This window comes from Mytilus edulis, chromosome 14 (assembly GCF_963676685.1).
Source record: "Mytilus edulis chromosome 14, xbMytEdul2.2, whole genome shotgun sequence".
Lineage (NCBI taxonomy): Eukaryota > Metazoa > Mollusca > Bivalvia > Mytilida > Mytilidae > Mytilus > Mytilus edulis.
In genome coordinates this window covers 15,846,731-15,990,909 of record NC_092357.1, presented here as the reverse complement: position 1 = coordinate 15,990,909, position 144,179 = coordinate 15,846,731, and the positions used below count along the sequence as shown (strand labels likewise).

The window sequence follows — 144,179 nt, the reverse complement described above, 5'->3', positions numbered from 1 at the left end:
GGAAGGAAAGACATGTCCTCAAAAAAGGACATTGTATAGTATTTCTAATGATTATTATGGGACCAGACAAGTTAGTTATTGTATCATAATGATATCGTAACTTGGCTACGAATCATAAGAGCTACGAACAAGTCGCTACCCTGCTTAATAAGATCATACAAAAACAAGATAGTAGTTTTGTCTATTTATTAATAATAGTGGCACACAATTGTTTGTGATAAGGATCCATCGCAGATAAAACATGATTTACAGACAGAAATGACTCCAACAACACTAGAGCACGAGACAGTTTAAGCCGAAATCATTAGGAAACCGTATATGTGATGCATTTAATAAATAAACATCTTACAAGATCAGGTTGTTGAAAAGACATAACTATGAAATTAAAAAACAAATTGTTCAGAGAACAATTGAAGGTATTTCCACCCGAAACGATATTTTGCAAAGTCATATGGTTATAATATATGATTTATGATCTTATCACCGTACGCACACTGTGAGATAGTAATGGGTTTGGGGGGGGGGGGGGGGTATGGTGTTACCATTTAATGTCAGCGTTCCCTTTCAGCCAAAATGTATGTTTTTCGACATGCTGCAACTAATAATTATCGTATATATTCACAAAGAAGTAAAAATAAATTTAGATAATGACGTTGAACTAAGGAGTGTCTGGTTAGCTTCGATCAATGATTAATCAGTGTTTTATATTATTTCTTATGTACGTGCAACTGACACGCTAAGATTGTGAAAAGAAGTGAAAATAGTATCTACATCCTCAAGATATAACGAGCCAATTGGTAAAAAAATATCTTTATCTTTTCCGGTTGCAGCCGAAAAGTGAACATAAGATAAATAGTGTTCGGTGAGATAACTGTCACAATGAAAACTGTGCAGTTAAATAAGGCACGTTTACAAAGCGCATACACTGTTCAATATTATATGAAAAAAATGTAAGCATCATCTTTTGAAGTTATTATACCGGGCAAGAAAGTTATTATGCGAAATAAAGCAAAAAATAATTTAAAACCAATTGATCAGAGAACAATTCAAGGTCTTTCCACTTTTAAGGATTTATTTTGTTATGAAAATATCGCAATTCTGTTTAAAATGGCATTTCTAGTGTCAAAAAATAGTTAAGTACAGGTCCAGAAGAATCAGGCAAACATTGATAAGCCCATGTTGGCAAATTGATCAAATTTCATATTCTAGACGGTATGTATTAGAATTTGAAAATAAAATTCTTTAAATATATTTTATATAGAGTTATATGTTTATGTTATTTATTATTTTTTACGCCCCATGTTAATACAATTTTAGTGAAATATTCACTAATTATATATGTCATGCCAATTCCTATTCCAAGGTTTAAAGGCTTAATTTTCTGCATTTTGAGTTTGTGTAAGATTGGGGAGGAGGGTCACTTAAACTATTTCCAAGGGAAAAAAGTTATGATTTACATTATTAATGAGCCAAAGTCCACAATAATTGCGTTGTTACCTTGCAAGCATCAATGGGATCTGAATTGATATAAATGAAGGATTTGATTTCTGAGAACCAAATAATTTTCTCAATACATTGATCCATATCTCACACCCCTCTTTAGTGAAGAAATTTTAGCCAACTATTATTATGTTTTGTGTCTCCCACACTGATTTTGTCTAATCTAAGATGTGAAAACAGGTAATCCTGCAAAATATTTGCTCAGCGGAACAAGCAGTAAAATAAAGATAAAAAGGTGTCTGTGGGCCCTTTTCTACCTCAATATGTAAATATGCAAGGTTCAATGTTTGTATACAGCATTTTTTCCCCCTTAGAACAGGACATATGTAGTGATCAGACATGTATAAAGTGCCACCACCCTTACTTGTATATCGATAATATTGATAATAAAATGTTCAAATGTTTAATTTTGCAAAAACTAAATAATTATATTGTCATGATGGTACAAGCAAAATTATTTTAACATATTCTAATAATGGTTTGTTTTCATTGTTTAAATATGTTTCATAAGCTTCTATTCAAAAGAGTGATTGCTTAGTAGTTTTAAAAATAATAGGCAACAAATACTTTTATGTTTGTTTAATATATACTGTTCTGAACAAGAACGTGGTCATAGTACACCAATGTCTCACTCACACTATCGTTTTCTATGTTCAGTGTATTGGGAAATTAGGGTCAATACTCTAATTTGGCAATATCATTAGTAAGATCATACCATAGGAAACATGTGTTAAATACCCTGTTTACAACACTTTTAATTTTTCGAAAAACTAAGGATTTTCCTATCCCAGGTATATATTACCTGGCACTCCTTTTTGGAATTGTGGATCATCAATGCTCTTCAACTTTGTATTTGTTTGGCTTTATAAATATTTTGATATAAGCGTCACTGATGAGTCTTTTGTAGACAAAACGCGCGTCTGGCGCATTAAATTATAATCCTGGTACCTTTCATAACTATTTAAACCACTGGGTCGATGCCACTGCTGGTGGACGTTTCGTCTCCGAGGGTATCACCAGCCCAGTAGTAAACATTTCGGTGTTGACAAGAATATCAATAATGTGGTCATTTTTATGAATTTCCGGTTGACCAAACTTTGAAATTTTCGAAAAACTAAGGATTGTTTTATCCCAGGCATAGATAACCTTAGCCGTATTTGGCATCACTTTATGGAATTTTGGATCCTGAATGCTCTTCAACTTTGAACTTGTTTGGCTTTATAAATATTTTGTTATGAGCTTCACTGATGAACAAAACAGAGGACTTACCTTGTTTTAGTTGTATACCACATAGTTGTGTACAAACAACGCTATATTGCCAGCTCTTCTGCATGTTAAACTGAAGTATTAGATCTACAAAACTTCTGCCCGCAGTGAAAGATGGTTTTTAGATACCATACGGCATATTTTGATAATAGTGAACAAAAAGGTAGACTTTTTTCAAAACATTGCCGGCATTCCTATGGAAATAAACTGTGAGCCTATTCTTGCATTCCTATTCATATTTTCCATAGAAATATTGATGATGTTGTTTCCGTATTCATTTCAAAATATTTTGATTTGGGTCCATCAATATATCCCCCCGAACTAGAATTTAAAGAAACACATACATACACTGATTCTTCAGCCTATTTTTTTTACTTATACCTCAAATATGACATACACATTCATGGATGTACAAGAATCTATGACAAACATACCTTTGAAATTATCAATTTCCTCTACCTAAGTAGCAATATACTAACTACACCTGCATACGGTATATACATTTCACAACCTGTTTGATATTCAAGAGCTTGCAGCTGCTATTCAGACTGGTTTGAACGACAAAAGTCCATCTAAAGTAAAATGCGAAAAAAGAAATAATTTTTTTTCAAAACTTTGCTCTGGATACTATTTTAGGATCATGTTTAAACATTTTCTTTAAAGTTTGTAAATTTTCATAAAGATTCTATTCACGGGTTGGCGTAAATTTGACGAGGATGCTAAAATTCCAAGATCTGTTAGAGTACTATCAATCAAAGATTTGTTCCTTTTAACGTTAAAAGACATATTGTAAGAATATTGTAAGAATGGGTCATGCTCTTATTCATTTAATGAATGGCTAGATTTATTTTGAATTTATTGAACCATTAAATTAAATTCTGACTCTCCAAATTGAGTAATCTGCGAAAAGTAAATACAGTAACTATATTTATAAGAAAATGAAATGACTACGAAGGTACTAGTATATGGTCGAAAGAAGGATGAATCGTACTTTGTAAAAAAACACACTGTGATTTGAAGAGGAACATTCGTTGAACTATCAAGGAGTTTGATTTCTTGATTGACGACATATAAATTTGTCCGTTTGGACGACATGTGTTTAAATAAAAAATCGACATTTCAATTTAAACGAAGTGTGCCTCCCCTCTTGTTTATATATTCATAAAATACAGACCTTATACAAGAGCGTTTTAGGAAAAATAAAAAGAAGCTAGCATTATCCTGTAATCTCATTACGCGTGATGTCCTTTCTCTAAATAATTTAAGGCGTGTTTACTATGTTGAATATATCTATTCTCGATCCATCACTTTAGAAATAGAAATACAGTATACAATAACGTTTGCTTCTTATCCTAACTTACTACTGACGTTTGCCTCTTATCCTAACTTACATCTGAACATCGACTATTCGACAATGAAGGTCGGTTCAGGACATTACATTACGTAAGAAAGAGATGATTGCGTCCTCATAATTGTTAACTTTCAATGTTTTAATGTAGCAACATCCCAGTAGCGCGGCGTGTATACTTATGATGTATAGATCTTACTGTTAATACGATATCCCATAACTTGTATTCCCATTCATGATTGCCTTCATACAGGGTGCTGCTTACAAGATATCTATTAAACACAGAGTTCCAAGTGGAAAATTGAAATCATCAGTACGAAAAATTCACATACGCTATTATTAGTTGGTTGACTGTTGTTGAATATTTGTTTCACAGATGTCGATAGATAAGTGTCAATTGAAGTTAAATCCCGCCCTTTTTTTCTTGAATGTGATCATTCAAATTAGACTAGGATTTGTACTTATTGTCGTATGACGTTTAAGATATAAGCCATGCATTTGTTTGTGAGTTTATTTCCATAAACAATATCACAGGTGCAACATGCCGGAGTGCAGGAGATCATACCCAGTTTTTTTTGTAGGGGATCGTGTTGTTCAATCTGCAGTTGTCTAAAAGTGTTGTCTTTTGTATACAGTTGTTTACGGAAGCGCATTAGCGCGACATATTCTTTTTTTATTTTCTTCCTATGTTTGCGTTTTAACGCAAACCTTTTTCGCTATAACGAAAACCCTTGCGAAATAAAACTATGTTCTCTCCATTCAAATTGATACCCAGGCATCTTAAAAAATACTTCACTATATTGAAATGAAAACTCAATGACTTTCTATCAAAGAATCATTATTATATTCGGAAATTTGTAAAAAAAGAATTTCTTGCATCAAAATTAAAATAAAAATGTTTCCTTATTTATAATTCATTTGAAAGCAGAAATATCATTTTGTCTTTTTGACTCTGAAGTATCACAATTGTATGACATTATTTTCTATCTTTCAATTTTTTTATATAACATATCAATTTAAGTGTTAAAGTATATGGTATTTCTTATGCGCGAATCAGTCTTTATTTATGTATAATTGCACTTCAAGTATTCCATTATTCCTATACATATTTAGTATAATGATTTGGCCTTGTATGTATGTTTCTTATTTTTATCTTCTTGTAAAACACAACCGAAATGAATGACAGACGGACATATATACAAAATGAAAAATTGAAATCAAGATATTTGCGTTATAACGCAAAGGTTTGCGTTATTTTACAAAGATAGGAAGAAAAACATTTAAAAAGAAATGTGTGGCGCTAAAACCCTTCCGTAGTTGTTTGCTTTTAGGTCGTTTTTCGTTTTCGCGTTTTGTTTTCAGTCGGAGGTTTATACCAAACAATTGGTTAAACACGAGAAAAAACGAAGGTACTTTTTTCTAAATTGAATGAGGCTGTAAGGATGTTGATACAATTCAGAATCTTAAATTTGAATGGGTCTATGAATGCACGTACTTCATCAATCTTTTAAGACCAAAATGTTGCAAAGCAAAGTCCTTCCTCCTTGACAAAATCGTTGCTGTTCCAACAGAACACTCAAAACAACATCGTTTAAGTGTGTAACACAACCTAGGCCTGAAACTATGAAGATGCTGGATTGAAAAAAAATATTTGAGATGTTAAGTGACGTTTCTTACAACAATCTATCAGCACTCCAATGGAAATCAACTGTTGTGCTCCTCATTTTACAGACTTATTCTTTCATTCATATGAGGGTGACTCATACAGACACTACAGAAACAATGAAAATAGTCAGCATTAGGTTTACTAGGAGACGATATCCTTCGACTAAATATTCAAAAGTATGGTGACTATCTTGAACACTTCTATTCCTTCGAATTTGAAAAAAACCCACACCAGATACAGTTAAGTCTGCCTTATATCTTGACTTACTTGTAGAAAGTGACAATAATGATCGGTTGAGAACAAAATTATACGACAAAAGAGATAATTGCAACTTCACAATTGTGAACCGTTCATTTCCTATTATATTTGAAGGAATTTCCAAGCATGACTTATTAAATATGTATATTCTGTTTGACACGATATTTAAGGGCTTGCATTTCGTATCATGGCTACCTTGAAAAAGGATTGCTGCTCACATGTTTATAAAGCTATTAAACAAATTGATGAAGTTGAAATCATCCCTCGAAAATGTTACGGACACCATTACTAGTTGATTGAATATCTGTTTAAGGTGGTACCCAACACATTCACTAAAATTAGTTTAACTCGTTTAATTTTCATAAAATTTTGACAAAATATTCACTTTGAAAAAAATATAAAAAATCAAAAAAAGATGAACCAATCACTTTCTCGGAAAAAAATGGCTAGATACATAGCAGTTTGCCAAACACTCATTTTGATCCTTGAGAATCTTAATATTTCCTTCACAATAGAACAGGATTAAAACGTTATATCCCTGTGATGTTAGATACCACCTTAACAGATGACAATTGTCGTAACCCGAATAACGTCCTATTCCCCCGAATAAAACCTATCGAATAAGAATATAACCATGTTTGTCCTTTATACGACAATACGACGGGTGCCACATGTGGCACCATGATCTGCTTACCCTTGAAGAGCACCTGAAATGCCGAGTTTGTTTTATGATATGTGTTATTTTCTGTTGTGTATATTTTGTCTTTTTTCGTTTCTCGTTATGGCGTTTTAAGAGCCATTATATGTGTTGTCTTTTGTGTAACCACTTATGCCTTTATACATTGGTGTGTTAACTGGCGGAATTGAAGGGATCATCAAAATAGAGAAATGTAGTGTGAAAAAATACGGAAAATAGAAACAATTAGCAATCAGTAAGACATAAAAAGAGCTTAATGTTGGATTAAAACAGAAATAAAAAAAAGAAACATGAAGAAAAAAAAACACAATCTCCAAAATACAAAAAATCAAAAATACAAACCTCTTATACTAAACCAGGATAAAACGGAACTGATCGTCTTTTCATCGAAACATCAGTCGAAGAACATGCCTGATTTCCAACTTAAAGTAGGTGAAAATGCCATCAATAGTGTCACATCGGTACGTAATCTTGGTGTTTATTTTGACAGCCGTCTTACCATGGAAAAACAAGTTGCGTCTATCGTAAAATCGTGTAATTACCATCTGTGCAACTTTAGACGAATCCGACATTTCATCTCTACGGATGCTTGTAAAACTCTGGTTAATTCCCTTGTAACTTCCAGACTTGACTACGCAAATAGTCAACTCTTCGGCGTTAACAAGTGTCAAATTGAAAGGTTACAGAGAGTTCAGAACATTGGAGCCCGTCTTGTTACGAAAACTAGGAAAAGAGAACACATTACACCTATTCTCGCTGGACTGCACTGGCTCCCTGTTGAATTCCGGCCAAAGTTCAAAATCCTTGTCTATACGTACACGGCACTACAAGGAACTGCCCCGGACTATATACAGGAACTATTACATCTCCAAACAACAACTAGGGCACTACGATCAGAGGGCAGCCTTAGACTCGAACTGCCACATGTCCGAACAAAAACGTACGGTGAAAGACAATTTAATCGTGCTGCCGCTACCCTATGGAACAACCTACCTGTACAAATTCGTCACTCTAAATCTGTTCAGTGTTTTAAAAAACAATTGAAGACATATTTTTACAGACTTGCGTTTAATAAGCTGTTATCTTAATTCTTATTCCTTTTATTTGAAAATGTGCTGTGATTTTTGTTTTTTGTTTTCTTCGTTCAATTTTTATTCTAGCAAAAGTTTTCATGACCATTTCAATTATTTATTATAATCTTTCTGCTAAATTTTTAATATATTTTCGCTTTCTATGTTTTAATTTTATTTATTTTTTTGTAATTATTATTTATTTTAATTCTATTATTTTTCTATCAATATAATTATTTATGTTCATATATCTTTCATATATACGTTTTTAGTTCTTTTAAACATAACATTTTTTATTTCATTTTGTTTTGTGGTTAACTTATTATATTTTTATCATGTATATATATATATATGTAAAGCGCCTTAGAGTGATTTTATTGTTATATAGGGCGCTATAGAAATTTTTTACTATACTATATTATCAATATTCTAATCACTAATGAAATCATCACGTCGTCTGCGTTTTTAATCTTCAGATGTTTATCTTTTAAACAGGATGGCGTTACACCACTACATGTAGCTATTGAAGAAAGTTCTGGTGAAATGGTGCAATTGCTACTTGATTCAGGAAGTGACCCAAGAATACAAACAAAAGTAGGACATAATTGAAAGATTTCTTTTTATTAGCTTATTAGCTCACCTTGCCCGAAGGGCCCAATGGGCTTTTCTCATCAATTGTCGTCCGTCGTCTGTCTCCCGTCGTCCGTCGTCCGTTAACTTTTTCAAATATTCACCTCTCTGAAATTTCAAGGCTAAATTTAGGCAAACTTGACGAAAATCATCACTACGGTATTTAGTTTCAAAAAGTATCAGGTGACCCCAGCTGCAAATAAAGATGATCGACATGGCTAAAATAAACAACAACGGGGTAAATGTTGATTTGGCTTTTATCTCTGAAATAAAAGTATTTATTGCAAATATGAAACTGGGTTAATATGTTACATAGGGTAAGATCTATCTGCCCTAAAATTTTCAGATGAATCAGAAATACCTTGTTGAGTTGCTGCCAGGATTTAGTAATTTCAAGGAAATTTTGCAGGTTTTGGTTATTATCTTGAATATTATTAAAGTAAGGGATGTACACAGCAATAATGTTCAATAACGTAAGATCTTAAAATAAGTCAACATGATAAAAATGATCAATTGACTCCTTAAGGTCGAATTATATTTAAGTCAAATTTTTATAATTTCTCGTACAGTTTTGTTATTTTTTACAAAAATCGTTTCCTCAGAAAGTTCAATGACTCCTCATGCCATTTTATATAGCGGCCATGGTTTAAAATGGAACATATGGATAAAATGCAGTTTTATGCTAATAACTGAAAAAAGGGAAAATATTTCAGCATGTTAATGTCTATCTGCCCGGTAATTCTCAGATGAACCAGAAAATACGTTGTTGGGTTGCAGTCCCTGAATTGGTAATTTAAAAAAAAAAAGTTTTTAACCGGATTTTCGAAGTGAGAATCGGTTAGTGATTTAGGGCTGTACCGCAGGCGGATGGCGTTTTGGCGGTCGGCTGCCAAACAGTGTCTCTACAATAACAGGAAAACCTTTGACGATTTATTTTTCAAAATGCTGTTTCCTGTAACAATTTTCAGCTCTTCTCATTGTTTAGTTATCACCGTTTTGATATCCAAAAGTGGTATTTATAATGTAATTGAGTTATTGTTCTTTAGTCAGAAATGTTTAAATATATACATAAAGTTTACACGAAGCCATATGGTTAATGTCTTATCCTACAATTATAATTAGATTGACAGGTTTATTTGATATATTTCTGTTTACTTAGTGTTGATGATTTGTACATATATGTGTATACTATTAGTTATAAATTAACTGTTCATTATTACACATTTTATAATAATAGATCTTTGGTCGATTGTTTAAAGAATGTGTTTACTTTTTCTGTATAAATTAAATTTCTGAGTGCTCTATATACTATTTTTGGTGTTAATTTTTATTATACTTTATCCTGTTTGGGGTTCAAGATTTGCAAATTCATTAGATAATACTATATGTTTTATAAGTGAACAAGTTAAAGTCAATATAGGTTGAGTATATATTTTGGTTACACTGAGTGTTCTAAAATGGTTTTCATTTTTAATTTTATCTAGAAAACACACACCATCTGTTTAATATCAATCATTAGAATAACAGATTTATTTGAAAACTATTGATTATATTTGATTACAATTTCAACATAAACATAAAACATAACATCATATCTATTTTTATAGTCTAGGGTTAAATCATATCTTTTTTATTTTCCTGAAAACAGAAAAGATTTAACAAAGGAGTATTTCAACAAAAATTGAATTCATGTATATTGGACTGTATTTAGCAGGTGAATGTTCATCTCCAATTTTTTTTTAGCTCACCTGACCTTAAAGGTCAAGTGAGCTTTTCTCATCACTAGGGCATATAATTTACAAAGATGTGTCCGATGACCACCCCTGTCAACCAACATGCCCGACATGGCTAAACATAGAACATAGGGGTAACATGCAGTTTTTGGCTTATATCTCTGAAATTCAAGCATTTAGAAGACATCTTAAAATGTATAGACAATCCGACTACCTGTTGTGTTGTTGTCCCTGAATTGGTGATTTTTATGATGTTTTCAGTTTTTGGTTATTATCTATGAATATCATTATAGATAGAAAAAAACTGTAAAAGCATCAAAATAAGATCTACAAATAAGTCAATATGACCAAACGTTAATGACCCCTTTCGCAGTTACGGTCCTTTTCAGTCAATTTTTAACATTTTTTTTATAAATGTTTGTAGTCTTTTACAAATATTTTCTCCTCTGAAACTACTGTTTTAAACTAATGTGTCCGGTGATCCCGCCTGCCAACCAACATGGCCGACACGGCTAAACAACAAACAGAGGGGTAACATGCAGAGTTTGGCTTATATATCTGAAACTAATGCAAAAGTATAATGTTTTTTTTTTATGCATCAAAATTGCTGTAAACATAAAATTTATCTTATTGATTGTTTTTGCGCATATAAAGGCAAGAGTAAACGCATTAGTTATCGAAATACGAATCCGGCGCATTGATATTGATACTAGTATTATTATTAGAACCAGTGCAAATGAATGAAAATTATTAAGTTTTTAAATATATCTTTTAAGGTATTCAGTAATTTATTTTCCTAATTTATAAACGTATAACTTTCATGATATAACATATATCTGATTGTTCGTGAACTATAAAAAAATAATAATTGGGCGAATAAAGTGTTTTAATCGATTTGTGTTCAAGGTGTTCAGAATGTATTACTTTCCTAATCGTGAGATCAAAATGAATGCATTCTTTACTCACAAATTATTATATTATACAAGTAGTTTGGCAGCTTACCACAAACATCAAAATAACTCACTTGCGGTTTAATAGATATTTCGAATATGACTGTTTTTATAACCCGAATAGTGTCAGTCGTTATATTCCGCCAATCTCCGACTAATATCATGATGATATATTAAGCTCGGTAGGCTCAGAGGGCGATCGAGTAAGAAAAGCTGTATTGGTCAGTGAACTTGAATTGGAGTTTATAGAAACTTTTTTTGTGGTTATGTACGACAGAACTACAACATTTGCACGCAAACAAAGACAGTAAAATACAATTCCATCCACCAGAGATGCACTGTTTGAGTATACCAAACGAGCTGCATACCAATGTAGCCATTTATGGGGACAGACAGTCACACATGAACAATATCTACCTAGCTCTGGTAATTATGGATGGATTAAGGAGAACGAAGATGGGTTGTGGTTTCTCATTAAACACACTTGGCATCAATTGCTGCATCTTGCCAGGAATTTCTCAAAAGTGGCTGCAAGAAAACTTGTTCTGGTAGATGTTAGTGTTACAAAGCTAGCTTGACATGTTCACCATTGTGTTCCTACAGGTTTTAATTAAAAGTTATCCCATGAGGACGCGGTGTGTCAGTGTAAGATCACCCCGATGGCCGGAGGCCAGAGGGTGATCTAACACTGACACACCAAGTCCGAGTGGGATAACTATTTTACATCCCATCTCTTTTAGAATAGACGAAAAACCATTTACAATTCATAAAAATCTAGTTAAGAACACAACACAATCATTACAATATACTTTATTTATTACTAAATGATGTATACCCTTTATGACCCCCAAACACGATGAGTAGATATCAAATGATGAAAACTCGCCCCATTTGCCAATCGGCCCCATACCATATCGCCACTTTATAAAACAATCGCCCCACTCTTGTTTACCGACTCGCCCTACTTTTGAAAAAAGTGTTAAATCAAATTGAACAATCAGTCTGAAAACTCACTTATTAACGAAAATGATTTAAACCCACTGAATAAAGGTCTGACAACTCGCCCCACTTATAAAAAGATCTTGCTTCCTTTTAGTATGTAAAATTACTATTAGTTCGTATCCAGTCATCCTGGTTTAGTGGTATGTGTCGTGGCTTGACATGCTAAAGGTCTTGAGTTCGAATCGTAGCATATACACTGGATTTTTTTCTACGTGAATTTTGATAGATAGTCTTTTCATTATAATTAATCATAAGTTTTAAAGGTGATTTGACTTTCCCACTGGGGTGATCTGGTAGGGTTGATCCGGCTCAGATCGCCCCTGTTAGAACAAAAGAGCAGGGATGTTATACGGGATACATCGAAAAATATGGTAGATTATAACATTGATCAATCCTCCAGCATGTCTTACATAATCACCAAGATAGCAAACGGACATTTTTATCGCATATCCTAACAACTCTTATTTCTCTCTAGTGTATGAACTTTTACGACCCTTACAGAAGTGGCGCTTCATTTAAACAATTGCTGTCTGTTTTTCATATTGTCATGTGATTTTATTGTATTTCAAAAAGTTGTCATGACTTAATATAATTCACATTGAAAATTGCAAGGATAATTCTTCAATCTCCACTATTCAGCAAAATGATGCCAATTTTTACTTCAAGATGGCCTCCGTAAAAAAAAATTCAAAAACTGTTGGCTACCTCTCTAATATGACAAAGTACACCCTAAATAACGTCTGTGCCAAATCCTATGCTTGTATCACAATTTGCATGATTTTGTCTAATTTCGGTAGTAACCCGCCCCACTAAAGTAGCTGTCTTTCCATGTGTGACCAGCTTCTGTTGTCGAAAGCTGAAATGCACATTTGAATAGCCCAATAGACTATAAATGATTACTGCTGTTTTTTCATTTTTTTTATGGTTATGTGAATATAATGTCCTAGCCACAAAAGTATCATAGATATGTAAGACTCAGATCGACGTCCGGCCTCTAATCGACGTCCGGCCTCTAATCGACGTCCGGCCTCTTATCGACGTCCGCCTTCTAATCGACGTCCGCCTTCTAATCGAAGTCCGTACCTTAAATCGACGTCCAATATCGGCTGGTGATTTAGACGTCAAATACCCACCTACGGACCATAGAGGGCGAATAAAATCCATAGGGGATTCGGCCTGCGGCATCACCCCTATGGATTTTACTAACCCTTCTATGGATCCGTAGGGGATAGTAGCGAACCATATAACTTGTAGTAGTCTTCTCTAATCGAAAAAAACCAACTCGTATCAGGCATAAGTTGCATTAGACAAATGTTAGATAACAGTAGTTTAAATGAATATATATTTGATAGAAAGCTCACGGAAATTAAAAAAACATACATTTATATGTGACAGAGTAGATAGCAGTAAATATTTCCTACTTTGTTGTCATACGTGTTCACATGTTAACATAAAAGTAGCAAATCATTTTTAGCCTACTTTGGCGTCATCTTAATCTTGGATTTGTGGAATACAGCCTGATGCACCAAGATTTTTTTTATAATTTGAATAGCAGTCTTTTCCTTAACTTCTTTCTGTTGAGATTGAAAATAAATTTAATAAATTTTTAAACCTGCAATCGAAAATATCAGTGATAAGAAAGTTGTATATTTAAACTCTTTCTAATCTTGAATTTAGAGTCAAACAAATGAAACTAGATAATTTTTTATACGTCCTTTCAGTTTGTGTTTAACAAAAGTTTTGAAGTTGGATAAGCGATTGTAAAGGATAGGCTCAAGTGATTGTACAGTAAACTCGCAAGCGCTTGTACAATTAATAATATATTGAACATGCATTGAGATAAATGTATTTGGATTTTTATAAGGACTCTGGCTTTATAACTTTCAGGCAGGTAATACTGTGTATCAAAAAGGTACATGTCAAATTTTTCTGGAAACAGTGACTGGGTTTTTAATGTTTTTGAATATTTTTTTTATAGCTGTTGTGTGACAGTTTTGATCGATTTACTCGGAGCTCAACCATTCTAAGGATTATCATTTAAATAGGTATTATCCTATAATATTTCCTAAAGGGAACAACATTGAGATACATTTTTTTTTATTTCAAATATTCTAATTTCACAAGGGTAGGTAATTACAAACCGATGAAAGATGCGTGTCGACGTGATGAGATAAGCTTTTTCAACTTGTTTATTCAGTAAACTTTTTTTTATAACAATACTGTCCAAAAGAATGTGTTCGCAAACATATTTTACACCGCCAAATTATCAATGTGCATGTCAAAATTCAGTACATGTTATAAAATGATTACCGTTGGTTGTCGTCTATCTTATTTGTTATTTTGATTATTGTTTTATGTATTCCTCTGTTTGTTTATCCGTATAAATTGTTTGATATGTTGTTATGTCGTGGTTTTTAATAACCTTCCACATGATTTTTTCCCGGCATGTAACCCATAGTTCATTACATCTACATTATTTTATCTTTGTTATATTTTTTTTTAAGGATGGCAATTCTGCATTGCACTTAGCTGCCAGAAATGGTGATCTAGAAACGATTCGCTTCATATTACTTCACACCGACATTAATCCAGATATGAAGAACAAGGTATGTCAATTATTTTCCCCACTCATATCATACCTATGTTTATATATCATCAAATAAAATAAAATTTGAAGCGACTGCTACTTCAAAGACCCAACTATTCGGAACTGATGCCTTTAGTTATGTATGACAAATCCATTGACGTCCTGAAGTTGCTAATTTCATATTCGAAACGACACGCGGGGAAGGAAAGAATTATCCTAAAAAAAGGACATTGTATAGTATTCCTAATGATTATTATGGGACCAGACACGTTAGTTATTGTAGCACAATGATTTCGTTACTTAGCTACGAATCATGAGAGCTACGAACAAGTCGCTACCCTGCTTAATAAGATCATTAAAATCAAAATAGTAGTTATGTCGTTTTCTTAATTATAGTGGCACACAATTGTTTATAATAAGGATCGATCGCAGATAAAACATGATTTTCAGACAGCAATGACTCCAACAACACTAGAGCACGGGAAAGTTTAAGACAAAAACATTTTGAAACCGTCTATGTGATGCATTTAATAAATTAACATCTTACAAGATCAGGTTGTTGAAAAGGTATACAATGAAATTTAAAACAAATTGTTCAGAGAACAATTGAAGGTATTATCACCCGGAACGATATTTTGCAAAGTCATATGGTTATTATATATGAGTAATGATCTAATTAATATACGCATACCATGAGATAGTAAAGGGGGGGGGGGGGTCTCATTTAATGTCAGCGTTTCCGTTCAGATAAATGTATGTTTTTGACATGTTGCAGCTAATAAATATCGTTTATATTCACAAACAAGTAAGAATAAATGTATATAATGATGATGACCTAAGGAGTGTCTGGTTAGCTTCGGTCAATAAATAATCAGTGTTTTATATTATTTCTTATGTCATGCAACTGACACGCTAAGATAGTGAAAAGAAGTGAAAATAGTATCGAAATCCTCAAAATATAACGAGCCAATTGGTAAAAAAAAATGTCTTTATCTTTTCCGGTTGCGGAAGAATAGTGAACACAAGACAAATAGCATTAAGTGAGAAAACTGTCACAATGAAAACTGTTCAGTTAAATAAGGCATGTTTAAAAAGCGCATACACTGTTCAATATTATATTACAAAATTTTTTAAGCATCATCTTATGAAGTTATCATACCGGGCAAGAAAGTTATAATGCGAAATAAAACAAAAATAATTTAAAACCAATTGTTCAGAGAACAATTATAGGTCTTACAACTTTAAAGGATATATTTTGTTATGAAAATATCGCAAATCTGTTTAAAATGGCATTTCTAGTGTCTAAAAATAATTATATTAAATGTTTGCTTATTTCCCCAAAAAATAAGGTTTTCATTTTTTTTTTTTTTGGAAATAAGGTAAGTTATTTGTTAGTTCCGATCTATAAAATGTCACTTCCGATATTAATGTATAGTTTTTTTGACACAGCACGGAAAAAATTATTGCTATATATAGCCCAGGTGGTCGTGTGGTCTAGCGGGACGGCTGCAGTGCAGGCGATTTTGTGTCACGATATCACAGTAGCATGGGTTCGAATCCCGGCGAAGGAAGAACCAAAAATTTGCGAAAGCAAATTTACAGATCTAACATTGTTGGGTTGATGTTTAGACGAGTTGTATATACATTATGTACACAGCCATGTATCACCTTCATTGATGGCGATCCGATGGATACATCTGTTGTAGGGTTGTCACTGACTCAGACGTATTTATGAATATAATTATTTTCTGTGACTGTATCTTACATTAATTTGTAGGATCCTTTACTATAGATAATTAAGCTGATCTGTAACAATAACATCTTCATGCCATATATATCATGTACTGTAGTACGCCGCTAGATTAAAACTGACGTGGAAAGGTAACACATGCCCACCGGAAGCTCTTTTTTGAGAGCCCATGTGGTCGTTTGGTCTAGCGGGACGTCACGATATCACAGTAGCATGGGTTCGAATCCCGGCGAGGGAAGAACCAAAAATTTGCGAAAGCAAATTTACAGATCTAACATTGTTGGCTTGATGTTCAGACGAGTTGTATATACATTATGTATATAGATACGTGGCCACAAGTTAAAAAAATAAATAAAAAAAATCTGTTTAGTATTAAACTTATATTGAGATCCATTTTGTACCCAGCCATTTATCACCATCATTACTGGTGATCCGATGGACAAATCTGTTGTAGAGTTGTCACTGACTCAGACGTACTTATAAATATAATTATTTTCTGTGACTGTATCTTACATTAATTTGTAAAATCCTTTACTATAGATAATTGAGTCGATCTGTAACAATAACATCTTCATGCCTTATATATCATGTACTGCAGTACGATGCTATATTAAAACTGACGTGGAAAGGTAACACACGGCCACTGAAATCTTTATTTTTGTGAAGCCTAGGTGGTCGTTTTGTTCTAGCGGGACGTCTACAGTGCAGGCGATTTTGTGTCACGATATCTCAGAAGCATGGGTTTGAATCCCGGCGAGGGAAGAACAAAAAATTGCGAAAACAAAGTTACAGATCTAACATTGTCCACTTCCGGTTGACACACGACCACTTTAAGAAGGGCCTCAAATCAAAAGGCAATAGGTATTTAACATGTATGGTTTATGAGTTATTCGACTATACGCATAACTCTATATAAAAAAGGGACAAACCTCCTTTTCAATGTCTATGCACTGTTTAAGTGAAATTTACGAGTTACGACATGTCGCAAATGATCATTTCTTAATATTGTGCACAGTCAATGAAAAAAATTGATTATAAGCAAAAACCAAAGTTTAGAAATTACCTTGACCTTTCACCTTGGCCTAATTTTCTTTTTTTAACCAATGCCATCAAATCAAAATACATAAGGACTCTATCACTCATGGTTAACCAGTTCAGAATACATATCACTTATATCCAATGCATCAGGAGGAATAACTCTCTTATGGAGTCTCCGGATAGTTTCGGTTCAAATGGTCTTCCTAATCCTGATAACATAACAGCAATTTGGTAATTTTTGTTTAAGTAAGCGAAGAAAAAGTGGACACACAAAAAAAAACATTTTTTGGGTTAATAAATCGTACGTTATGTTAGGCAGTGTCAGTTTCAAAAGCGTTTCAAGTGTACGATATTACATCCCAAATATATATGTGAAATCTTATAAAACAACAACACAAAGCAAGACATAAATTTGGCAGACAAAAAAGTAATAATCAGAAAAAAAAACCAATATGTCTTTCCGAGGAAAAGTGGAAAGACCTAATATTCAGAACAAAATAAATAAAAAAAAGGAGATAAGGTATGATTGCCATTGAGACAACTGTCCTCAAGAGACCAAAATTACACAGACATTTACAACTATAGGTCACCATACGACCTTCAACAATGAGCAAAGCCCATACCGCATAGTCAGCTTTAAAAGGCTCCGATAAGCATTGTAAAACAATTGAAACGAGAAAACTAACGGCCTTATCTATATAAGAAAAATGAACGAAAAACAAATATGTAACACATAAACAAACGACAACCACTGAATTACAAGCTCCTGACAGACACATACATAAATAATGTGACGAGGTTTAACATATTAGCGGGATCCCAACCCTCCCTTGACCTGGGACAGTGATATAACAGTACAACATAAGAACGAACTATAAAAATCAGTTGAAAAAGGCGTGACTCATCAGATGGACAAAAATGCAAGTGAATGTGGCCGGTACTTATACATCCCGATACAAAAAGACACAATGAACAGATCTGAGAGAACTCGCAGTTATGTGAAATGTGACAGCTAGTTCAAAGCCACTAACAACTAATAAAAAAATCATGCATCTAAGACTAAACTATCAATCTGTACACATCCATCATCCAATGGATTTAGTGTAAAGACGTCATAAACAGCCAAAGAAAAACTTGTACAATGCCAAGTTACAGGTATCGACAGATTGTAGATCCATGAAGGTGTATATGTATATAACATACTTGTAATGTTTAGTTACCTTTTCATTTACTGATATTTTTTTTTTTATTTATACCAATAAAAACAAATTCAATGATCTTATTACACTGTGTTGAATAGGTATCTTTTTACTATAAGTTTATTTAGGGAGCGACCAGTTTACATGTGTCATTTCTAAATTTCCGGGCACGGTTAACAACGTTTCCGTAAACATGAGGATGTGCTATCCCGTTTGAAATAAGGTACAACCAAACTTTAAAACCAAATCTTTATATCTATGGAAAAAATTGATAAAGATTTAAGTAATTTATGGTAACGGTATCCTTGGTTTAATAATTTACCAGTAATACATAGATTGCGTTCGTTAAAATCAAAAACGTCCCAACAGATACGGGCATAGCGAACTAGTTGTGAAATATAAACACCGTAAGATGGTGCCAAAGGAACATCACCATCTAAAAATGGCAAATTAGCAATGGGGAACGAAAAATCGTCTCTTTTGTCGTACAATTTAGTGTGAAGTTTCCCGTTTTAAACCGAAATATCTAAATCCAGGAAAGGACAGTTATTACAGAATACATTTGATTTCTTTAAAGTAAGTTCCTTCGGGTCAATTTCAACAGTATGTTGAGAAAATTCTTGATTAATTAACGAAAATATATCATCAAGATAACGGTAAGTGTTGTTGAATTTATCAATTAAATGCAATTTCGACGGGTCTTTACTGAGTTTAGTCATAAACTGTGATTCGTAACAGTACAAAAACAAGTCTGCTATTAAAGGGACACAATTAGTGCCCATGGGGATACCTACAACCTGTCGATAAATCTTGTTGCCGAAACGGACATAAATATTATCTTTATATAGGTCTTCAGATAGGTCTTTCCACAGAAAATTGGAGGACCTTATTAAAGATTGGCCAAAAACATTAATTGACGAAAACCTTTCCGATTCGACTTAAGAAAAGTATTTTCTTGGTTTCCATCTTAGCACTTATGATGCAGCATGAGTCGGTATTTAACTTATTTGTTTACACCAAAACATCCTTAATCAATTAAAATATACACATTACACAAATACATTAACAGCTTGAACGGGAAACGACGAAAACTATATATACCATTTAATCTCTATCGAAGGTTAATGAATGATTTGGAGCATGCGATATAAAAGATAAGCGAACGATACCAAAAAGGACAATTAATAAAAAAATGACAAAGCCATGCATGGCTAAAATAAAAGACCAGCTGGCAAAGACTAGTAAACAAAACACAATATAGAAAATGAAATACTAAGCAGCACAAACACCACCAAAAACTTTAACTCTAAAATATCTTGTATAATCCTAGCGTACTTGTTATCAGCCTGAAGTTAAATGATTTATCTGCTTCTTTCTCTTTTACATATTGTGGCTTTTTGTTAATGATGCATGCTTAAATAACGCCGCCGATAATGATTTTCAGTAATGCCGGACTTTTTATGGCATACTCTAAGTTAAGGTGGTATGAGATAGAATATAAAATTTGATAGAATTTGTTCATTCTTTGCCAAAACGTAGTATATTTTGATATATGGTCAAAAATATCATAAAAATAATAGGTCAACGCACATTTTTAGCTACAGGTTGTGACAAAATGGCTCATTTTGTATGGATTATACAGGAAAATACACCATTTTGTGATTTACAACTAAACAAAATGATAAAATTGAAAAACAAATTAAGAAAAGATAGCTTTCCGACAATTCTTTGAGAATATCAAAAGAAAAGATAGGGTCATCGTACGTTTTTCTGGCTAAAATGCAAAATAGGAAAATTTCATGTAGATTCCTCCAGAAAATGCACTGTTTTAGAGTTATCTCCCCTTAAAATGCCAATTCAAAAACATTTAAAAACAACCAATTATAATTTACACTTGTAAAAATACTAATATTAATCAGTTATATTCTTATAAATTGGTTCTTTTAAATGAAAATTCACATTAGCTATCTGCATTCCTGCATCATATTTTGCTAACTTGATTAAAAATCTGGACCTCAGGTTCTCTGTTATTTACAATCCAAAATGGCGAAAGACACCCATACCACCTTAAAAGTTGTTGTGATATGTGCCCTATAATTATGCTAAAAAGTGTATATTTATTCCTTCCGACACACAATATAAATACGATTGTATACTCTTTCCTTTTTCTAAAATAAACAACAACAACATTTGAACCAGCGTTCTCCTTACATAACCTAGTTCACATCGAAATAGCCATAGCCACACATATATATAAGGGTATGATAACACCTGATGTCAACTCGCGGTATTCGTGTTGCTCAGTCGTTAATCTTGTTTTGTTGGCCGTTTCGTTGCTGTTCAGGTCTTTGTATAAACATTGAACGACAAAAATATGTGACGCATAAAATTTTCTCACGTCAGACACGCGAATCAATGAATGTGTTTGTAGAGAGATGTGTTTGTGTTCTGTTAAATGGTTCCTTTTAAAATTGTTACACGATGATGACGGATGTACTCATGTTTTGACTATTTTATTTATTATGTCTGTTAAGCTCATGCATTCTTGTAAATATAACGGAATTTGATGAGACTGTCAACAAAGTTAGAGGTTTAGCGCTGGCCTGTACCAAGTCAGGAATATGACAGTTCTTGACCATTCGTTTTTGATGTGTTTTTCATCTGATTTGACATGTGATGATGGACTTCCCGATTAGATTTTCCTCTGAGTTCAGTATTTTTTTGTGATTTTACTTTTTGCCGGTCCCCGCTCGGAATAACAAGATTTGGTTTAACATCTAGACATTATTTAATCAAAACTTGCTTAACTCATCAATAGTGAATTTTAAAAAAAAGTATGTTTTATTTTATATCATATTCATTATTGATAGATAGATACTTCGAAATGCAACAGTGATCAGCAAGACAAGATTTTGAAATAAATAAGCATGCCGAAATCACGAGTCGACCCCTTATTGGAGTTATTCTAGTTATTATGTAGTAAGATAGAAACTTTCAATAGCTTACATTATCAGCAAGACAGGATCTGCAATTACGTTAATAATGTTGTTTTGTCGACTCATATTAACAGTAGTTCCCTTGAGAGACAATTTTTACAATTTTGTGCATAAATTATTTTTATCGTGAAAACTGTAATAGATTCGCAGATCCAAATAGTAAAGATCAGAAAGACAAACTCGTCATAGATACTAGGATTAAAATTTTGCATTTGAGCCAGACATACGTTTTGTCTACAAAAGACTGATCAGCGACACTTGAATATAAAAAAGGTTAACATAACACACTGGTTTTAACATTTGTTACCCCAATGACCGGAGAGAAATTTGAAAATGCGCATACCTCATACTTACAAATGATACATTTCGTCCAACAATGTTTTTTTTAGTGTAGTTGGACAGCCTTACATATTGCCGAATCGAGAGGATTTGGTGAGATTACTAGAGTTTTGCTAGAGCATGGAGCCAATGTTAACTTACAAAATGAGGTATATATCAATTAAATTCAATCGTAAAACAAAACATGATCAATCAGATTCTACGTTGATAATAACGTTTGATCACGAAACCTTATTTAATATCACGTTAGAGCTCTAGATTTTCTCAATATGTCTCGACTCCTTAATTTCATAGTTCTATGAAGTTACAAGTTTTATTGAGTATAAGTCCTCTTAGTGTCGAATGCCCTTAAGCTAAGAATTACGACTTGACATGATTTAATTTATATATTATGAAGAAGAACTTTCGAAATCATGTTGTTACGTTTTGACTGAAATCGTCCTGGAATGAACGACCAGTACAATAAACTAAACAGGCAGACACGGTTTGGACAAAATTAAACTTTCTCTTTAGAAAGGTCTGTCAGGCCCAAACAATATCGGATGGTTTTAATAATAACTTGAAAAGTTTTTAAATATGTTGTCTTGTTAACATTAGTTTGTCAGTCTTACCTAGTTGCCTTTAAATAGTAGGCGTACCCGATGCACGATTTCTTAAATGCACTCAGTCAATACGTTAACCCGTTGAACCTAATAATTACCACATCAATTGATTGGGATTAACGTGCAACAAAAAGCGACAGAAGATACATAGGGAAAAATCAATTAAACACAAGATCTGAGCAACCAAAACACAACATAGATTGGTGAACTCATGTGCACCAGAAGTGTAGGCAATTTCTGCTCCAAGTTTGTCAGTTACTGTAGGGTTATGTCGATACATTTTCATACATCCATAAAACTGCTTAATTGCTATCAATCAAACTTGTGACTTGCTTTCCTAACTGACATATATGTGATCCGATGGATAAATCTGTTGTAGAGTTGTCACTGGTTCAGACGTACTGATAAATATAATTATTTCTGTGACTGTATCTTACATTAATTTGTAGGATCCTTTACTATAGATAATTAAGCTGATCTGTAAAAATAACATCTTCATGCCTTATATAGCATGTACTGTAGTACGACGCTAGATTAAAACTGACGTAGAAAGGCCATCGATAGCTTTTTTTTGAAGCCCAGGTGGCCGTGTGGTCCAGTGCGCCGGTTACAGTGCAGGCGATTTTGTGTCACGATATCTCAGAAGCATGGGTTCTAATCCCGGCGAAGGAAGAACAAACAATTTACGAAAGCAAATTTACAGATCTAACATTGTTGGGTTGATGTTTAGACGAGTTGTATATATATATATGTATGTACACAGCTACTTTTGCATAGGTACTATTTCTGTACTAAAAATATGAAGTACTGGAAATTTATATTCAATATTCAGTACTATTTCTTTACTTTAAAATTATTGTTATATTTAGGTACTTGTTTTTTACAGTACTTGATTTGTACTAAATATTTTGGTACAGAAATAATACAGTATTCCATATTTGAAGATCATGATTTTAAGAGATTTGAAATAGAAAAACTTTCAAAAAGCTAAAAATGTAACCGTAGTTTTCCAAAAATCTGTAGTTACTAATTTTCAAGTACAAATTAAATACTGTAAAACTCAGGTACCTAAATATTGCAATAATTTTAAAGTTACAAAATAGTACTGAATATTAAAAACAGATTTCCAGTACTACAGATTTATAGTACAGAAATAGTACCTATGCAAAAGTAGCTGTGTAGGACTCTAAAGTGCGATGGGAACGCTAAAGTATTATGGTCACGCTAAAGTGCGATGGTATACGCTAAAGTGCGTAAGCATACATTATAAATTGAGGACGAAAACATCAGTTTGTTCATTGTAGGAAATCATAATATGTATTTGTTCTCGCTACGAAAAGGGATAAATCCTGGCGAACACCGCCGTTCCCGCACTTAAATTAAAGTTTAAAATATTACATTATTTACCTTTATTACGTGGTCAAACCATCTTAATTTAGATACCATTTAGCCTAACGGTAAATAATAAAGCTTATCACATTATATGTTATACCTTAGCCTACTAGCTTTTGCAAAAAGACTTGTTTTTAACATCTATGTACTTTAATATTTTAGCCATCAAACACTACCCTATTGTTCCATCGCACTTTAACTTGCTATACAATCGCACTTTAGCTAAAAAAACAACCATAACACTTTAGCGTGAGACGCCATCGTACAAAAATGTACTTTAGCGCAGTCCATCGCACTTCAGACTGACCATCGCACTTTAGAGTACCAACGCACTTTAGAGTCCTACATATATATATATATATATATAGACTGGTTTATATTTTTTTGTTTGGGCTTTGTATCATATTTTCCCTCCGGTTTATATGATCCGTTCATCCTATATTGACTCTTTAAATTCAAGTGTTTATCTAAAAATGAGTGTACTTTTTCTAAAAATGAGGATACTCTTTATATGGCCTTCCAAATACCGTTTCGATCCTTAACATCACTGAAGAGACATTTATTGTCGAAATGCGGATATGGTGTACTAAAATATATTGACACCGTATGTTTGTGGCATAACATCGCGGCCACAAGTTTAAAAAGTTTTTCTGTTTAGTATTAAACTTATTTTAAGATCCATTTTGTTACATCTTGTGATCAATTTTATTTGGCAATCGCCAATAGCAGTCACCAGGGTTAAAGAACATCAGTTGTTCGACCTGTTAGTCAAATGCGTTTTGTTTAAATATACTTTTTCACTCTTTTGGTTTTTTGGAAACTGTTGTTTGTGCTGTTTTTAGACCCTTCTACAACGAAATTTGTTTAACATGCACACGTATAAAAATTGCGGTTTTTATCCAACGCAATCATAGGTTTGAACGTAGTTTTCAATTTAGACTCGTTTATATATATATATATATAAACGATTAGATGTCACGATATCTCAGTAGTATGGGTTCGAATCACGGCGAGGGAAGAGAAAAAAATTTGCGAAAGCAAATTTACAGATCTTACATTGTTGGGTTTAGACGAGTTATATATATATATATATATATATATATATATATATATATATATATATATATATATATATATATAAACATTTAATTATGTATATGTAAAACTCTAAAATGCGATGGTACTCTAAAGTGCGATGGTGACTCTGAAACGCGATGATCTAACATTGTTGGGTTGATGTTTAGACGAGTTGTATATACATAATGTACACAGCCATGTATCACCATCATTGCTGGTGATCCGATGGATACATCTGTTGTAGAGTTGTCACTGACTCAGACGTAAATATAATTATTTTCTGTGACTGTATCTGGCATTAATTTGTAGGATCCTTTACTATAGATAATTGAGCTGATCTGTAACAATAACATCTCCATGCCTTATATATCATGTACTGTAGTACACCGCTAGATTAAAACTGACAGTTTAAATTACAGGGCTCTATTCATTTGGGATGGATGTATAAGTACGGAGCCACGTTCAATTATTTTACCTTATTAGATAAAACTTATTTTTCTTATCAATATTAAACTGCTATTCGTTTGGGAAGTTGTGCCAGTTCACATTGCAAATAACTATTTTTATTTGGCACATCTTTGTAATCTTTGTGCCGTGTTTTGAAATTTTAAAATAGTACCAGCGTCTGTGGTGTTCGCTTAAATTGTATAAATTTCAAGATTTTGATAGTGACATGTTTCATTTGACATCGTGCTTTTATTGAAAAAGGATATCTGTTATCCGAAATATCTAATATTTGTTTATTTTATAGTTATTTAATGGTGATGTTGTACCCTTTTTGACTTGTTATATATTATATTTGTAGTGTACAGAATCATATTACATGGCCATCGCCCTGTAAGATTAATCGTTGACTATTTATTCAGTCATTATATATATATATATGTCGTGTACATTTTATTATTTGTACAGGTTATTACTTGTACAAAATCAGGTTATTACTTGTATGAATATAATTGTACAAGTAATAACCTGTACACATTTTGTGGAGAAAAAGATAATAACTTGTACAACTCACTATCTTTCTTATTTTTTTTGAAATTTATATTATGTTTGTTTTTCTGTTCTTATTTTCAAGTGTTTATCAGTATTGATTTTGAAATGTTAGAAGTTTGAAGATGAAAGAAGGACGTAAAGTAATACTATAAGCTAACGCGACACCTTGTGCAAATTAAGCTAAACAGGTAGATGCTGCGTAAATATGGACTTCTGGTACAAAGTGACATGGTCATTAAAAGCAAAAATAAATTGGTACCCTCCATTCATTTATTTTCAAACATACATCACGACAAAAAATTGCATACATAATATCACATAAAAATTATCTTATCTTATCTTATCTTACCTCTGTGTAAAACAATTTATTTAGAAATAATCTATAACAGGCTATTATTTGAACTTGGAATTATTTTCAATTATGGAATTTGCTTGATTTCTTGTGATTGAAATTTTTAATAAATTCCATGCTTATTCTGTACTGAAATGTTCTGTGCTGCGCACAACACTTTCTATTACAAAGAAAATAGTATATTTTCAATAGAATGTACTGTGTCGCGCACAACACTATCTAACCAAAATACATTGTATGGAAAGTGTTATTAACCACTCAAAAGATCATAATACCAAATAAACATGGAATTTATCAAAAAATTTAAACACAAGAAATTATGCAAATTCCATAATTAAACAAAATTCCAAGTTCAAATAATAGCCTGATCTATATTATTTTTAAAACTGTTTGTTTTTGGGGGGTTTTTTTTTGTTGCTCATTTTATTTTACATGATTAAACAAAAATTTAACTTTTAAAAAATATATACATGTTTTTATTGAATTGCACAAATCTCAATCCCTCTGACCAGTGTCTGTTGTTGTTTTCGTGTGTCCAAGAAATCATCATACTCTTTATGTCAGCGTTTGCTCTGTCGACAGACCCCTGACTTTGAGGGTGACGTGGTCTACCATGCACTAATTTCAGCTCTGTCCAACGGAGTTTAAGTTCTGTAATAACATTAGCCGTAAATTCCCTTCCAATATCACTTTGCAGTATATGTGTAGCTCCCAAAAGTAGAAAAATGTCAGTGAGTTGGTAAGCCACTTCGGCTACTCTTTTTGTCTTTAAAGGGCGCAGTACACTGAATTTGGTTAAGTGGTCTTGGTAGTGCATGATCCACTTGTATTCTCCATCTGGACATGACTGATAGTCAACAAGGTCTACTTGACAACGGGAATTAAAGTCTGTAGAAGTGAAAGGACGAACAACTAATTTTGTGGTTTCAGTACGACTTTTCTTCAAAATACACTGTTCACACATCTGAATGAAAATTCTGATAATTTCTCTGCTGATATTGGCAAATTGTTTTTTTAACTCCGTATATGTCGTGTGGATGCCTCCATGACCAACTCCAGAATGTGCAGTTCTAATCAACGGATAAAGTTCATCTACTGTACAATAGTAAAATATTTCGTCACCTTTGTGAATGAGTTTTTTAATGCCTGCTATACTCAAAACATCATATTGCCTCAAGAAATATCTTTGAAGAGCAGTCTTTTTGGAACTTAATTTTGCTTCCTTTACATTCCCAATAGCACAGTGTAGATACTATTCTGTACGCTTTCCGGAAGTCGCGATTTTCGAAGCGAGAACTTTTTGGATCACATTTTAAATTTGTCGGATATACTATATAAAACGGTTAGATGTTCATCTTTACATTGCTTAATGATTAATTAAGCTGACATCGATACTCACAAATGGTTTATAAGTAAATTTAGCACATTCATTATTCGTATCTTTGCCTTAATTAAGAGATTTTCAAGTGCATCACTAAGGAAAATCAGTTGGTGAACCTAAAACAATCTTTTTGCACTCTTACTGTAAAAATTAACGTAAAATCCAGACTTAATTTACTAGATAAAGTGTATTTAAAGTGGTGGTACAAGTTTCAGCCAGATCTTTGAAGCCAGAAATAAGAAAATTACACTTGTTTGAATTTCTCACTGTACGATCAGTCTCGCTTGTATATTTGGAAACTGTATGATCAGTCGTTATTTCACTGTATTCTAGTAGTGATTTCAAAGTTATTTACGATACATTAGAAGATGGCATTTTTCTAAATAACACAAATATATTTTAATAAATTCACATCCTGTAAACTTTTCAAACATGTTTTAGCTTGATAGGGTGTACTCGACTTACTACATTAAGTATAAGGATGTTTGAATGTGGCTGAAATAAGAAGAAGGTTTGTTTGTTTATAGAAGTTTCAGAAATGTCCTCCGTTATACTTAAAATTGTACAAACACAAAGATTTAATCGTTACTTTATAAAAATGCATGAATTTACAAACATTCGAGGCCGTACTGTAGCCTATAATTGATCACAGTTCCTTCACTTTGTTTTGGATGTAGATCTGTCTCTTTCACACTCAATTGTACACCACTTTGTAAAGCGATGGTTTACAGTGATAATGAAGTCCGTCTTTCCGTTCGTCCGTTGGACCGGTACAACATGTTTCTCCGGTTTTGCAAGCGCATCATCTCATAAACCACTTAATATACATTGGGGTTTCCAGACATTTTTAAATGGAGAGGGGGTCCAATCCAGGAGAAAAGAGGATTCCAAATATATGTTCCCATACAAATGCATTGAAAGTTAAAAAAAAAAGAGTTTCAAACCGCCGGATCCCAATTTTCTTGAATCCGTCACTGGTATAACTATTAATTATTTTTTTCTCGGATTCCGTATCATAAATATAAAAAATATTAAAAAAAAGATGCGGTATGATTGCCAATGAGACAACCGTTCACAAGAGATCAAAATGGCACAGATATTAACAAATATAGGTCACCGTATGGCCTTCAACAATAAGCAAAGCCAATACCACAGAGTCGGCTATAAAAAAACCCGAAATGACAATGTAAAACAATTCAAACGAGAAAATTAACGGCCTTATTTATATAAAAAAAGGAATGTATTTCTTATTTTATTAAAAATATTTAATGGGGTCTCTTTATATAAGATACGGACTTGAACATTGCATTATATGGGAGCACCCATCAGATATTTCCAACCGTGACCTCCAAAAACCAATTGTTAAACTTTTCTAAAATTGCTTCATTTGTAATCTATTAATGTACTATGGACCTTCTATTTCGAATATTTTGTAAAAATATTTTTGATGTTTCTCTATCGTAAATACGGACTTTGTCATAACCTTATATTGGGCGTACCTATTTTATATCCTCAACTTCCTTCAGACACTTGTCATAACTTAATGAATCTTTTTTTTCAGATTCCTTATCATTTAATTCAATTGTGTACCTCTTATTTTGGTTTTCGAAAAATCAGCAGTTTTTTATTTCCATGATATGGACTTTTCCATTACCTTATTGGGTGGTACCCGCTTACTATACGCAACTTTCAAAAACTTACCATATACTAGTATTACTAAAACTTTCTCATATTCGTTATTAAATGATGCCCCTGTGCACCTATAATTTAGTTTTTCTGGTGTTTTATTTTTTTCCAAAACATGGACTACAGAAGTGTCGGGGTATAATTTCGTTAATTCTTTCCTCAATACCTAAAGTTTTTTAACAAAGCTTTCTCTATCTATTTTTTGTCATTTTAAAAGAGACAGGCTTGATCTATGTACTCACCAATTGATCAACGGTAGACGGTGTAAATAGTCTTTCAAAATGTAATAGTTAAACAGATAACTGCAACGACACACTAATACAAAGTCCACAAGCGAATCATGTATTGCCTTTTAGGCATTTGATTTTAAGTAAGACTGACAGAACAAAAGTTAATTTGCCGTCTACCAAAATCATCAGAAATATATTTGTATTGTCTGATGAAAGAAATTACACGTTATAGTTCCATATACACAATCATAATATCACATAGACACGTATATAACTTCAAATTGCCGTTGTTTTTCAGTCAAGGTCGTTAAAAACTTCCATTTGTTGTTTTTTTTTCTTCTTCAAAATCACGACTGGTCATACAGACAAAAAATCTGAAATCGCTACTAGAATACAGTCAGTTTAAGACTGATCGTACAGTAATTTATTTTGGGATCCTCAAGGAAAGCATATTTTTTTATTTGAAATACGAACATTCTACTTAAATACGGTAGGAATATTGAAAGATTATTTGCTTTGTACTACGAGAGCAAAATTGTCAATCGATTTCATTTTTTCTATGAAGTTGGTGTGATGCACGCGAATATTTTATATTATACTGCATGTTTTTGTTACAGTTACTCATATTTATGATGTTATACATACATTTAAGATGTGCAAAGCACTTTATAGATATAGGAGTATACAAATGATGAGAAAAAGCACCAAAACAAAACCGTTCTGTTAGCCAGTTTGAAATCCTCGCTTCGATAATCGCGACTTCCGGATAGCGTACAGAATAGTATCTACACTGTGAATAGTCTCTCTGTATCTTTCACGTGTAAATATTGAGTTTTTATACCTTTAGGCAAAGTAATGAATTATATGTAAAAAGGTAAACAATTTGTTGTGAGCTTCAATAGGCCAAGGTAAAATAATGAGTTGTACAGGTATTATCTTTTTCTCCACAAAATTTGTACTGGTTATTACTTGTACAATTATATTCATTATATATTTACTTGTATGAAAATTTTGTACAGGTAATAATCTGTACATAATAATAACATGTACACGACATATATATATATATATATATATATATATACTAGTCTAAATTGAAAACTACGTTCAAACCTATGATTGCGTTGGATAAAAACCGCAATTTTTATACGTGTGCATGTTAAACAAATTTGGTTGTAGAAGGGTCTAAACACAGCACAAACAACATTTTCCAAAAGACCAAAAAAGTGAAAAAGTATATTTAAACAAAACACATTTGACTAACAGGTCGAACAACTGATGTTCTTTAACCCTGCTGCCATTGGCGGTTGCTAAATAAAATTGATCACAAGATGTAACTAAATGGATACTTAATATACATTTAATACTAAACAGAAAAAAAATAACTTGTGGCCGCGATGTTATGCCACAAACATACGGTGTCAATATATTTTAGTACACCAGATCCGGATTTCGACAATAAATGTCTCTTCAGTGATGTTTGGGATCGAAACGGTATTTTGAAGGCAATATAAAGAGTATCCTCATTTTTAGAAAAAAAGTACCCTCATTTTTAGATAAACTCTTGAATTTAAAGAGTAAATATAGGATGAACGGATCATATAAACCGGAGGGAAATATGATACAAATCCCAAACAAAAAAATATAAACGAGTCTAAATTGAAAACTACGTTCAAACCTATGATTGCGTTGGATAAAAACCGCAATTTTTATACGTGTGCATGTTAAACAAATTTCGTTGTAGAAGGGTCTAAAAACAGCACAAACAACATTTTCCAAAAGACCAAAAAAAGTGAAAAAGTATATTTAAAGAGTCACTCATTTTCCCTACCATCACTAATTTCCTGCCATCACTTGTGGCCAGTTACTACGGCTTCCGAAATGGACTCTCACACTTTTCAGGAAGTTTTTATTATATTAGTTTTGATTACAGTTGTCAAGAATGTGTAAGTACGCAGCCACGTTCTATTACTTAACCTTTTATTACTCAATTTTCTTATCATCAAATTACTATATTTTTGGGATGTTTAAATACACAGTCTCTGATGCAACTGCCCTACCGTTTTCATATTTTAAATATCATACCAGTTTAGATCGGTCAGGACTGTTTTTTGAGACTGTATTTCCACGAAGTTGTTTAACATCTCAACTGTCAACACCTTTGGGAATTTAGAGTTGTGCCAGTTCCCATCGTAAATAACTTTTTTTTATTTTTGCCATATTTTTGTAGTCTTTGCGGTGTGTTAGGAAATTTTGAAATTGTTCCAGCGTTCGCTAAAATTGGTTAAATCAAGATTTGATAGAGTCTTATTTGAATTGACATGATTCATTTGTCATCGTGCAATTACCGAAGAAGGATATCTGTTATCCGAAATATCTAACATATTGTTCGTTTTATTGTTTTGGTGATGTTGTATTCTTTTAGACTTGTGATATATTATATTATGTAGTGTACTGCATCATGTTTATATGATCCATCGTAAAATCCATAACAAAATGGATCTTAAGATAAATTTAATACTAAACAGAAAATTAATATATATATATAAGTACGTCTTAATCAGTGACAACTCTACAACTCGTCTAAACACCAACCCAACGATGTTAGATCTGTTAATTTGCTTTCGCAAATGTTTTATTCTTCCCTCGCCGGGATTTGAGCCCATGCTACTGAGATATCGTGACACCAAATCGCATGCACTGTAGGCTAGCCGTCCCGCTAGACCATTCGACCACCTGGGCTTCATAAAAATGAAACTTTCGGTGGCCAGGTGTTACCTTTCCACGTCAGTTTTAATCTAGCGTCGTATTACGTACATGATATATAAGTCACGAAGATGTTATTCTTACAGATCAGCTATATATATATGAGTTTTCTTATTTGGAGTCATACAACATTTTCTATTTTTCTATTACATTATATTCCATTTTAAACAATACATGTATCGGAAGTTTGGAGGTTACACTGCAATACATAGATTAATGATTGGGACATCTATTTGAGAACGACAATATACAATGAAATAAAAAAAAAGAAATTTGATATAACCCTTTGATATTTTATTTAAGGATGGCGATTGTTCATTGCATTCTGCTGCCAGAAGAGGTGATCTAGGAACGATTCGCTTCTTATTACTTCACACCGACATTAATCCAGATATGAAGAACAAGGTATGTCAATTATTTTCCCCTCTCATATCATACCTTTGTTTATATATCATCGAAAAACTAAAATTTGAAGCGACTTCTACTTCAAAGACCCAACTATACGAAACTGATGCCTTTAGTAATATGTATGACAAATCCATTGACGTCATGAAGTTGCTAATTTCAAATTCGAAATGACACGCGGGGAAGGAAAGGAATATCCTCAAAAGAGGACATTGTATAATATTCCTAATAACTATTATGGGACCAGACAAGTTAGTTATTGTATTACAATGATTTCGTAACTTAGCAACGAATCATTAGAGCTACGAACAAGTCGCTACCCTGCTTAATAAGATCATAAAAATCAAGATTCATAGTAGTTTTGTCTTTTTATTAATAATAGTGCCAAACAATTGTTTATAATAAGGATCCATCGCAGATAAAACATGGTTTACAGACAGCAATGACTCCAACAACACTAGAGCACGAGACAGTTTAAGACGAAAACATTTGGAAACCGTCTATGTGTTGCATTTAATATATAAACATCTTACAAGATCAGGTTTTTGAAAAGATATAACTACGAAATTTTAAAACAAATTGTTCAGAGAACAGTTGAAGGTATTTCCACCCGGAACGATATTTTGCAAAGTCATATGGTTATTATATATGATTAATGATCTTATCACCATACGCATACCATCAGAAAGTAAAGGGGGGGGGGGGGGTCTCATTTAATGTTGTCAGCGTTCCCTTTCAGCCAAAATGTATGTTTTTCGACATGGTGCAACTAATGATTATCGTATATATTCACAAAAAAGTAGGAATAAATTTAGATAATGACTCTGACCTAAGGAGTGTCTGGTTAGCTTCGGTCAATAAATAATCAGTGTGTAATATTATTTCTTATGTAAGTGCAACTGACACGGTAAGATAGTGAAAAGAAGTGAAAATAGTATCGACATCCTCAAGATATAACGAGCCAATTGTTAAAAAAAATTGTCTTTACCTTTTCCGGTTGCGGAAGAATAGTTAACACAAGACAAATAGTGTTCGGTGAGATAACCGTCACAATGAAAACTGTGCAGTTAAATAAGGCATGTTTACAAAGCGCATACACTGTTCAATATTATATAAAAAAAAATCTAAGCAACATCTTTTGAAGTTATTATACCGGGCAAGAAAGTTATTATGCGAAATAAAACAAAAATAATTTAAAACCAATTGTATAGAGAACACTTGAAGGTCTTTCAACTTTTAAGGATTTATTTTGTTATGAAAATATCGCAGTTATGTTTAAAATGGCATTTCTAGTGTCATAAAATAGTTATCAAACCTTATTTAGCAAAAGAAACAAATTCAAAAGATAAAGATAAATCAGAAGAGTCAATAGATAATTTTAATAAAAATGAAACGCGACCCTAAATGTGAGGTTATTAATAAATCTTCGAAAGAATTAACGAGCGTACAGAAAACATTATTGTCAAAAGGTTTTAAGTTTGTACCAACTAGAAGAAAAGTAGACATGGAGAAATTTATAGCTGATCTAAAAACATTGGAAAGAAGAATGCGTCTTCGCGATCATTTTTTCTAGGAAAACGAGAAAAAAGAAAATTGCCAAAACGAGTATACTAAATTAAAAAAATCAAGTACATTCCCACCCTCCCCAGGAAAAGAAAGATGGTTAGATGAGTATATTCAAACCGTAAAAGATGAAATTTTACGTAGATTAAGTCGAAAATTCAAAATGAATATAACTATTGTAGAAGTAAAAGCAATGCGGGAACTTTTGTATGATACGATCATTGTGATACGACCAGAATAACACAGAAGATTATAAACTAGAGGTAGAAAAAGAATTAGATAACAACGATACGTACAAAGCAATAGATAAGGATCTAACACAGAAAAATGAAAATAAAGTAAAAGAACTCATTGAAAATTTATATAAAAGAGAAATAATAGACAAAGACATGAAAAAATATCTCTTACCGAAAGGAACATGTTCCGGAAAGGTACAAGTCAATCCAAAATTACACAAAAAAATCACCCAGTTAGAACAATTATTAATGGGCGGAACCATCCCACAGAAAAAATCGCGGAAATAGTAGAAAACGAGCTTTCGAAAAATGTTCGAAACTTGCCAACATATATCAAAGACACAACAGATTTTTTAAACAAAATAAATGCAATGCAACAGCCATTACCAGACAACGCAATAATGTTCTGTTTAGATGTAACTAAATTATATCCAAGCGTACCAAGAAAAGAAGCACGAGACGCATGCACAACAGCACTAGAAAATCGAACTGACACATCAATCCCAACTGAAGATGTTCTTAAAATGATGGACTAAGTCATAGAAAACAATAATTTTAGCTTCAATAAGCACTGTTTACAAACGGAAGAAACAGCTATTGGTTCCCATCTAGGCATGAATTATGCTTGCACCTACCTCGGACAATGGGAAGAAAGTTTATTTCAAAACAGCAATTTACAACCATTTTCATATTGGAGATATGTTAATGACATCTGGGAGATATGGGAACATATTTTAGATGAATTAAAAAAAAATCACGAAATGTCAAACAGTTTGCATCCGCGAATTTAAACAGAAATGCGTTACTCAACTGAAAAAAATGAATTCCGTGATGTGTTTGTACACATAGAAAACGGAAAACTTAAAACAGATCTTTACACAAATCAACAGATAAACACCAGTACTTACATGTGTCGTCAAGCCATCCAAATTCTGTAAAAAATGCTATACCATGTGGACTCGGTATTCGTGTCAAAAGAATTTGCTCAACAGAAGAAAATTACAAAACAAGAAGAGAAGAAATAAAAACGCACCTAAGAAAACGTGCATACAATAACTCGTCTAATGAAGTTCAATTGAAAAAAGTCGACAATTTAAACCGAGAAGATCTATTACAGTACAAACCGAAGAAAGAAAACAACAGGGTACCTTTAGTAATTACTCTTTCCAAACCGCTTCCAAATGTACATTCAATTCTTAGAAAAAATCTTAAAATTCACCATCAATCCAACAGGCTAAAGAAAATATTCCCCGATCCGCCCACCGTAGCATTTAAACATGATTACAACATATAAGACATATTAGTGCACAAAAAGCATAATTCACTATTTTATAAACAAACTTATGGATGTGGACCATGTGGTAAACATTGTGCATTATGCTCACATATAAATAAAACCAAGGGATTTTGTGACAACACAGGCAAAGAATATACCATTCAGGGACAAATTAATTGTAAAACCGTAGGCGTGGTATATGCAATTAATTGTACAAAATATGAAAAAGTTATATATGTAGGACAAACGGGTGATACACTATATCAACGGATGCTATTGAACTTTCCAAAAATACGAACAAAGAAAACAGAAGACCCAGTAGCCAACAATTTCATTCAGAACAATCATTCAATGACAAATTTAAAAGTTACCGCCATAGAAAGAGTATTCGGGACAGAAATTTACAGAAAAACTAAAGAAGCCTTTTGGATAAAAAAAAATTAAAAACTTTAGAACCTGAAGGACTCAACACAATGTATGAACGATAATAAAAATATTTATATTAAAAAAGCGAAAAAGCGGCAAATGAATGTCATAGAAGTTATTATAACGTAATGTATCCAAGCAATGATTGATTGATTGTTGGTTGCTGTCGGCCGCATGAGCACAAAAAGGCTATATCTCGGCGATCCATACGATGTAATTGTTGTTTGAATGTTGTAATTTATTCCTATGAAGAAGGCCGTAATGGCCGAAACGTATTGGAATTTGTGTTATAGTTTTTATTATATATTTTTTCGTTTGGGCTTGTATCATATTTTCCTTCCGGTTTATATGATCCGTTCTTCCTATATTGACTCTAAAAATTTGAGAGTGTATCATAAAATGAGGGTACTTTTTCTAAAAATTAGGGGACTTTTTATATGGCCTTTCAAATACCGTTTCGATCCCTAATAAAATAACATCACTGAAGAGACATTTATTGTCGAAATCCGGATCTGGTGTACCAAAAAAATATTGACACCTTATGTGTGTGGCATAACATCGTGGCAACAAGTTAATTGTTTTATATTTAGTAATAAATTTATATTAAGATCCATTTTGTTACATCTTGTGATCAATTTTATGTGGCAATCGCCAATAGCAGTCAGCAGGGTTAAAGAACATCAGTTGTTCGACCTGTTAGTCAAATGCATTTTGTTTAAATATACTTTTTCACTGTTTTGCTCTATTGGAAAATGTTGTTTGTGCTATATTGAGACCCTTCTACAACGAAATTTGTTTTACATGCACACGTATAAAAATTGCGGTTTTTATCCAACGCAATCATAGGTTTGAACGTAGTTTTTAAATTAGACTCGTTTATATTTTTTCGTTTGGGCTTGTATCATATTTTCTCTCCGATTTACATGATCCGTTCATCCTATATTGACTCTTAAAATTCAAGAGTCTATCTAAAAATGAGGGTACTTTTTCTAAAAATGAGGGTATTTTTTATATGGCCTTCCAAATACCGTTTCGATCCCTAACATCACTGAAGAGACATTTATTGTCGAAATCCGGATCTGGTTTTTTTTTTGAAAACTAAATTGAAACCTACGTTGGATAAATTTTTTATACGTGTGCATAGTTTTCAATTTAGAATCGTATATACCACCGAAAGCTCTTTTATGAGAGCCCAGGTGGTCGTGTGGTCTAGCGGGACGACTGCAGTGCAGGCGATTTGGTGTCACGATATCACAGTAGCATGGGTTCGAATCCCGGCGAGGGAAGAACCAAAAATTTGCGAAAGCAAATTTACAGATCTAACATTGTTGGGTTGATGTTTAGACGAGTTGTATATATATATATATATATATATATATACGAGTCTAAATTGAAAACTACGTTCAAACCTATGATTGCGTTGATAAAAACCGATATATTTAAACGTGTGCATGTAAAACAAATTTCGTTGTAGAAGGGTCTAAATACAGCACAAACAACATTTTCCAAAAGACCAAAAAAGTGAGAAAGTGTATTTAAACAAAACGCATTTGACTAACAGGTCGAACAACTGATGTTCTTAAATATATATATATATATATATACTTTAACAAGGACCTCAAATCAAAAGAACATAGGTATTTAACATGTATGGTTAATGAGTTATACTCATATACGCATTAGTCTATATAAAAGAGGGACAAACCTCATTTTCAATGTCTACGCACTGTTTAAGCAAAATTTACGAGTTACGACATGCCGCAAATGACCATTTTTTTAATAATGTGCACAATTAATGAAAAGAAGTGATTATAAGCCAAAATCAAAGTTTAGAAATGACCTTGACCTTTGACCTTGAACTAATTTTCTTTTTTTTAAACAATGACATCAAATCAAAATACAATAGGACTCTCTAACTCATGGTTAACCAGTTAAGAATACATATCACTTATATCAAATGCATAAGGCGGAATGACAATCTTATAGAGTCTCAAGATAGTTTCGGTTTAAATTGTCTTCCTAATCCTGATAACGTAACAGCAATTTGGTAAAAAAAATTTAACGTAATCTTTTACAGTTGCGAAGGAGAAGTGGAAACAAAAAAAAATTGTTTGGGGAAATAACTCGTACGTTCTGTTAGGCAGTGTCAGTTTCAAAAGCGGGTCAACTGTACGATATTACATTCAAAACATATAAGCGACATCTTAAAAAAAACCAACACGAAGCAAGAAAAAAATTAGGCGGACAAAAAAGTAATAATCAGAAAAAAAGAAAAAAAAACAATATGTCTTTCCGCGGAAAAGTGGAAAGACCTAATATTCAGAACAAAATAAATAGAAAAAAAGATGATGTGATATGATTGCCAATGAGACAACTGTCCACAAGAGACCAAAATGACACAGACATTATCAACTATAGGTCACCGTACGGCCGTCAACAATGAGCAAGGCCCAAACCCCATAGTCAGCTATAAAAGGCCCCGATAAGACAATGTAAAACAATTCAAACGAGAAAACTAGCGGCATAATGTATAGAAAATAAAAAAAATGAACGAAAAACAAATGTGTAACACATAAACAAACAACAACCACTGAAGGACAGGCTCCTGACTTGGGACAGGCACATACATAAATAATATGGCGAGGTTTACCATGTTAGCGGGATCCCAACCCTTCCCTTACGTGGGACATTGGTATAACAGTACAATATAAGAACGAACTATACAAATCAGTTGAAAAAGGCTTAACTCATCAGATGGACAAAAATACAAGTGGACGTGGCCGGGTACTTATACATCCCGACAAAATGAACAGATCTGAGAGTACTCGCAATTATCTGACAGCTAGTTCAAAGCCACTTACAACTTATAAAAAACTCATGCCTCTAAGACTTATGCCTCTAAGACTAAACTATCAATCTGTACACATCCAACATCCAATGGATTTAGTGTAAAGACGTCATAAACAGCCAGAGAAAAACATGACCTTGTGCAATGCCTAGTTACAGGTATCGAAAGATTGTAGATCCATGAATGTGTATATTTATTTAACATACTAGTAATATGTAGGCACCTTTTAATTTACTGATAACAAAATCAATATTTCTACCAATAAAAATAATATTCAATGATCTTATTACAGTGTTGAATAGGTAACCTTTTAGAATAAGTTTATTTAAAGGAGCGACAAGTTTACATGGATCATTTCTAAATTTCCGGGCACGGTTAACAACATTTCTGTAAAAATGAGGATGTGCTATCCCGTTTGAAATAAGTATTTTACAGGTACAACCAAACTTCAAAACCAAATCTTTATATCAATGGAAAAATTTAGTAAAGGTTTTAAGTAATTTATGGTAACGATATCCTTGGTTTAATAACTTACCAGTAATACATAGATTGCGTTCGTTAAAATTAAAAACGTCACAACAGACACGGGCATAGCGAACGAGCTGTGAAATATAAACATCGTAAGATGGCGCCAAAGGAACATCACCATCTAAAAATGGAAAATTAACAATAGGGAACGCAAAATCGTCTCTGTGTCGAGAAATTTAGTGTGGAGTTTCCCGTTTAAAACCGAAATATCTAAATCCAGGAAAGGACAGTTATTACCGAATCAATTTGATTTATTTAAAGTAAGTTTCATAGGGTAAATTTCAGCAGTATATTGAGAAAATTCTTGATTATTTAACGAAAATATATCATCAAGATAACGGTAAGGGTTGTTGAATTTGTCAATTAAATGCAATTTCGACGGGTCTTTACTGAGTTTAGTCATAAACTGTGATTCGTAACAGTACAAAAACAAGTCTGCTATTAAAGGGGCACAATTAGTGCACATGGGGATACCTACAACCTGTCGATAAACCTTGTTGCCGAAACGTACATAAATATTATCTTTATATAGGTCTTTAAATAGGTCTTTTCACGGAAAAATGGGAGGACCTAATTAAAGATTGGCCAAAAACATCGATTGACGAAAACCTTTCCGATTCGACTTAAGAAAAGTATTTTCTTAGTTTCTATCTTAGCACTTTTAATTCAGCATGAGTCGGGATTTAACTTATTTGTATACACCAAAACATCCTAAATCAATTAAAATATACACATTACACAAATATATTAACAGCTTGTACGGAAAACGACGAAAACTCTATATATCATTTAATCTCTATCGAAGGTTAATGAATGATTTGGAGCATACGATATAAAAGAGAAGCGAACGATACCAAAAAGGACAGTAAAAAAAAAATGACAAAGCCATGGCTAAAATAAAAGACCAGCTGACAAAGACTAGTAAACAAAACACAATATAGAAAATGAAATACTAAGCAGCACAAACACCACCAAAAACTTTAACTCTAAAATATCTTGTATAATCCTAGCGTACTTGTTATCAGCCTGAAGTTAAATGATTTATCCGCTTCTTTTTTTTTTTTCTTTTTTTTTTTTTAAAGTTATATTCTTTTTTTTTTTTATTTTATTGAATCATATTTACACACTGTACAATTATTTCATGTATTCATCTACTATAATATCACAGTTTGAAGATATTCCCTACAATACCATATATAGATATATTCGTACTTTAAATATTGGAGAATTTTTAAAATTTCCTTTTGTTTTTGATTTTATTAGGTTTTTTTTTCATAAATTTTAAAATCTGAATTGTTAGAATGTCTAAATCGAATCAAAAAAATAATAATTCTTATTCATATTTTATACAACATCCCTAACAGTTAAAACAAAATATGCTTATATGAAAACAAAAATTGCATGTATGTGGATGGATTCCAATGCCTTCACACATTCAACTCTATTTTAGCATTGAAAGTTATTAACTCAAAGACTTGTTTGTCAAAATTGAACATAAAATCATTTTTTCAAGTCTTGGAATAATCAAATTTTAAAAACAATAAAAAAAATATTCTCATATACAAAATAAATCATTTCTTATGGACATACAGCCTATTATCAATTGCAAAACTAGCAATCAATAAAAGTTTCTCATCGGTATCATCCGGACGAAATTCATAGTTTCTTACATCTTGAAAATCATGTTCGACGTTTTGCTTAAATGTGTAATAGTCAGAATCAGTTGGTATTCTACTTTGTCACGTCCCCGGTCATATTTTATAAGTTTCTCGTTCCCTTTTATTTTCGCAATAAATTTATCGGGCGACATTCTACTTTTCTTTATCACCGCTTTCGAAATGATTTCATCAACAGTGTAACTCGTTTTTCATCATCATCATCATCATCATCATCATCATCATCCTCATCATCTTCACTATCATCATCAATATCCTCATCACTATCATCATCACTATCATCTTCCGATTCATCAGACTGCTCTTGTTTATCATTTTGAGTTGACATTATTGTGTTACTTTCCTCTGTGTTCATAGTTTCAACTAACCGGTGTTCATTAGTTTCTGTTAATTTAGCACATTATGTAACTTTTTTTATTTTCTCAACATTAACTTTTTTGGAATGAGTGTTTGAAAATTGTGTTTTGCTCTCCTGTAATTCAAGTGTACATTTATCTATTACAGTGTCTGTTTCTGTGCTCCTTACATTTGTAGTTTCGATCTCCATTAATTGATCATCTAAAATTTCAACAGTTCCTTGAACAATCCTTTTATTTATTTTAAGATTGTCATGTGCATTTGTAAATTTTTCTATATAATTTTCCATTCTTTTGTTATTTCGGCGTTCCGTAGATTTTGACTTACGTCTACTTTGTTTACTCTCACTTTGTCCAAACATTATAGATATTCTTGCTTTACTTTCACCCCCGTGTATTGTGAATGATATATTGTTAAATATGTTACAAGCATTTTCTATTGAATTCACTAAATAAACAGGTAATTTATCCATTTTCGATAATGATGATCTAGGTTAATATCTAGGTCGATGGCAAAGTTGTTAACATTCAGCTTTAAACGTGTCTTTTTCAAACAGGGAGAATACAGTTTTCAACAACGAAACATTACTTACTTTAAACGAGTAAGTCCTTCATCCAAACATGGATACGAATTCTGGAAATCCAAAGAATCCTACATATATTGGAGATTTGTTTTCTTTGTTGAAATTTACGTCCTTGTTATTCAAAGGTGCGTTCGAATCTTATCTTCTCCTTTACATATTGTGGCTTTTTTTTAATGATGCATGCTTAAATAACGTCGCCGATAATGATTTTAAGTAATGCCGGACTTTTTGTGGCATACTCTAAGTTAAGGTGGTATGGGATAGAATATAAAAGTGATAGAATTAGTTCATACTTTGCCAAAACGTTGTTTCTATTGATTAATGATCAAAAATATAATAAAAATGATAGGTCACCGCGCATTTTTTTAAGCTACAGGTTGTAACAAAATGACGCATTTTGGTATGGATTATACAGGAAAATACACCATTTTCTGATTTACAACTTAACAAAATGATAAAATTGAAAATCAAATTATGAAAAGATAGCTTTCAGACAATGCTTTGAGAATATCAAACGAAAAGATAGGGTCACCGTACGTTTTTTTTTCTAGCTAAAATACAAAAAAGGAAAATTTCATGAAGATTCCCTCAGAAAATGCACTGTTTTAGAGTTAACTCCCCATAAACCAAATAAAATTGACCCTTGTAAAAATACTAATATTAATAAGTTATATTCTTATAAATTGGTTCTTTTAAATGAAATTCACATTAGCTATCTGCATTCCTGCATCATATTTTGCTAACTTGATAAAAAATCTGGAACTCAGGTTCTCTGTTATTCACAATCCAAAATGGCGAAAGACACCCATACCACCTGAAAAGTTTTACAAAACAGGTCTTGTGATATGTGCCCTATAATTATGATAAAAAGTGTATGTTGATTCCTTCCGACACGCAACATAAATACGATTGTATACTCTTTCCTTTTTAAAAAATAAAGAAACAACATTTGAACCAGCGTTCTCCTTACATAGCCTAGTTCACATCGAAATAGCCATAGCCACATATATATATATAAGGGTATGATAATACTTGATATCAACTCGCGGTATTCGTTTTGCTCAGTCGTTAATCTTGTTTTGTTGGCCATTTCGTTGCTTTTCAGGTCTTTGTATAAACATTGAACGACAAAAATATGTGACGTACAAAATTTTCTGACGTCAGACACGCGAATCAATGAATGTGTTTGTAGATAGATGTTTTTGTGTTCTGTTAAATTGTTCCTTTTTAAATTGTTACACGATGATGACTGCTGTACTCATATTTTGACTATTTTATTTATTATGTCTGTTTAGTTCATGCATCATTGTAAATATAACGGAATTTGATGAGACTGTCAACAAAGATAGAGGTTTAGCGCTATAAACCAGGTTTAATCCACTATTTTCTACATTTAAAATGTACCAAGTCAGGAATATGACAGTTCTTGACCATTCGTTTTTGATGTGTTTTGTCATTTGATTTTGTCATGTGATTATGGACTTTCCGATAAGATTTTCATCTGAGTTCAGTATTTTTTTGTGATTTTACTTTTTGCACGTTCCCGCTTGGAATTACAAGATTTGATTTAACTTCGAGATATTAGTTAATAAAAACGTGCTTAACTCATCAATAGTGAATTTTAAAAAAGTATGTTTTATTTTATATCATATTCATAATTGATAGATAAATACTTGGAAATGCAATGATCAGCAAGACAAGATCTTGAAATAAGTTAGCATGCCGAAATCATGAGTCGACCCCTCATTGGAGTTCTTCTAGTTATTATGTAGTAAGATAGAAACTTTCAATAGCTTAAATTATCAGCATTACAGGATCTGCAATTAAGTTAATAGTGGTGTTTTGACGACTCATATTAACAGTAGTTCTCTTGAGAGACAATTTTTACAATTTTGTGCATTAATTATTAATATCGTAAAAACTGGAATAGATTCGCAGATCCAAATAGCAAAGATCAGAAAGACAGGATCTCAAATAAGTTCAACTTACCTTAAACAAACTCGTCATAGATACTAGGATTAAAATTTTGTATTTGGGCCAGACATACGTTTTGTCTACAAAAGACTGATCAGTGACACTTGAATATAAAATAGGTTAACATAACAGACTGGTTTTTACATTTGTTATCCCAATGACCCGAGTGAAATTTGAAAATGCGCATACCTCATACTTTCGTCCAAATGTTTTTTTTAGTGTAGCTGGACAGCCTTACATATTGCCACATTCAGAGGATTTGGAGAGGAGATTGCTAGACTTTTGCTAGAGCATGGAGCCAATGTTAACTTACAAGATGGGGTATATAACAATTAAATTCAATCTTTAAACAAAACATGATCATTTAGAGACTATAAGGTAAGATCACGAAACCTTATGTAATTTTCACGTTAGAGATCTAGATTTTATCAATATGTCTCGACTCCTTAATTTCATAGTTCTATGAAGTTACCAGTTTTATTAAGTTTAAGTCCTCTTAGTGTCGAATGCCCTTAAGCTTAGAATTACGACTTGACATGATTTAATTTATATATTATGAAGAAGAAGTTTCAAAATCATGTTGATACTTTTTGACTGAAATCGTCCCGGAATGAACGACCAGTGCAATGAACAAAACAGGCAGACATGATTTGGACAAAATTAAACTTTCTCTTTAGGAAGGTCTGTCAGGCTCAAACATTATCGTATGGTTTTAATAATAACTTGAAAAGTTTTTAAATATGTAGTCTTGTTAACATTAGTTTGTCAGTCTTACCTAGTTGCCTTTAAATAGTAGGCGTACCCGATGCACGATTTCTTAAATGCACTCAGACAATACGTTAACCCGTTGAACCTAATAATTACCACATCAATTGATTGGGATTAACGTGCAACAAACATAGGGGAAAATCAATTAAACACAACATAGAACATTTAGATCTGAGCAACCAAAACACACCATAGATTGGTGAACTCATGTGCACCAGAAGTGTAGGCAATTTCTGCTCCAAGTTTGTCAGTAAGTGTAGGGTTATGTCGATACATTTTCATTCGCCTATAAATCTGCTCAATTGCTATCAATTAAACTTGTGACTTGCTTTTTTAGCTGATATATATGGTCATGCGATGGATAAATCTGTTGTAGAGTTGTCACTGGTTCAGACGTACTTATAAATATGATTGTTTCTGTGACTTGATCTTACATTAATTTGTAAGATCCTTTACTATAGATAATTAAGCCGATCTGTAAACATAACATCTTCATGCCTTATATATCATGTACTGTAGTACGACGCTAGATTAAAACTGACGTGGAAAGGCCATCGAAATGTTCATTTTGAAGCCAAGGTGGCGTGTGGTCTAGTGCGCCGGTTACAGTGCAGGCGATTTGATGTCACGATATCTCAGAAGCATGGGTTCAAATCCCGGCGAGGGAAGAACAAACAATTTGCGAAAGCAAATTTACAGATCTAACATTGTTGGGTTGATGTTAAAAACGAGATGTATATATATATGTACACAGCTACTTTTGCATAGGTACTATTTCTGTAATTAAATATGTAGTACTGGAAATTTACTTTTAATATTCAGTACTATTTCTTTACTTTAAAATTATAGTAATATTTAGGTACTTGTATTTTACAGTGCCTGATTTGTGCTAAATATTTTGGTACAGAAATAATAAAATATTCATTGTTTGAAAATCATGATTTTAAGAGATTTGAAATAGAAAACTTTCAAAAAGCTGAAAATGTAACGGTAGTAACCATAAATCTGTAGTAACTAAATTTCAAAGTACAAATTAAGTACTGTAAAATACAGGTACCTAAATATTATAATAATTTTAAAGTAGCAAAATAGTACTGAAATAGTACCTATGCAAAAGTAGCTGTGTAGGACTCTTAAGTGCGATGAGTACGCTAAAGTAATATGGTCACGCTAAAGTCCCATCGTATACGCTAAAGTGCGTAAGAATAAATTGTAAATTGAGGACGACAACATCAGTTTGTTCATTGTAGGAAATCATAACATGTATTTGTTCTCGCTACGAAAAGGATAAAGCCTGGCGAACACCGACGTTCTCGCACTTAAATTTAAGTTTAAAATATTACATTATTTACCTTTATTAAGTGGTCAAACCATCTTAATTTAGATACAATTAGGCCTAACGGTAAATAATTAAGCTTATCACATTATATGTTATACCTTAGCATACTAGCTTTTGCAAAAAGACTTGTTTTTAACATCTGTGTACTTTAATGTTTAAGCCCTCAAACACTATCTTATTGTTCCATCGCACTTTAACGTGCTATACTATCGCACTTTAGCAAACAAACAACCATCACACTTTAGCGTGAGACACCATCATACTTTAGCGTGAGTCACAATCATACTTTAGCGTGAGACACCATCATACTTTAGCGTGAGATACCATCATACTTTAGCGTGAGACACCGTCATACTTTAGCGTAGACCATCGCACTACAGAGTGACCATCGCACTTTAGAGTCCTACATATATATAAAGTGCCTAGAAAATCAACCTAACGATGTTAGAGTAGATTTGATTCGTGACTTCCTCCCCGGCGCCGGGGCTATATAACAAGTCTAAAAGGGTACATCACCAAAAACACAATAAAACAAACAATATGTTTCACTTATTTGTGAACTCTGAACATAAAGAAAAGTGGATAGAAGCATAAAAAAAGTGCAAAATGTGCTGTTTAAATAGTCTAGGTCTAGCGTTCCGTACGAAGCAAGTGAAATATGAAGTTCTATGCACTTAAAAATTGTATTTCTTTAAACATATTGCACTGAATCTATATTAAAAGCACTTATTACTGGTTGTTTAAACTTGTCTGTTTCACAGAATATCTTTATCTTCTTCTGTTGGATGGCTGGTGGTTAAAATATTGGCATTTTAAGACTGACATTTCATGCAGGTTTTAAACAGTAAATTGAAAAAACTTTGCATCAGACCATACTGTCTACATATATAGTTAAAAGCAACAGTCTTGTTATATCCAGGCTTCACATTTGATCATATCTCAGCAAGGATTTGGGCAAAAAGAAGCATATTTCGATCTCCAATATCATTTATATGCAATTAAATATGGAAATATAGGGCCTAAATTGATAACTTGTTATTTTAAGCTTAACATAGCTTAAGAACATGTAAAACTCATGTGTTATGCTATTTGAAACTTATATTTACATGAAAAGAACATTTATGATATGTTAAATGTTTTGTTTTAACTTAAAAACTTCAGAAAATTGTTGTAAGTGGAAAATATTACATTTCATAAGGCCTCGCTTCAATTGAAAACCTCTATTTTTTGGCATAGGCACATATAAAATTAACTTTTGTCAATTTTTTATAAGTCTCATACATTAAGTATACTATCATTTACTTTGAATAGATAATATCGTATACATTGAGACATAAAAAAGGCAATTTGGTGTTTTTGGGGGATTTTTGAAGCCAAAATTTGAAAGTTGAAATTTTTCTATTTCAACGTCACAATTCGGCAACCAAAGTTGAGATATAAAAAAGGCCACATTTTCTATAATATATATCATATTGCTTTGAAACTTTGTAAACTGACTAAATATACACTAAGCTTAAAATAAGCCAAGTTTTATTGGAAGTGGTAAAGTTTTTGGCCCCTAATAGGCCCAAGACCACAATTAATGACCCCGCTTTTCGTTGTTCACGAATAAAGTTCCCTTTAATTACAGTTTATTTTTTCTTTATTTTTTTTCTTTCCCTTTCTCATTCATTTCTTAGCTTTTCTGGGGTGGAAATGAAAGAAGAGAGCTGACATAAACTTTTGGATGTTTTTATTTTAACTGATTTTAATAAGGAAAGTGTGATTAGACCAGGTGCAAAAAGGTTATATTTACACTTTTCGTCACATCTCTTGACTTGCCTATAGGGTATGGATGTGTATTGGCAAAATTTGTATGATGTAATGATGCAATTTTTCTGAAAATTACATATATTTTTGGACTTGTACTGTACATTACACACAAAAAAAAAGACAAAAAGAATAGGCCAATTTTTTTTAATGCGACACAACGTTATAAAGAAATGATAGAGGAATTAATTGTGGTCTCGGATCGACTAAGAGGGAGGTCTGGCTTGCATTGATAGTCGCTACGATGACCGTTCATTCGTTTGTTAAACGGCTGTTCTGACTCGCCAACATACTGTTTACCACATTTACACTGTAGGAGATACACAACATTTGTAGTCTTGCAATTAACATTGCAAAATATGGTGTATTTTGTACCAGTGGAGTGACTGTTAAAAGTCTGGGTAATCAGTATTTGTTTGCAAGTCAGACATTGTTTGTTTCCACAACCCTTACAAGAGCCCACTGACGAAGAGCTTGCTGGAGAGGATTACTCAGCGCTCACCAGCAAGTCTTTAAGGCTGTTGGGCCTACGGAAAGCCAGTACAGGTGGCTCGGGAAAGATCTTGGATAGTTGAGGATGTTTTCGATATCTTTCCAACTTTCGCGGATAAGGTGAGATAAGTTGTCAAATTTTGGATGGTAAGTAACACAAAAGGCACCCTCCTGTTAACCTTTTTTACTTTATATTGTATAAGTTCATCTCGGCTTATATTGTTAGCACGAGAAAAACCTTTATCAATGTCTTTTCTTTTGTAGCCCCGATGTTTTAGGTGACCGCGAAGTTCTTGTAGTCGTTTTTTGGCAACATCGTTGGTGGAGCAAATCCTTTTTATTCGTATGGCCTGGCTGTAGGAAATGCTCTTGGTGCAATGTTTAGGGTGACAACTCAAAGGAGACAGATATTGATGTTTGTCTGTGGGCTTGCAATACAGATCTGTAAATATGTTTCCATCCATCAATCTCGTTGTAGTGTCAAGAAATGTGATCTTAGAGTCAGAGATTTCATATGTGAATTTTACATATCAAACAAATTTCGTTGTAGAAGGGTCTAAAAACAGCACAAACAACATTTTCCAAAAGACCAATAAGTGAAAAAGTATATTTAAACAAAACGCATTTGACTAACAGGTCGAACAACTGATGTTTTTAAACCCTGCTGACTGCCAATGACGATTGCCAAATAAAATTGATCACAAGATGTAACAAAATGGATCTTAATATAAATTTAATACGTCACAGAAAAAAAAATTGTTAACTTGTGGCCACGATGTTGTGCAACAAACATTCGGTGTCAATATTTCTTTAGTACACCAGATCTAGATTTCGACAATATATGTCTCTTCAGTGATGTTAGGGATCGAAACGGTATTTGGAAGGCCATATAATTTACTCTCAATTTAAGATTGACTCTTGAATTTAAGAGTCAATATAGGATGAACGGAGCATATAAACCGGAGGGAAAATATGATACATGCCCAAACAAAAAATATAAACGAGTCTAAATTGAAAACTACGTTCAAACCTATGATTGCGTTGATAAAAACCGCAATTTTTATACGTGTGCATGTCAAACAAATTTCATGTAGAAGGGTCTACAAACAGCACAAACAACATTTTCCAAAAGACAAAAAAAGTGAAAAAGTATATTTAAACAAAACGCATTTGACTAACAGGTCGAACAACTGATGTTCTTTAACCCTGCTGACTGCCATTGGCGATATATATATATATATATATATATATATATATATATATATATATATATATATATATATATATATATATATATATATATATATATGTACGTCTTAGTCAGTGAGAACTCTACAACTCGTCTAAACATCTAGCCAACAATGTTAGATCTATAAATTTGCTTTCGCAAATGTTTTGTTCTTCCCTCGCCGGGTTTCGAACTAATTCTACTGAGATATCGTGACACCTAATTGCCTGCACTGTAGCCTTCCCGCTAGACCAATCGACCACCTAAGCTTCATAAAATGAAGCTTTCGGTGGCCGGGTGTTACCTTTCTACGTCAGTTTTAATCAAGCGTCGTATTACAGTACATGATATATAAGGCATGAAGGTGTTATTCTTACAGATCAGCTATGTTATTAACTTTGTTGAAGAGTTTTCTCATTTGGAGTCTTACAAGATTTGTTTTTTTCTATTACATTATATTCCATATTAAACAATACATATATCCGATGTTTGGAAGTTACACTGCAATAAATAGATAAATGATTGGGACATCTATTTGAGAACGATAATATACAATGAAATAAAATAAAAAAGACATTTGATATAACACTTTGATAATTTTTTTTAAGTCTGGGGATGCTTCCTTGCATTTAGCTGCCAGAAGAGGTGATCTAGGAACGATTCGCTTTTTATTACTTCACACCGACATTGATCCAGATTTGAAGAACAAGGTATGTCAATTATTTTCCCCACTCATATCATACCTTTGTTTATATATCATCGAAAAACTAAAATCTGAAGCGACTTCTACTTCAAAGACCCAAATATACAAATCTGATGCCTTTAGTAATATGTATGACAAATCCATTGACGTCCTAAAGTTGCTAGTTTCAAATTCTAAACGACACGTGGGGAAGGAAATTACTATCCTCTAAAGAGGACATTGTATAGTATTCCTAATAACTATTATGGGACCAAACAAGTTAGTTATTGTATCACAATGATTTCGTAACTTAGCTACGAATCATTAGAGCTACGAACAAGTCGCTACCCTGCTTAGTAAGATAATAAAAATCAGGATAGTAGTTTTGTCTTTTTATTAATAATAGTTGCAAATAATTGTTAATGATAAGGATCCATCGCAGATAAAACATGATTTACAGACAGCAATGACTCCAACAACACTAGAGCACGAGACAGTTTAAGACGAAAACATTTGGAAACCGTCTATGTGATGCATTTAATAAATAAACATCTTACAAGATCAGGTTTTTGAAAAGATATAACTACGAAATTTAAAACAAATTGCTCAGAGAACAGTTGAAGGTATTTCCACCCGGAACGATATTTTGCAAAGTCATATGGTTATAATATATGATTTATGATCTTATCACCGTACGCATACCATGAGAAAGTAAAGGGGGGGGGGGGGGGGTCTCATTTAATGTTGTCAGCGTTCCCTTTCAGCCAAAATGTATGTTTTTCGACATGGTGCAACTAATGATTATCGTATATATTCACAAAGAAGTAAGACTAATTATAGATAATGACGTTGACCTAAGGAGTGTCTGGTTAGCTTCGGTCAATAAATAATCAGTGTCTTATATTATTCCTTATGTACGTGCAACTAACACGCTAAGATAGTGAAATGAAGTGAATAAAGTATCGATATCCTCAAGATATAACGAGCTAATTGGTAAAAAAATTGTCTTTATCTTTTCTGGTTGCGGAAGAATAGTGAACACAAGACAAATAGTGTTCGGTGAGATAACTGTCACAAAAATCCCAGTCTGTTTAGTTCCTATTAAAACTTTGGGGATGAGAACTGTCTATGTCAGTATATGAGATTTTATTGTTTTAGCTAAAGATAGCAAAACATTTTACACTGTTTGAGTCTTTTAAAAAGTTTTCTAGAAATATGACTTTCATAATGCTTAATAAGCCATGCAGTACTATTGTAAGTGTATGCAATTTTTTAATAATTAAGTTATCATGTTGCAAATATACATGTTTAGCAACTATATTTATTTCTTATTTGTCTATACAGTTACCAATGATAAAGAGATGGAGACATGAATACAAATCTATACAGATTAGATAAATAAATATAATGATTTATTTGCACGAAGTAAACAAACAATTATCAAAAACAAAACAAGAAACAGATTCTTCTTAACATTTTATTTTCATTCAAATAGAGAGGCAATAAGGATACTATAAACATATTACAATTTGATGGAAATTTGAAGAAAAAACACAATTTCTACATCATACGGTTACATTTACGATAAAATGTATTAATGTATTGAAAATACTAGTAATATTTAGATACCTTTAAATTTACTGATAACAAAATCAATATTTATACCAATAAAAATAATATTCAATGATCTTATTACAGTGTTGAATAGGTAGCCTTTTAGAATAAGTTTATTTAATGGAGCGACATGTTTACATGAATCATTTCTAAATTTCCGGGCACGGTTAACAACATTTCCGTAAAAATGAGGATGTGCTATCCCGTTTGAAATAAGTCTTCTACAGGTACAACCAAACTTCAAAACCAAATCTGTATATCTATGGAAAAATTTAGTAAGGTTTTAAGTAATTTATGGTAACGATATCCGTGGTTTAATAATTTACCAGTTATAATAGATTGCGTTCGTTAAAATCAAAAACGTCACAACAGACACGGGCATAACGAACGAGCTGTGAAATATAAACACCGTAAGATGGTGCCAAAGGAACATCACCATAAAAAAATGAAAAAATTAAAATAGTGAACGAAAAATCGTCTCTTTTGTCGTATATTTTAGTGTGGAGTTTCCCGTTTAAAACCGAAATATCTAAATCCAGGAAAAGGACAGTTATAACCGAATAAATTTGATTTATTTAAAGTAAGTTCCTTAGGGTAAATTTCAGCAGTATATTGAGAAAATTCTTGATTATTTAACGAAAATATATCATCAAGATAACGGTAAGTGTTGTTGAATTTATCAATTAAATGCAATTTCGACGGGTCTTTACTGAGTTTAGTCATAAACTGTGATTCGTAACAGTACAAAAACAAGTCTGCTATTAAAGGGGCACACTTAGTGCACATGGAGATACCTACAACTGTCGATAAACCTTGTTGCCGAAATGGATATAAATATTATATTTATATAGGTCTTTAAATAGGTCTTTCCACGGAAAATTTGGAGGACCTAATTAAAGATTGGCCAAACACAACAATTGACGAAAACCTTTCCGATTAGACTGAAGAAAAGTATTTTCTTGGTTTCTATCTTAGCACTTTTAATTCAGCATGAGTCGGGATTTAACTTATTTGTATACACCAAAACATCCTAAATCAATTAAAATATACACATTACACAAATACAATAACAGCTTTTTACGGAAAACGACGAAAAATCTATATACCATTTAATCTCTATCGAAGGTAAATGAATGATTTGGAGCATGCGATATAAAAGAGAAGCGAACTTTACCAAAAAGGACAGTAAAAAAAATGACAAAGCCATGGCTAAAATAAAAGACCAGCTGGCAAAGACTAGTAAACAAAACACAATATAGAAAATGAAATACTAAGCAGCACAAACACCACAAAAAACTTTAACTCTAAAATATCTTGTATAAACCTAGCGTACTTGTTATCAGCCTGAAGTTAAATGGTTTATCCGCTTCTTTCTCTTTTACATATTGTGGATTTTTGTAAATGATGCATTCTTAACGAGTTCTGTGCCACAGGGCCGATCATCGGCCCAAAGTCGTACTTCTTTCAGTGCCAAAGGGCCGATTCATCGGCCGATTCAAATGGTGTTATGAAATACGTAATGTACTATGACGTCGCCGTTTTTGCGCTTCAATTAAGGGCATACGATACAGTTTTGATCCTGTATTTACAAGTTCATGAAAATTTGCATATAGGCTATTTTTCACCTGATTAAATCAAATATGTAATAAAAAATATACCTTCATGTGCTACTTTTTGAGTAAAATGAGGTCGACATTTTGTATATTTGCTCAAAATTCAGATTTGTGGCCGTAATTTCTTTTTCGAAAGAAAGACATAGCTTTTTTGTTATAAAAGATAAACACAACTTGTTTTTTGTTAAATAATCGGAAATTTCTGTATTTTATAAATATTCTAAAAAAATGTGCAATTTTTTATTCAGAAATAACTTATATTTATCAAATGTTCATGCATTGAGGAAAACACGTCATTTTTTACTGCATGTTTATCAAAATTAAAAAAAATCCTCTATTTACAGTTTTATAAAATTTGGGTCACATAATCTCCCTGCAAAATGAAACAAAATGCCGTTTGGAAAAATAGGGGTCCATGAACTCGTTTTTAAATTAAATCAGTTTGAATGATAAAAATCGGTCGAAAAATGCATCTTTTCCCGATATGTCACAGTTTGACGTCGCGAAAATAACAAATTACGTTAGCAACGTCATTACCTTCCCTGTAACTGTATCGTATGCCCTTAAGTCTATCGTCTCTAAATTTTCGCGCGTTTTTTTCTAATATTGAAAAGTACGGAAATCGAGCCTTTTTTCTTGAAAATTATAAAAATAAAATCAGGTGGATTCCTTTATAAACATTATGGAAATAAGTTTTATATGAATTGAGTCTTAAAGTCACTCTTTTTTTTCCCCAGCACTTTTGCGGTATGCATTTTAATCTTTCTTTCCTAAAGTTATCATCAAGGGAGTGTACTTAAAATATATGTATATACCTTTCAAGTTGCGGATTATTTTCTATATTTAAAAATGTAAATATATTAGATATAAAATGTAAAAATTAATCAAATAGGAACAAAATACCTTAACAAAAAAGAAAGGTTTATTTGAATTATAATAGATTTTTCTAGAGATGCAAAAAAATGAAAAATACGCCAAAAAGTACGATATTCAATAAATGACGTTATTGATCTTATGACGTCATCCATTAACACATCTTTCGAATAATGGCTGATACTAATCCCTGGTTTCGAATATATCCTCCTGAAATTCGGAATCACACAGAATTTGATCAAAATGTTGGACCTAAAAGAATGCCGCCACGAAATTCCAGACCCATTGCATATTTTATGCTGATTTTTACAATGGATTTAATGAAGAAGTTTGTCCTAGAAACAAACAGGTATGTTTGTGTAAGTAGATATAGGAAGATGTGGTATGAGTGCCAATGAGACAACTCTCAATCCAAAAGCCCGAAGGCTTGTTCCTTTGAAAATGACGCAATGCACGGAATAAATTTCAAAGCAAAAACTGAAAAACTGTTTCTTATGTTCAAGATCAATGCGGCATATGTTAGAAAAGGTCGAACAGATAAATCAAGGGGTCATTTTGACATACAAGAGGACAACAAGAAGAAGATAAAAAGAACCAAAACACACGAGACGGAGCTATAGTGCTATATATATGCACTCGATTTCATAATAGAACTGGGGGAAAAAACACAAAACTTATTTCTTTTTAAACAAGTGTGAAATTTTAAACTACAATTTAATACATTTAATAATTATTATGCGATTGTCAAGAATATAAAAAAAACTCATTATTTTTTATATCCAGGTACGCTAGAAATTTTCTAACAAGAAATCAACACAATATCAGCAATAAATCCAGGGTTCATGATTGGCACAAGAAAGGAAAGTTAACATTAACAAAGTTTAAAGCCTTCGTTGCGGTTATTCTAAATATGGGCTTAATTAAGAAGGCGACAATATCGGAGTACTGGAACAGAAAACATTCTAGTCAGTCAACTCCTTGGTTCCGGAAAGTTTTTACCAGAAATCGGTTCCAATTGTTGTTGAAATTCCTACATCTTGTTGACAATAGAAAGATAGCGCCTAGAAATTCACCAAGTTATGACCCTACCGCAAAATTTAAACCTATTGTTGACCATTTTAACCTTAAATCCAAAACACATTATTCCCCGTCTCAAAACCTTTCCATTGATGAATCCTTAATCGGGACCAAATCGCGTACCGTTTTGAGACAGTACATTCCGACAAAGCACGCGAAATTTGGTGTAAAACTATGGATGTTGACAGAAGCAATAACTGGATATTGTTTTCATTTTAATGTTTATAAAGGAAAAAAATATGATCCCACTCCAGCAGGAGATACCCAAGGTTCATATGTTGTATCCTTACTTCGCGCTGCTGGTTTACTGAATAAATGGTACCATGTGTTTTGCGACTCGTTTTTCACCTCTTTAGCTTTAGCGAAATGATTGTTAAACTTACACACATATACAACTGGTACTGTGCGTAGTAATCGCCCGTTACCAAACCTTATCAAATCGGCTAAGTTAAGGGGTTCCCAGAGTATGTTCATGCGGCAACAAGCAATTTTGGTATGTGCGTTTAAGGAAAAAGAAAAGCGAAAAAATGTCAAAATGTTGACTACCCGGTACAATGCAGAACTAGTTGCCAACCGAAAACATAAGATGATAACTGAGTACAACAAATATATGGGAGGAGTTGACCTGAACGACATGCTGACTAGCTTTTACGAAGACGGGCGAAAATCGACAAAAATGTGGAAGAAGATCGTGTTTAACATTATACACAGGATGGTAATAAACGCATATATTTTATATCAACAGAACTCCGACAATACTAAATCTCGCCTTCATTTTATTCAACTGCTTATTGATGACCTTTCCGAAGATCATATGACAAGGAACCGTGTCAATCTTGGGGTCTTAAATGAAGTAATAAACAATCAAAATTTGAGAAAATTGCCGGAAAGAAAAGAAAAAGATTGTTGTGTATGTTCGGTTCGAAATGTTCCTGGTGGTAGAAAGAGGTCGAAATATATATGTGTTCTGTGTCATAAAGGTGTTCATAAATTGTGTTATAAGAAACACAGCAGGCGATGTTATGCTGATGAATAAAATATCTTTCTTTATACATGTGTCTTGAATGTTGTATGATCATACTAAGCTCATATAATGAAATTATTTATAAAGAATTAATAATTATAATCACAAGCTTTTTTTAATGAGAAGTGGCAAATCCATTTGCAATAGTTCTTTTTTTTCATATAATCGACTTTTGATTTGTGCGAAAATGATTTTCTAACATGTTACTTTCTCTGTGGAAGGACATTCGGGTCCCTGTTCAAGAGAGAGAAGTAAATGTCAAGCTTATAAATTGTTGCAATTGTATTTGATCACGTATAAATATAAATATATAGAGAACATAAAACATAAAACAATTAATTTCATTTGTTTAACCAATTGTAGCTTGATTTTACTTTATCTAGTTGCTCTTACTTAAAAACGTGGACCAGAATTTCCTACAACAATGTAGGTACATGTAAATCTTTCGAAATATAAAAATCTCAAGAAATCCCGCCATTTTTCAATTGAAATCTTTTTGAGCTATCAAAGCTTTACTATGACGTCGACGTGAACGTCGAGACAATTAAAAAAAGCCTTGGCACTGAAGGAGTTTGTTTACAATCTGTTTGGCAGCGAAAGGGTAAAAAAACGTCGCCGATAATGATTTTAAGTAATGCCGGACTTTTTGTGGCATACTCTAAGTTAAGGTGGTATGGGATAGAATATAAAAAATGAGAGAATTAGTTCATACTTTGCCAAAACGTAGTATCTATTGATTAATGATCAAAAATATAATAAAAAATGATAGGTCACCGCGCATTTTTTCAAGCTACAGGTTGTAACAAAATGACACATTTTGTATGGATTTAAAGGAAAATACACCATTTTGTGATTAACAACTAAACAAAATGATAAAATTGAAAAACAAATTATGAAAATATAGCTTTCAGACAATGCTTTGAGAATATCAAAAGAAAAGATAGAGTAACTGTACGTTTTTTCTTGCTAAAATACAAAATAGGAAAATTTCATGTAGATTCCTTCAGAAAATGTTATGTCCCCTTTAAATGCCAATTCAAAAACAGGTAAAAACCACCAAACTTGTTGAAATACTAATGTTAATAAGTTATATTCTTATAAATTGGTTGTTTTAAATGAAAATTTACATTAAATATCTGCATTCCTGCATCATATTTTGCTAACTTGATAAAAAATCTGGACCTAAGGTTCTCTGTTATTTACAATTCAAAATGGCGAAAGACACCCATACCACCTTTAAAGGCTTACAAAACAGGTCTTGTGATATGTGCCCTATAATTATGCTAAAAAGTTTATATTGATTCCTTCCGACACGCAATATAAATACGATTGTATACTCTTTCCTTTTTAAAAAATAAAAAACAACATTTGAACCAGCGTTCTCCTTACATAGCCTAGTTCACATCGAAATAGCCATAGCCGCATATATATATGACGCCCGTCAAGCAAAAACCACCCTTATCACAATTGACGTCGTTATCGGTAGTCAACGCTAGAATGTAACGTAGAACAAACCGATAAATTGCACGTTGAAATTGAGATATTTTTTTCTAAACATAGCGTTATCCATGTGAACTGAATAATATATTCTAATAGGAATCTGATGTACAGTAGTTGTCGTTTGTTTATGTAATATATACGTGTTTCTCGTTTCTCGTTTTGTTTATATAGATTAGACCGTTGGTTTTCCCGTTTGAATGGTTTTACACTAGTAATTTTGGGGCCCTTTATAGCTTGTTGTTCGGTGTGAGCCAAGGCTCTGTGTTGAAGGCCGTACTTTAACCTATACTGGTTTACTTTTTAAATTGTTATTTGGATAGAGAGTTGTCTCATTGGCACTCACACCACATCTTCCTATATCTATTATATTAATACATTTAAATACTTCTGTAAAATAATGCCGTTTTACGATTTAAAATTTAATATTGTGATAAATTTCTGTTAAAACTTTTCAAATGCTTGTTTTGACACGCTGTATATTCTTCACTTGTTATATTCTTACTGTCTGGAGAGGAATGATTTATCAACAATATAATAAAATCCCACACATCAGCAAGTTTCATTATGACATAGTACCACGATATGTGATGATTTACGTATTAACCTTCTACAATGAAATATATAAATAATACCAATGTTGTTTGAAAAAAAAATCTCACTTAAGTATTTTCTAAAAAAACACAAAGTTTTTTTCCGCAGCTAGATTTCTTTTATACTTTTAATACGGTAAGTTAGTGTATGAAGAACCCAAGAAAATAATTTAATATTTGGCACAACATCATTGTGGCTATGCATGCCAAATGCGGAAAATCTTGCATGGTTAATCACACGATCGAGAGAGTTTGCTTACAAGAAATTAAGTACGAAAGAGAAGAAAGTCTGTCTGAAATTTTTCGTCTTTTATTTTGCCACGCTTTAATCCGCAATATTTACTACTGTACATAAAACAATAAACCAATTTGTTCAAATGAAAACATTCTATGAGTATTTCATCAGAAAATATATCAGTCAAACAAGAATGTGTCCCAGTACACGGATGCTCCACTCGCACTATAATTTTCCATGTTCAGTGGACCGTGAAAATGGGGTAAAAAATCTTATTTGGCTTTGAAATTAGAACGATTATATCATAGGGAACATGACTGTGTACTAAGTTTCAAGTTGATCGGACTTCAACTTCATCAAAAACTACCTTGACCAAAAACTTTAACCTGAACTGGGACGAACGAACTGTACGACGAACGAACGAACGGCGCACTCACAGACCAGAAAACTTAATGACCCTCTACTATCGTAGGTGGGGCATAACAGTTTGCAATGCGTATAAAACTGTAAGTATGAAACAAATATCAGTTCATAGTTATATAACTCACTCAAAAAAAGTGGGGGTATACTGTTTTGACTCTGTCTGTCCTTTATTCAATTCATCCTTTATGTCCGTCCGTTTGTCCCATGAATATTTTCGTCGCATTACATGGATTTATGGAATTTGGTTTCAGGATTTATATAATTCAGTTATATCGTGCAATGCGTTTTCAGATTCATCACCCAACAACTTCCTGTTTACCGAAATATTATCAGTAAGCAGTAACTCAAAAGTTTCACTTGTTTTAAATGCTTTAAAGTTTACTTAAATCTCCTACTAGAATCGCCAAAATCGGCTTTAGAGGTCCCGACCACTCATCTTCTAAGTGGAAAGGGGATTGAAATACTCGGCTCATACGGCACAGCAAACTATAATAAACCTACAATTCGATTCTTTGGCTAGGATGTTGTCTTTTTGACAGATTCTGCATTAATTTTCCTTTCTCAATTCTATTCAGGACAAGTTTTATCGTTATTGTTATTTTACATTTTCTAAAAGTGAACAAAATATAGGTGTTCAGCTTCCTTTCGAAAAATATTCTTTTAATCTTTTAATCTTAAATGGTCTGTGTGGGAGGCCACGAAGAAACAAAACAACAAAGAAAGGAAGAAAAAACAAAAGTACTCATTAGAAAATAAAAGATGCTAGAGGCTTGAGCTTATTCGAAAAATGATTCACAATTTTGGATGCATACACGAGATTGCTTAAGCTGGTTAATCATTGTTACAATGTTGTCAAATATATGTATACTATTTAATGGTCGTAGTTCAATTTCATTTGTCTTAATTTTCTTTGATTGTAAATAAAACGAGAGGCGGGATATTGTTTGACTTAAATTGAGTTGTTTACTTTGTTGAAATAAATATGGAACTTTCAGTACGAAAGGTTATACAACGACGAGAAGACAATTTTAAATTGATGTTTTTGACTTAATGATCAAGAGTCACTGACTGTACCACTCGTCGTGTAAATCTCTAAATTCACGGATAGATAAGGTTAACAATCCGTTAATAAACTTTCAATGGAATTTTTAAACGTCATGTAAAAATCAGAAACAGGTACAAATGCAATTTTGCAATGTTGCGTTAATTTTCAAAAAAGGTGATGCTGGATATATTACATTGGTCTGTAAACATGAAGCAAGGACTAATTGAGGCAGCACAAGCTTAAAAAAACAACATATAATTAGATCACATCAAATAATCTTGTTGTTCTTCATATTTTTTTCAATCTTGAAATGTCATACTTTAGATGTTAAAAAACGATCTATTTTACTTTTGCATAATATTGAAATTTTCAAGTTCACTTCGAATCGAATTTTTCTCACAAGGGATATCCAGCGAAACTTATTATAATTATAGTAATACATAAAAAATAGTTAATATTTATTACGAAGACGGACAGATTGAAATTTCGCACTCGAGATATATTTTTAATGTTATTTAATAAATTTTTTAAATGTTATTTTTCGTTGAAATCACTTTTAGTTTTACGTGCGTTTTAGTTTGTTTTGTAAACATTTACATGCGTATATATTTATTGCAAGAAATATATCTGAAACGGACGAAATTGCACACGCAGCTGCAGTTCTCATTTAACGATAACATTGAAGATAATACATGTAGAAATGAACTATCCAAAGAAGGCAAAGATACGTATTTATTGGGTAAATCAAAATAAAATGGCGTAGATAAATCCCGTTCTAGATACGGAGAGCGAAAGCGAACAAAATTTTACATAAACTTTTGGCGACAGGTAAGTTAATCGAGGTGTATTTCTATTAACTATAGTATTTGAGAGTCCCGTTTAAAATCTTTGATAAACACATCAACAGTAATAGAAATACAAAGAAAATATCAAAATTTTAATAAACGTTTGAGGGAATTTTCAAATATCGTAGAATATTTGAAAAATTAGGCTAGTCTGCATGGTTTACCACAAACAGTACCTCATAACAGACATGACTCTGAACCTCAGATTGTGTTATCTTCTTGTAAAACAAAACAGTCGGGTTTTGACACATATGTACCAGCATTTCAGACAAATGGAACTGGGTGTAAATATAAGAAGATGAGTATGAGTTTCGATGAAACAACTCACCATGCATGTCATAATTTAAAAAGGTAAACCCTTATAGGTCAAAGTACGGTCTTCAACACGGAGCATAGACTAGATATGTCAACTGAACAGAATGAACAAATGTCTGGTCGCCCTGCTGTTCGCACATACTATTTGCATCTATATATTGTTATGTCGTAGGTGGGACTTTTATACTAGTATAATAGTCCCATGTCGTACGTATATGCCTTCAACATTGAGATAAAACATACCGTTTCGTTGGCTATAAAAGACCCCGATATGAAAAATATGAAACAATTAAATTAATTACATCCGATTCCATTGAGTGTGTAGGCAAGGTTAATAACTTTGGTATATGGCCATCCTTTCGGAGTAGCCTGGTCTTATAACAGACAGATAGATTGGTTATCTGTCGGATGAGTTTACATTTAAAGGAGTGAAGTTTACCTGAACTAAAAATTACTTCACGGTTAAGCTAGTCGCGAATCAAGCTAACCAAATATATTACCTTTGCCTTCACACTCAATAGAATCGGCTGTAAATTAATACCAGTATGAAACGCCCTATTGGAAAAATACATTCCACTCCTTTAGATTAAATTCTCAAAACACTGACCTTCCACGACAAATTCCCACATTTAGCTCCTTTAATCTATATTTCATTTCTAATTTTATTATCAATTTGATTTTGAATGGCCAAACTGTTTTAACTGGCAATATGAATTGATTCAATCTGAACCTGAGAAAGATCGTACAAATGTATGAGTAAAAATTGGTCAAGTTGATCCTTAATATCAAATAAATACAAACAGACATCACGCGTTAAATCATAAATCATAAACAGAAAACTCAGATGACCATGTCTTAAAATCAAACGAGTGATACAAAAAATAACACTAAAAATTAAAGTTTGAGCAACATGAACCCCATGAAAAACAGATAGTGCCCTGTGAGAATCAGGAGTTTACACTTCAGTGTTTTTTTTATTACTATTTTGATAACACTGAAATTTCTACCAAAATAAAAATAATTCTTTTATATTTGAAATCCAACAAATGAAAGTCTTTATTGTTCTGTTATTGTAGGAGAAAAAAAATCGGTATATGACTGACTATCTTGCTTTGTGTGTGCTTCACGTAACTGGACAATATTAGTAAAAAAAAGCCTTTGGTCATACTAAACGTTTGGTAAATTTTGTCAAGCTAAATTTTTTTAATGACGATCAAACTGTGATACTGTATCGCATGTGACAGAATTCTTCCAAAAATCATCATCAATAAGTTAAGTCGGTTAACATTGTAAGCAAGAGAACGATGAAACTACTTAGAAAATGGATAGATTAGAAACCAATTTTTATCTGTTTAGATTAAACCTATTCTATGGTATCAGAAAGTACCATTATTTCGTCGTTGCTCATGATAAATCAGAAATTAATTTTGCCAAAAAAAAAGCACAAAATAAAATGAAATAGATGCTCTGCATTGTCCTTGATAATAGTTTGACAAGTTGGCTCGTCCTGTGGATATTCATACAGCCAGAACTGCACGTGTTAGGTAGGAACATCTATACATGTATTAAAAAATCGTCCATATGCTAGGAAGGGATATCAGGTTACATTTTGTCAAGCACCAGGAGAAGAGTAAAGTAGTAAATTGCATCAAACTTAAATTGACGTCAAAGTGTATGATTTCAACGTTACGTTGAATTTTACGTAAAAACACATTTCATGTGTTAATGTGTTACCAAAATTGAAATTTCTAAACTAATTTTTCACCGATCGTTTTCAAATTTTTTACATTGTGTTGGCATAAGTATTTTCTGTTTAATTAACGCAAAATCTGATAATTCATATTTTTTGCCATAAGGGTCGTTTTTGCTTGTCGGGCGTCATATATATATAACGGTATGATTACACTTGATATCAACCCGCTGTATTCGTGTTGCTCAGTCGTTTATCTTGTTATTTTGGCCATTTCGTTGCTGTTCAGGTCTTTGTATAAACATTGAACGACAAAAATGTGTGACGTATAAAATTTTCTGACATCATACACGCGAATCCATGAATGTGTTTGTAGAGAGATGTTTTGGTGTTCTGTTAAATTGTTCCTTTTAAAATTGTTACACAATGATGACTGCTGTATTCATTTTTTGACTATTTTATTTATTATGTCTGTTTAGTTCATGCATCATTGTAAATATAACGGAATTTGATGAGACTGTCAACAAAGTTAGAAGTTTAGTGCTATAAACCAGGCTTAATCCACTATTTTCTACATTTGAAAATGCCTCTACCAAGTCAGGAATATGACAGTTCTTGACCATTCGTTTTTGATGTGTTTTATTATTTGATTTTGCCATGTGATTATGGACTTTCCGATTAGATTTTCCTCTGAGTTCAGTATTTTATTGTGATTTAACTTTTTGCCGGTCCCCGCTTGGATTTACAAGATTTTATTTAACTTGACATTAGTAATCAAAAATTTGCTTTTTATTCATATTAACAGTAGTTCCCTTGATAGACAATTTTTACAATTCTGTGCATTAATTATTTTTATCGTGAAACTGTAATAGATTCGCAGATCCAAATAGCAAATATCAGAAAGACAAGATATCAAATAAGATCAACTTACCTTAAACAAACTCGTCATAGATACTAGGATTACAATTTTGTATTTGAGACAGACATACGTTTTGTCTTCAAAAGACTGATCAGTGACACTCGAATATAAAAAAAGGTTAACATAACAGACTGGTTTTTCCCTTTGATATCCCAATGACCCGAGAGAAATTTGAAAATGCGCATACCTCATACTTACAAATGGTACATTTCGTCCAAATATTTTTTTTAGTGTAGCCGGACAGCCTTTCATATTACCACATCGAGAGGATTTGAAGAGGCTACTAGAATTTTGCTAGAGCATGGAGCCAATGTTAACTTACAAGATGAGGTATATAGCAATTAAATTCAATCTTTAAAAAAACCCATGATCAATCAGATTCTACGTTGACTATAAGGTTAGATCATGAAACCTTATTTAATTTTCACGTTAGAGATCTAGATTTTATCAATATGTCTCGACTCCTTAATTTCATAGTTCTATGAAGTTACCAGTTTTATTGAGTATAAGTCCTCTTAGTGTCGAATGCCCTTAACCTTAGAGTTACGACTTGACATATTGTAATTTATATATAATGAAGATGAAGTTTCAAAATCATGTTGCTACTTTTTGAATATAAAAATATAAAAGTGCAATAAACAAAACAGGCAGACACGATTTGGAAAAAAATAAACTTTCTCTTTTGAAAGGTCTCTCAGACACAAACATTATCATATGGTTTTAATAATAACTTGAAAAGTTTTTAAATATGTTATCTGGTTAACATTAGTTTGTCAGTGTGACCTAATTGCCTTTAAATAGTAAGCGTACCGGATGCACGGTTTCTTAAATGCACTTACTAGACAATACGTAAACCCGTTGAACATAATGCTTGACAGATCAATTGATTGGCATTAACGTGCAACAAAAAGCGACATAAGATACATAGGGAAAATCAATTAAACACAAGATCTGAGCAACCAAAACACACCATAGATTGGTCGACTCATGTGCACCAGAAGGGTAGGCAATTTCTGCTCCAAGTTTGTCAGTTACTGTAGGGTTATGTCGAATATTTTCATTCGTCTATAAATCTGCTCAGTTGCTATCAATCAAACTTGTGACTTGCTTTCCTAACTTATATATATGTGAACCGATTGATAAATCTGTTGTAGATTTGTCACTGGTTCAGACGTACTGATAAATATATTTATTTCTGTGGTTGTATCTTAAATTAATTTGTAGGGTCCTTTACAATAGGTAGTTGAGCTGATCTGTGAAAAAAACATCTTCATGCCTTATATATCGTGGACTGTAGTACGACGCTAGATTAAAACTGACGTGGAAAGGTAACACCCGGTCATCGAAAGCTTCATTTTGAAGCCCAGGTGGCCGTGTGGTCTAGTGAGCCGGTTACAGTGCAGGCGATTTTGTGTCACGATATCTCAGAAGTATGGGTTCAAATCCCGGCGAGGGAAGAACAAACAATTTGCGAAAGCAAATTTACAGATCTAACATTGTTGGGTTGATGTTTAGACGAGTTGTAAATATAAATGTAGGACTCTAAAGTGCGATGGGGACGCTAAAGTACGCGTAAGCATAACTTACATGTATACATTGAGGCCGAAAACATCAGTTTGCTCATTGTAGGAAATTATAATATGTATATTTTCTCTCTACGAAAAAGGGTAAAGCCTGGCGTTTCTCGCACTTAAATTAAAGTTTAAAAGATTACATTATTTACCTTTATTACGTGGTCAATCCATCTTAATTTAGATACAATTAAGCCTAACAGTAAATTATAAAGCTTATCACATTATATGCTATACCTTAGCATACTAGCTTTTTCTAAAAGACCTGTTTTTAACATCTGTGTACTTGAATTTTTTAGCCCTGAAACACTATCCTATTGTTCCTTCGCACTTTAGCAAACAAACAACACTTTAGCGTGAGACACCATCGTACTTTAGCGTAGACCACTCATTTCAGAGTGACCATCGCACTTTAGAGTACCATCGCACTTGAGAGTCTTACATATACAAAAGTAAATGTTTATATATATATATATATATATACAACTCGTCTTAACATCAACCCAACAATGTAAGATCTGTTAATTTGCTTTCGCAAATTTTTTGTTCTTCCCTCGCCGGGATTCGGACCCATGCTACTGAGAAATCGTGACACCAAATCGCCTGCACTGTAGCCGTCCCGCTAGACCACACGACCACCTGGGCTTCATAAAATGAAGCTTTCGGTGGCCGGTTGTTACCTTTCCACGTCAGTGTTAATCTATCGTCGTACTACAGTACATGATATATAAGGCATGAAGTTGTTATTCTTACAGATCAGCTAAATTATATATAGTAAAGGATCCTACAAATTAATGTAAGATACAGTCACAGAAAATAATTATATTTATAAGTACGTCTGAGCCAGTGACAACTCTACAACAGATTTATCAATTGGATCACCAGCAGTGATGATGATACATGGCTGTGTTCATTTTGTATATACAACTCGTCTAAACATCAACCCAACAATGTTAGATCTTTAAATTCGCTTTCGCAGATTGTTTGTTCTTCCCTCGCCGGGATTCAAACCAATGCTACTGAGATATCGTGACACCAAATCGCGTGCACTCTAGCCGTCCCGCTAGACCACACGACCACCTCGGCTTCATAAAATGAAGCTTTCGGTGGCCGGGTGTTACCTTTCCACGTCAGTTTTAATCTTGCGTCGTACTACAGTACATGATATATAAGGCATGAAGATGTTATTTTTACAGATCAGCTGAATATATATTGTTTTCAGGAGAACAAAACAGCTTTACATGGAGCCGTTTTGAAAATAGATATCGTTAAATTGTTACTAGACCATGGAGCTAATGTCAACTTACAGGATAAAGTATGTATCTTAATATACATCACTATAGCACTATAATATCAGTTCATCAAAGTAATTCGTTCCATGTACACTGTCAATATTCAAATGTAATAAAGACTCCTATAAAAGACTGAAAACTATAGCTAGTATTTAACATTAATTACTTGTTGGGTTAATGAAAAGTCATGGCAACATTAATTTAGTAAATACAATTTAATTAGCAATAACATACATTATACAACAAAATTATGTGTTAGTCAATATAAATTTGATGACGATTTAAATATTGAGTGTACAATAATTGGGAGATCCAAAGTTGTTATACCGAACTGAGGTCCAGTGAGCAATATTTCACAATATGTGTTTAAGGGAATTCGATCCAAGTGTGGCTAGTTTGCATTGTATATTTGGATGTTCCGTCAACCGATGAAGGTATGAAGACTGGATCAAATAAATATCAAATAAGAACAGAAACAAACAAGGCATGGGATGACAACTTAATAATCTGAGGGAGGAGATTTACTTCGATGATTTGAGAAATGAACATTTTAGCCTTCTAGTTTTAAAAAAAAGTTTGCTCATAACAGAATGAACATAAATATCTGTATTCTGTCAAAAAAAAATATGCAGGCACTATTTATTAAAGAGAGAGTGATACTTAAGCTTCCGTGCGAACATAATTAAAACCGTACCAGCAAACAAAAAAATCAGTGTCTGAAATATAATGGTTAGAAACATGACGAATAAGTGTCTCATCTTTGCTTATTAGTTTTGTCTTTTTCCAACTATTCATATAACCAGAACAGATCTGCATGATGCTGTTCATAGTGCGTACATATTATATTGTCCAAAATCATTGGCAATAGAATCAAACAGAAGTTTTGCAACAACAAACGTCTTATCTATGACATACAAGTTATAAATAACTGATCAAAATAAAATACACGTACATGTAAATAACATCATAGAATATATTAATATGGAGACATGAAATGAACACAAACTTAAACGACACGGCTCGTCGATTTCTAATAGTTGAGTTGATCGTAAATTTATTAATCAAAGACCAGGTGGGCTGTTTTAATCTGGGAAACAATATTCACTCTAAAGGTAAATGTTTTTAAGCAAGTAAATTGATGTTGTCAACAAATTGGATTTCATATATAAAATCAAAAGGATGATCCATGTCAATGCCGCCGTTTATAATGTCCGCTGGTCTTTGAACATAAACTAGCTCTTAATGCCAAATTCATTCAGAAAATATTTCATATTTTGTAGTGCAGCCGGACAGCCTTACATATTGTCACAGCGGATGAAATTGTCAAGAATACTGAAGAGATTACTGGACTTTTGCTAGAGCATGGAGCCAATGTTAACTTGCAAGATAAGGTATATAGCAATTAAATTCAATCTTTAAACAAAACATGATCAATCAGATTGTACGTTGATAATAAGGTTAGGTCACGGAACCTTAAAGCTTAAGACTTTATCAATATGTCTCGACTCCTTAATTTCATAGTTCTATGAAGTTACCAGTTTTACTGAATATGTGTGTTTGATTCATATAAACATCCAGTCCTCTAACTGTCGAATGTCCTTAAGCTAAGAATTACAACTTGACGTATTGAAATATCTTATGAAGAGGAAGTTTCAAAATCATGTTGTTACTTTTGACTGAAATCGTGCAGAAATAAACGACCAGTGCAATACACTGAATAGGCAGACAAGATTTCGACAAAATTAAACATTTTCTTTGGAAATGTCTCTAAGACATAAACATTAGTGTATTGTAAAAATAATAACTTTATTTTTTTAAACTATGGCAACTTGTAAACATTAGTTTGTCAGTCAACCAAGTTGGCATTATAGAGTAGGATTACCGAATGCTTTCGTTTAAAAATGTACTCAGACGATACCGTAAACAAGACCCTTTTAACCTAATGATTGACACCTATTAATTGATTAGGATTAACGTGCGACAAAAAGCGGCAGAAGATACATAGAAAATTAAGAACTGAGCAATCCAAACACATCAAAAACTAGTAAACTCATGTGCACCAGAAGGGTAGACAGTTTCTACTCTAATTTTATCAGTTACTGTAAGATGATGTCAACACCTACTTTTCATTCGTCTAAAAATCTGCTCAATTGCTATCAACCAAACTTGTGACTTACCTTTCCTAACTGATATATATATATATATATATTTATATTACGGATTACAAATGTGTCGAGGTTTGTGATTTGATAACAACACAGAGATGTCAGCATATATTCAGGAAACTGCCGGGCTATATACGACGTTTTTATCCCCAATTGGAACCTCAAAAACGTCATCATAACACCGGTTACTATGTGACGTAGTCAAGAGCTATCATACTGTCAGAGGCTCACAGAGGGAAAATAATGACGTGCTACAGTCAATAATACATTTTTGAAACAAAATCTCGCAATTTACACTTTTAATTCTTAAATTTCATGTTAAAAGTGTTATTATAAATAATAACATACACGATAAAATTATGTTCACAGCAAATAAGAAAATCCTTCACGTATGCCGAACATATCAGGTTGGGTTTTTCAATATATATGTGTTTGTCAACAAATACCTGAACTGGAAAATAACAGGGGTAATCCGTAATATATGTGTAATTCAGGTCTCAGAAAGGGTATATACTGTGACATTCCCGGCTAAGGGCTTATATCCCCTTCGCCTTCGGCTCAGGGAATATAAACTCTAAGCCGGGAATGTCACAGTATATACCCTGTCTGAGACCTGAATAACATATAATATATACAACTCGTCTAAACATCAACCCAACAATGTAAGATCTGTAAATTTTTCGAACCCATGCTACTGTGATATCGTGACACCAAATCGCCTGCACTGCAGCCGTCCGGCTAGACCACACGACCACCTGGGCTCTAGAAAAAGAGCTTTCGCTGGCCATGTGTTACCTTTCAACGTCAGTTTTAATCTAGCGGCGTACTACAGTACATGATATATAAGGCATGAAGATGTTATTGTTACAGATCAGTTAAATTATCTATAGTAAAGGATCCTACAAATTAATGTAAGATAGTCACAGAAAATAATTATATTCATAAGTACATTCTGAGTCAGTGATAATCCTACAACAGATGTATCCATCGGATCGCCATCGATGATGGTGATACATGGCTGTGTACATAATGTATATACAACTCGTCTAAACATCAACCCAACAATGTAAGATATGTAAATTTGCTTTCGCAAATTTTTGGTTCTTCCCTCGCCGGGATTCGAACCCATGCTACTGTGATAACGTGACACCAAATCGCCTGCACTGCAGCCGTCCTGCTAGACCACACGACCACCTGTGTTCTAAAAAAAAAGAACTTTCGCTGGCCATGTGTTACCTTTCCACGTCAGTTTTAATCTAGTGGCGTACTACAGTACATGATATGAAAGGCATGAAGATGTTATTGTTACAGATCAGCTAAATTATCTATAGTAAAGGACCCTACAAATTAATGTAAGATACAGTCACAGAAAATAATTATATTCATAAGTACTTCGGAGTCAGTGACAACCCTACAACAGATGTATCCATCGGATCGCCATTAATGATGGTTATACATGGCTGTGTACATAATGTATATACAACTCGTCTAAACATCAACCCAACAATGTTAGATCTGTAAATTTGCTTTCGCATATATATAGTGTCTAAAAATAGCAACTATCAACATTCAATCTATCTAGGTGTGGATGAGTTTGTAAATAAACTGATGCAGTTACTGAATGGAATTATATAAGTGTCTAAGAATGTAACTTTAACACACTAATGAGTGTCATAAAATTATAAGGTGTTATATTTTATATATTATTCACGCAATATTTCGCTAAACAAATTAGCTTCATCGGGCCTGTGCATCTATCTAGGTGATCGGATGCATAACAAAAAATATCTTTGTAGCTTGAGCTACACAAAAGTTCAACACATTGATTGATGATCTGTATAAAACACATTTTTGCCGTTTTTTGTACATAAACTTTTTTTTTAAATTAAAACAAATAGTTGTTTTAGTTAAATAGAAGTAAAATTGATGAGTTATTCCTTTGGTTTCGGATTAAACTGTTTTTTATCCCGCTCATTAAGTCCATCAGTTTCAAGAGTACGTAGCTGATGCATCCAAAACCTTTCTCTCTTTTTTCTCATTTCGGAGTCCCAATTTTGGTATATATATATATCTGCGGAACCTACTAGTGCGGGCTGAAGTGTCTGATAATAGAAGTACTTCTGGAGAATGTCGTTCGTGTGGAGAAAAACGCTGCAAATGCTGCCTACAGATGCAGCATTCATCAACATTTCACAGTAAGGCAACCGAAAATAACTATAAGATATTTTGCAATGTTACCTGCAAAAGAATGAATGTTATTTACATACTAGAATGTTCGGTGTGTGGCCTCCAATATGTTGGTGAGTCAAAGCAGCCTTTCCACAAACGCCTCAATGGCCATATGAGTGATATCTCTAAGAAGCCACTTCTTCCAGTCTCTCAGCATTCAGACAGTCGGATCACAAATTTGATGACTTTAACCGCATGCAAATTTTAGTAATTGAACAGAACATTCACTGGAGTGATGCACAGCGACAGGCTCTGGAAAGCTTTTGAATAAAGGAACTTAATGTTCATCACCCAAACGGAATCAATAAGAAATACTAACAGTTTTGTTTTTCACTCATTTTTATTGTGAATATACACAGTCACGTATATTGAATTATAGTGTTTTGTTTATATTATGATATTCAGGATCAAAATCAATCACACCTTATACATTTTGTATCAGTATTGTTAAAACTTGTGACACAAGAAGAAGGCCATTTGTTGAGCCGACATATTTGTCAACACGATTTTATAACAACATTTTCGTTTAATAACACCTTATATCAGTACCGTTGTGCAAATCTTTAGACTGATATATATATATATATATATATATATATATATATATATATTTATTTATTGTTTAAATTTCAATATTGTAATAGTGTAATCTAAGAAGACTTAAAGATAATTCATTTAACATCAGAATTTTACTGAGGAAGGATATATGTTATCCGAAATATTTATAAATAATTACATTTATAGTTACCTTGTTTTGTATTTGATGTTGTTGTGTACACTTTTTATGCGTTTATATAATTTATTTATTGTTTACACATATCGTTACACGCAACGATCCAGTGCCCTCGTGGGGAAAATCGTTGACTACTATTCAGACGTTTTATATGTATATTTATATATATATATATCATGCATATAGCAAAAGTAAATAAATACGTTGTAAAGAATATATATACATTAAAATTTTCAAATTCACAAACTACATTTCACATCAAATAATAACAGTTCGTTAAAAGATATATTGTATCATATTATATATATATATATATATATATATATATATTATTAACATTATTTAGATGAACAGAACAGCTTTACATGGAGCCGTTTGGAATGTAAATATCGTTAAATTGTTACTAGACCATGGAGCCACTGTCAACGTACAAGATCGAGTATGTGGTTTAACATAATAACTATAACACTATAATATCAGTTCATTAAAGTAATTTGTTCCATGCACAATTCCAATATTAAAATGTGCTAACAGACTTCAATAATGACTGAATTCGTATAATTACAACTAGAGTTTCCTCCAAGCATGTTTAGCAAGGAAAGACACCATCCCCCTTTTAAATGACGCCATGCCCTTTTTGTCATATTTTTATTTTGTTACTGTTTAATGTATTATATCTAAGCATTTAATAGTCTCTTATAATTCTATATGCAATGACTATTTTTCATTTAGAGTAACTGGACAATGTATAAAGATTGATTGCACTTTTTGAGAGATGAGACTTAAAAAAAAATATTGAATTGAATTGATTGAATGCTCCTTGAAAATAAATAACCATGCATTCAATAAAAAACAAAAACTTCACGTGCCAAACAAAATGAGCAGAAGATACGAATGGAAAAAAACACACCGACGATCAGGCGAACAGACAAACAACAGTCAACAAACACAACACAGACAACTTCAAATTGTGCACATCCAATCCCCCATCAAAACGTAGGTTGACCTCAGGTGCACATAAATATATTCAAGATCGTGCTCCATTTTTTTGTTAAATCCGTAGTATGATGTCAAAACCTACATTGCATGTGTATGTATACACATCTGCACAATTGATTTTAACAGAGCTAACTAGTGATGTATCTTTGGAAATTCTTATACATATCTAGCTGCAATTATTAAAATGAACATAACAGCTCTACATGACGCCGTTCGTGGTGTTCGTTGGTCTATGAACATGAACTAACTCTTCTCGACAAAGTAATTATATTTAATATTTTGTAGGATTACCAGACAGCTTTAAGTATTATAACAGGGAAGAGAAAAAAAAGAAATATCTGGCCTTTTACTGACAGATTTCTAGAACATGGAGCCTATGATAACTTGCACGACGAGGTATAAGAAATTCGATTTAGATTTTATACAAAACATGCTAAAATCAGATTCTACACAAGCATAAATTAACAAAGAAAACATTTTATTTAGCTTTTACTGTGTAGCTTCATAGTGTCTGTCTTTCTGTTAACTTAACAGTTTAACGCATATTCACAATTCAGGTGATATATTGTTGGTCAAATGATCTTTGCTCACTATAGCCTTACATGACCAGTGTGATAAGATTTCAGTAAATTTAATGTAGTATTTTGGTTGTAATATCTACTTAATTTTATTAATTCTGGTTCATGATATAAGGCAATGATCTACCAAATGCTACGTTTATTTCACTGCTAAAGGAATTTGGTGCTGACATATATCTCATACTCTTCCAATTGTCAGATCGTTCATAACTGAGTTAAAGATAACTTTCATGTTTACTAAAGTGTGAATTTTTCGAAATACTTAGGATTTTTATACCCCAGACATATATTACCTAAGCCGTATTTTGGACTTTGTACTTGTTTGGCTTTATAACTATTTTGCTCTGATAACTATTGGAAACAGTAAAAGATCTGACCCCCGCAGGAGAAGTATGTTTGTTCAGCAACATAGATATCCATACATCCAGAATTTTTGTACTGCTAGATTTGGCGTAATTTATGTTTTATTTTAATTTATCATAGAAAACTATCTACTTTAAATCTAAGATTTTAAATTCAAGTTACCTGATCGTAACACAAGGGTTTCAAATCATATGAATTTTTATTACTATTCTTGTGATGAATATTTGAAAAAACTCATATAAAGAACTACGCTCAAATAATAAATCTGAAATCGAGGAGAAAATAGTTGATTTTTTTTGACAGACCATTCAATAGAGATGAAACAAAATAGCGTGAAAGTTTCAGAAAGAAATACAAACACTTTCCACAGAATTGTTCGTTTGGTCAAATTTAACAGACATGTCTCAAAAATATGAGCGGCTGACAATATTTTAATATGTAAAGTGCATCAAAAGACATTTTTTTCTCAATATTTTATAACTTTGGCTGTGCATGTTTTGTGGGAAAGCATATCATGGTTAAACTATGTCTGTTCAAAGTAGTAAATATGACGTTTGTTTTCCGCTCCTTCATTCGGTTGATAACGTTTGATATAGTTTATATGGACCTCGTGACTTTTTGTTTCCCTTGGAGCTCGATATGTTTGTTATATTTTTCTGGTACTAAAACGGTATTTGAAATTTAATCAAAGTCAGTAATTAGTGCTGTCGGGTAATCAGACAACCGGATGTAAGTGAAAATGTATTTGGTGATCTTCATTTAATGTTAATATTAATATGTAATAAAACAATTTTGTCTTAATTGATGGTCTTTTTAATGTACCATTATTCAGGATTAACATGGGGTTTGCTTTTGAGTATAGGAAGGAAGAGATGGTATTTTAATAAATTAGATTACTTTCAATCAGACAAAAAATATCAGAGACTAAATAAAATTGATGTCAGTTACTATAAATTTTAACGTACGACATTCGCTATTCCGTAAAACTGGCCCCGCCGTGACAAAAATTTATAGATAAAGTTTGCTATTATTTAGATCCTTTTTAGTCAACTTGTTCTTCAATTATTAAGTTTATTATACAATCTTGGCTTTCAAATATTCGACCTTGAGAGTTCCTCATTCAGGTTAATCCAGAAAAGTGTTTCGGACATGTACTGAGTAAACACAAAGGGGCTTGCTAACATCGCAGGTATATGGACCGTCAATGTGTTCATGTAATTTTGAAAACAGCAAGGCCCATTAGTATCGAATGTCCTCAAGCTAAGGGTTGCAATAAATGGTACAGTATGTTTTAAAGGAGAACGCGATTTCGATAACATAAAACATTCTCTAGACAGGATACATTAGCACTACCGTATGGAATGCATAAAAACTCTTGAACACAATTTTTGAACATATAGAACACAGAAAACTAACGTAATAACATAAATCCCGCAAACAATCGGGGATGAACTCATGTGATGCAGGTGGATAAGCTGTCCTTGTTCCAAGTTTGTCGGTTACTGTCCGCTGAAATTTATGTCTTCTTTGCATTATAGTACTAGTCTGCACAATTACCCTTTTAAAGGACTAATTTGCGACTAATCATTGAAAATTCATTTACACATCCAATTGTAATTTCTCCGCTGAACAGAACAACTCTAATTTACGCCGTTCATGCTGTTAATTTGTTTGAGAACATGCACTTGCCCTTTATTGACAATTTCAATAAGTGTATATTTGATATTTTATTTTAGAGTAACGGGACAGCCTTGAATATTTCAGCAATGGAAAGACGTAACTTGGATATTCTTGACCTTTTGCTGGAACATGGAGCGAGTGTTTACATGCCATATATGGTACTAGTATAAGGGAATCGAATTCAATGTTTAAACAAAGCATGTTTCAGTCAGATTCAACGTAATCAATAATCAACTGATGTTATTGAATTTGCAATAAGTGTTAATACTTTAACGATATTTAAACCCTTTCATTTCATGGCATATTTCTTTCTGTTAACTATCTGTTTAACTCATATTCACAATCTAGTAGATCTTTGCTTCTGTAGTTTAATCGGACTGAAACAGGCTAAGATTTCAGTAAATTTAAGGAAGTTTCGATATTGTAATATCTACCTACTTGAATCATTTTTCCGTTTTTGATGGTGGACAATGATTCATCATATTTTAGTTTTTGGTACTTCTACCGACGTTTATTTTTGAATCTTTCGAATATTTATGCTATTTAAACATACAAGTTGGTGTTTCCAAAGAAATTTAAGTTCGTTATAAAATAGCTTACGCTTGTAGCAGTAGGTATGCATGTTTAGATACTTAGATATCTCCTATATTGTCATGAAAAATAAAATCACAAAAGATAATTAGCATTTTGAAAAACAGGATCGGGCGATGGGTGCCACATATGGAATAGGATCTTCTTACCCTTCCGGAGCACCGGCTCCTCCTTTTTCCACAAACAAATCTTTTTTTTGTTTGTTTGATCTCTATTTATTTTAATGACACGTGGATAATTTTAGCGCTTATCTGTATATTATGAACATTCATTAAAGGGGGGGGGATCGGGGCAGAGGCGGATTATGGGAGCCCCCCCCCTTTTTCTGGAAAATAATTGGTTGCTTATAAAGGGAATCACTGAAGCATGACCGGAGCGGGCCCCTCTTAGGCAGTCAACAGGCCCCTGCGTATGATAATTTCTGGATCCGCCACTACGGAGGAGCCCTGATCCCAATATCCCAGGCATAAAAACATGAAATCCCGAGGTTCTGAATTAATTATACAAATTAAATATCTCGACATCGCAAAATTCCAAAAAAAGAAATCCCGGAACTCGAAATGGTCAATCCTGAAATTTCAATCTTGAAAACACCCGTTCCAGACGTCCCGAAGGGGCATTTTCTTTTTACAGTCAATTCCCAGTTTAATTATTGATCCACAGCGGTCATTGATATATTATTTAGACCCTCTCTATTGAATAAACCCTGTGATTGCCGTGGATAGTAAACGTGAAAATGATATCAGACAGAAAATACACTTTATTCATAGTATATGTATTTGTTTCAAAGTAAAAGGAAAAACGCAAACCGGAGGTCTAATCTGACTTAAATTTCGTCCAATGACGGATATAAGACAGAAATACACTGTACTCGTAGTATTACTGTATGTTCAATTACAGAAAAACGCAAACCGGAAGCCTAATCTGACTTAAAATTTCGCCCAATGACGGAAACATATCCGGAAGTCTTTTTTCTTGTTTTTCACCCAAAATAACTTAATCTGAATAATCATATGAATGGATGACAAATGCGATTATGCACTGTACCCATAGGACACAGAGGCATGATGAATAATTTATTGTGGAAAGAAGAGAAGCGACACCCAAAATGAGGTCTTCTCGTTTAATAGTATAGAAGTTTGACCTCCTGTATTTTTCCTCTTTTACATTCTTGGATAGTTAACATGGGAAAAAGTGAAATATCTAAAATACAGAACCACAAGGAAAATAGAAATTATAAAGTCCCTTATCAAATTGCAAAATCAAAAACTTAAACACATCAAATAAATGGAAAACAACTTTCATATTTTTGACTTTGTACATACATTTCCTCATGTAGAAAATAGTGGATTAGACCAAGTTTTATAGCTAGCTAAACCTCTCACATGTATGAAAAGTATCTACTATAAATTTGTATTTTCAATTTCCAATTGAAGTATAGTGATTGGACAAGAAGTTATTTACTTACCCGTATTAAAATATATATCATATCAATATTGATATTCTCACCAATGAAGATTTAAAGATAAAAATATGAAGAATAAAACTCAAAAAATAAAAAGAATACCGAAGAGAATTATAAGAATCATATTTACAGGAATTTCAATGGAAATAGAGCACAAACAGTGTGAAAGTTTTTGAAAAAAACTACGGACATTTTCCTAAACAAATTCGTTTGATCTAACTTGAGAAACATTTTTGAAAGAAACTTAGTGGTTGACAATATTTTACGATATTATATAAATAAAGGCAACAGTAGTATACCGCTGTTCAAATCTTATAAATCCATGGACAAAAAACAAAATTGGTAAAACAAACTTAAATCGAGGGAAACGCATCAAAGATAAGAGTAGAACACCGACACAACATTAAAATGTGACACACATAGAAACGGACTAAGCATTATAACAAATCTTATGAGAATTGAAAACCAATTGTTCAGAGAACAATTGAAGGTCTTTTCACAAAAAACACAGTATTTTGATATGAAAGGTGTAAAATTGAGTTTAAAATGTCATTTCAATTCTCAATTGATAGCTTATTGTATGCTGATTCCAAAATATATGATTTCTATACAATATTTTTTTAATAAGGGAGATTATTCTTACTTCCGGTTTGAAAAATGCTATTTCCGATAATATTTGACTATTTACTTGACACTGATTCTAAAAATATCTTGTTTTATATACTTTTATATTAATAAAGTACAATAAATAGCTACTTCCGGTTTACACAAGGTTACTTCCGGTTGGTTTTTCGAGGTTAAATGGTTTGATACCGTTTGCCAAAAGTCTCATGGCTTTATCATGTATACATATGAGGTAAAAGCAAAGGTTTAAATCTAAAACGTCAAATTAAGCTATGACCTTGAGATCAATTTCAAGGTCATTAACCAAGAACCTCAAATCAAAAGACCATAGGTCTTAATTATGTTTGGTAAATGAATTATATCACCATACGCGTATTTTTAAATACCAATGGGGAGAAAAAAGTAAAAACACAAAAATACTGAACTCCGAGGAAAATTCAAAAAGGAAAATCCAAAATCAAAAGGCAAAATCAAAAGTCCAAACACATCAAACGAATGGATAACAACTGTCATATTCCTGACTTGGTACAGGCATTTTCTAATGTAGAAAATGGTGAATTGAACCTGGTTTTATAGCAAGCTAAACCTCTCACTTGTATGACAGTCGTATCAAATTCCATTACATTGTCACGATGTATGAACAAAACAAATATACTCAAAGAGTAAAAATGTCAAAAATAGGGGTACAGCAGTCAATATTGTGTTATCATCTTAACATCACTATAAAAACAACAAATGTAACGAAGAATCACAAAAAGGCATACATCAAATTTAACATACTCATTTTGCTTTTCTTGTACCACTTAGTTTATGTATATAAAGTCTACCCGTAAAGGAAAGAAGGTTTTCGTTGCTGGTGTAAAAATCCCTTTTACCTTCAGTGTACCCTTGGGATCAAAATTTATGTGTTACAACATGTCGCAACTAACAATATAGTAAAATTAATTTGTTGATATCTTTTAAGGTTTTTGGGAATAAGTGAAAATACGCCAAATTCCAATATAAGAATATGACGTTGACCTTTGACCTTGACCTAACTTTATTTTTTTGGACCAAGGACCTCAAATCAAAAGATCCTAGGTCTCTAGCTCTTATGGTTTACCAGTTAGAAATGCATATCACTTATATCAAATGCATAAGGAGAAATAACTCTCATATGGAGCGTTCATATTGCTTCGGTCAAAATTGAACAAATCATGCGAAGGATATAACGAGCAATTTTATAAAATAAATTTGTTGTAATCTTTTACGGTTGCGAAGAAGAAGTGCACACAAGGAAAACAGTGTTTGGGGAGATAACTCCTACAAAGAAAAGTATTTGGTTACGCAGGGTAAATTTCAAAAGCGCATAAACTGTTCAATATCATATACCAAATATCTAAGCGACATATTGCAAAACAAATGTTTATCGCAAGAACAAAATTAGGCGGAAAAAAAAATCAGAAGAAAAACAATAGGTCTTTCCACAGAAAAGAGGAAAGACCTAATAACAAATATAACATCAAAACCAAATACATGAATTTTGGATAGATAAGTACCGTTACACGTCTTATAGTAATGTGAATTTACACTCAAAAATAAGAGAAAACAAACACAACGGAAACACAACGTTAAAATGTAACACACATAGAAACGAACTATAATATAACAATGGCCATATTTCTGACTTGGTACAGGACCTATTTTAATGAAAAATTGTGGGTTGAACCTGGTTTTGTGGCATGCCAAACCTCCCTCCTTAATGGCCATGTGAACTACAACATTAAAATGACAACACAACATTACAGGACTACAATATAAATAAATAGGAGAACACAATTGACAAAGAAACACACGAATAATAGCTAACAAAAGGCAACAAGTTTTAAATTTGAATAGACCAGAAGTTCATTTTGTCCACACAAGACTTACTAGTGACGCCCAGATACAAACGTTTGAAAGCTGAAACAAGTACAAAGTCCGTCTAAAATTCCAAAGCCGTTCCTATTATGATTGATTCGTCATATATCTTTTTATTTTATTTTATAAGATATCGTAGTTAGTTTGAAGACATCACATTTAGTTTATATGACATTTTATTGAATTTATATATTTTATTGAGTTTATAACTATCTCAATAAGTATATGCTATCGTATTTAGTTATTTATATTTTTAGTTTATAAAATATCTCAAAAAGTTAATGAGATATCTTATTTTGTTAATAATATTTCGTATTTGATATATACGATTTCTTATTTTATATACAACACATCTTATTCAGTTCATGATATATTTGTTTTAGTTGTTAACATATCTTTGTAAGTTGATTAAATATAATTTAGATTAAACAATATATAAGATATTTTATATAGTTTATAAGACGTCTTTAGTAATAAACAAGATAACTTTTAAAATAAACAAGATACATTTTGTTAAATAAAGATATCTCTTGAAATACACAAGTTGTTGTACATGACTATTTTTTAACACAAATCGACTTAGCGGAAGGCAATCTTTGATACTTTGATACCTAAATAAGACTTGTGACAAAATTGCCAAACTCAATTGCTTGTTAACTTTGCTTCAATAATGTTATCGAATATGGGTAGACTTCTGTATATCTGTTCAAAAGGCTTAACATCAATGTAATCCACAAACGTCTTAGGTTCATAAACAACAACAAAACACAAATTGTTTTTTTATTTATCAGATTTTATACAGAACACACATTATTTGAATAGTGTTTGTGTCTTATTTGTGTAATGTCTACAACCTCTTTCAATCAGTTTCTTTTTCTACAGTTTTTGGAAAGGTCTGTTATCCCGACGAAAAGACTACTTTGGACAGTTTTAGAAGAAGGCTTTGTTGAAATGGCAAAAACTTTATTAATTGGTGGCGCTATGTTTACCAAGGTTTGTATTTGCATTATCACTATATTCGAACACATGCTAAGACGCGCGTTTCATCTACACAAGAGCGACGCGCATATCAAAATAGGTATAAAGCCAAACAAAAACAAAGTTGAAGAGCATTGGGGATCCAAACAAAAAAGGGAGGTTTATGGAAGAGCCTACAAAAACGCTTTTACGCTTATACTTATCGGACATAATAATAACCTCAATTGTCTTATTCAGAACCGGAATGATTGATGCAAGCTACTGTAGATTTAACATGGATAGGCAATATTTTCGTGTTATTTTAGCCCTCCGTTTCGCTCGGACATAAATTATCACAAATATAATTCCTACCCATGTTAAAACTACAATAAAGTATGGCTTGCATCAATTATTTCTTTCTTATGGAAACCATTTTCGGGAAGAGAAGAAGGGGTTAATATATTTATTAATATGAAACAGATATACAATTTCCTTCTATGCTTTTAAATGTAGTACATTATGCAATGCATACCCATCAGATTTATCTTAATAGTGGAAATTAGAAAAAACTAAACTTTACAGGTTTGTGTCTGATCGTTTCTAATTTTAATTCTATTTTTACTGTGTATTCGTATATAAAAGTATAGATAACTAATCACCCAGTTCATTTATATCATTGGTGTTTGAACGCCACTTTTAGGTTGTCAATAAATTTGAGTTTAACTGTCCCTCTGATATCTTTCGCCTTCTGTGGAACACACCATTTTGGCCATTTCGTATCGGTCATTTTTTTAAAGGTGGAGGAAGTCGGAGTGCACTGAGAAAACCACATACCTTCAATGGTTAAACTGACAATCTTAGCCAGTACAGATTGAAGTAGAGTGTACTCGTACGAGCGATGTCCAACCGAGATAGATAATACCCTTAATTACAAACCTACTACCACAATTCTATATTAACAATCTTGGAATTGTTACAAAACACACCAAAAATAGATTATTATTAACATAATCTCGATTTTATCAAATTTTGGGAAATTTACCTGTGACGTAACTTTTCGGAGTGTTGATACATTTGTGTGACGCACATTCGTAATTCTTTTATGCTGCTTGTTGTCTACTGTCCTAAATCATTTTACGTGTTCGTTCCTATTCGGTGGTCAACATGTTAAAATTTACTATTATACTATTTATTTCTGTATTTCCCTGTCTTGAATGTTCTTATTATTTATTTGTACTGTTTTCATGTCATGTTATGTTGTCATTTTAGCGGTATATTCAACATTGCAAAAAAGGGCGAGGTTTTGAAATAAGGCAATTGTTATTCAATTCGATTATATTTGGGTTGCATTGTCGTTTTTTGCACTTCAGTGTTTCTGTTGTTTCTTTGTTATCCTCTTTCGGTATTTCCCTCAGTTTTAGTTTGAAACCTGAATTTGATTTCTCTCAATTGATTTATGACTTTCGAAAAGCAGTTTACTACTGTTGTCTTTATTTTACAGGGCCGTTTCTTGGGGGTTCTTGGCTATACCACTTTATTTGAAGGTTTGCTTTTCATCTTAATCGTAGGTTACACTTATATCAGACCCATTTTTACATGAGAAGGCTTCGTAAAAACATTCCGGGTTAATATTTCGCATTTCAATTTTACAACAATATCGATATTGTGTTTATTGACAAATTGCACATGTCGAGTAAAGCCCTTGCCAACATATTTGTGAAGATCTTGCTACAGTGCTATACTATGTTAAGTTGAAACCTCACAAACATGTTTACTCTTCCCTCACCTCCTACATTCATTATGTGTCAGTCTGAAGTCAGTATCCTGTTATGCAGTAGTTATCATGGTATATTTGCTATCTTTGTTTTATGTTTATTGTTTTGCAATCAATCATTATAAGTTTATTCGTTTGAACTGTTTTCCAATTTGGCATTTCGGAACCTTCAAAAGCGTATTAAGCAGAACTGGTGTCGTAATTTACTTGGCCGATTAAAATGTTTTGAATTCGAGCTTAACTTTTGATTTTTTTGGTAGACGAAACTCGCGTCTGGCGTAAATACAAAAAATAATCCTGTTTTCTATGATGAGTTTATGTGGCTTTTGGTGAAGACAGTTTGACGATCTATATGCGCTTACATGTAAATCAACAATTACTAGCAAGCAAACCCTCATTTTGTTATTTCTATACTGTAGTTCCTCTTTTCATTGGCATGCCACCGATACGGGAACGGATATTAAATCAGTTCAATACATACAATCAGTAATGCAAACGTTTAGAAAACGGGTTTACTTTTGACTTCTAGAATGAACGAAAGACAAAATAACGGACAAAGAAACACTTGATTATCTGGTTACTATGTTATTGGAATATAGGTAGACAAAATTCAACAATAAGAGAGAATGTAAAGAATCCTTATAAAAAACTGTATGGCTATAAATCAAAATGTTTTTCTTTGCAGGATATCTTTCGATTTATAGTGGGTAACAGAAACATTCATATCAACAATAAGATCGTTTTATGCGACATGTTTATAGCAGACGGATTTCCTATCACCGAATACGATGAACCAAAGGACAAAACACCGGAAGACATGAAACTATTTGAACATATTCAGAAGCGGAAATTTGAAACATTATCCCTGTCTTCAATCAGTAGGATTTGTATTCGATATACCCTTATAAATGCGAACAAAGGTTGTGCTATTAAGAGTAAAATAGCTCAACTTGATTTGCCAAATCATCTACAAGTTTATATAGAGCGTTTGCAGTTATAATGCTAGGTGTGTGAAGCAACTTCATGTGTTTATATATCGTTAACATTTATTAGGCTAGGGATGTTAAGTGACGCAGTGTATACATGTTTAGTAAAAAAGCGAGGATATGACTATCTTTTTGTTTCATTCATAAAGCTAGGACATATTTATATAGATATAAAAAGAAGTTTTGGTATGATTGCCAATGAGACACAGCAATTAACAACTATAGGCTTCCACACAGCCTTCAACAATTTACTAAGTCATACCACATTGTATTCAGTAAAGGGCCCGAATATGACAAATGTAACACAATTAAAACGAGAAAACTAACAGCCTAATTCATGTATAGAATAATGAACGAAAAAATATATATAACACAGCAACAAACGACAACCAATACATTACAGTCTCCTGGCCTTTGACAGGCATATTCATAATGTGGCGGCGGTAATCTTGTTAACGAGTGCCCAGTTCTTCTTAATTCCGGTGACTGTTTACATTTATAAAGCTAGGTTATGTTTTTATAGAGCATTTATCTTTATTATAAATCTAGGAACTAACAGAACGTACGGCATTTCCTTATGCAGGAAATAGAAGATCGATTAACCATGGTTTTAAAACTAGCTAAAAAAAAGCGCAAACTTATCTTTTATGCAAATCATTTTAAACAAAAGCATTGGAATATTTTGGCTGTGGTGTTAGCAAATTAGTAACAATAGCAGTCTGTCTGAGTTCAAATTTCAAAAATGTTATTATGAAGATACAAATAACATGAATAAAGGAAACCTACTTAATCTTAGTGAATCTCGCTTATTGCAATAGGAGCGAAATCAGTTGTGTTGATAGAGCAGTTGTCTCCAATTTGAAGTAACTTTTTTGTTTTGTGTGTTTTTTTGGGGAGGAAGATTTTTGTATGGAAGGTAGAGATAATTTCAGTTAGTCTTTTACTCTGTGTTGCGTGTAGTTTGGATAAAAACACCATTAAACATCGTAGTAACAGCAGATTGTAATATGACAAGTTTGGTGCATATACATATTACAGAAGTATGCAGATTTTAACTGTTGCCACGAAAACTTGAAAATCATTGAAGACCAGTTATAAAGGGACAGGTATGATTTGTGGCAAAATTGGCATAAAATAATCGATCTTAATATTTTTTTCGTGTTACTTACAGTGCCAACACAGCTCCAAATCGTATCTACTCCTTTTTTCTATTTATACTATGAGTAAATAACTTAAAATGGTTGGGAAATATATCTGTTTTAAGAAGTCTGCATATTGTATAGAGTTTTATAGTCTTTGAAATTTATAGTTCTGATTCTTATTTATCTCTTGTGGATTTAGTAATATAAAACAAAATTGCAATTGAAACTATTACCATTGTAGTCGTCATCTGTTACTTCCGGTTCTGCCTGTTTTGACAGTCTACCAGGAGTTTCTGGTTTTTGGGACTTAATTTTATTATCGTCATTCGTCAAAGCTTTGTTAACCATCGTTAAAGTAAACACTATACCGAATGACATTTATTCCGATTTCTAAATTATTGGGCACACTGGTACTTTGAATCAAATTTAATTGGAATATGAAATAGAAAATGGGGGTCACCATTTTTGTTTATTGTAATTTTTCAAAGAAAACGTTAATTTTTGAGACAAATTTACATAGACATATGGAAAATGCCCCTTTTTAATTTAGATTTTTAGATTTTTCAATGAATGGAAATGTTTTGATATACAGAGGAATATAAAGTACAAAGGATTGTACACTATATTTATACATGTTTAGAAAAAAAACGACACCATCCTTTTTTTTATACATTGCTTCAAAGTTGACCAATACGTTTCGAGTTTGACAGAAACGTGTGACATTGTTGGATACAGATTAACGTTTTTTTTTTATTAAGAGAACTTTTGTTTTCATCCCATTATCGTAAATGTCAACTTTCTCAAACGAGCACAGACCTTTCTGGTGGGCTTTGTACTTTTAAACATCCCGTCATTATGTTTTTGTTCTATCAAAATGCGATTATCTTGATTTGCTATAATTATGATTTTGAAATACTTTGAACTACAACATTATTTGATATCAATGTGTTGTTTGTTATATCTTTCATTTTTGCTGGTGTTTGTACGTGCTACTTTTTGTATATCTTTGGTAAATATGACGTATGTTTGTACTTACCTATCATATATGTTACTCTCTTCTCGAGTTGTTGTGAACCTCACATGCAGTCATTTGGGTTGACTTTGAATACATATATAAGTAGCAATGCATATGGTTATATTTCCTTTTTTGTGTATCTTTCTCATATATTTGTTTGTTTTGTTCTGATTGAGATTGTGACACGATAATAATGGCTCTATCCCTATTTTGACAATTTCACCTATTATGTCTGTTTTGTTCACGCACTGTTATAAATATAAAGAAATTTGATGCGATTGTCATATATGTAATAAGTTTCACACTTTTAAACAAGGTTCAATACACAATGTTCTACATGTTTGAATGCCTGTACCAAGTCAGGAATATGACAGTGGTTTTCCCATCGTTTGATGTGTTTTATCATTTGATTATTTTTTATTTTATTTTTAATTAATAACAAATTGCACTTTCTGCTGTTAACAATGTCCAGCATTCCTTTTATCATTTGATTTTGCCATTTGATTCGGGACTTTCCGTTTTGAATTTTCCTCGGAATTCAGTATTTTTGTTATAATGTAAAAAGTGTCTGTACAATCCGTCTAATTTTAACTAACACCAAATTGTCTTTTAAATCAGGGTGAGTGCTTTAAACCTCTTTAAATATCTTTTCTAATATCCATAATTCACAAGATTTCATAATCACTTATTGTATCCTTAATATAATATTAGAATAGATTTTTGTGATATGAAGAAAAGGTCTGTTTATTTCATATAATTAATTATCAAAAGTACCAGGATTATAATTGAGTACGCCAGACGGGCGTTTCGTCTACATAAGACTCATCAGTGACACTCATATCAAAATATTTATAAAGCCAAAAAAGTACAAAGGTTAAGAGCATTGATGATCCAAAATTCCAAAAGGCTGTGCCAAATACAGCTAATTAGGTAATCTATGTCTGGGATAAACAAATCCATAGTTTTTCGAAAAATTAAAGTTTTTTAAACAGGAAATTTATAAAAATGACCACCTCTAGTTATTGATATTTATGTCAACTCCGAAATGTTGACTACTTGGCTAGTGACGAAAAGTCCACCAGCAGTGGAATCGACCCAGTGGTGTTAATAATTATCAAATGTACCAGGATTATAATTTAGTACGCCAGACGCGCGTTTCGTCTACATAAGACATGTCAGATTTATCAGGGATGCTCATATCAAAATATTTATAAAGTCAAAATAGTACAAAGGTGAAGAGCATTGAGGATCAAAATTTCCAAAAGTTGTGCCAAATACAGCTAAGGTATGTCTGGGATAAGAAAATCCTTAGTTTTTCTAAAAATTCAAAGTTTTGTAAAAAGGAAATTTATAAAAATGACCACATTATTGATATTCATGTCAACTCCGAAATGTTGACTACTGGGCTGGTAACCCTCGGGGACGAAACGTCCACCAGCAGTGGCATCGACCCAGTGGTGTAAATAATTATCAAAGGTACCAGGATTATAATTTAAACATTTCAAAATGGGAGTTTAAATTATTGCATTTATAACTTTGTTGCATTGTACGCAATAACAAAACATTACAATAAATTCTGAATTTACAGTATGACATTATTTATTTTGAAGCAAACAAATATCACATAGTGTGCTAGTGACCTAATATGGTATATATGGGGTCAGTTAGTTCCATATGGGGTGAGATCGAAGTTTGAAGCACCATATGTTATTTACTGACCCTATATATACCGTATTCGGTCACTAGCACACTATGTAACGAAGTTATCTTACCGACTTTCTTAAAGTGTGAAATTTAGACTAGTGACCTATCAAAGTTAGCAAGTCTTCACTGAATACTGTTAGCATTAAGAAACTTCTTGCATTGATCATACTAAAACAGATACCAATAATAACAACTTGTTAGGTTTAAATGTGTTTTATGAATTTATTTCAATCTTAATCATCAATTTCGTCGTCTGTTGAAACCTTTTCGATTTTTTTCCCAGTACCGTCTTTGTTTTATAAAGGGACGGAACACCACTACTAATCGTGTATAAAATAAGCCCTGCTTTCTTACTACCTTATATGGTATATAGAGGGACGTCACACCACTTCTTACCGTGTATGAGATAAGCCCCGCTTCCCTTCTAACCTAATATGAAATATACACGGTCTCCATGAGGACGCTTTTAACCAATCACATTCCTAGAAAGGTATAGGAGGTAAGATAAAATAAATGATTTGTTGCGAATGTTTGATGCATATTTAGGAATACATAAAATTAAACAACATATCACTGGCATGATATCTGTTGTTGACGAACAACTTTGGAAAGTACAAACCCAAAACGTTTGTATTACAATAGGACATTTTCAAAGGTATTGTGATACTTCTTTTACGTACATAAAGCATACAATTGTCAACAAAATGGGAATGTGAATTTAAATACATGGATTAAAGTAATATTTATTTTAAAATAATTTTTGATTTGTGCGTCCATCTTCTTCGAGTATACGTTTTTCATGGTACATTTTTTCTATTTTTCGCGATAACAACAGTATGTTTTTTTTTTATTAAAATTGAAAAATGCTATTCAGATATTGAAATCTATTAAGAACCATATAATGTCTTTTCTCCTCGCTGACCCTTGACCTCGCTGTTATCCTTCAACTGTACCGGCTGTTTATTCTGGGTTAAACAAAGCCATTATGGACTTTCTTTGGATATTTTCTACTGTATAGGTTGGGCCCATGTTCTGATTATTTATAGCTGAATACTTTCGGTTGTAATAAGCCTCTATGTCATCTTGTGAAAATATCGACGACGAAAAAGCAGAATCCATGGTGAAATCTGAAATGTATAAGAATTGGAAAGAAATTGCCGTTTCTGGACGTAATTGATAAGATCACTATCTGTATACATATAATACGTTTGTTCCGTGAAATCTATAATTGTCATTTAATAATTTATCATAACATGAAGTCTCTTTGACCTTCACATGCCTTTAATGTATAACAAAAAAATCGAAAATTTATATTTATGAAACCGAAGAAATTACTTACAATACAAAAATAAAACCAAGAGTCAATTGTACAAGGAAACATATCAATCTAAACCTATGGCATTTCACAGTTTCTTGTTTATAAGTCTAGTATTGCATTACTTATAATTTTGCAGTAAAGTATATTTTTATGTCTTGTAATTAGGGGCGGGTATGATTTTGGGACAAAATTTGCCAAAACACAATAGATTCTTATGTTGCTTTGGTATTACTAAAAATTACAAAGATCTCTAAGAGTACATACAATCTAACTCTCGTTCATCTTGTAAAAGTATCAAAACATTTGACTTTTCTACACTTTACACAAGTAGTCCACATTCCAAACTAAAAAACAAATCGAAAGAGTTGGTATTGCTTTGTTTCATAAAAAACAATGGCCAACGTAGATACAAGTATCTTGTATTAGGTAGGGATACATCCTACTTTGTAAAGGATCACTCTTATTCAAACAAATACTTCTCTGAAACTGATTCAATCAAGATGCTTGATTTGTTTTTGACAACATATTTGTAACGTTCGGAGGACGTGTTTTTCAACAGACTGTCGGCATTCCAACAGGAACCAATTGTGCCCCTCTTCTTGCCGACTTGTTTGTTTATTATTATGAGGCTGACTTCATACAGGAACTTCTTAGGATTAAAGATAAGAAGTTAGCAATATACTTTAACTCTACTTTCCGCTATATGACGTTCTTTCACTAAATAATTCAAAATTTGGTGACTATATTGAACGCTTCTCTCCCATCGAACTAGAGATAAAAAGATACAACAAATACAGTTAAGTCTGACTCATATCTTGACTTACATCTAGAAATTGACAAAAAAGGTCTGTTGAAATCATAACATTACGACAAAAGAGATGATTTCAGCTTTCAAATTATGAACTTTCAATTTCTAAGTAGCAACATTCCAGCAGCACCTGCCTACGGGGTACATATCTCCCAATTGATACGATACCTTAAGCTTTGATAATTATTTACACCACTGGTTCGATGCCACTACTGGTTGACGTTTCGTCCCCGAGGGTATCACCAGCCCATGCCAGTAGTCAACATTTCGGGGTTGACATGAAAATCAATAATGTGGTCATTTTTATAAATTAAACGTTTAGAAAACTTTGAATTTTTCGAAAAACTAAGGATTATCTTATCCCAGAATTAGATTACCCTAGCTGTATTTCGCACAACTTTTTGGAATTTTTGATCCTCAATGCTCTTCACCTTTGTACTTTTTTGGCTTTATAAATATTTTGATATGAGCGTCATTAATGAGTCTTATGTAGACGAAACGCGCGTCTGGCGTACTCAATTATAATCTTGGTACCTTTGATAATTAATTATATGAAATAAACAGACCTTATATCAATATCGCAAAAATCTATTCTTATGTTATATTAAGGATACAATAAGTGATTATGAAATCTTGTGAATTATCGATATTAGAACAGATATTAAACGAGGTTGAAACCACTCACTCTGATTTAAAAGACAATTTGGTGTTAGTTGAAATTAGACACTTTTTACATAAACCATTCAATTTTCATTTGTCGTCATGGTGAGTTTGAATACAAATTATTTGTTGTATTCGTCGTGTATTTATTCAAATGTTCAGAGGTGTATGGACCAAAAAGTTATAGAAAATATGTTTTTTAAACATTTCGATAGTTGACAAAACTGTTAAATCTGCTTTTAATTTAAGTTGTTAATACACTGTTGTGAAAAGTAAAATTATAACAAAAAACATTAACTCCGAGGAAAATTCAAAACGAAAAGTCTCGAATCAAATGGCAAAGTCAAATGATAAAAGGAATGCTGGACTAGTGAAGTACATTGTTAACAGCAGAAAGTGCAATTTGTCATTAATTGGTACATGCATTCTAAAATGTAGAACATTGTGGATTGAACCTAGTTTAAAAGTGCTAAGCTTATAACATATATTTCTATATATTTATAACGATGCGTTAACAAAACAGACATACTAGGTTAAATTGTCAAAATAGGGATAAAGCAATTAGCATCGTGTCACAATCTCGATTAGAACAAAACAAACAAATATATGAGAAAGATACACAAAAAAGGAAATATGCATTGCTACTTATATTTGTATTCAAAGTCAACCCAAATGACTGCATGTGAAGTTCACAACAACTCGAGTATAGAGTAACATATATGATAGGTAAGTACAAACATACGTCATATTTACCAAAGATATACAAAAAGTAGCACGTACAAACACCAGCAAAAATGAAAGATATAACATTGATATCAAATAATGTTGTAGTTCAAAGTATTTTAAAATTATAATTATAGCAAATTCAGATAATCGCATTTTAATAGAACAAAAACATAATGACGGGATGTGTAAAAGTACAAGGCCCACCATAAAGATATGTGCTCGTTTGAGAAAGTTGACATTTACGATAATGGGATGAAAACAAAAGTTCTCTAAATAAAAAAACAACAACGTTATTCTGCATCCACCAATGTTTCTGTCAAACTCGATACGTATTAATTTGTCAACTTAGAACCAATGTATTAAAAAAAAAAGAATGGGGACGTTTTTTCCTATACATGTATAAATTTAGTGTACACACCTTGGTATTTTGTATTCCTCTTTATATCAGAACGTTTCCATTCATTGAAAAATCTAAAAGTCTAAATTAAAAAGGGCATTTTCCATATGTCTATTTAAATTTGTCGCAAAAGTTAACGTTTTTTTTTAAATTACAAGAAACAAAAAATGGTAACCGCCATTTTCTATTTCATGTTGATTCAAAGTACCAGTGTGCCAAAGAATTTAGAAATCGGAATATATGGTAAAAACAAAAACAAAGTTATGGGGATTATTTAGAGACATTCAATATAGAGTTTTGAAACTGTTGTGAACACATGCGCTGCGTTAGTTTGACGTCGAAAAGAGCTATTAACAATACAAACACAAAATCATTTGGTTTTACTAAGTTTCTCGTTTATTTGTTTTTATTTTAAGGTGACCCCTTTTTTACGTCATCTGTAAGTCTAAGTGTAAACCCTAAGTAGAGACCTAGTTTCCGCAAATGTCTGTTTATACATGAGGCCATTCATAATTATATTTATCTGCGATTTTTGTAGGGGATAACTTGTATCTGATGCATTGTCTTATGCCTCATACCTTCATTCATAAACATATTTGTTGATATTTTTGATAGATGGCTGTCTCGTTGACTTATACCTAAACTACACTTCAAATTGTTAAGAATTTAAAAGGTTACTGTCTCATGAAATTATACTCCACATGTCAATCCATAGTCATATTTGTTAAATGTCTCGAAAGGTTCCTGTCTGGTTGACTTATATTAAATATTTCCATTATTACATAGTTATATTGGTTGTATGTTTTGGGTGAGGCGCTGTTTTGTTTCATTAAAGTTAATTGATTAAACAAGGTAAACCATTAGTCCGGAAAAATAGTAACGCAACATTGATTTGTCAATCATGTGACCTCTGTATTTCCTTGACCGGTTTTCTCTCTGAAGACTCTACACCGGTATATAATCAGTATAATAGTTATAGTTCTACAACATACATTACATATAATGAGAATTTTATAAATTAATCATTTAATGTTTATTCGTTTGACTTACCGTATCAAAACTACCAATAACGAATGATATATTGTACAAAAATAAAAAAAAATCATCCACAAATCATTTGAAATAACAAAGCAAAATCGTCTTAAAGTCTTAAAGTACTCCAGAAAATCACATTAATAATTGGTATTGGTATTATGTGCGTTTAACAGAATTGTGGTACAGTATCCACCGAATAGAAACATGTTTATAATATGAGAATGGAGTTATCATTCTTGTCGCATTGTTTACATTAAAATGTTTTAAAACATATTTTAAATGGAAAATTACATTTTTGTTGAAATAAGATGAACTGTTTGGAAATCTCATAACATGTACACAGAGTATATTTAGTAAACAAGAAGTTACAAATTACAAGACATCGCATTTACGTTCATGGGATATGTCTTTTAATCTACGAAATTTCAAATATTTGTCTTTACATGTATGGTATGCATAGAGTTTTTCTTAAACTTTCAAGTAATGTGGTACAGAAATACAAAAGCAGTTGTAGAAGCTTTACTTATTGCTTACCTTTTTGTTATCTTGTTATATTCGAAACATTTTTTTTTTTAAAACAAAGAAAATTGTAGTAGCTTTAGTTGTTGTTTACCTTCTTTATCTAATTTAAATATATGCGCAAAAAAGCGGCGGAGTTAAGCATATTTATGAGATCTCAACCCTCCCCTATACCTCTAGTCGATGTAGAAAAGTAAACGCATAAAAATACGCACATTAAAATTCAGTTCAAGAGAAGTCCGAGTCTGATGTCTGAAGATGTAACAAAAGAAAAGAAATAAAATGACAATAATACAACAATAACAACAGACTACTAGCAGTTAACTGACATACCAGCTCCAGACTTCAATTTAACCGATTGAAATATTAAGTCTTTATCAGGTATATGCATATCAAGTAAAATCCCTACCCATAGGGATTAAGTATCATACCATCATAACAGATATGAGAATAACATAACCCGTGGCATGCCAATAACTGATTTTTAACTAAATGTCTTTCGTTCTGATGCAAAGACCCTATAAGTGAATCAATATTAAAGCCGAAATATGAAATATTTAATGACCTGATAACAGTATCGTAACCATATAATATAGAAGCAGATTTTAAATAATTTGATTGACCAACTTCTTTTATTTTTTTAAATTGTTTTTTGGAATTGATTGTGTTCATTTAGCTTTCTAGTTTAACATCCAAATTATTCATCTTTACTGAAGTATAAAGTGAATTCAAATACATGGTTTTGACAGGAACAATCAACTCGAAACATTATAGTTTGATGAACTTGAAACTGCGTGATTTAGCGTAATTCACTTTTCTACAAATTCAACAGTCACGTAGAACTGTTTTTCAAACGTAATAAAGTATTAAAACGGAAAGAAATATTGTTAGACATAACCTTTTTTTGATAATAATACGTAAGGTATAAACAATCAAATATATCTTCTTTTTTATAGAAAAATCAAACGAGTAATAAAAACGATAAAAAAAAGGAACCGTTATAAATGGCATGTTTCTGACGTTGTTTTCTGCTTTTTCAAGACACAAATACATTGCATTCATTTTGTCGTCAAAGATAAAATAAAAATTTAAGAGAGACAATCAAACTCCTACATTATAGATCGAAAGTGACAACACAGAAAAACGCACAAACAAATAATAAACAGTCGACAAAACATGTAAACTGCAGAACATTGTAAATCTTCCATCAACGAAAGACGCCACTTGCTAAAACCAGTTTAAAAAATCAAGTATAGACGAACGTTTGACACTTTGATGAAATGGTTTTGTTATCAGCCTTTGGATTTTGTTTTTCGTTCTGGTTGTATTTCTTTTATTCATTTCATTTTACATTTCTACAAGTTTTTCCATTAAGTTTTACATGTGTCTAGTTTATATGGTTGAACATGTTGTTATTTGATAGTTTAATGTATTCATTAAGTATTGTTTTACACAATAAAAGACACCATATCAGGAATAAACAGATAAATTATATTAAATGCCTGTACCTTGATGTTATGTGGTAGTGCTTTGAATTAAATCAGACAATGTGTGCTCTTAAGGTATTTAATTTTATTTGCAAACACTGTACCGATTGTGATAAAAGGAACAGTTCTAGATTTAGTGTACTTTTCGAATGCTTATCATTCTTTTAGTTACATCAAATACATAACTTGTCCCATTTTAGAGAAGAAGAGGATTGTAGAAGTAAAGTGTACGATCCGTAATATTTAAAGATTGTTAAGATAAAAAAAAAATAACGAAAATTTACGTGGAAAAGGATACACATACAATGGATATGCAATTTTAAAACGCAGAGAAGGTTTCAAAGAATTGAAATTATTTTATTTAAAATCTGTAATAAATAAGACTAATCACATATTGTCAAAGGGAGATACACTATGTACATTTGAAGAAGGAATGGGTCATGATAACTTTTATTAAAAATAATTTATTGATGCTAAAATAATCTTGAAAGTACCAAGCTTATCATTTGAGTTGGACTGTCCCTCTGGTATCTTTCGTCCCTCTTTTATACGCGAGGTGCGCGTGTCGTCTACATAAGACCCGTCATTGTGATCCTCAGCTAAAATTAGGTAGAAGGCCAAACAAGTATAAAATTGAAGAGCACTGGAGACCCAAAATTTCAAAAAGTTGTGCTAAATACTGCTAAGGAAATCTATGTTGCACTGTACAATTTGAAATTTGAAAAATAATAAACACTAGGATGCACCAACTTTTTCATCGTACTTTTATTCTATTGTTTGGATAGGTTGAAAGTTTTGACCTTGAACTACAGTACTAATGGGTAATTGGTTAATTAAAATCTAGGGATCATTACATGCTTCTCAATAAGGAAAAAAACCCAGCTATTTATTATCAAATAGAGTATAAAAAATTGGCTCTGGAGTAAAAACCTTTCCGATAAACTCATGATTTTTTTATAAATATAAACTGAAAAAAAATCTAAGTTATGACATTCTTGAAAATATCAAATGAAGGTTTTTGTAATTTCATATAGAGTTCACAATATTTCAGGTAAAATGTGAATTTTATGACATATAATAGTATATCTAATATAAAACAGGCATCAAGATCATTTCACTTGTTAAATGTTCTAAAGATATGTAGATTGTTTTAACTAGAAACAAATGCATTCCCACTGGTTAGATGAGTTGAACTGAATATTTTGGTGTTGGTCAAACTTTAAAAAAAAATTAAAATTAAAAGCTGCCATTTGTTCGTTCAAAAATTTCAAGATACAGTGGCTGTAGCATAGATTTGACCAATTGAGAAATATTTCCATAAAATAAGATATATGATAATCCAAATTACATATATACATTTTGTAATAGAGAAATGATAATTTTAGACATTTTTTTCGAGATTGTTAAATTTATTTTAGCATTCACAGATATTATTATAACACATTAAACATATTTTCTGACCAATGGAATTAGTTTACTATTTACAGTTTTTGTTTTGTAAATTGCAAAAATATCAAAATGCACTACAGAAAATCCTCTTTACCTTTTTTCACTCTGTGATTTTCTATTTGTTTCCAAGTTCCTCTATTGTATGTTTGAATAGCCCATTTTGCTGCAGTATTGGAAAATTATTTCTCATTCTATAAATGAAACAGATCATCATGAAACACGAGAAAAATGTTTAAAGAAATTTGCATTACTGATGTGCATGATATATGGTCCTTTTGACAAATGTAACTCATTGCTTTTTATATGAAGACAATTTCGAATCCTTCTCCTGCAAATGCTACTATATCTTATCAAAAGACTCATATTCAAGAGATATTCGAAACAAAACGATTCGCAAACATTAAAGAAAGTTTAACAATGATTAAACAATGACATCAGATTATATCAAAGTGAAATTGTATAAAGAGAAATAAATATGTGAAGATAAATACTTCAATCAGATATTTTTTTTTCTTTTTTCCAAGAGTTCTGTATATGTAAAGAACTATCAAGAAACAAGAAGGTCCAGAGAGTCATACGATAATATCTGAGTCAATGATGCTTAAACTAATATCAATCCTAGCATAATGATTGATGTTTGCGTAACGTGCAGTTGCAAACATTTCATGCCTGTCAAAGGAAAAACACATAACTGATGCGTACAAAAGATCTAGATAGGTACTGTGATAATGGCAAACAGGGATGAAGGGTTATAAATTGAGACTGTCACATGAAACTTTGTAATAATTTGATATGGAGACAAATCTAGCATGGAACAAGTTCCCTTACGATCCATGGAAGAGTTGTTACAAGGGTTTTAAATGTGCGAAGAGCGTGAAACATTTTCTTTTTCTTTTCAAGGCATCTGCTTACGTGTCTGCCATCTAACCAAATGCGGCTGCAAACTTGTACATCCAGCATAACCATACGTACGCCCTTCTTTTGCAAGGATTTTATTCATGTTGCTGTTGCCAAAAGATGCAAATAAAACGGATGTTTGGGTCCTTCTTAATAACAATGCACATCATTGTAATACATCGATGTTTAAAATACAACGGACAATCAAAAACATATTCGTGTTAAATTATACATTTTACCATGATATGATTACATTTGATAAGTTCAGTATTGTTGCTTTTCAGTTTCCTTATAACAAGTTTTGAGATTAGAGCAAAATCAAAACACATGGATGGCAAGCAATAAAATCCATTTCATTAAATATACACCTTTTAACTAGATTCAATCTTTAGTTCCTTGAAACATTGAAACATCATGAAACATCTATAAAATAGTACATTACATTTAAAATGATTACACATAACAGCAACATAACTGATTTATTGATCACGTGATACCGATGCAATAATAAAACAAATGCCACGGTTATACAATGACCACTATTATCTTATATAAATTGTAATTCATTTGTTATATCAATGTTTGATGTAGATGCTATCTAAATAACCATAAAATGCAGGTAACAACTTATATTTTAAATTATTAAATAAAATTGAGAATGGAAATGGGGAATGTGTCAAAAAAAAGAGGGACGAAAGACACCAAAGGGACAGTCAAACTCGTTAATCTAAAACAAACTGACAACGCCATGGCTAAAAATGAAAAAGACAAACAGAAAAACAATAGTACACATGACACAACATAGAAAACTAAAGAATAAACAACACGAACCCCATCAAAAACTAGTGGCAACAACCCGACCATAGAACAGACAACAGCAGAAGGTCACCAACAGGTCTTCAATGTAGTGAGAAATTACAGCACCCGAAAATATACGTCAGCTGGCCGCTTAACAAGTATATATATACTAATTCAGTGATAATGAACGCCATACTAAACTCCATATTGTACACAAGAAACTAAAATTAAAATTATACAAGACTAACAAAGGTCAGAGGCTTCTGACTTTGGACAGGGTTAAAATGTTTATAAGATCTCAACCCTCCCCCTATACATCTAGCCAATGTAGAAAAGTAAACGCATAACAATACGCACATTAACATACAGTTCAAGAGAAGTCCTTAAACATGTTAAAGACTGTTCATCTTAAATTCCAAAATGTAGTTTCCGGTTGTCACTGTGAAAGATCTAATAAAATAGAATTTATAACAAAAATGTACAGAGAGTCATTGCAACATAGAAGACCTGCATACATCAACTAATGAATCCATGCGGCTCTGTGTTTCTATCTGGATTGGTGCCTGAGATAGTCTCTGTTGGTATGATGAACTGAGTTTTATTGTGCGTATTATTGTATGTCAGTTTTTTAATTCTACATTGGCTATGGGTATAAGGGAGGGTTCAGATCTCACAAAATATTTCTTAACACCGCCGCATTCTTTTGGATCTGGCCTTTGTAAGTCTAGTGTGTGTGATTTTAAAAAAATTTAGTGACATTTATTTATTTATGAGTTAAGTGTGACGTCCGTTTTTACTGAACAAGTACCCGTTTTGTTAGGCCCACATGAAGCTTACCTCCGGTTGCTGGACTTTTTACCTGCGTTGTACACCAATTGGTGTCATTCAGCTGTTTTTACCCTGAGGTCGGGTTGTTGTGTCTTTGACACATTCCCTTTTTTCATTCTCAATTTTATCTTATTTATTTGCGATTAATGGTGCTCAAAGTTTAGATTTATGTATGGTATTGGGAAGACATATGTTTGTAAGTTTGTAAAATCTTTTTTGATCCAGGGTGATGTTTGGTGTGTTCACGACTGACTTGTTATTGTCCTCTTAGTTTCAAGTGGTGTGTTTTCGAATCAAAAGAACTATAGGTAATGAAAAAAGACTTACTAAAAATCTCAGAATGTAAGGCATACCGTATAACTGGTTATCTTCGCGGGTGTAAATTTTCGCTCTTTTTCGCGGATAGAACAAAATAGCCAAAATTAATTCCGCTAACTCAAAATGCACATGCAAAGGTATTGATAAAATCTTTGATACGACAAAACCACAACCGCCAAAAATAGTTCGTATAGTATTATCTTATTCAATAAAAATTGCGAAATTTTACACCCTAGAAAATAATCCGCTGTTCGAACACATGTCTATATCTGTCGTGGTACAGGTATATCTAGCAGAAATTATTCGGTTAAACCTAGTAGCATAGCATTCTTAAACTCCCAATTGTAAAACATTTGTGTATAGGTCGTTTATATTGTTTAAAAGACATAAAAGGATACTGTGGCGATCATTGGGATGTAGCAGCCATAGCAGTTAAAACATAAATATCAACATACAACACATCTCACTGAAAAAATCAAATAGAAATATAAATAAATATTGCATAGATTTATACAAACAATTGTAGTTGATAGTAAATTTGACAAAGAAATCAACAAAAATGTTTTGCAGTTAATAACACATACCATATATAGTGTACATTCTCTCGATCAAATGCAAAATCAAGTATAATATAAATACAAGGGTAAACACCACAGAAAAAAAACATAGTAACCATCTGCACTTGTAATCACTTGTAAGTTGTACCGTTGACTAATATGCATCAATGGTTTATGACTATATGAACAGATGACAACAATTTGGTACGTTTTGGTATGTTTAGTGTATGATGTTGAATGTTACAGACAATGAATATTTACATTCCGAATGAGTAAGGTGTGTATTTTTTTTTTTAAATAGTTGTAAAATTGAAGCATCTTAAAAATATTACATTTAATGTTTTCCTTCATACTTCGTAAGAGCAATCATTGCACTGTTATTTGCACGTCTGTTATGATGTTATATAAATGTTATATTTGTTATTCTAGTGGGAATTTGTCTATGTGTGTTACATTTAGGTGTTATGTCGTTGTTCTCCTCTAATATTTAATGCGTTTCCCTCGGTTTTAGTTTGTTACCCCGATTTGTTTTTTGTCCATGGATTTATGAGTTTTGAACAGCGGTATACTACTGTTGCCTTTATTCATAATTTGTTTAATCCAATATATGTGGTGAGAATAATCATTTTCAGAAGGATATAAAAAAGAATATGAACAGTGATGTCCATTAAAGATAAGTTATTTAAACATTGATGATAATATATTAAAAGCTGTACAATTATTGTCATTTGATGATTAGCATGATATACACTTGATCCGTGATTAAACACGTCGATCAGAAATTTTATCATATATAGACAGGAAACGTAAATCACGTTTTTATCACAATAAATTGAACAAATGGTCAAGAGTAATATCAATTGGTAAATTTGATTTTTTGTTATATAAGACACTTAAGGACGTAATAAGTGAAATTAAAAAATATAGAATTTATAATTCATACTATAAGCCAGAAAACCATTAGTTAAGGAACAAATAAGCTACACATATTAATACGTTATGGGGTTCTTTTCGCGATATCTAATTTTCAAACAATGGCGGCAAAAGACTGGCTAGAACTTTTACCTTATTTTTGCATTGGTGTTATTTTGGTCTCAACCCGAAGGAAAATATATCTTAAATCTATTTACATATTGGTGTTATAAGTTAATGAAAAAAGTCAGGATAATAATGCATGTTGTATACAGATACAAAAATAAGAAGATTGCCAATGAATCAATTGACTTGAGTTAATCCTCATTAAAAAGAATGACACAATTCTACTTATAAATGTAATCAAGACAAATGAGGCTGCTTTTGTGCTAATGATCTATATTTCATATATTAAGAATTTTACTAATGCGGAGAAATATGACAACAGTCATTTGATTTTTAATCAAATAATTTATTAAAGAAATAAACTCATCATATATAACAGGATTAAATTTTGTTATTACGCCAGACGCGCGTTGGTCTACAAAAGACTCAGCTAAGGAGTGAATGCATCATACAAAACTGTATCAATGTGTTTCATTTCCTGGAGAGAAATATTAAATTTAAGCAGCTTTACATTGCATGACTTTGATTGCAAATTAATACCTGCTTCATATGACTCGTAGGATAAATGCAGAGAGAAATAGAAAATAATAGTTCGTAGTTCGTTGATGCATAATAGTTAAACGTTGTTTATGTATTTTGTTAATGATTTTGGTATGAGATGACCATATTATTCCGCGCTCGCCCTAAAGCTTAATAGTCGAAACTTGTATGGCATGATAACAAAAGCGGAATTTTATACGACTGTCATACAAGCGAGATGTTAAGCTTGTTATAAAACCTGTGGCAAGTGCAGAATATGACAATCGTCTTTTATTCGTTTGAGGTTTTGGATCTGTTGATTTTTCAATTTGTTGAGGGATTTACCGTTTTAATTTCCTTGGAGTTTGGTATTTTGTATGCAAATTCTTTTTAGGACATATCCACATTGCCTTTCAGCTTTTAGTTCTGGTACTTATTAAGTAATCCTGGAATGTGTATGCAAGTACTCATTATTTGTAACGTTGTACTATCGTAATCCTTTCGACTTAAAAGCATGTAACGACAACATTGTCACACAAGTGACTCATGCTGGTATAGAACCAGTATTACAAACTCCTTTTTGATCCAGCTCAACCCGTTTTCTTTTGTTATACAAGAAATTCTAACTTAGTTTATGTGGATATTTTGTAGAGTATTGTATTACAGTCAATACATAAAGTTATATACAAGAACAGTCAGACAAAAGCATGACATTGTGCATTCCAAAATATGATTATCAACTGGCGTTAGGAACATACATATTAACAAATGCTAAGTAAAACGTGTTTAATTATGTTCTCTGCACTTCATATAAGAAACGAATATAATATTGAAATAGTTTTCTACAGTGTAAAATTGATGAACGTTACGAAAAGGTTGAATCAATTAATAATTGAGTGTACATATCTTGTCAGATTTTAAAAGCTTAACGTATAAACAATAATCATTAACAATATGATGTAATATCTGGTTTAAAAAATGTCTACAGAAACAATCATACAACCAGATCAAACCTTTTTATTTATAATAGAACGTAGTAAATTACATTCAAACGTTTTTATCAAAGTTATATGAAAAATAAATGATTTACTGTGCTGCATGTATTACAACAATATGCTTTTGTTGAGCATATCTGACAAAGTTTAGTCCATATGCCCTTAATGACTCATATTATATAAATTGGTTTGAGCAAAATTTAAGTAAGTTATAAACGATTTTAAAGTTCCACGGTACGATCTAGGTCAACATAATGACGTGAGTGATGATAAATGTAATGAGCAGATACTCTAAACTAGTTTCATTTATGTGACTAAAAAGTTTAATTGGTTTGAGAAATGTGAATAGACAAATACAAATTAGCTTTATTTGTTGCGATCAAAGCCATATCACTTTACTTTAATTGTTTTATGTCAAACAAATGGTGAATCATTCGCATCTGTTAAATCCCTAATTTCAATTTGCATGTTAAATTGATTTCAAACCTGTTTCTGCTAAAGACAAATGTTTTTTTTTTATATAATGCATGCGATATTTATGTATTTGTATTACAAGAGGGTTTAATCAAGAGAAACATATAACTCTTACTATTTAACACAATAAGACTTTTGTGAAGTTATTGATTGTCCGCTTACATTTTACAGCACATTGGTGTATTTGAAAGTCTTTCAGCATAACTGAGGTAATAAAAACGAAACTAAAAAATAGCTTTGAACATTGTTATCTTTTAAAGACTGTTTGAAAAGGTATGAACTTATTGATCTACAATCAAGAGTAAATCACACTAAAAATGTTGTTATCAAACAAATTCAAAGTACTCAAGTCAATAACATTGGATGACCGCAAGTTTTGTTAAGCGGATGGTCACACGAACTTGTCTCAGAAAACAATCATATATATATATATATATATATATACTTGAAAGTTAGGTTAAGGTACATATATCTATTTTTGTCTGAAACATGTTTCTGATTTGATGATAAATAGATGACAGGGAATCCAACCTCACCGTATTAACCATAATATTGCAGTGATATAAACATTTGTAATCAGTATACTCTGGTTTGTTGTTATTTAATATATTCATACTTTTATAAAATGTTTTTTGGATGGAGAGTTGTCTCATTGGCACTCACACCACATCTTCGTATATCTATAACATTTATATGTATAATGTTCATCAATTTGATAATCATTCTATCCTACTGCAATGATATATATTGCAGAGCAAGTGCGTGGAGTACACTCTTCTGGAATTACGCATTTTTCTAATACATTTGATATAAATAGGCATTCATATATTTCCCGAGTTTGAACACACATATTTTCTAATTTGTTATTGATAAATATATATATAATTATCACGACAAAACAATTCTTTTTCATTTATCTATGTTGTTCAAAATTATTTTCATGGATTGATAAAATTAATATACAAAAAGCGATAACGAATGTAATGTTGCACTCGATATTATCCGCAACACGCTCGGTTATCAAAGGTAACGTGGATATTAATGTCTGTGTCAATATAACATCGGAATGCCCTCGCGGTCATAATTTGTTTAATCCAATATAAGTGGTGAGAATAATCATTTTCAGAAGGATGTAAAAAAGAATATGAACAGTGATGTCCATTAAAGATAAGTTATTTAAACATTGATGATAATATATTAAAAGCTGTAAAATTATTGTCATTTGATGATTAGCATGATATAAACTTGATCTGTGATGAAACACGTCGATAAGAAATTTTGTAATATATAGACAGGAAACGTAACTCACGTTTTTATCACAACAAATTGAACAAATGGTCAAGAGTAATATCAATTGGTAAATTTGATTTTTTGTTATCTTAGACACTTAAGGACGTAATAAGTGAAATTAAAAAATCTAGAATTTAAAATTCATACTATTAGCCAGACAACCATTAGTTTAGGAACAAATAAGCTACACATATTAATACGTTATGTTTTTTTTTTCGCGATATCTAATTTTCAAACAATGGCGACAAAAGACTGGCTAGATTTTTTACCTTATTTTTGCATTGGTGTTATTTTGGTCTCAACCCGAAGGAAAAGATATCTAAAATCTATTTTCATATTGGTGTTATAAGGTAATGAAAAAAGTCAGGATAATAATGCATGTTGTATACAGATACAAGTATAAGAAGATAACTGCCAATGAGTCAATTCACTTGAATTAATCCTTATTAAAAAGAATGACACAATTCTACTTATAAATGTAATCATGACGAATGAGGCTGCTTTTGTGCTAATGATCTATATTTCATATATTTAAGAATTTTACTAATGCGGAGAAATTTGACAAAAGTCATTTGATTTGTAATCAAATAATTTATTAAAGAAATAAACTCATTATTTATACCAGGATTAAATGTTGTTATTACGCCAGACGCGCGTTGTTGTACAAAAGACTCAGCTAAGGAGTGAATGCATCATACAAAACTGTATAAATGTGTTTCATTTCCCATTGCATGACTTTGATTGCAAATTAATACCTGCTTCATATGAATTGAAGGATAAATGCAGAGAGAACTAGAAAATATTTCGTAGTTCGTTGATGCATAATAGTTAAACGTTGTTCATGTATTTTGTTAATGATTTTGGTATGAGATGACCATGTTATTCCGTGTTCGCCCTAAAGCTTAATAGTCGAAACTTGTATGGCATGCTTACAAAAGCGGAATTTTATACGACTGTCATACAAGCGAGATGTTAAGCTTGTTATAAAACCCGGTCTAGTCCAAAGTTTTCTGCATAAAGACGTGCCTGTGGCAAGTGCAGCTTTTAGTTCTGGTACTTATTCAGTAATCTGGAATGTGTATGCAAGTACTCATTATTTGTAACGTTGTACTATCGTATATCTTTTGACTTAAAAGCATGTAACGACAACATTGACACACTAGTATAGAACCAGTAGTACAAACTCATTTTTTGATCCAGCTCAACCCATTTTCTTTTGTTATACAAGAAATTCTAACTTAGATTATTTGGATATTTTGTAGAGTATTGTATTACAGTCAATACATACAATTATATACAAGGACAGTCAGACAAAAGCATGACATTGTGCATGCCAAAATATGATTATCAACTGGCGTTAGGAACATACATATTAACAAATGCTAAGTAAAACGTGTTTAATTATGTTCTCTACACTTTATATAAGAAACGAATATTATATTGAAATAAAATTCTACAGTGTAAAATTGATGAACGTTAAGAATAGGTTGAATCAATTGATAATTAAGTGTACATATTTTGTTAGATTTTAAAAGCTTAACGTATTAACAATAATCATTAACAATATGATGTAATATCTGGTTTAAAAAATGTCTACAGAAACAATCATACACCCAGATCAAACCTTTTTATTTATAATAGAACGTAGTAAATTACATACAAACTTTTTTTTTTATCAAAGTTATATGATAAACAATTGTTTTACTGTTCTGCATGTATTACAACAATATGCTTATATTGTTGAGCATATCTGACAAAGTTTAGTCCATATACACTTAATGACTCATATTATATAAATTGGTTTGAGCAAAATTTAAGTAAGTTATAACCGATTTTAAAGTTCCACGGAACATATCTAATCGAATAACAAAAAGAAATTCATCTGAGATAATTCATATGATTGACTCCATTTTGAGAAATCAGGAATGTCTAGCTTAATGTATATATATATAGTTAAGAGCCTATCAAAAAATCAAATTTTAAGTATTTTATAGAGTTAAGAAATTTAGAATTAGGGTGAATGCAATGTATAGAATGATGTGAATGGACATTTATAATTCGATTGTGATTTATTGCTAAATCATGTAGTGTTAAAAATAGGATGGATAAATAAATATTCTATTTATAGAATAAACTATTTATTATATAAAAAAGGATTTCCCTAACGTTGCTTTTGAAAATGAATCTCAAGTTTGTGGTAAGGTCACGTTAAATATTGGGGCTAACTACGATGTAGGTCAACATAATGACATGAGTGATGATAAATTTAATGACAAGATACTCTCAACTAGTTTTATTTATTTGACTAACAAATTTAATTGGTTTGAGAAATGTGAATAGTCAAATGCTAATTTAGCTTTATTTGTTGCGATCAAAGCCATATTACTTTACTTTAATTGTTTTATGTCAAACAAATGGTGAATCATTCGCATCTGTTAAATCCCTAATTCAAATTTGCATCTTAAATAGATTTCAAACCTGTTTCTGCTAAAGACAAATGTTTTTGTCTATATAATGCATGCGATATTTATTTATTTGTATTACAAGAGGGTTTCATCAAGAGAAACATATAACTTTTACTATTTAACACAATTAGACTTTTGTGAAGTTATTGATTGTCCGCCTACATTTAACAGCACATTGGTGTATTTGAAAGTATTTTCAGTATAACTGAGGTGATACAAACGAAACTAAAATAAAGCTTTGAACAATGTTAACTTTTTAAAGACTGTTTTAAGAGTTATGGACTTATTGATCTGCAATCAAGAGTAGAACACACTAAATTTAATGTTGTTATCAAAAAAATTCAAAGTACTCAAGTCCATAACAATGGATGACCGCAAGTTTTGTTTGGCGGATGGTCTCAGAAATCAATCATATACATATACTTGAAAGTTAGGTTAAGGTACATATATTTATTTTTGTCTGAGACATGTTTCTGATTTGATGATAAATAAATGACAAGGAATCCAACATCTTCGTATTAACCATAATATTGCAGTGATATAAACATTCGTAATCCGTATACTCTGGTTTGTTGTTATTTATTCTAATATGACGTGCTTCTTTCGCTTTGTAAACAACACCGTGATAAAATTCTCGATATATCTATACTTAGCGCAGACTCCAAGAAGTACACAAATGGCTGTTTAAATATGCCTCCCACGTAAATCCACATTTATCGTAACCTATGTGTAAACGGTTGTGGATTTCGCTGTGTTAACAATTACAATTGAATAAAACCCTACAGAACATTTATTCTGATTCTGATGCATAACAAAAAGAATTTACACATTAGAGAACGCAAAAATGGACAAAAACAAAATAAATTAAAATTCCGCGAAATTCCAGTAATGATTTTTGCGCATTAACGTCATTTCAAAACATGACGTCATACGAATGAAAACGTCAAAGCTGAAGGTTTTTCTATTGCGTTTACCTTCTAAACTCGGATACAATTGCATTAAAATAAAGTATTGAGGTAGGACGTGTTGCTAGTTTTCTGTTCTATTGCATTATTCGCACATTTACTGATTTCAGCAAGTCAACATGGCGGCTCCTTGGTTATAACATGTCAACAGTGAATTTGACGGAAGCTTACGATAAAAAATGTAAATTTAAAATTGCAAATGTTGGGTTTACTGAGAAGTAAAAAAAAAGTAATCACATTTTTTTCTAGCGGTTAGTTAAGAAATCATTCATGCAGGTTTATTAGATTTGTTTTACATTTATCGAACAGTGGGTAAAATAGAACAGCCACACACACGGTGTACCCATCATCGCTTCAGTTTTTTAATGATCGTATTTGTCCTATTAGAATCGAAATAATTCATGGAAGCCATAGATTTGTTGTAAATTTACACATGGCCTGGGCCGTGATATTCGTTAATTTTATCCCTCGCTAACGCTCAGGATAAAATTCGAATATCACGGCCCAGGCCATGTGTAAATTTCCAACAAATCTATGGCTTCCATGAATTATTTCTTAAATATATTCATACTTTAATAAATTGTTATTTTGATGGAGAGTTGTCTCATTGGCACTCACACCACATCTCATATCTATAACAGTTATATGTATAATGTTTATCAATTTGATTATCATTCTATCCTACTGCAATGATAGTGCAGAGCAAGTGCGTGGAGGACACTCTTCTGGAATTACGCATTTTTCTAATACATTTGATATAAGTAGGCATTCATATATTTCCCGAGTTTGAACACACATATTTTTGTATTTGTTATTGATAAATATATATATAATTATCACGACAAAACAGTTTTATTCATTTATCTATGTTCTTCAAAATTATTTTCATGGATTGATAAAATTAATATACAAGAAGCGAGAACGAATGTAATGGTGCACTCGATATTATCCGCAACCCGCTCGGTTATCAAAGGTAACGTGGATATTAATGTCTGTGTCAATATAACATCGGAATGCCCTCGCGGTCATCCGCTGTAACACAAATTACTATACTATGCAAGACTCCTGTTAGCCCTTGTCTCTTATGTATAGGGTTCTCACTGACGTTGTACGTTCGAACACGTTTAAAGCCCGTTTGAATCCATTATGAATTGATATGCAGGATAGTCAGTTTTTTTTCTGGCGAAGGTCACTGAATGTCATCGGCATATTCGGGTTCTTCCAGTGAAAAAATACAATTTGTACACGTATGTCCAAATATGTATGAAAATAATAATCTATTAAAAATATCTGACATTTAAATATGAATTGAATTAATCTATCATATAACATATACAGTATATTGTATAACATTTGTTTAAAAAACAATTGCATTATATAAACTATTATGACAGCAGAAACATGGGAAATGTCATTATTGGTGAAATCAAATTACGTAAGCACTTACCATGGAACAACATTTGTGACCTTTATAGTAAAAATGACATTTTACACAGACAAATTATACTGAAAACATTTGTTTGGGATATCACAATCTAGAGTATTCCGCTATTTGTAAAACATTGTCTGACTACATTCACACTTGAAATTTGTCATACATTGTCATATATTGTTTGCCTATTCCCATCACTGACTTCTCAATTTTATTAATTTTCATTCAGATGTAATATAACAATATCGAAAGTCCAATAATTTTTGTTCATATGTGCAACTGCCAAATAAAAGTCGGCATCAATCAAATATAGTTTTCCTAAAAGACATTTGATATATGCATACAGACTGCGAAATTTGATTTCCCTAAGGATAACAGTTTTCTGAATTAAAATGATGTAATATATAGAAATATCAAATACATTTTACCAATTATGTATGTGTGCTACTTTTATTCTAGTTGAAATTTCATTAAATATATGCCTCTTTAAAACAGATCACCTAGGTAACATTACAATAGTGTTTGTTCAATAACTTTGATATCGTTGCCAATTTTTTTCTCCAATACTACATGTATATGAACAGACATGATGGTCTTTTCAGGTCTCTGTCTTAAATATCGGACTGAACAACATCACTCCGTACCTTAATGCAGTGTGCAAACTATTTAGGTTGTTGTCTTTCTAGTTGGGGTATTATATGTGAATAATATGGAAGAAAAAATCAATTTCGGGGTGATTCTCCGTCATTTAAATTGAGAATGAAAATGGGAAATGTGTCAAATAGACAACAACCCGACAAAAGAGCAGAACACAGTTGAAGGCACCAATTGGGTTTTAAAACAGCGAGAAAATCCCACGACCGGAGGCGTGCTTAAGATCGTCCCTAAACAAATATGTGTACTAGTTCATTGATAATGGGCGTCCTATTAAACTCCGAAATATATAATGAACTAAAAATAAAAAAACCACACACAGACTAGCAACGGCCAGAGGCACATGACATTGGAGAGGCGCATAAAAGCGGCAGGGTTGTTTTGTGAGATCTAAACACTCCCTCTATACCAAATATATATGGCAAATGAAGACACCTAACACATTGTAACATACAGCAAGGTTTTGGAAGTTATACCTTTATTGTACTCCAAAATGTTGTCTCCTATTGCATATATCTATGAAAAAAAGAAGATGTGGTTTGATTGCCAATATGAGAACTCTCCACAAGAGACCAAATGATTGAAATTAACATCCTAGTTAACCAATTAAACAGAAATGTTTTTGATACGCACTGACGATACTTGTTTGAATCGCGAGTATATTTTATATATAAGCATTTGTATTCAAACTGAAAATAATCAATATATGCTTCATTTGCAAATATATTTTTCAAAGCTTCTTTGCTGGCTTCTAGTTATAGGTTGCATTTCTGTGAATATTGACAATGCAATTTTTCATAGGAACTCCTTTTACAGTTAAAACTGTACCACTTGTACTATAAAGTTTTGATAAAAACTAGAATAAGCAGCATGATCTCCATCAAAAACTGTGGATGATATCAGGTGGTCCAAATGGTAAGTAAGTAGATACTGCTATCAATTTGGCACATGTCGTGTAAATAATAACAAAAATATAATGAGATTGTTTACCGCATATTCTGATGCTATGGTGTAAACATGGTCATTCCTTTTGGACTGAAATGAACTATGGTTATATGTTGAAAAACAAGATGTCATCGACTTCAAATTATTTGTTGGTAATTTGACTTTTCAACTGATCATTATTAAGTTAACGTCTGGTTCACTGTAGGATATATGTTGACTGTTATTGATGCATAGTGCATTAAAACAACACATAATACGTATATTTGAGTGAAGTATGGCAAAGGACAATTATGTATGTTCGGTGCTTGTCTCTTTATAAATATCGACCAACATCTAAAATCCACAACCGGTAAAATTCTTTCGATCGGAAAACTAAACCTGCAGTAAACCTTCATTTTACTAAATGCAGTCTTTTAATCCAGTGTTTGTTAGTAAGCATTAACATAATTTTGGTGTTAATTTCACCTTTGTTCTTTGAAAATATCAAATTAGAAGAAAAATCAGTTAAAATTCCTCAAGAGTAATTTGAACACCAATAACGGAATTCAAATTAAATTAAAAATTTTATAAAGCTGCTGTAGTATAAATGATATATATTCGAAAGTTTTATTTCAATTTGATTCTGATTGTCAACAGTATCCTTATTATTTCTCATCTTGAAAATAGATGAATTATTTGCTTCTCGACGTTACAGAAGTACCAATCAATTTATAAAAAGTCATATCTTTCTGCTATTTAAAACACACTTCAGATTTCAATTCAGTATTAAAAAAAAAAGTTTTATACATTTTTTTCCCAGTGACCGATATATTGACAATCCAAAACCAAACACAACATTAGGCGAAGAAACTTACGAAAAAGACTAAGAAAATTAATGGAAAACAAGAGTAATGATTGGAAGCTATGCATGCAAGGAAGTATTCATAAAAGACCGAAATGCAGTACTCAGTTTATAAAAAACAGAGATACATGAAACTACTTTAAGTGCAAGTGGGCTGTAGAATTAAACTCTACACCCCTCACCTAAGTACAACAACTGTCTGTGTTTATATTAAATTTGGCAGTTGAAAAAAGCCGAAGGCCACCAATAGGTCTTCAATACAGAGAGAAAAATTCGCATCCGGAGCCGTGCTTTATCTGGACCCTCAACAAAAATGTGAACTAGTTCATTGATGGACGCCATACTAAACTCCGAAATCTAATAATAAAAAAAAAATAAAAATATTTGCATATTGCAACTAATGAACTAAAAAACTGATGAATAAAATTTTTATTTTCAAAGTACGGATTATATACTTGACATTTCAAATCATACAGATTAAATTCTTTTTAGAGTACATCAACTGTTTAAACACCACCACAATAAAGGATGAATACATTTGAAATAATTGTTTATTGAGTAGAAAGATTGCCTCCTTTCTTCAAACAGTTGTAAGAATAGTGATTTCAAACTGGATGGTATTAAACGTTTAGACAGTAATGAATTTAGATAGGACGTCTGTTTTCTCAATAACGAATATTTTACTTAACCGACAGCTGAATAGATTGACCCTGAATTGAAATTGCTTTATGATTTATCCGTAAATGAATATCTGTATTTGGAAAAAAATACATTGAATACCGGAAACCAAAAGATTCCCTAGATTTCCTTCTATTTTACTTCATCAACTCAATAATGTGTTGTTTTTGTAGAAGTGTGCTCGCTTCAAGTGCGATAGGTCATATAATGTTCTATTAAAGCATGATAAATCATTTAAAAGAGAGGTAAAAGATACCAAATGGATATTCAAGTTTATTAATCGAAAACAAACTGACAATGCCATAGCAAAATACAAAACACAATGTGTATTTAGGGTTTCTCCGACGAGCATATATATGTACCAGAATGTTAAAAAAACTTATTGGATTGGGAGTTACAATACTCAGTTATTCGTTCTAGACTGTGTTATTTTAAATCCAGGAAATAAGTGGTGTACAATTCAGAATGCATATTATAAGAAGTTAAAACATCCTACTTCTGCAAAGCTTTAACACTTTAAACTTTTATACTTTTTAACTAATATATTTAGCTAATTTATGGAATTTGTAAAAAACAAGGTTGCTACGGTTATTGCACATGACCGTATAACGAATTGAATGTACTCAGACAGAACGGAGATGCACCACAAAGCGCCAAAATACATTACTGGCTGTACTAGTGTTATAGAAGATCAGTATAATTTCTTAACTCAACGCCGCAGCTGCCATATGATAACGATACTCGTATCATTAGGCGTTGAAGATATAACATTAAGCAAATTTTCTATACTATTACGACATTTGACCTTTCTTCTCTGTCAATTTGCAATATCACTAAGATCAATTTATATACTATAAAGACGTTTTGATATAACAAGGACTTACCTTTTCAAACTATTCTGTCATTTAACTACATCATGCAAATATTTTTTTATACTATGAAGACATCTTGTTTTAACATAGAGCTACCTTTTCATACTGGTTTGTCACTTTACTAAACTATTATATCATACTTCTATCTTATGACAATAATGTCGTATATTACAAAGACATCTTGATATAATATGAAGTCACCTCTTCATACTATCAACACACCTTGCTATTCTGACAGATCTCTATACCATAATGACACATCTTTATACTATACATACAGAGAGTGTATCGTCAATAAATTTATAATGTCTTATGTCAATGCAATGTCTAAAACATAGTTAAAATGATAACATGAATTTGAGAATGTAAATGGGGAATGTGTCAAAGAGACAACAACCCGACCAAAGACCAGAATGGTCGTCATTAAATGTTTATACCTTTACTTCCATCGAAAAACATTTTCAAGTTATAATATAGAAATTGATAAAGATTGGGACTGAATTGTAAATCAGACTTCAGATGAAATAGAAACTGTAAAAAAAACCCACACGTCGTCAACTACTGAGCAAAACAGTGTGTCGAGATTAAATGAAAGAAGAATCAATGTGATTTTTTCAAAGGCTTGCATCAGCGTCGTCCTCATACATCAATTGGATTAATTGATGACTAATTATCATTTTTCCATTAAAATCATTTGGAAAAATCTTAATAAGATATAATGTACTACATGACTGATATAAATTCAATAGTATAACCAAGGATGCATTATATGATATTATTTTTGTAACACAAAGTTCACCGAAAGTTTACAGTGCCATGAAAGATATCTAGTATGCTTCAGAGCATGACTATCTTTGAGTAGATTATCTTAAAAATGATACAGAAACGTATAAAGCAATTAAGTATTTTGACAAGTAAGAAATGATCTGATTTGTCATTGTTATTGTTACGGTTAACCTACAAAACATATGTATAGAACTCCGTATATATTCATCGTAGTTATAAAGATGTGTTAGGAAGTCGTAAGAGATAATTTAAATTTCTAGTTACATTTAAGGAAGTTCGCTACTCAGTTTCAAAATAACAATCTTTTCATAGGACTAGTATATATTGATAGGGGATAATAAAGGAACCAGAATAGAAAAAAAAAATATACAGGTCAATGTGCTTGTTTTCGAGATATTAGCTATTGAAATGTTGGAGGGAAAATGTTCTCTCTTGATTTTTCACAGCTTTATCATTGACAAGTTTAAGATCTCAAAAACTAATAAAAAATAACAACGACTTTATAAGACTTTTAAAGATGGCTTATAATTATACATGTGAAAGATTTCTAAAAGAAAAAATGGGGTCAATGGGCAAAATTTGTTATTGCATTCAAATGGATACAAGCAGACGATTCTGAAAATCTGACAAAAATTCCAAAACATGACAAGCCAACATCCTCAAATTAACATGCCATAACATACATTTTGTTATTTCATGAACATGAAGAAAGATAAATTCTAAAATATCAAGGTTTTTTAAATTTTAAATTATTTTATTTGCCAACTCATCGAATTAAAGAAGTTTAAACGGCTAAATAAAGTAATAAGTTGAAGAGAACCACAAATTCAGAAAGGTTTTGCAAAATACAGCTAAGGTTATCTTTCCCTGGGGTAGAGCATCCTTCTTAAAATAAACCAAACACAGCTTAATCGACAGCAAGATAAGTATCTGAAAAACACTGATATTGATAGAATGAACTCAGATAACACTAAAATCAAGCCAATATGTTGAAAATAAATTTATTCGTTTCCGTCTCAAACATCTGTTCAGATTAAATTGAAAGTGCAAATGCGTGAGGGCAGTTTTGTTTTGTACACTACTGTATAAATGTGGTCGGAGTGACAAAGAATAAATGTACTGTCGATCTGATACATTTGAAAACTGCCGAAGCAGAAATAGCTGGTATTTAAAACTTGATACAAAAGATGGAGAAGATGCTGAAGAGTTCAATAAAAACAGACACCACTACGGAAGAAAACTACAAAAGGCTAACTACATGTACAGTCAACAAATCACTGAACAGATATCTAAAGTGTAAACTATAAAAGGTTAACTACATGTACAGTCAACAAATCACTGAACAGATATCTAAAGTGTAAACTATAAAAGGCTAACTATATGTACAGTCAACAAATCACTGAACAGATATCTAAAGTGAAAACTACAAAAGACTAACTACATGTACAGTCAACAAATCACTGAACAGATATCTAAAGTGAAAACTACAAAAGGCTAACTACATGTACAGTCAACAAATCACTGAACAGATATCTAAAGTGAAAACTACAAAAGACTAACTACATGTACAGTCAGCAAATCACTGAACAGATATCTAAAGTGAAAACTACAAAAGACTAACTACATGTACAGTCAACAAATCACTGAACAGATATCTAAAGTGAAAACTACAAAAGACTAACTACATGTACAGTCAACAAATCACTGAACAGATATCTAAAGTGAAAACTATAAAAGGCTAACTACATGTACAGTCAACAAATCACTGAACAGATATCTAAAGTGAAAACTACAAAAGACTAACTACATGTACAGTCAACAAATCACTGAACAGATATCTAAAGTGAAAACTATAAAAGGCTAACTACATGTACAGTCAACAAATCACTGAACAGATATCTAAAGTGAAAACTACAAAAGACTAACTACATGTACAGTCAACAAATCACTGAACAGATATCTAAAGTGAAAACTATAAAAGGCTAACTACATGTACAGTCAACAAATCACTGAACAGATATCTAAAGTGAAAACTACAAAAGACTAACTACATGTACAGTCAACAAATCACTGAACAGATATCTAAAGTGAAAACTATAAAAGACTAACTACTTGTACAGTCAACAAATCACTGAACAGATATCTAAAGTGAAAACTACAAAAGACTAACTACATGTACAGTCAACAAATCACTGAACAGATATCTAAAGTGAAAACTATAAAAGGCTAACTACATGTACAGTCAACAAATCACTGAACAGATATCTAAAGTGAAAACTACAAAAGACTAACTACATGTACAGTCAACAAATCACTGAACAGATATCTAAAGTGAAAACTATAAAAGGCTAACTACATGTACAGTCAACAAATCACTGAACAGATATCTAAAGTGAAAACTATAAAAGGCTAACTACATGTACAGTCAACAAATCACTGAACAGATATCTAAAGTGAAAACTATAAAAGGCTAACTACATGTACAGTCAACAAATCACTGAACAGATATCTAAAGTGAAAACTACAAAAGACTAACTACATGTACAGTCAGCAAATCACTGAACAGATATCTAAAGTGAAAACTACAAAAGACTAACTACATGTTTAGTCAACAAATCACTGAACAGATATCTAAAGTGAAAACTACAAAAGACTAACTACATGTTTAGTCAACAAATCACTGAACAGATATCTAAAGTAAAAACTATAAAAGGATGACTACATGTACAGTCAACAAATCACTGAACAGATATCTAAAGTGAATATGCAACACGAACAACACTTAGACAGGAGTTGCACTTAGGTGCTCAAAAAGGGTCGGCAATTCCTGTTCTGCAAGACTGAGTGGAATCCGCCTGTGTGCTCTTGTTTATATATACTGTTGAGTTATACCCAATACTTGTGTATACGATGGATACATCTGTTGTAGAGTTGTCACTGACTCAGACGTACTTATAAATATAATTATTTTCTGTGACTGTATATTACATTAATTTGTAGGATCCTTTACTATAGATAATTTAGCTGTTCTGTAACAATAACATCTTCATGCCTTATATATCATGTACTGTAGTACGCCGCTAGATTAAAACTGACGAGGAAAGGTAACACACGGCCAGCGAAAGCTCTTTTTTTGAGAGCCCAGGTGGTCGTGTGGTCTAGCGGGACGGCTGCAGTGCAGGCGATTTGGTGTCACGATATCACAGTAGCATGGGTTCGAATCCCAGCGAAGGAAGAACCAAAAATTTGCGAAAGCAAATTTACAGATCTAACATTGTTGGGTTGATGTTTAGACGAGTTGTATATATATATATATATATATATATATATATTTGAAACAGATACAGCTGAATTATCTTTCATTCATTAAAAAGTGATCACAAAAAGTTAAGATAATTCTTCCGTTCCCTCATAGTTTTTGTTTCTATCTAGAAACATTCCTAACAGTAAATAACTTAAATTTCCTTGCAATGAAGATAATATATTTATCAAAATTGCTGAATACAAATCTGGATGGATATATAACATAAAAATTCATACTTATTCCCTTAAATATGATAACGAATACAAAAACAAATCTAAAAGATTCATTTGAACAAATAATTAAAAACATATATGTTCCTCAGCTGAATCCAATTACTATAAATATAATGAAAAGATATCATGTAAAACATACCTTATAAAAAGTACTTTTCACTGATGAGATTCACAGTACGAAAGCGTCACGATTCCAGTCTCAGTAAAATCTAAATAATATTATATGTCATTCTTATAAATAATTGTGAAGTGACTTATACTACTTCGAAGCGGCATGACTCTTAATTAAGAGTCAAGATAGAATGATATAGAAAAGACTCGTGTCTTTCATCTGGTTCACACTTTATTATATAAAGCATTATATTTCATGTAGAACATAAACACAAGTTAGCGTGTTTTATGGTCGTTAAAACATTTTGTTTGAAAGAGCGTGACCACGTGACGAGATTTGTAAATGCACATGAGTCTGGTCATTATATAACTTATGTCATAATAGTATTGATGCTCATACATACAATCTTCTTTTTTTGTAAGTGTCTACTGCAAAATCCTAGTCTAATCATTTGCTATTTGAAAATATAAAAAAGATGACAGAGACAGCTGTACTAAACAGTGTACTAATAAACTCATCAAATATACAAGGATTGAAATCGTGAACGTACGTTTCGTCTACAAAATACTCATCAGTGACGTTCGAATTGAAAAAAAGTTTTAAATTACAGAGAGGTTATTCCAAATACAGCTAACGTTATATGTTCCTTCGAAAACATTATTACCGATTTACAATCATTAACAATTTTCATCAAAATTTTCTAAGTTGATGGACACACGTCAAGATTGATATTATAAAATGAAAATTAAAATAACTCTAACAATATTTATAAAATTTTGAAAATGGAAAGTAGAAATTTCATTTCATTGATACAAATAAATATTTCAGATCACCTCTATTTGTTTCTCTACTGTTTCCAATTACCTGATAAATGTGTAAAATATTATTACAGTCATATCTAATTAGCATATTTTTTTCTGGTGATATAATAGAAAATTAGCGTCAAAATTCATGCTTCATTAATGGTGAAAAATGCAGTAGGTGTTGCTCGAAAATTATAAAGCAACTAATTGCTAATTAGAAGCGAAGTGACTCTTTCGTTATATTAAATTCTTATGCTGAAGAAAGGATTTATTTTTGTATTACACAATATATTCCTCTTAAACTGCAATCAAACTTTATTATGCAACATTTGTTACTTTGGAACACAGATCTTGACCGGATCCTTAAGGCAATATAATAATCTTGCGAAAGTAAAAAGTTTGGAGACGCAATAAATGAATCAATAAATGTAATATATCCTTTATGTAATAGAGATTGTACGCGAAGAATATTGCAAATAAATATTCTGCTTTAAACAATATTAACGAATTTTTGAGTAATATACAATACAATTGAAGTGTATACTAGTGTGTATCCTAATCTTCGAGTAGGTAAGTATTTTCTTTTAAATATTTTGTTAGCAAACAAAAACACACATATAAATTGAAACAACAAGTCAATTTGTACAGTAATTGATTCATCTGCTGTTAAAATCATATTAATATCAGAAACTGATCAAGATACAGCAAGACAATTGCACTAAACATAAATAGAAATATAACATACTGCTAAAAAATGTATCCTAACGGATGATATAACTAAGGAGATGTGGTCTGAGTTCCAATAAAACAACTCTGCATTCAAGTCAAAATGTATAAAAAGTTAATCATTATAAGTTAAGGTACGGCCTCAAAAATGGAGCCTTGGCTCACACCGAACAGCAAGCTATAAAGGGCCCCAAATGACTAGTGTATAACAGTTCACACAGGAAATCCAACGGTCTAATCTATATTAATACCGAAATACGAGAAACACCTATGAACTACACCAACAAACGACAACCACTGCACAACAGACTCCTAGCTGCTCAACAGGAGGCACTTTATTTGTCGACGCATTCAGTCTCGCCCTTCTTAGAATTTATTGAATTTACTCATTTTTTGTTTGCTACCTTCATTGGTCTCTTACAGTTTTGATTCCACATTGAAATTTTGCTGAAAATTTGCATATAGGCTATTTTTGCCTGATTTAATCAAATATGTAATAAAAAATATACCTTGATGTGCTACTTTTTTTTTTGTAAAATGAGGTCCAAATTTCATATATTTGCTCATCATTCGTATTTGTTGACGCATTTTTCCTTTCGAGAGAAATACATAACTTTTTTGTTTTAAAAGATAAACAAAAGCTGTTTTTTATAAAATTATTTGTAAAATTCTGTTTTATGTAAATGTCCTTTAAATTTGTGCCTTTTTTTTTCTTCAAATAACTCATATTTATAAAATGTACACGAATGTAGTAAAAGAACGTCATTTTTTGCTGCATATTTATCAAATTAAAAAAAAATGCACTGTTTACGTTTGCATGAAAATTGGCACACACTATCTTCTTACGTAATCAAATCAAATGTTTATTTTTAAACAGAGATAGTTAGACAATATACGCATAGTGTCTTGAAAAATGAAATTTATTTGTATGAGGCTTAGAAACACGGGAAAATGCGAGGTTCTATCGAGCATTTTCCCGTTTCGTGCCGAAACATATCCACCAAAGTTTAAATGGATTGGGCAACCATACAGCCTTTAAAAATAAGTCGCGAAAATAACAATTGACATTAGCTACGTCCTTACCTCCCCGGTAACTGTATCGTATGCCCTTAATCGATTTAAGAGGTTTGAAAATCAATATACTAACGTCACCTTTATTCTTTATCGCTTGTTGACAAGTTAGTGGCAATTATGCAATTATGTCTCGTTGGTCCTATGTTGCTGTAAGTTGTCAGAGGCTCACAGTTATTCACAACTATAGCTCAGTTTACTAAGTTTGGGATTAAAAAAAAAAAGAATCCATCTCAATATGCAGGTGCCTTCCTCTCTAGAACATCGTTGATGGTTGTCTCATTGAATATTTCAGTATTGGAATGTTATTGGGACGATCTGAACCTTGGCATTTTTCATACAAATACTTCTATTGTTTTAACCGGTATGTTACCTTCTGGATGTCTTTGATTATTTTCATACATGAGTTGCTGTTTCACAGATAAATGCTGCATATCTCCTTTAATTCATATCTTAAACAAGTTGAGCCAGACCTGCTTCACTCCCGGATCATCTGAGAGGATGAATTATCTTTCATTCATTAAAAAGTAATCACAAAAAAGTTAAGATAATTATTTCGTTCCCTCATAGTTTTTTTCTATCTGGAAACATTCCTAACGGTAAATAACTTAAATTTCCTTGCAGTGAAAATAATTTATTTATCAAAACTGCTGAATACAAATCTGGATGGATATATTACATTAAAATTCATACTGATTCCCCTAAATATAATAACGAATACAAAAAAATTGTAAAAGATTCATTTGGACAAATAATTAAAAAAATATATGTTCCTCAGCTGAATCCAATTACTATAAATATAATGAAAAGATATCATTTCAAACATACCTTATAAAAAGTACTTTTCACTGATGAGATTCACAGTGCGAAAGCGTCACGATTCCAGTCTCATTAAAATCTTAACAATATCATATGTCATTCTCATAAATAATTGTAAAGTGACTTATACTATTTCGAAGCGGCATGACTCTTAATTAAGAGTCAAGATAGAATGATATACAAAGGACTCTTGTCTTTCATCTGGTTCACACTTAATTATATAAAGCGTTATATTTCATGTAGAACGTAAACACAAGTGAGCGTGTTTTATGGTCGTTAAAACATTTTGTTTGAAAGAGCGTGACCACGTGACAAGATTTGTAAATGCACATGAGTCTGGTCATTATATAACTTATGTCATAATAGTATTGATGCTCATACATACAATCTTCTTGTAAGTGTCTATTGCAAAATCATAGTCTAATCATTTGCTATTTGAAAATATAAAAAAGATGACAGAGACAGCTGTACTAAACAGTGTACTAATAAACTCATCAAATATACAAGGATTGAAATCGTGAACGTATGTTTCGTCTACAAAATACTCATCAGTGACGTTCGAATTGAAAAAAAGTTTTAAATTACAGAGAGGTTATTCCAAATACAGCTAACGTTATATATTCCTTCGAAAACATTATTAACGGTTCACGATCATTAACAATTTTCATCAAAATTCTAGGTTGATGGACACACGTCAAGATTGATATTATAAGATGAAAATTAAAATAACTCTCTAACAATATTTATAAGTTTGAAAATGGAAAGTAGAAATTTCATTTCATTGATACAAATAAATATTTCAGATCACATCTATTTGTTTCTCTACTGTTTCCAATTACCTGATAAGTGTGTAAAATATTATTACAGTCATATCTAATTAGCATATTTTTTTTTCTAGTGATATAATAGAAAATTAGCGTCAAAATTCATGCTTCATTAATGGTGAAAAATGCAGTAGGAGATGTTCGAAAATTATAAAGCAACTAATTGCTAATTAGAAGCGACGTGACTGGTTCGTTATATTAAATTCTTATGCTGAAGTGAGAATTGTTTTTTTGTATTACACAATATATTCCTCTTAAACTGCAATCAAACTTTGTTATGCAACATTTGTTAGTTTGGAACACAGCTCTTGACCGGATCCTTTGTGTGATTAAGATGATAACACAATGTTGACTGCTGTACCCCTATTTTTGACATTTTTACCTATTATGTCTGTTTGTTTTGTTCACGCATCGGTGACTTTATAATGGAATTTGATGCGACTGTCATACAAGTGAGAGGTATAGCTAGCTATAAAACCAGGTTCAATCCACCATTTTCTACATTTGAAAATGCCTGTACCAAGTCAGGAATATGACAGTTCTTGTCCATTCGTTTTTGATGCGTTTTGTTATTTGATTTTGCCATGTGATTATGGACTTTCCGAATTGATTTTCCTGTGAGTTCAGTATTTTTGTGATTTTACTTTTTAAGGCAATATAATAATCTTGTAAAAGTAAAAAGTATGGAGACGCGATAAATGAATCAATAAATGTAATATATCCTTTATGTAATAGAGATTGTACGCGAAGAATATTGCAAATACAGATTCTGCTTTAAACAATATTAACGAATTTTTGAGTAATATACAATACAATTGACGTTTATACTAGTGAGTATCCTAATCTTCGAGTAGGTAAGTATTTTCTTTCAATTATTTTGTTAGCAAACAAAAACACACATATAATTTAAAACAACAAGTCAATTTGTACAGTAATTGATTCAACTGCTGTTAAAATCATATTAATATAAGAAACTGATCATGATACAGCAAGTCGATTGCACTAAACATAAACAGAAATATAACATACTGCTAAAAAATGTATCCTAACGGATGATATAACTAAGGAGATGTGGTCTGAGTTCCAATAAAACAACTCTGCATCCAAGTCAAAATGTATAAAAAGTTAATCATTATAGGTTAAGGTACGGCCTCAAAAATGGAGTCTTGGCCTACACCGAACAGCAAGCTATAAAGGGCCCCAAATGACTAGTGTATAACAGTTCACACAGGAAATCCAACGGTCTAATCGATATTAATACCGAAATACGAGAAACACCTATGAACTACACCAACAAACGACAACCACTGCACAACAGACTCCTAGCTGCACAACAGGAGGCACTTTATTTGTCGACGCATTCAGTCTCGCCCTTCTTTGAATTTATTCAATTTACTCATTTTTTGTTTGCTACCTTCATTGGTCTCTTCTAAAGAACATGCGATACAGTTTTGATCCCACATTGAAATTTTGCTGACAATTTGCATATAGGCCATTTTTGCCTGATTTAATCAAATATGTAATAAAAAAAATGCACTGTTTACGTTTGCATGAATATTGGCACACACTATCTTCTTACGTAATCAAATCAAATGGTTTTTTTAAACAGAGATAGTTAGACAATATACGCATAGTGTCTTGAAATATGAAATTTATTTGTATGAGGCTTATAAACGGGAACATGCGAGGTTCTATCGAGCATTTTCCCGTTTCGTGCCGAAACATATCCACCAAACATATCCACCAAAGTTTAAATGGATTGGGCATCCATACAGCCTTTAAAAATAAGTCGCGAAAATAACAATTGACATTAGCTACGTCCTTACCTCCCCGGTAACTGTATCGTATGCCCTTAATCGATTTAAGAGATTTGAAAATCAATATACTAACGTCACCTTTATTCTTTATCGCTTGTTGACAAGTTAGTGGCAATTATGCAATTATGTCTCGTTGGTCCTATGTTGCTGTAAGTTGTCGGAGGCTCACAGTTATTCACAACTATAGCTCAGTTTACTAAGTTTGGGATTAAAAAAAAAAGAATCCGTTTCAATATGCAGGTGCCTGCCTCTAGAACATCGTTGATGGTTGTCTCATGGAATATTTCAGTATTGGAATGTTATTGGGACGATCTGAACCTTGGCATTTTTCATACAAATACTTCTATTGTTTTAACCGGTATGTTACCTTCTGGATGTCTTTGATTATTTTCATACATGGGTTGCGGGTTCACAGATAAATGCTGCATATCTCCTTTAATTCATATCTTAAACATGTTGAGCCAGACCTGCTTCACTCCCGGATCATCTAAGAGGACCGCCGGTTTTTGGTGGCGTTTGAGTTACTCAGTCTTTAGTTTTCTAAGTTGTGTTCATTGTATTGTTGTTTGTCTTTTCGTTGTTTTTCGTTTTTTTTTGCCATGGCATTGTTATTTTTTTTACTCATTAGTATTGAATGTCCCTTTGGAGTATATTTAAGCTCTCTACAAAACCTGTTGTGCCAAATTAACTATGGAAATCGACAGAAAAACAATAGTATTTTGAATGATTTATCAGATACGAACAGTAAAAGCGAGGCAGATATTAATACAAGGATAGTCATAGTCATAAGACTAATACAAAGTTTAATTGCCTTGTCAAAAATAAAAAATAGACGAACAACAGCCTAAATAAACACATCATTGAAACCAAAGAAAACAACGAACCTCACAAAAGCCGGGTAGATCTCAGGTGATCCGGAAAGTGAATAATAATCAGAAGAGAAACAAACTCTGGTAATACAAATACAAGGAGATGTGGTACGATTGCAAATGAGCCAATTATCCACCAAAGTTTAAATGGAGTGGGCAACCATACAGCCTTTAACAATGAGAAAAATAAATGAATTTAACAGAGACTGTTCACGATATGCCACCAAAATAAATTGCTTAAAAGAAACAAAAAACAAAACTTTAAATATCACTGAACACAAACACTCTTATAAAAAGGACAAGTTTTCTTTCTTAATATTACAATTTTACTTTCATAATATATTCTATAATTGAAAGATGATTAGAAGGGATGATTCTGTCCTAGCCATTAATGTATAAAACAGATAAAATTAAATACACATATTATGTATTGGTTACACACTAACCACTATCCAACTATCATGTTCTTTTTTTGTAATACCTGTTGTCTTCAGTACTTTTCTAAATTCTAAAAAGGCCGAGTTAGTTAACACTTCTCTAGTAACTGAAAAAAAAACTTCAGTAATCTTTTCTGAACTAAATTCCACAGATTATAGAAGCACGACAGTAACGTAATGTTACTAATAAATCCCATTCACAATACTTACCGATTTTGTCTCGGGATTTCTAATTGGGATACACGTGCTTGCTAGAATAAAGATGCAATGCTGATGCGGAACTAACATGATATGTATCATGTAACATTGGTATTATTTTCTTTCAAAACCTAAGCGGAATTTCTAAATCTAATTATTTGTCGATATATGAAGACATATCATATAAAACCATTCTGTTGAAATTGTTAATATTTTTTTTTCCTGGCGTACACATGTACAATAATAAGACTGGTATCTATCTTTGATGACATTAATTATAGTAAATAAAGAGTATGTATTTGATTTCATAAAAAATGCTTTAGGTGATATGGGGATGGTTCTGTTTAGTTGTGTGGCTTTGAGGTTATGATTTGGTTAATCACATGTACTCATTACAGCAACACTAATCACAGAGGCCACTTCCGTCATTAAACTAAACAATGTAGTAGGATACTTACGTAAGGAAAGTGGCGTTAAAAACAACTTTAATTAATAAATCAATCCTTTGAAATATTCTCAGTTTAACATTTTTGATACAAGTTTTAATTCCTGTATTAAGTCAGGAATATGGCAGTTGTTATCTAATAATTCGTTTTTATTGTCGTTTGTTGTTTGTTGCACATCGGTGTTTCTGTAGTTTCTTTGCGTTCCTCTTATAGTTGATATGTTTCCTCGGTTTTAGTTTGTAACCAGGATTTGTTTTCTCTCAAACAATCTATGACTATTGAACAGTGGTATACTTCTGTTGCCTTTATTTGATCTGGCTTTTACATGTTTGTCATCTGCTCACACATGCGCTAACTATGTCATATTGCCATTTTCTCGGTGTTGTGATTTTCAAATAATTTTCGAAAGTTTGATGTTTTTGTTGCATTGCAATTGTAAGCTTAAGTCTTTTATCTTTACATTGTCGTTACTTACGTCTTTTTATTCTGATATAACATACGAAAATAATCAAGGTGAAAGATATTGTGTTATAAATAGAAGTCTTTCTCTCAGTTGCATTGAATGACTAGATTTGTAACGAGTGAGAACAACATCCAATTCCAATGGTGACATTCATGGACATATTTGATACTGAAACGGCCAGTTTGATTTGAAATCTATCAAAATTTCAGAACATTAAAGCATTAAATCATGTAAAGGACAGAAATGTCAAAGAAACCGAATTTTTAGGTAAATGTCTAAAATTTCGACACTATTTATTTATTAATTTTGCACATGACGGTTTTTTTTTTCATTTCAAATTTGAATTGACTAAGTGACAAATAGTTTAAATGCAAATTTTCGTTAAAAAAATCACCGTAGGGTAAACACTCTATCGTTTGCACTTTGGTAAATTTCCCTTAACACAATATATTTTAACATGGTAATCATCTTAAAGGATGTAATTAGTTATAAATTCTCTCCTGTATTGTAGTTTAATTCCGATTATACTTAAGAAAATAACAAAATAAAAGGACATTAATATTTTTCCCATGTATTTACATGAGTTAATACTACGAGTACATTATATTGAAAAGAGTATAGTCACATGAACGGTACCAATTTTACAGTTGTAGCAGTTCAGTGTTTCTGTTATTCCGTTGTTTTCCTCTTATTGATGATGCGTTCCCCTCAGGTTTGGTTTGCGAGCCGGATTTGTTTTTGCTTAATCAATTTATGACTAGTGAACAGCGGTATACTACTGTTGCCTTTAGTTACTACACTAGAATAAAACTGAGAATGGAAGTTGGGAATGTGCCAAAGAGACAACAATCCGACCATAGAGCAGACAACAGCAGAAGGTCACCAACAGGTCTTCAATGCAATGAGAAATTCCCGCACCCGGAGGCGTCCTCCAGCTGGCCCCTAAACAAATATATACTACTTCAGTTATAATGAACGCGATAACAAATGTCTTTTCATTGAAGCTCGAGGCAAATATAATAAAAATAAATCATGGAATCAAATACTTTCAATATGATTACATGTATTCTTTAATGAGAAAGTTTCATAAAATCATTTAAATATGTCATTTGTGGTTTGGTATTCATTGGAACTAAAAAAACAACAGAAAACTAAGGATTATAAAACAATTCACACCCTACCCCAAAAAGTGTTATTGAAAGGTTTGCAGCTCTTATCTTAAAAAGACGATTCATTGCAGAACTTCTATTTAACTACATTGAATAGTCATAGAGAAAACGTGGTTAAATGTAACATATGAAAAAGATCATCACGATTTATAAGAAGGAGAAAGACAGACGATACAATGCATAAAAAAAGATTTCAAAATTTAACTAAAACATAACATATAAATTTAAAAATAGAGCAACAGTCAACAATAAGGAATTCTGCAACGGATTGGATTTCACTTGTTTTATCCGAAGACATTACGTAATTTATTAGAAGATGTAAAGTTATAAACTATCTGTCATAGCTAAATGTTAAAATTTGAAATGGAAACAATTCTAACACAAAGGATAAACATTACCATGACGTATAAGACAAGAATGCACAGACAATGAAAATAATACCACAATGTTCCACTAACCCAAAAGCAACAGAAACCGGTTATAAAAAGTGAACTCAGAAATATGTAGTTCAATTAGTGGAAATGAGAACATGTATATATACATAATTATAATAAAATGTATCAGTATATAAGTTATTAGTTATGCAGTTTATAGTTGATCTCGTTTGTCAAGGTTGAATAGCAAATAGAGGCATTTTTTGAAAGGATAATGTTGCTCCTGATTTATTTTTCCCCTTTTTTGTTTGATTTTTATCTGCAAAAAGAGATTTTAGGTAATTGAAAGATAAAACAGATATTCCTTTTGTTGTATTTCCTTTGTTTATCTTTTCACATGGCAACATAGTTCTTGCGTATCAGTTTTGATAAGGTTTAGAGAAAATACTCTTAATAAGAAATATTAGAAAACAGTAGCATTTCTCGGAACTGATGAACAGAGTTATATTTTCCGTGATTCATCTTGAAAGATAGTCATTTCTTAAATGCAATAAGCTAGTCTGTATAATCAGATTAAGTTATGATACCATCTTATTGAATGTTTTATAAATTTTTTATATGGTTAGTACCTTTTGAAATAAAATTAATCTCATAACCATAAACTGATGAAATATCGTATCTGTCAAAAATATCAGTTATGCGTATCATTACACTATAAATTGATCAACGTTTACCTGAGATGAATTTGTGCATCCTTTTTATGCTAATCCTGGTCATTTTAATATATACAAGAAATAATTCATCCTTGGCTATCACCGCTTATGGTTTGAGCGGTCATGGTGATGATTAATCTAGAAAAGCGCTGCAGGTTCATAGTAGGGTAACAGATGAACTATACCATAACTGTTTGAAATTTTATTCAGTTGTGTTGTACGTCTGCGATGTATGTTTTGACAGTTAAGGCTGCTGGATCCAAATCAGTAAAGCAGGAGCAAAAGATTTTAGTCAGTTGTGTTGTACGTCTGTGATGTATGTTTTTACAGTTATGGCTGCTGGATTCCAATCATTGTCATATTAATCTATTACGTCTGTATCATTTTATCATTACAATGGAACTATAATCAACTGTCATACAAGTAGTGAGTATAGCTAGTTATATGCCAGGTTTTTCGTCGGAAATGCATGTACCAAGTCAGGACAATTCCAGTTGTTTTTCACTTGTTCCGTTTATAGCGTTTGATTTGGTCAGTTTGTATAGACTTCCGATATTTGAATTTAGCAAGGAACTTTGTAATATTTTTATGCCAAAAAGAACTTTATACCCATAAGTCGAAAACAAACAGAAAAAGCCTTGACAATAAAAAGAAAAACTACAAAAAACAGTTCTAAAAAACTAGATACGGAGCATAACGAACCTAATAAAAAACCAGGGATGATCTCTGGTTTAATAGAAAAATCTCATGTTAAAAGATAGAGTTTAAAGATGCTATTGAATTATTATCAAAAGTACCAGGATTATAATTTAGTACGCCAGACGCGCGTTTCGTCTACATAAGACTCATCAGTGACGCTCAAATCGAAATATTGATACAGCCAAACATGTACAAAGTTGAAGAGCATTGAGGATCCAAAATTCCAAAAAGTTGTGCCAAATACGGCTAAGGTAATCTATGCCTGGAATAAGAAAATCCTTAGTTTTTCGAAAAATTCAAAGTTTTGTAAACAGGAAATTTATAAAAATGACCACATTATTGATAATCATGTCAACACCGAAATGTTGACTACTGGGCTGGTGATACCCTCGGGGACAAAACGTCCATCAGCAGTATGATGATAATAACGCTGCTGCAAATGTAATTCTTTTTTTTAGAATGTAAGATAATACAGTGCATGGTTAAAACGATAAGAAAATCAGACATTTTTCAAGTTTTCTTCAATTTGTTTCTATATTTCTTGATTTTAGTATAATGTTTTCACTTGTATAAGATATTGTCCTCAAACTAACAGAATTACATATTTTTTAATAAGCCTCGTGATCTATCCTGACAACTTATTATTTATCAAACGAATTAAACTTGACTGTGTCATCCTCTCATATTATAATACCATTATTATAGAGATAACATAGAATAATAACACCTTTATTTAATGACATAATCGATGTTACATAAGCTGATATGAAATATCATAATGTAAAAAAAGCCTTATCAGCTTCTATACATCAGAGTGTTGTACATGACATAATTTCTCCATATACCCCTAGGGGTAAGTAACGAAATAATACACCACATGATCTTAACCTGAACTTACATAGGTCGAGTACATTTCTCATGACAACACATGTTTTTAGTTTTTGTTTTGCAATTAATGAGCTAACTTGAATAATATAAAACAAAGTAATATAATTTTCGTGATCTATCATGACAGCTAGTTATTTATCAAACTAATTCGGCTTGACTGTGTCATCCGCTTATCTTTGAATACCATATCATTGAATGTTTCATAGAGATTAATTAGAATTTTAACAACTTTATCAATAATATAATTGATATTGAAATGAGTTGATATGAAATAAAACAGGAAAATAATATGATTTGATATGAAATATGGTATAATACAGTTACCAGTATTTAAAAAATGAGTGGGTTAAACTTGACATAGAATCCCTTACAACTCCAAGTTGGATGTAACATGGACATTGCATACAACATTTTAAGGTGAGTTCGGTGTTTTATGACTATTTTGTTTGCACTGTTGTTCCTCTTTTCTGTTATTGTTAGGCCATATAATCATGAATTTTGTCTGTACCCGTGTTCGTCTGATTTGAAGTCCTGTTGGGATATGTATTTGTGTTTCATGTCGTTTGTTGAGGCATTGTGGTGTAGTCATTTGTATCTATTTTGTTTTTAAGGCTAATGTGTGTTTTTTTCTTTTCATTTATTGCCAGGCTATTGTGTTGTCTAAACATGTGCCTGTCTTTAGTGGAACTTCTTGAATATCTGTTTTGTTCCTCATTTACTTCTGTCTGTTTCTGTGTCTCTTGTCGTGTATTGATTGGCTATTGTGGTGTCTCTTGTCGTCTATTGATTGGCTATTGTGGTGTCTCTTGTCGTCTATTGATTGGCTATTGTGGTTTCTGCATGTGTTTCTCTATTCGGTTTCTGTAATACTGTTTTGTTGTATGAATTTGTTTCTTTTTCGTCTATTGTTCTGTAGATATGTGTTAATTGTTTGGTACTAGTAGTTGTGTTTTCTGTGACTATCTAACTTTATGTCTATTGTTGTAATTTGTTTTCAGTTTGGTTAAACTGATTATTTATTTCTCAGTTCATCTACTGTTTGGTTGACTATTCTACCTCATTTTTCAATGATCTACAAGCTCTTTGTTTTGTCTGTTAGTCGGTCCTTGTCTTCTCAATTTTTTATTCTCTTTTCGTCTATTTTTTCTCTTCTTTCTGTGTTTGCCTGTCTTGTAGTAAAATTATTTTGTTTTACCTCTATTTCATGCTGCTCTTTCTGTTCATTTTTAACCAACTGTTTTGTCAGTCATAGTGTGTTTTTTTTTTTCGTTTTAGTTTTTAGAAATTGTGTTTTACATCTCACTTTCAAGAATCAAGTTTTCTGTATTCGTGTCTTGTTTTGTGCTTCTTTATTTTTGTTGGTTATTGTCTTGACCCCATCGTCCTTCATTCAGTATTTGACAATGTGATTTTTGTTTTACTTTTGTTTTTATCTGTAGAAATGTAAGTGTGTTGTCTGATATTTTATGTTTGTGTATATTAGTTTGAAATGATTTTGTTGTATAGTAAAATACAAGAGTATTGCAACAATTTGCAATATAAATTCGGTAAAACTGTATGGTTGACTCACTTCAAAATCCTTGAGGTTATAAAAACAAGAAAACATTTGCAAATTAAAGTGCTTGTAAATTATTGTGTTTGCTTCATCAGCCCAGTAGTCAACACTTCGGTGTTGACATGAATATCAATAATGTGGTCATTTTTATAAATTTCCTGTTTACAAAAGTTTGAATTTTTCGAAAAACTAAGGATTTTCTTATCCCAGGCATAGATTACCTTAGCCGTATTTGGCACAACTTTTTGGAATTTTGGATCCTCAATGCTCTTCAACTTTGTATTTGTTTGGCTTTGTAAATATTTTGATATGAGCGTCACTGATGAGTCTTATGTAGACGAAACGCGCGTCTGGTGTACTAAATTATAATATTGGTACCTTTGATAACTATTGATACTTCCTGTTGTATCACGTTAATGTAAGAAGCGGTGCACCTATGCTTAGGAGTGCATTGATATAATGACTCATGACTAACAATTAACCTAATGATGACAGTGACACAAATATAATTTATTTACTTCATTAAGTGAATAACATCAGTCGGAAATATGATGTTACACAGTCCAATTCGATTATCATTACATATTCAGAAATAATCAACAAAATTACTATCATTTATATAATTCTGCGTCCTGTTGATGATGACAAGAAGACTTGGTGCCAAAATTGAAACCTCCCAGGTCGTTAATATTCAAAGATCGCACTAACTACTTCTTGTAAAATAATTGCATCGAATGTATTACAAGTGAAACGCCACGACTTCTTGTTAACGTCGAAAGCTAAACTAGGCTTGGTAGAGTTCTATCTTTAATTGGTTTTATCCTTTAATGAAGCTTCTAAGAAAGTGTATGATGATTGTTTGTGCTGTCAATGTCTAGTAACAACAAAGATATATAAACATTGTAATGTGAAACAGGGAATACAAATAATACTTGATACATTTAATACGTTCATAGCATTTTTTCTGGATTAACTTCCATTAGGAACGCCCAACTAAAGATATTTGAAAGTAAAGAGATATAAAATACGCTTTGAGACGAATGTTATGAGACACATAACTTAAATGTGCCACGAAAAAGTGATTGATTCTAAAACACAATTGCTTATACTAATTGTTTTGGTCCTATGTTTTCAAATCTTCAAATTATCAAATAGCAAACCTGGAAGAAAAACTAACACAACATAAAATATGTAATAAAAAAATTCACTCAACTTAACCAAACATGTCAATTTGTCCAAACAGTTTGCACATTTGCTTAAGTGAACATTTAGTAATTTAGTAATTAGCTTTCAAAGATGAAGTCATGTATAGGTTTCACACATAACCTGATCATTCGGCGATAAACCTCCCAAAGTAGGTATGCGTATATTGCGTACACATTTATAAATATGAGTATTTGCCTACAAAATTCCATTGTGTATTAATATACATGCATAGGTTATCTCATTAACTGATATGAACATTTGAACATATGTAACATTTCTAGTAAAATGATTAATTAAAGGCAAACGCGTGGAGACCGTGTAGATTTCTAAAGAGGTTAGTAGGCGGGGCTTATTTCAATACACAGTTAGTAATGCTATCACGGACCTTAAGAAAAAAACCTGTGTTGATGACGAATATGAAAGGAAGAAGCAATTGATGATGAACGATTGAAATAAATGCATAAAACACCTTTAAAACAAATTCTTCATATTGACATTTGTTTTAATTTAAACAAAGGAAGTAAGTACTTAATAACAAATATTGATAACTTAGTCATGTTTGGCTATCAACTTTAGGTATTTTGGTCATATAGCTCTTGAACGGCTTCGGTACTTATACATCCTCGTATTTCAAATGTTTGCCTTTAGCGTTCCTGGTAAATCCAGAAGAGCGCTTCGGACGCATTCAAAATAATAAAACGTGTAGTTTTCAATTTTTTGATGTGTAAGTGGTTAATTACAAAAGGTTTAAATAATTTCTGAACAGTTGCTTGGCTCTCACCTATATATTATTAACTGACCCCATAAATATTGTATTAGGTCCGTAGGACACTATGTAATCAATAACGATTCATTCACTAATAACTGAGTTGCATATCTAGTGATAGCGATCACAATATAGATATACATAATGAAGTATACACATTTATTGTGGTAAACAACTAGAGAAAAAAACGCACACTGGTTTATATGTACAATGTAAATATATATATATATATACAGTGCAGGCGATTTTGTGTTACGATATCTCAGTAGCATGGGTTGGAATCCCGGCGAGGGAAGAACAAAAAAATTGCGAAAGCAAATTTACAGATCTGACATTGTTGGGTTGATGTTTAGACGAGTTGTATATACATTATGTACACAGCCATGTATCACCATCATTGATGGCGATCCGATGGATACATCTGTTGTAGAGCTGTCACTGAGTCAGACGTACTTATAAATATAATTGTTTTCTGTGACTGTATATTACATTAATTTGTAGGATCCTTTACTATAGATAATTTAGCTGATCTGTAACAATAACATCTTCATGCCTTATATATCATGTACTGTAGTACGCCGCTAGATTAAAACTGACGAGGAAAGGTAACGCACGGCCAGCGAAAGCTCTTTGATTGAGAGCCCAGGTGGTCGTGTGGTCTAGCGGGACGGCTGAAGTGCAGGCGATTTGGTGTCACGATATCACAGTAGCATGGGTTCGAATCCCGGCGAGAGAAGAACCAAAAATTTGCGAAAGCAAATTTATAGATCTAACATTGTTGGGTTGATGTTTAGACGAGTTGTATATATATATATATATATATATTTCATGTACACATTAACTGATGTGATCATTTAGGCTAAATAATGTTAAACATATTTGATTAACACATTTTTAGGATTTAGTGATATTGTTCCTTATGTTAGTTTTATTTAATAATATTGGAATTTGGTGAAAACTCTCACCGTGTTTTTATACTTATCGCCATTTTTTGAAAATTTCCTTTGATTTTACTGCCTGACAATTTCCATTCTCCGCACAGTAGAGTGATAAGAAAACAATTCGCTAGAAAATAAAAACACACGTGCCGTTGTCAATGAGATAAACAACGTCGCCATATGTAAAATAGCGATAAACACATAATCATTGGTCAACCTTAAGTGAGAAATTCTCGTTGAGATGACCAAGGATGATCTATACATATTAAGTTGTCACACTAAGTTAAATGATTTGTGTGAGTAATACACAATAAAGGTCCCAATGTAGTTATAAATATTCAGTTGAACACGTTTTTATATGAGATCATTTATTTATCAAGCTACCGATATGTTTATACATTTCTTATTTACATATTAACCGATACGGCCATTCCAAAATACTCCCACTGATGTTACACATATTTCTTTTCCCACACAGTTGGTGGTTGGGCGTTTTGATGGAAGGTAATTCATTAAATGTTAAAAGTAAAAATTTTCTTCCATGAATTACACTATTTACGACTATCCTATTAAGTGACTGCGTCAAATATCCAATGCAGTCACTTATTTGATATTTATAAATTTATGATCAAGGCTTTTTAAAACCGACATGAATGCTGAAAATGAGTAATTAATATACGTGTTATTTATTCTTTTGTTTTCTATGTTGTGTCATGTGTGCTGTTGTTTGTTTGTCTTTTTCATTTTTAGCCATGGTGTTGTCAGTTTGATTTAGATTTATGAGTTTAACTGTCCCTTTGGTATCTATCGTCCCTCTTTTAACAATTTATAATAGAAAAAAAGAAAGAATAAAGAAATGAGAAATAATGAGGGTATTAACTTACAATTATTGACAAATAATAATCACCATAATTATCTATTCTCTAACACAGACAGAACAATTAAGTATGGCACCACGTTAATAAGCACGGTGAACAGTTGAACAGGTTGGATAATTGTAGCAGCATGGTTGTTCATTAATTTAATTTATTTTTTCCATGGAAACTGACAAAAGTAACCAAAACTACATATATTTCCCCACATGAGTCTTCATGCTTATTTCAGCTTATACATTCAATACTATACCAACCCGACAAAAATGCTTTGCAGTTGTAGTTATTGTTCAAAGTAGTTCCGAATGTCATCATGAGTTGTTCGATCTTTGTGGGAAACCAGTGTTGAAGCTGACCAAATTCAAAACATAGGGTACATCAGGTGAATTTGACATTACTCTATAGTAAACACCAGGTGCATCAATATGTGGTGTCCCTTTGATTTTCAAATTGAAACTAATTTTCATCAAGTTAAGATTTTCATTGTTCCAATGGTAAAAAATTTAAAAAAATGAACGTCAATGGAATTTCAAATCTGAAAGTCCCTAATCAAATAGTTCTCCCGTCTTTCGCTTATGAGTGAAATATTGCTGGTATACTGATTTTTATGTAATGTTACTTATTAAATTGAACTTACAAACCCAGTCTTTTTTTATATTTTGTGTGTAATTAAAATACAACAGATGCACGTTTTTCCATTAATGAGTCTTATATCGAATCAGACGGTTAATAACGAGTACTTAATGAATATGCTAATATAATTAACCTGCAGACGACCTACATCATATATAAATTCAGTTACAATTAATCTTGATATCTTACATTTAGAAATTAAAACAGGACAATCCAGGCATTTAGTTTCATTACAATATTGTTGTGCTTGAATTTAACAAAAAGCGAATAACAGGTTTAAAAAATATTAGAAAAAAGAGCAAATTAATAAAATAAAAATATAAAACAATATGCTATACAATTGAAATATATACCTAAGACGTAATTTGCACAACTTTTTTTTTTTGGAATTTTGGGTTCTCAATGCTATTCAACTTTGTACTTGTTTGGCTTTATAACTATTTTGATCTGAGCGTCGCTGATGATTCCAATGAAAACGAAACGCGCGTCTGGCGTATCAAATTATAATCCTGGTAGCTTTGATAACTTTATAGCATGCACAAAATTTAAAGGACTGTCAACACGAATTGTTAGCTTGCAAGGCAGGAAGTCAATTGCTTATGTAACGACAAATTACAAACTATTTGAATTTCTTTTTATCCGACTGTTACCCTGTGTCAAAGCAACACAACCTGACCAATGCTATCGCAGCTAACTTGCGTGTGTATTACTATATTGCTGTCCATGTTATTAGTGAAACACAGATTTATTAGGGTTACTAGAATGTCTTAATTGATATCTTCCTTTTCTTTTATGTTGGTTCGGTGTTACTCAATAATGTAAAGTCTAACTTTTTTAGTTAGCGATATTATACAGATTTAGGTAACAATAACAATTGCATATGAACGTGACCTAACATATTCATCACGATAGATAACAATTATAAATTGAAAATTGGTGTATTAGGTTTCCTGGCTTGCAATCTATACATGTAATTCTAAACACGTACGTTAGTATTTCTAAATAGGATTATTGTGTATAATTGAACTTTTTTTTTCTGTTAGTTACTTGTTCAACTATAAATTCAAAGGTAAACTGAAAACAGCAATTAGAAAAGTGGTATTGAACGTTTATTTTTTTGGAATTCCTGACATTGTAAAAACCCATCAAATGCATTGTTGCTCTTTCTCTGTTGTATTGACAATATACAATAACAGCCTTTTCTACAGGAATAATTTCATATACAAAAGTTACGTGGATATATTGATCTACAACATTATATCGTTCTCAGACTTCGTCCTCATCCAATATAGCTATTTTAGGTAACTAAATCCTCGTACAGTACTCATACAAAGTCTGTTATTGTATAAAAATACTATCATAAGAAAAATAAAGGGTCCCTATAAAAGAGGGGCGAAAGATACCAGAGGAATATCAATTGAATGTTTTACATTCTAGTCCAGTCAATCTTGCATAAAGACCCTTACCTGAAAATAATTGCAACAAAAGATTTTAAAGTTTTAATCTTTAGCATTACACCCCAAATTTACACAGAAAAAGTCCCATAAAATCTAACTTGAGGAAGACATAAAAAATCACAATTTAAAATTCCTATGGAGATTTGCATTGAAAACTGTTGCAAAAAAGGCAGAAATATCAATAAAAATTGATACAAAATTATAATTTTACCGCTTCTATTCATCAGAATGTATTGATTCTTGATTTTTAGCGGTCTTTAACAAACAACTCTAAAGGGGTTTTCATATCTTTTATCAAGCAATAATCTAGATTTCGTAATTCATTAGTTTTTCGACGTGTCAAAGTTAAGATCACAAATTTAATAAAAAAGATTAAGCATGTATTCTTCTTTTTTGTGGTTGAAAGTTTCTTTAGACAAGTAAGATGCTGAAAAAATATGATATGTTAGACCGTTGGTTTTCCCGTTTGAATGGTTTAACACTAGTAATTTTGGGGCCCTTATAGCTAGTTGTTCCGTGTGAGCCAAGGCTCCGTGTTGAAGCCGTACATTGACCTATAACGGTTTACTTTTTACAAATTGTGACTTGGGTGGAAAGTTGTCTCATTGGCATCACATCTTTCTATATCTATAAATAAACAATACCAAATTTTCACATTATTTTTTCAAAATGGTCACAAAGCCACAAATTTGCAATTTCCTTAATGAAAATTGCACAAAAAAATAAAACTACTCATAATACTTCTGTTTTGTACATTTCATGAGCAGAAGATCATATAATTTAGTCAAATACAAACTTATAACCCCACAAAAGTATCATACTTTACATCAATTTAGAAAAAAATCATAAAATAACTGACAAAAATAAGACTCATTTTGTGGAGTTATCTCCCCTTCCATTGTTAATTTCCATAGGAAATTAAAAATGCTGATTTTGGGTTTACTCAAGTTAGATTTATGGGACTTTTTTCTGTGTATATTTAGGGCTTAATGCTATAGATTAGAACTAAAACATTTACTGTTGCAATTAGTTTGAGGTTAAATCTTAGTTTGAATGGACTATTCCAATGTGGGTTTATTTTGTACATACTCCCAATTTCTTTTCTCAATTCTATTTAACGTATCTTCCAATTCTGAATGTAAACACATATTTAAAAAATAACAAATTCAATCGAGCTTACTGCATTCACATCAAACATATCATTTAAATTCGAATTTCCATCTCAGAAATAACAATTTGCTGGATATTCTGTGACGTTCAGCTTACATTACCATGCATAAAACTAAACTTTTGTATAGTAAAGTATTCCATTGAAAAAAGGTACGTCTGCATATGAGTCTAGACTATTCATTATTTATTTAAGATAGACCATAATTCGAACGAAAACAAATAAATAAAGAACCGTACTTTATCATTTAAATCATTATGTTGATACAAATCTTTTATTTTTCGATATTCAAACCAGTACTATACATAACAAAGGTATCTTCATATGTAAATGTATATATACTAATATATTATTAAATGAAATAATATATCCCTTGTATTCAATTCTTTACTATTAAACAAAGTAAAATTGCTAAAGCTATCGTTTTACAACATATTCATTAACCATTATTATATCCTTGTGAATACCAAATGCTAACAGTACATACGGATTCCATCGATATTGGAGGCAGATTTTCGTGATTTATAAAAGACCGGAAACTAAAGATTTTCGAATATAAAAAAAAATTATATGTGGTACATTTCTTGAAAAGTATCCAGTAGATGCCAAATATGTATAAGGTAAGAAATGGCAATGATCATGTATGGCCTTCATAAACAGTAAACTGATCTTAAGTAAATACTAACACGGTATAAAAAATATCAATACATTTAGTTTAATTTCGAAAAATGTACTACATAAATCTTGGGACCGGTGTGAGCCGAGTCTTCGCGATAAAGCCCGTACTTTGACCTATAATGGTTCACTTTTAAAATTATGATTTGAATGGAGAGTTGTTTCATTGACATTCACACCACATCTTCTTATATCAACATATTAAACGGATAATTTTTAACTATAAGTACAAACTCCAAAACCGGTAAAATTACCTATTAATACATAACGCCTTAACAGTATGACCAAACATGTCTTCAATAACTGTCATCGAACTGTCAAACTGTACTAAATTTATCGCAGAGGATACGTGTAATATCGACTGAATCACGGAAAATGACGTTATTATTCGTTTTTTTCAGAACTGTTCAGATTGAAAGAACCTTTCCCGTAAAAATTGGTTTAAAAGAGATGTTATGTTGTATGATTTCTGTCCTCATGTTTTCTGTTTTGTGTTTAAAAAAATTGACAATGATCTTTGAGATAGTTAGTCCTTACATATATGTCGTAACTACGATTCCCTTCCCTTTTCACGAATGTGACCTACTGAAGACGCATATTTACCGGATTTGCAGTAACATGAGTGAAACGACGGGTGCCATATTTGGAGCTGGATCTGCTTATCCTTCCGGTGCATTTGAGATCCCCCCAGTTTTTGTTAGGGTTTGTGTGGCATATTTTTTTCAGTTTTCTATGTTGTCGTTTGTGTAATATTATTTGTGTGTTTCTCTCTTTCTGTTCTAGCCATGGCGTTGTCAGTTTATTTTCGTATAATGAAAACAAATCTACGGCTTCCATGAATTATTCAGATTCTGATAGGACAAATTTGGTAATTTTGTAAACCGTGAAGGCTCTATACATACGAAACTGTTTTGGCTGTTCCGTTTTACCCAATTTTGATAGTATTAGTAATATTATATAATCCAAGGATTTTATTTATTAATTGCATTTTTCACTAAGTATATATTTTCTCCTAATGTGATTTTATTCGTTCTGATGCGTACAAGTAGCTTTCAAACGCAGGGTAATTAAATTTGAGTTTTGTTTACGGAAACATATGTGTGACGTCACCTTGGTTGGTTGCCATGCCAAGACAATAATATCATTTCGCGAAATTTCGTTTTATGAAATTTTACCATGAAAAATAAATTGAAATAGACTGGTTTGTTCATTTTGCCGTAGAAAAAAGATAAATATATTGTAACTGAATCTTGGCCTTTGTAAACTGGGGATTTTGATTACGAAAATTGAGAATATCTGGCAGTATATATAAGTTGGTCGTCACGCGGAACAATTGTTTTTGTGTGTTACTGCGTTTGAGCTAAAGGTAGATATATTGTGATTATACTGGTTGACGATAAGAGGACTTCCCATTATAATAAGAAATATCTTTGTAAAAACTGGCCGTTTGATTCATACAACCTCCTTTAAGTAAAAAAAAAAAATAAAAAGTGGTAGATTCTACTTTCACAAAAATGGATACAAATTGAATGCAGTTATTTTTCTGCAGAAAGTTAAATAAGTTTTCAGATATTGTTGAGTACATTTTCGGCAATGTATGGGTTACAATTAACTTGTTTAAGTAAACTATTTGTACACCTCTCATAGGGAAAATACATGGCTTTCAAATATTTGGCTCTAAACGTTCCTGATCAAAGTGAACCCATAAAGAGCTGAAGATATATGAATTTTTTAAAGTGTATGGTACTGTATTATATTATTGATTCCTATATTTTAACTAATTTGATTCGTTTTAGGGTTAATCACATGTTAAAGTATATTTTCGAAGGTAGATAGAAAAATAGCTAAAAGTTTCTTGCATAGCAGAACGCATATTGCACGGTTATGTTTAGAATATCTAAAACCGATTTACGTTGGGACGTCATTTAATGAATTTCATGATATTGTTAAATACATGTATGAATTATATTTGAAGCTTTTTTTTTCAAATACATAAAATGTAAAAAAAAACGACAAAAAAAAGTAAATGAAATAACAACTAAAAAGTAAAATCACAAAAAAAAAAAAAAAACTCCTAGGAAAATTCAATAGTGAAGTCCCTAATCAAATGACAAAACACATGAAATGAATGGACAACGACTGTCATATTCCTGACTTGTGACAGGCATTTCCAAATGTAGAAAATGGTGGATTGAACCTGGTTTTATATCGCTAAACATCTCAATTGTATGACAGTCGCATCAAATTCCATTATATTTACAACGATGCGTGAACAAAACAGACATAATAAACAAAAGTCAAAAAATGGGTACATATATCATCACTCTGTTACACTCTCAAAACAAACAATAATTTACAAAAAGGCTCAAAGGCATCATTTAATTAAAGAACACTTTCATTGCTTTGCGTGCTTGACGTCAGAAAATGTCAACGTCACATAGGGAAAAAATGTCGTTCAATGTTTATTCCAAACAATTACAAAAGAGGGACGAAAGATACCAAAGGGACAGTCAAACTCATAAATCTAAAACAAACTGACAACGCCATGGCTAAAAATGAAAAAGACAAACAAACAACAGCACACACGACACAGCATAGATAACTAAAGAATAAACAACACGAACCCCACCAAAAAACTAGGGGTGATCTCAGGTGCTCCGGAAGGGTAAGCAGATCCTGCTCCACATGCGACACCCGTCGTGTTGCTTATGTGATAACAAATCAGGTAAATAGTCTAATTCGGTAGGTCACATTCAGGAAAGGGAAGGGGATTATAGTTACGACGTAAGGAACATATCCGATATCATTTGTGATACGGTTATTCCATAACGGTCAACCAACTCGTGATGGCGTCCGTAAAATTTACGAAGGGATGATTTCAACTTCACCATTTGGAACTCTTGGTTTAATAGCTTCCTTGTGAGCAGCAACCTTCTATCAAGAAAATCATGATAGGAAATGCAAGCACGGGAATATCGTATCAATTGGGATATATATACCCCGTATGCAGGTGCTGCTGGAATGTTGCTACTTAGAAATGGAAAGTTCACAATTGGAAAGCTGAAATCATCTCTTTTGTCGTAAAGTTTTGTTTTCAACCGACCCTCATTGTCAATTTCTAGATGTAAGTCAAGATATGAGGCTGACTTAACTGTATCTGTAGTATCCTTTATCTCTAGCTCGATTGGATAGATGCGTTCCACATAGTCACCAAATTTCGAATTATTTAGTGAAAGAACATCATCTATATAGCGAAAGGTAGAGTTAAAGGATAGTGCTAACTTCTTATCTTTCTTCCTAAGAAGTTCCTGCATGAAGTCAGCCTCATAATAATAAAGAAGCAAGGAATTGTGGTATACAGGGTTCAAAAGTCAAAAGTTATGTTAGAATTAATTTCCGAAATAGACCGAAATATTAAATTTTCCAGAAATTCTTGAGAATTTTGAAAAATCCACATATCGTTAATATATTGTTATTGTCTAGGAGACAATATGATATCTATAACATTCCAACAAAATCAAATGACGATTTTAATACAAATTTGGGCGGAAATTAATAATATAACAGTTATAGCCTGTTTATGAGGTCAATATATCCTTGTTTCGAAATCATGCAAAGGCTATAATTGTAAAGTATTTTATTTATTGGATTGATTGATAAAAAAATTGATAAATACTCATCTTAAATGACCTAAACAGTGAAACTGAGTAGCAAGGATACATATGATGTTTGGCTATTTTCCCCTTTTTTGGTTTGTTATATAAGCTAGATTCAAAACAGGTTTGACCTGTCTGAAACATAAAGTGCGTTTAGCAATTATGTAATGAAGGAACTCAAGTTGTTTTAACTATACCATTGAACTGGTTTGTATGTACTTCGAGATATTATGAAGTGGTAAACACAGATAATTGTTTTGATTAGCGTAAAACATGTTAATAGGATTTCATACGTACAAATCGCCACTTTTGGTCAGAAGTTTACTTTGTATAAACAACCTCTCAATTATACCAGCTATTTTGTTTCAATTGCATAAGTGAATGCTATTTTGATAATTATATGCACATGACATCATTACGATTCTTACATAAATATGAAAATTATGTAACAATAATATTAGGCATCATTTAATATACTTTTAGGCCTCTTGTCAATTCAAAACAGTTGCATTTTCGGTGGAGAGAGGATAATGTTATACGTTTTATTTAACATTAAAACATGGGGAAGAGAGAATTATTATGTTGCTTTTTTGTATATCTCATTATGTTGGTTTTTGTATGTCTTATTTTATTTCTTTTTTTGTAGATCTTGTATTGATGAAATGTTTTAAAGATTTACACCTTTTTATGAAATTATGGGTAAAATTATAGAAATTCGTAGAACAAAATTAATAACATGCGTCGTTAGATGTCGGAATTTATGTTCAGTTGATCCAATAGGGAATCTATAATATCAGTTTTAGGAATTAACACCAGTCACAAATATACGTCATCGTTCAATTTCGTTATCATTGGGTCATAACAATGATTATACGGGACATCTTATCCGGGTGTTATTAATACAATAAGCCAACAAAGTAATAATATTGTAGATCGATCATGTATATTAATCTTATAACTTAAAGGACTCAACACCAAGTCACAAATGTACGTTCATCGCACAATTAATTTATCATTTGTTCATAACAATTATTGTCTAGGACATCTTATCCGATTGTTATTAATACAATAAGACAACATCGATATAACATTGTAGATCGTTAATATGTATTAATTTTATAATCTAAAGGACATAACACAAATGTACGTTAATCGTACAATTAAATTAGCACTGGATCACTCGGACATCTGATACGGATGTGATTTATACAATAAGACAACATAGTCATATCATTTCAGATGGTTAATATCTATTCACCTTATAAGTAAAGGAATTAACACCAAGTCACAAATGTACGTTCATCGT

At 31.9% G+C, this 144,179-nt stretch overlaps 1 protein-coding gene across 1 annotated transcript; it reads left to right on the top strand.

Moving 5' to 3' along the window:
• The first annotated feature begins 42,334 nt into the window (after positions 1-42,334).
• On the top strand, positions 42,335-84,452 carry LOC139503999 (ankyrin repeat domain-containing protein 50-like). The gene is made up of 11 exons (XM_071294048.1): positions 42,335-42,427; positions 44,603-44,704; positions 50,628-50,729; positions 64,696-64,794; positions 67,258-67,350; positions 68,608-68,718; positions 72,801-72,893; positions 73,739-73,849; positions 76,131-76,232; positions 81,536-81,646; positions 84,070-84,452. Exons 1-11 carry the CDS (start codon positions 42,335-42,337, stop codon positions 84,382-84,384), a joined length of 1,332 nt encoding a protein of 443 aa, XP_071150149.1. The 3' UTR covers positions 84,385-84,452.
• Positions 84,453-144,179: the final 59,727 nt, after the last annotated feature.

Coding starts and splice junctions, on each gene's coding strand:
- LOC139503999 (XM_071294048.1), top strand. CDS start 42,335: ATGGCAAAGTTGTTAACATTCAGCTTTAAACGTGTCTTTTTCAAACAG. Junction 67,351..68,607: donor ATGTCAACTTACAGGATAAA/GTATGTATCTTA, acceptor CATATTTTGTAG/TGCAGCCGGACAGCCTTACA. Junction 81,647..84,069: donor GTGGCGCTATGTTTACCAAG/GTTTGTATTTGC, acceptor TTTTCTTTGCAG/GATATCTTTCGATTTATAGT.